At 45.7% G+C, this 101,882-nt stretch overlaps 1 protein-coding gene across 2 annotated transcripts; it reads left to right on the forward strand.

Moving 5' to 3' along the window:
- The first annotated feature begins 25,685 nt into the window (after positions 1-25,685).
- Positions 25,686-99,392, forward strand: CABLES1 (Cdk5 and Abl enzyme substrate 1). Of its 2 annotated transcripts, XM_063326704.1 has the most exons (10): positions 25,686-26,618; positions 62,612-62,683; positions 64,958-65,050; positions 71,931-72,008; positions 82,342-82,441; positions 83,980-84,136; positions 84,931-85,034; positions 95,527-95,633; positions 96,572-96,779; positions 98,376-99,392. In XM_063326704.1, exons 1-10 carry the CDS (start codon positions 26,080-26,082, stop codon positions 98,514-98,516), a joined length of 1,599 nt encoding a protein of 532 aa, XP_063182774.1. In that variant the 5' UTR covers positions 25,686-26,079; the 3' UTR covers positions 98,517-99,392. The 2 variants fall into 2 exon arrangements, with proteins under 2 accessions (XP_063182774.1, XP_063182775.1); XM_063326705.1 differs by lacking the exon at positions 71,931-72,008.
- The last annotated feature ends 2,490 nt before the right edge of the window (positions 99,393-101,882 follow it).

The raw sequence follows: 101,882 nt of genomic DNA on the forward strand, positions 1-101,882 counted from the left end.
CTCCCAGGTGCCTGGGAGTGGGTGCTGCGTCAGGTTCATTGGGAAGAGAGGCGCTGGGAGTCTCCAGTCACGGACAGTGGTGTCTGTCTCCCACACTTGGCAGCGGTGGGAGATAACGCTGCCCAGCAGGAACGTCGCTGGAGAAGGACGTTTGAAGACTGCTTGCCCTTAGGTGGTTTTTGTCTGCATTCCAGCTGCAGCCACAAACAAGGCCAGTCAGCCTCATTCATAGCCAAGGCTCCTTTTTAGCAACTTGTTAGGAAAATTAGTTGGAGCTTAAGGTCACCACGGGAGAAAGGTTTTTCATTACAGGCGGGAAAGCTGATTTAAGCTAAAAGCATGTATTTATTGTGAAGGCATCCTCAAACTAGAATATGTTACTGGATCAGAATACTAACATTTAGTACGTGCTTTCTACACCAGTAAGTGGCTACACTTGGAACTAGCCAATGCACGAGCAAAATTTTAAATACAATGTGGTGACGTGTGAGCTATTCAGACAAGAAAAGTGAGGGAAAATATCCCCAGAAATAATGGTAGGAAGAGTCCCATGTCTACCTCTATTCCATACATTTGTTCTCCAAAGATACCACTTGCGTGTGGTGATGACACATATTAATACATTTCAACTACTGTACCAGATTAAATATAATTTTAATGACCATTTGGAAATACAGAAAATCTCCTTTTTTTTTTTTTTCTTTTTTTATTTCTGATTAGTTTGCATAGAACATCCTTGATGTTCTTACCTAGGACTTTAAACTGCGGAGTAGAGATCAGTTGGGTCTTTGCTGTTTTGAATTAATTCATTTTTACTTACTTAATACCTTACCTGACGGTGTTTCTATTTAGCCAGCAGTTTCACGTGAAGAAGGCTTTAAAACAACCCTGTCGTGGTAGAAAAGACAAGACCTTTATGTGCCCGTACTCCAGAGACAGTAGAACTAGACCGGAGACTGTGCTGTGGATCAGCCACACCTGAAACGAGCGGCAGAGGAGACAAAATTCAGTCATCAGCTCAAATCCATGTGGCGATAAAAGCCACCCAATTCCCTCACAGTCAAAACTGCCAACCAGATGAGTCTTTTTAGAACACTTTTAAATAAAGTGAGAATAAAATAAGGCTAGATAAGAAAGAAACGAGGATTTGGGGGCCTTTGGGCATCTGTTACATGTGCATTACTCGCGCCCTTGGGTAAATCAGTTGTGGGAAAAGATAAAGAGATTAAATACAGTCTTTGAAATGACATTGCTAATGACTCACCATTTCGGAGAGCTTGGGAATTTAAGCTGCAATTGAAAAGAAACATATAATGAAAAAAGAATGCTAACATGATCTTGGATAATGTGTATCAGATAATGAGTTGATATTCTTCTAATGTTGAACAGATGTCCTAGAATTCTGAGGCAATTATTTTAATTCTGATTTTCTTTTACTTAAGCCAGTTTGCAAAAATACAGGTACTCTATCACACAAGCATAAGAATGAATATAATTAGAACCAAGACACTGATACTTGCAAATCAGAAAAGCTGATTTCCTATTTCTACTCCATGGAAACAGTCAGTATCTCAAATCGTAGTAGCATTCCACTTTGGAACAAAAAGCCAACATTTTTGACAAAATTAGATCTAAAAGAATTGGGTTTAGACTTCTTGAAGTATTTCACTCTGTCCTAATGCAATTCAGTTTATATCATTACTGTCAAATTAATAGAAGCAGGCAAGAAACTCAAACTCATCATGACAACCCTCTCTGAAAGCACTGTGCTCTTTTATATGCATTTCTTAAGTGTTTTGCTTGCTGGGTATCAACTGAATACTTTTCAGTTTGCTAGCCTGCCAAATACACTCTACTAATTGCTAATGAATTGTTAAATGCATGGCAAATCATTCAGGCAAACCGATGGGACTTTAGAAGTTTAGTCCTAATAATTTGACACCTAAGCGAGGAAGAAGGGAAATATAAAAAGTTATAAAGAATATGTTTTTAGCCATACTTCCCTCTGCTTCTCTCTTGGTCTATAATAGATAAGCACATCAAATCATTGGAAATATGACTCTGTTCTCTTCTCTTTCGAGTTAAGTGTTCAAGACGGAGAGGGGTGTCAAAAAGCCCTTCTTATTCCTCAGCCTCTGAGTATTGACACAGAGTATTTTCTTAGTGACTCCTGAAAGCTTTTTTGCATTCCTGAGGAAGGAATTGCATATATGTCTCATCTGCTCCATCTTCTACCTTAATTAATGGAGAGCATCGAGCTGAGAGAGAGGGAGAGTCTTGGGTTAGTGGGGCACTTAGTTAAGGCTCTTCTCCAAGCTAAGAACGAGCAAAGGAGGCTTTTGTGAAAATTTTGTCAAGACGTTAGATGGCCAAACAGTTCTAACATAGCATTATGGAAATAAAGACTTTGTAAGTCATTAAATGTGATCAATACTTTTTTGAAAAGACAGGTGTGTGCTGTGGAGACTGGTGGTCTTCAGGCTGTGCCAGCTGTTTAAAGTTACTGCATATATGATTTCCTCACAGAAAGGGGTTCCTTTGTAATGGATCTCGTGGGCTTTCTCAGTAGAAAACTTCTGCACAATCTGTTTATCCTGGGACTGAAATGGGAAGGACATGAGAATATGAACACTAAGACTTAAGGCATTCATTACCAAGAGACTACAAATTATTATTCCAAATGGGTATGTAAACTTGACACGACCTACTCTGGGGACTCTTACCCATGTCCCCATAACCCGTGGTAGCTCTTTTTACACCAGGCAAAGAAACCCCCAAGCTGTGGTAAGCACCGAGTCATTCTCCTAGAGGGAACTGCCTTCAATGTACACTTACAAGACTCACAGGAGTCTCCCAAAAACAAACACTTCTTCTTTCTGCCACTCTGATTTGCCACCTCGAGGTAGCACCCTGCTTTAATCTGCTCAACTCATCCAAGTCCTAGATGTACGTACCTTTTCAGGAGGAAAACTGATGCTTGCCTGTCAAAGGCCATCATCTGCATTCCTTGTGGTAAAATATTTTCCTCAGCAATTTCCTCTCTCTCTCACAATTCTGGATTCAGGCCTTTGGTTCAGGCTAACTTGAAATGTTTTCCAAAGGGGATCTTGTTTCAAAGGGCAAGAGACTCAAGATGCTCTGGAACCCAATGGAGTTCAGCAGTCAGAAAGTGAGGTGCTCTAATTCACATCCCGTTGCAAAGAGCTTGGCTGTAGGTTGGGGCACCGGCAGAGGACAACGCACGTGGAGGGAGTTTTGCGTGAAAATACCCTGTTGCCCCAGGGTTTGAGAAGCATGTTAACATAAAGAGGGCCAAGACCCTTTTCATAAGGATGGCCAAGATCTTGGCCTGTTCTACAGCCACTTAAAAATCACCAGTCTGTATGAACCCCCTACTCTGGTGGCTTTCTGTAAGCCATCATACAATGGCTGTCGAATCAAATATTTAAAATTGATACTTACTGTGTCTTAGTCACCTCTTTTTCTTTATTTTTTTACCACTCAGGCAGAGGGAACTGCATCTTATTATATATGTATTTATGCTATATACTAATCAAGAATAAATCCTGCAAGTGGAAAAATATCGAGAACAGAGCGTAGAAAAATAAAATAATGTGATTATGTCTGTGGTTGCTGTCCCTGCAGACCTCATGGACAATATCTGCTGCTCTGCACATCTCTCATTCTCTCAAAAGGTACAAAAAACCCTACAACGTACAAGACTCGATGTTCCTTGGCCATGGCTCATGCCAAAGGGGAGAATTTTCCAGGGAGGATTTCCGAACTGCCCACTCACTAACGTATTCAATTTTTTAAAGCTTTGGGATAATAGAGACTCATTTATTGCTCACAAGTGGCCTGCATGTAACTTTATATCAAGGAGGTCTGATGAACTTTCAACACATGAAAATCCACAGTTTTCTTGGCCTACTGACAGCGCTTCTGAGATCTTTCTCTTTTTGCTACTTATGTGTGTGCATTTGCGCATTTCGGTTCTGTTTTCAGACCTTTCCACTTTCCCATTTTCACTGCTGCGATGCTTTTTGAGCATCGTGATTTCACAGTTGTTGCATTTCTAAAGCCCCAGCCCTTACAATCAAAGGTTTGTATAAATTTCTGCTTTTATTTAGGCAAAGCTTTCAAAATAACCTGGCAGGCCGTGAAGTTTTCCATACATTTGTGTTGTTATGTGACAAAAGGCTCACACCCCCCACCCCCCGACACACAGAGGAGAGCAGAGGCACAACAGCAGGTGGGAAGACCCCAATAACCTCACTGGGGACACATATCCCTCCCTGTCCCTTGCAGGGCTGTCCCAGGGGAGCCTCAGCCCCACGGGCCGGGGGTGACATCCATCAGGGTGACACAACGGGAGAGGCTCTCCCGCGCACCTCACAAACTGCGGGCGGGAGAGGGAGGCGTATTATGGGACACAGGGGAACAGCATCTTGGGATTGCACAAACTTATAGGATGTTATGGGGAGGAACCAAAAGCAGCAAAAGGGAGGGATCATGGTGGTTTGGGAAATAGCGAATGTGGGAAAATAAGGGGATAAAAGAGGCCAGCGCACACCAACAGCGGCTGGTCAGTACGCTTGTCTGTCCATGCCCTCCATCTCATCGCTGCCATCCATCCTGTCTTCTCATTAAACTCCATTTCTAACTATTTCCCTGGGTAGGGGCGTTCCTGCTCTTGCTGGCAGGCAAGTGGGACAAGTGGCCTGGGAGCCAGTTATCAAAGCGGAGATAAGCCCAGGCCTGCCTGTGAGACCGCTGGAGGAGTTGGCCACTGGCAGGGCCAGGGGTTCCAGCCAATGGTGGGGGACACTGTGGGGTCTGGGGTCCACTCCAAGACCCCTCCGCCAGTTGGGGTGTGTGTCTGTGCAAAGGGAGATGGGAGCATCCAGGGCCAGCCACTGGGTAGGCTGGGTGACCATGACTGGTTACTGGAGGGGTCCACAGTGTGTGTGTGTGTTTTACAAGGGCATGTAGTGACAGGACGAGGGGTAATGGCCTCAAACTGAAAGAGGATTGATTTACATTGGATATCAGGAAGAAATTCTTTACTGTCAGGGTGGTGAGGCACTTGAAGAGGTTGCACAGGGAAGTTATGGATGCCCCATCCCTGGAAGTGCTCAAGGCCAGGCTGGATGGGGCTTTGAGCAGCCTGGTCTAGTGGGAGGTGTCCCTGCACATGGCAGGGGGTTGGAACTAGGTGATCTTTAAGGTCCCTTCCAACCCAAACCATTCTATGATTCTGTGTGTACAGGTTTTGTGTGTGTGCCTGTTGGGAATTTGGGGGCAGACTGGCTACAGGCTATCCTCGCCTGTTGGGCTGCTGGATCCAAGAAATAAAGCTTCATGAACCTCAAAACAGAGTCCCCATGTCCAGGGCTCTGCTCTGCCGAAGGCAGTGGGGATGAGTAAGTGACCTAAAGTCTGATATTAAATGCGTTTTAGACTATCAGGGTTTCTAAATGAAGGATTTCCCTTAAACAGGGAAGGCGTACAGACACACGGGGTCCACCCGGTCTCTGTGGGTGGCTGCTCAGACATCTGTACAGGGGGAAGTTCTGCCTGCTGCGCTGGCACCTCTAACTCAGCCCCTACGCAAAAATACGAGAAAGAACCCACGGAGGGAGAAATTTTGAGCCGCAAGTAGTGCAGAGGCTGCGGCTTCTCCCATCAGATTTCACTAGTGCAGGGCCATGCCTCCAGGGTGCCCGCGCCTGTGGGTTTCGTTCTCTAATGCTGCGAGGGATTACACAGCTTCGAGCACAAGATGATCAGCTACGTGAACTGAGGCTGCAGGTCCCTCCCACTATCCAGTTACTAGGAATTTTCCAGTAAGCGAGACCCCGTAAGGAGGTGTCAGTGATAAAAGCCAACCTAGAGAAGAACCCTCTCAGCGCCAGCGCTGAGCACACTAATAAATCATTTAGCCCAGCGCCTTCTAAATAACAGCCCCAAAGCGGCAATATTTACATAAGTTTCTCCAGCTCGGGCACAGATGGTCTCCTACCGCTTATGCCGCGAGAGCACTCTCAGCGTGAGCAAGAAGTGCCTGGAATGGGGGAACAGCTCAGGTTATTCCCAGGGACAGTTTGCGTGCTTAGCTTGGGGTACCGAACAGCGCAAAATAAAGCAGGGAGTATTTCCTATGAGCCTGGGAATTCTGACTTGTTCCTAAACAAGCATCTTGTTTTCCTCTGAGCATCAAAACCATAAACAAGCACAGGAAAAAACCTTCTTGCCAAAGCAGAGTGACGGAAAGCTTTCGAACCCTTTAAAATTCCCGAGGACCTTTAAAATTCCCTTTAAAATTCCTGAGGCATGGCATCAAGCGGAAACGTCGCCTCAGTGCACGCCAGGATGACTGGCTTGGGTTGGCTGCAACGCTGCTGGGAACAACTGGTCCACTGTCCGACTGAGCAGAGACGGCAAGCTTCACAGGTGATGCCCGTGCCCTCCCGCCAGGAAAACAAAAGCCACAGTGGAAGCAGGTCACCCATATTCACTCGTCTGCCTTTTTGGTCCCAAGTGAGCCGGGTTCACTTTGCAAGCATTGCTAAGTGTGAATAGCTGGTCTACGCTTTCCCTTTCTCCAGTGAAGCAGCATTTTTAAGCACCCTTTTTTAAGCCACGCGTTGGTATGAGGCAGTCCTGTCACACAAGATGCACGCACGCCTGGGGCTCCAGCACAGCCCTCTGCTGAAGGCTTCGGTTGCAGCCCTGGGTTGGAAAAAAGGGCGAGAAAAATAAAAAATCCTTCCTGGTTCCTAATGCAGAGGGCTTCTTTGGAGGCGTCCTTGGGGAAAAGCTTGGGTTTATCTTGGTGGTATTTGCAAGCTGGGCAGGCAACATCATTGAGCCTCCTGTTTTACTCTGTACCATGTTTTCCCACTTGCTTCTGTCCAAGTTGTGCTCCTGCAGGTGCTTAGATATGCAGAAAACTCACTCAGCGTCCTGCCTGAGGGATGGGGACATCCTCATCCGCATCACACCATACATCAGCCACCCACGTGCAGGTGTGACCATTGCTACCGCAAAGCAGGCACATCCTCTGCCTCAGAGAGCTGTACCAGCAGCAGTGTGGAGCACACCTCAACGTGACAGTCCCTCAGCAGGGACCACTTTGCAGAGACCACTTTTCAGCCCCCACTGATATTTTCGGCTCCCAGACGGATGCGAGTTAGGATTTAATTCCACCCAACGGCCTCACGATAGGAAAAAGATTAAATCTTGGAGGAGCATACTAATTTAAAAGTCATAACACAAGGATAATGCACCAGCTCGATGGAGTTCAGTACAGAAACATTCCCAGCCCCAAACGATACTGCCAGGTGCCCATACCACCATGTGACTTTCCTTGCAAGTCTTGTGTCCCATTCTGCAGCATGTCACACAGCTTGGCCTGGTCCCCTCTCCCTGCCTTGTGCCTCTGTCCCCACTCTTCTCTTTAAAGCCAGAGCATTTCTACTTTGCATGGTCTCTCTTCTCTGGGAGTGGGGAAGGCAAAAAGACGCATGGTCCCCCGTCTCTCCCCTTGCTAAGACTTGCAGTTCCCTCTCCTCAGGTAAGTTCCTTGACACAGCAGAGCCACCAGGAACATGGGGCCAGTGAGTCTCAGGAGACAGGGGAGGGCAGGGAGTGCTGTACAGAGGCAGACGGGCACATGTGGCTTCCAGGGAGACCAACGTAGGAGAAAGCACATGAAACCCCTTCTATGCTGCAGCCTCCTCCGTCGGGTAAAGTGCAGTGCCCAGCAGGATTAGATTAGTGGGGAAACTAGCGTTAAGAAAGCAGGCACCCCTGTTGCCTAAGAAGCCTTAAAGAAGAGAGGAGACATGAAGGAGCAGCCATTTTTGGTAGTGGTGCAAAAAAATGTACCACTTTGGTAGCGGTGAGCGGGCTCAGAGGGGCACGTAATAAGGCTGGCTTAACCCTCAGCCTAAAGGAGGCTGAGCTGGGATTTCAAACTCAATGCTCTAGGAGAAGGAAGACTGATCCCACATCTCAACAGTTCCATGCTCTGTAGAAAAGAAACTCCAAAGTAACTGAAACAGATGGGTGAAGGCAGATGTGCATAGCGTCACCATGCTGAGCTGCAAAACTCTCTGACCATGCATGTCTTAAGGAAAAGAGCAAAGATGTCTCCAGCCTCCACCGAATATTCAGTCTGCTCACTCAGCAGTTAGACGTTTCTGGAGCAGGGATTTCCAAAGCATGGACCAGGGAAATGAACACCAAAACACGCTGGTCAAAGTGAGCGGTCAATACAGTGACCCAAATGCAAAATACTCTGGCATGATCTGTTCCACATCAGCGCACCAAGCATTCATGCGTGCTGCATGGACAGTCCTCCTCACTGAGGGCCAGATCCTGATGAAACTCCCCTTTCCCCCATACTGGGATTTTAAAACTGAAAGGAAGCTTCAAGGCTTGGTCCATGTGTCTAAAAGATAGCCATGGGAAGAGCAGCACATCAGCTTGGGGCAGAGGTCCTCTGAACCACAGCTGTGAGTTAAAGAAAGAGTGTAGAAAAAGACATGGGTAAAGTATCGCAAGCTGTCCTTCCCGCGGCACAGCATCCCGGCCTCCAGCAGTTCAGAGATTTCCTGCACCTGAGGTGACATACAGCTTAGTCACACCCTCCATAGAGCAGGGAGGCTTGTTCCCATCCGAAATAAGCAGACATCCCAGTTGAAACAGTAATGAGCAAAACGTCTCTGTGGGAGCGTCCTGCCACACTGCCAAAGTGTCACAGCTCGGAGCCTACTTGCTCATGGCAGGCAAAATCCAGATTTTGGGTGGTATCAAGTCTCTCCTAGGTCTTTAAGTCCTATCTCCCTCACACAGATCAGCGTGCACAGGAACAAGCTGTACGCCCAGCAGCAACTTGAAGCCAAGGAGAAGCAGCAGGCCAGCAGAAGTTGACGGTGTCCATGTTGACTTGTGACCCACCTGGAGGTCCCAGTATGATCTCAGGAGGTGCAATGGGGTCCAGCAATAGAGAAGAGACGTGCTTTCTCCCTGCAAACTACACTGCCAGCGCTACACTTGGGGCACTGCTGCCTTCCGCTGGCCAAGCTAATGTTAAAAGCATAGACTGTCTCCATGAAAAATCCTCACGGAAAGCGATCTTCTGCCATTTGCGGAGGAGGAGGATGCAATTAAGTTACAATTAAGTAATCAAGTTACGTCAGGGGAGGTTTAGATTAGATATTAGGAGACATTTTTTCACTGAAAGGGTTATTAAACATTGGAATAGGCTGCCCAGGGAGGTGGTGGATTCACCATCCCTGGAGGTGTTTAAAAAAAGGGTAGATGGGGCACTTAGGGACATGGTTTAGAAGTGGCTCTTGTCAGGGTAGGCTAAAGGTTGGACTCGATGATCTTAAAGGTCCCTTCCAACCTCAACAATTCTATGATTCTATGATTCTATGAATCCCCAGGGAAGCTCTGCTGGCAGCTGAAGTCTGTGCACCAGCCTTTACTGGCCGGGTTAGGCCAGTCAGGGGAGGAAGAGGGCTTCCTACAGCACTTCATCCCCTCGGTTCAGCGTATGCATGGCTTCAGCACAGCCTTGGATCTGTGAAGAATAAGATTTGGTTTTAATCAGGTCTTTAAAAGAATCTAACAAAAAATGTGAGCATATTGGTTTGAGGTATGAATACCTAATGGAGCAAATACCAACCAAAACTGAAAGCTGCTGTAAGTACCCACCATGTAACAGGTATTTTGATTCATCATCACGGTACTTTTTAAGGCAGGGCACTATCTGCATGTATATCATAAGAATATTTTTTAAAAAGGTATTAATCCTAGAACAACTTGATTTGCTTTAGTAACACATTCTGGAAGTCAACTTTCTATTTATTTATCGACACCCAAAATGAAAATATTATGTCTATTTTCATGTGGCAGGCTTCAAAAACAGAAAGCAGTCACAGGAAAAGCATTTGTGATGGAGAGTTACTGTCTGCTCACTGGGACTGCTCAGGCTGTGAGCAGAGAAAGAAAGGGGAAGGCAGGGCTATATATATTTATTTGTATGTATGTATGTATGCATTGACAGATCGTGTGTATGTGTTTATTTTTTTATATATATATATGTTTATATATAGAAGTAAGAATCGTAATCTCAGCAGAAAACAATATGAATATTTTTACTTAACATGAGAAGAAATACTACTGTTTCTTAGGCTAGAAGGGAACAATGTGTGCTCCACCAATGCACACGTCCTGCTGGGAGCTGGAGACCTGGACCTCCAGTTTTAATGAGGGCATGAGTGAAAGACAAATAAATCCAGGCCCTGGCTCCCACCACCGTAGCTCCTAGCCCACATCCCCAGGATGTGGTGGGTGTCTGGGCATGGAGAGGTGTGCGCAGGGGCCCAGGCGCTCCCCTGGCTTTCCCATGGGAAACCTACTGGGGGGCTATGGGCTCTATAGGAGCCTTATACGCTGTGCTCTGCATCTATGAAAAGCAATTATAAGGTCAATTGTAACACTTCTTCTTGCCCTGTAATAATGAGCATCTGTAAGAGAGAGGGCATCTCATTCAAACTCCTTCACTCTGCTCCTCTTTGCATTTCTCCAGCTTCGGCTGAGCCAGCCCTGGACAAACACAGGTCCTGACCCCCTCCCCTCTCTGTCTGCCCCAGGGTCTCAGCGCCTCTGTAAAAAAAGGTGTCATAGAATCATAGAATGGTTTAGGTTGGAAGGGACCTTTAGATGATCTTTAGATGATCTTTAGATCATCTAGTTCCAAGCCCCCTGCCATGGGCAGGGACACCTCCCACTAGACCAGGCTCTCCAAGCCCCATCCAGCCTGGCCTTGAGCACTTCCAGGGATGGGGCATCCACAACTTCCCTGGGCAACCTGTTCCAGTGTCTCCCCACCCCCACAGTAAAGAATTTCTTCCTAATATCTGATCTAAATCTACGTGCTTCCAGTTTGAAGCCATTACCCCTCATCCTATCGCTACATGCCCTTGTAAAAAGTCCCTGCCCATCTTTCCTGTAGGCCCCCTTCAGGTACTGTAAGGCTGCCCTAAGGTCTCCCCGGAGCCTTCTCTTCTCCAGGCTGAACAATCCCAACTCTCTCAGCCTGTCTCCATAGAAGAGGTGCTCCAGCCCTCTGTTCATCTTTGTGGCCCTCTTCTGGATTCGCCCCAACAGGTCCATGTCCTTCTCGTGCTGAGGACTCCAGAGCTGGACGCAGTACTCCAGATGGGGTCTCACAAGAGCAGAGTAGAGGGGGAGAATCACTTCCCTCAACCTGCTGGACACATTTGTTTTGATGAAGCCCAGGTTATGGTTGGCCTTCTGGGCTGCAAGCACACATTGCTGAATCATGTTGAGCTTCTCATCCACCAACACCCCGTAGCCCTTCTCCTCAGGGCTGCTCTCAACCCACTTTCTGCCCAGCCTGTATTTGTGCTTGGGATTGCCACAACTCAGGTGCAGGACCTTGCATTTGGCCTGGTTGAACTTCATGAGGTTGGCATGGGCCCACTTCTCAAGCCTGTCCAGGTCCCTCTGGATGGCTTCCTTTCTCTCCAGCATGTTGACCATGGCACACAGCTTGGTGTCGTTGTCAAACTTGCTGAGGGTGCACGCAATCCTACGATTGAGTCACCTTGCATAGCAAAAAATCGGCATCTAAAAACATCAGCTGGTGCTTTTATAAATGAAAAGGGAGGTCCATTGGATAAAATCCATTGGAGACCCAGCAGATGCTCAGTGCCTGCGCGTGTGCACGCACACCACGCCGCCCGCCCGGGCGGACGAGCAGCGGGCAGTGAGGCAGACCTCACGTGCAGCGATGCTGGCCGACTTGTGGAGAACAAATCCCTCCACCAACTCTTCCAGAAAAAAAAAAAGCAAAAAAAAAAAAAAAAGCCTTGAACAAACCAGCCCCAGGCCATTTCAGCCAGCGACAAAGCTAACAAGCAAATCAAACAGAGAAATGTCCCAGCAGACCTCAACTGGCTGAACAAACAAACGGAGAAACTCAGGTTCCAAAGAGCAGGGGAGCTGGGTTATGAAACAAGATTTTTGATACAAAAGGAAGCTTATAGCTATCTCTGGTGATTAGACACGGAAGAGAAAGGTCGCTCTGGGTGTCAGACCACACTTCACACACATGGAGGTTATTCAATCAATATTTGTCCTGCAATCACATGCGGCGGAAAAATTTGCAAGAGAATGGTCAGCAGAATTTAATGCTCGTATTCATTCATATTGTGCTCTTGGATGGACATGTGTTTTTAAATCTAGTGCAACCTAAGCTTCAGAATCCAGCAGGTTTTTAACCAAAAATCTTGGAATGAAGCACTATTTGTATACGCCTTTCAATTACATCTTCAGCAGGATGGGGACCCCTCACCTATCATTTTAGAAAGGGATCTGTGGTAGGAGGGAGATTACTTAAAGTTCTGGACTTAATGGGAAAAATAAATTAGTTAAGGCTCCAGGAAGACACCTCTGTCCACAGAAAATCCCCCCCTAAAGCAGAAGGGAGGGATTTATTCCTGCCCTTGCAGTGTTCCCCAGTCACGCCATTGCGCCGGCATTAGAGGTTTTATTTAGGGTCACGGCAGTAACAGCAGGAAGATACAATCTTCTGATCAACACACAGCTGTTACCCCCCGCCTTCGTGAAAATGACGATCTCAGGTTGAGGATATTGTTGCCTTGAATCATCATATTTTTTTAATCTCCCCGTGAGTTCACCACAACAGATTGTTTGCTTATGTTCATAAGGTCGTGACTCAGTTTCCCCCCCCCACTAGCAAGAGTTAAAGGAAATACGACTGTAGGGGCCCTAACCATGGACTTTAGAATTTGGCTGCAAATAATGATGACTAAAACACAAACAAAACAAAATAAAAACAGAGAAACCCCAACCCTCTTGCTTAGTGACTTCATGACAAAATATGCGCAGGGCACAGCACAACAGCCAGTTCACTTCAGGTTGCGATATAGCTGATGGGTGGCATTCAGGTAATCATCATCAGAGGAGTCCTTAAAATAGTTGTTTTTGTGTGACTAAAGTGAGGTATTAGCGCGCTCTCAGATTGCGTAGGGGGTAATTTCAGCTGCACAGGGGAAAGCCTGGGAGAGGAGAGCCCCATTCAACCGCACAGAGATTTACAGAAAGAAGGCATACACAGAGGCAGGGTGGCTGCTTCGAGGCAGAAGCTTGTGGGGGGAAGTTTATTTTAATAGCCTAGCTGGAAATTCACTGGAAAAACAGCTCCATCAGCTCTGGTCATGAAGAGTGAGGCCAGAGATTATGTTCCTCTGGCAGTCTGTCCTGCCGAAGCACCCATGCTCCAGCACAAGACAGAGCATTGCCATGCCCTGCGTCAGATGTGCTTTATTCCTCGTGCGGCTAATGTGAAAGAAAAATGCCTCTGAGTCGGTCACGCTGTGTTAAAGATCGCTTTGATGGACTTCAAACAGCTGGCTGAAGTCTTCCGCCGTGCACACAGGGCGGCCCTGCTTCCCAAGGAGATGCTGCAGGAGGGCAGACGGATGAGCAGGGAGCACCGCCCGGGTCAGGGGCATGTCCACGTCCAAGGGAAAGGCTCTTTGTCCACGTGGCGGGTGGAAAACCAGCAAACCCCACGCCGAGGGGGTTTGGCATGGCGCCATCCTGGCGCATTTACGGGAAAAAAGCAGTCCTGCTTCTCTTGCAAACCATTTCTCTTCAACCTGCAATACCTCCTCCCCTCTAAAACCACCCACCCTCAGGGCAACGCCGACCCACCCCGCTGTTGTTTGGGGGGAAGAAGCTCCCTATTCAAAGCAGGGCACCCTGGCATGAAACAGGGCTTATCTTGCGAAGGATGAAGAACAGGGCTGGCACGTTTCACGTGGGGAGCTGCTCTTTCTAGGTTTCACCCACACAAGGCTATTGCATTCACGTTTCATAACACTTGCAAGGGAATACTCAAAGCGGGGAGAGAAACGAAAGCTCCTCCCTGAACGTGATCTGCCCCTTGCAGAGCTTTGGCCCTGGGTCTGTTTGGCCCCGAGCGCTGCAGCATCCTGCCTCACCGCGCGCTCTCCTCTGGCTCTGAACTGGGGCAAAACTGCGCAGATTCGGGCACAATTAAAATGAGGTTTCATGGGAGTCGCTCTTAATGGTCTGTAATGTATTTCCTTAAATAGCCACATATTTGGCCTAAAATTACTTGGCTTGACACCCTTTAAAAATACCCACTTTGGAAACACTTGCATGCTGAATTTGAGCATTTGAAGTTGTGGGACAAATGACACTATCCACTTTTGTCATCCGCTTACCTTTATGGGCATCGTCCTCCTGCTTCTCTCTGCAGTCCAGGTGTGCTTCGTACAGAGCAATAAAAGCAACATATCCCTCACCTATCTTGTTCTGGTTGGCAAGCAAGTACTAAAGGCTCAAGACCAGCAGATGGCTAATCAAACAAATTCACGTCTTAATCGAGCCTACAAAGGATTAACACACCCATGTTTTCACCGTGTGGTTCTCCTGTGAGCTATAAGGGTTATTCTAAAGGCAGAAACTGCAAACGGTTGTTTCCAAGGGCACAGAAAGCTTCGTGACATGTTATCAGATATTATATTCGGTCCACTGAAATGCTGATTAGGTGTCAGTCAGTTTAAAATTCCTATACCTTCCTAAGAACAAAAACCAGGAGAGATGACAACATGTCATTGCTGTTCAGAGCAGCAGGAAATTTAAACCAGTAAATCTCCTGAGGTAAGAAAGAGGAATTTCAACACTAATTGAAGTTCTGTAATTTTTAAAGCTTTCTCCATAGGCTGTTCCTCTTCACTTCTTTTTCTCACAAACATGCTTTCTACCCCCAAAAATAAACAGGTGAAACTGCACAGGGAGGTGGGACCTTGTGGCCCCTTGTGAGCTGCTAAGGTGGCCCGTAACACCACTACTGCATAAACCAGCACAGGCAGCAGATTTCCAAAATGTGCTTCAAGTTTCTCAACATCAAGTATCAATCCTACCATACCACCATCAAGACCTTTTCTTGGAGGTTTTTACCGGTGCCTTAAATCTAAAGGTGTCTTAGGCGCCTTTAGGATTTCTTCTTAGGGCCATCTCACCGTCATCTGCCCTAAGGATGACAGGGGAAATGGCACACACAGATGGTCCCTGTGCCTTTAGCTTGTGGATGTCTCATCCTGGCCACCCTCTGCACCTCAAGCAAGGTGCAAGGGGAATTGTACTGATGTTAGATCATCAGTAAGGGAAGCCACCAGAGACAAGATATAGATGAACCAGCACTGAGAACAGACCTAGTGAAGACATTTGAGCAGTGGTTACAAGAAGGATAAGACCAGGACTGGAAGATACAACTGACATCCCTGTTTCATTTCTTCCCACTAGAAAACTGGTATTTCTGGACTCATAGCACCGGATGGGGCATGATGGGACCACACTTGCGGTTTTGTCTACATCTGTGCCCTTGATGTACAGCACATTTGACTCCATTTGACTGCGTATTTCCCCCAACTTAGCATCTTACCTTGAAATTCGAGTCCCAGCCTCCCCGTAACTTCCAGTCCGTTCATTCATCAACTGCTGGCAAAGAACTGCAGGTTAAGGTCTGCCTCCTTCATATCACTTACGGGCATAGCGGTTGCTGGCAATTTTAACAGCTTGGAGTTAAAAATAAAGCACAGATTCATTTGATCGGTTCAGGGAATGAACGCTCAGAATATTGATTGAAAGAAGCATTCAGCTAGCTGCAGCAATTGCCCTGGTCCCCAACCGACTGGTCAAATCAACGCTTTTCTTCCCCAGAATCCCTTCTTTTCAAGGCGTATTCGAGAGAGCTTTGAAGTTTCAGGGTTTTCTTCTGTAAGCATTGCTCCTGCTGCAAGTCAGCGTTAAGGCAACATAAAACTCTTACAACATGCAACACGGGATCTTGTTTTTCAGAGGAGATATACATTTGAGGCAAACGTTAATATAAAGCCAGATTTTAATATGCTCCCTTACAAAGAAAAGTGCTTTAATCCAGCAGTGGTCCCATTAAAGTCGGATTACTCCTGTAGTACGGTGCTTTTCAAAAGGGGCATGATTAGGGTGCAGCTCTGGGAAGCAACACCATGGTTGCAAGGAAGGTGCGAACAAGCTTTTACTACTGATCTACTAGTTAGTCCTAATGATGGTTTGAATGTGGCTGATTGCATCTTGCCTCACTGGCAGAGTAGAAAAGAACTCTTCCAATTAGTTTTGAAAATGAGTGAATTTAATCAGACTATTGCCAAATACTTGGTATTTACAGAATATTTAGTTTTGTGCTAAACCCCAAGTTTTTAGCCAGGATTCACCTACTCTCGCTATAGAAGCCTCTGGCTTTGAGGCAGCTTGTTCCCATAGGAACACAGTCACGCTGGCATCATGGAGATGGGTAAAACATTTCCAAAAACAGCCAGCAGAATAATTCTACTGCGTATTTCTTCTACTGCTCTAGTTTGAGCGTAGGTATTATGTCCTATTATATCTAGTTGGAATTACATCCCTGCAGGGCAAAGTGAAATATATACACACACATACATGCACACACACACAGATGTACACACACACACTCAGACAGAGAGAGAGTGCCAAAATCTTGTTAATTCCCTTTGGTGTTTGAACTATTTCCTTTTTTTTTTTTTTTTCCCCGAGGGGCTGGTGTAAAACCCAGCCACCTCCAAAGACATTGCAGTAAATTAGAACTAAACCATTCATTTTTACTTTGGAAGAAGGAATTATCAGTGTGTCAAACTTCCCAACAGAGAGACCTGCAGATGCAGCAAATATGTACCAAATGCCATGCTAGGGGAGCCATAGACTCCTGATACATTGCCATTTCTTTCAGTTTGCTTTCTGGCCCCTAACTAAGTTTTATTTTGTAATAAATTTTAGGATGGATCTGACAGATGCTTTCCAGCTTCTTATTTCTTCATAGCTTAATGGATTTATCTTGTCCTTAGGGGTCAAGGAGACTTGAATTTTAGTCTTTTGATTTGAATGCCATCTCTCTTCCCTTAGTTTCTTCTACACTGGAAGGCTTCCTTTATTTAAACAGCCTCATTGATCTCGACATGAAGATTATTACACCAAGGTGCTATTCAGTTTGAGCAGAGACAGCAGAAGACTTTGGATCTGTCTTTACCAGGGGATGGCCTTTCCATTTATGTCATTTCCATTTGCTGCTTACAAAAATTTCTTCAGAGGAGAAATATATCCTGTTTAGACCAATTTTTAGCAGCTTTAATTTCTATCGGATTACGTGAGACGTGTGTGGCAAGTTATGGTTATTTGGGGTAGGGCTGAGCTGCTGTTTCCCCCCCCAACAATGGCAGAAAGCCATCCATCCATCCATCCATCCATCCATCCATCCATCCATCCCTCCCTCCCTCCCTCCACCCATCCGTCCATCCATCCATCCATCCATCCATCCATCCATCCATCCATCCATCCATCCATCCATCCCCTGCCCTTTAGGCAGCCAGCGCGGAGCTGGGGCACCCCTGGCCATTCCTCTGCCAGTGAATTCACTGTTCCTTGAGCGGGCGGCTGGACTCCCTCCCCTCCCACATGAAGGCAAGCAGGCAGACTTGGGAAGTGCAGGCAGCAGCCCCACCTGAGCACCACAGCGGTGGCCCAGGGCCGCAGTGAAAGACCTTGGGAGGGCTGTAGTGGGAAGCCCATGACCTGACCCAGCCCACGACGAGACCCCCCCCCGCAAGCTGGGCACATGCCAGCATTGGAGGTGTACAGCCTTTGGCAGCTCAGAGGGTTTTGGGGAGAGGAGCTGCCCACCATCCTCCTCCCACACAGCTCGCAGCTGAGGCTGAACCCATATATCCCCCCGCCCCAAGGTCGCCGCCGTTTCTTCTTCCTTCTCAGCAGCTCAGTCACTTGTGCCAGTTTTTCGGGCTGCCCAGGGACAGAGGCAGAGCTGACATGGCTGGCTGTTATTTTGCTGGAAATTTGCCGGTGGCAAATATTTACCCAGGAGTGTTGCTCGGAGGATCCAGGCAGGGCACACGCCCCATCCAGGGAACAAGGAGGAGTGGCTGCAGACCCCCTGGACCCTCGTGCAGGTGTCCCGAGGTGACAGGACACAAGGGTGCAGGCGCAGGTTTTATTTCTTCTCTCTGGCTGCCTGCTTTCCACACTGGCCTGTGGTGAGCACTACCCGCTGAGGATCTCCTGAAGTTCAAAGGGCTCTAAAATCTTCCCTGAAATTTTGGAGTGAACCGAGCACATTGCTCACGGGATATCACATTGCATGCAGACCAAAAAATGCCATTGAGCTGAACACAAAACCCCAGCTCCTGCTGCCAAAAAGTTTTCCGTTTGCCTTCTTCATTCCCCTTGGAGTCACACTCCCTGAATTTAATATTTTCAAGAGGAGGAAAAAAAAAATAAATTCCTTTGAACTTTTTTTTTCTTTTTCTTGGATATTAAACATTTCCAGCCGAGCTGAACTCGTAGGAGCGCCTCTGAAGTGAAACACTCCACCAGCGCGTCCCTTTGGGAACTTCAGATGCTATTTATTTAATATTTTTACTCATTGAAGACTGTGTCTGAGAAGGTGTCAACAGCGTTTTCACTCTCACCCAGCTCCTCGGGTCTGACTGTCCTGTGAACTGGAGTATTTTCCTACCCTAGGCAGCCAGCAAACTGAAGGACTTGCTTGCATGAATGTTTCAGAAACCTGCAGCCTGTTTTAAAATTATCCCGAGGCCATTAAAAATTAACAGACACCATGATGAAGGTGGATGTTCTTCCCGGCTTCCCTCTGAAATCTTAATGTCCAGTGAGTCTGTACTTGATTCCAAATTGTCTCAAAACGGTAAAGAATGGGACAAATCACAGCTGTCACTTAATGAAAACCTTAAAAAAGCTCTTTTTAGCAACCAGTCATTCTGTTCTACTGTAGTGAGAAGTTGCTTTTTATTTACGCTGCTGCTTAAGGAGATTTCCAGGCAGACAGGACATTTGCCCGTTCCTTGTTTCAATAAAGACTACTCCATTTTGATCCTCATGCCTATGTTAACTTATTATGATACTGCAAAAAGAAAATAATTCTGATTTCACAGAAGAAAACATCAGCAAGACAAGGTCAAACACAGACAGGGGTTGTTTTCTGTACAAGTCCCCACAGTTTTTGTTTTTCAAGGGAGGGAGGAGCTTTGTGGCCCTGTTCCCATTTAATCACTCCAGTAGGAGCCAGCAGCGAACGGCCACATTCCAGTTGCAGTTGTGACATGGCCACCTTCCTTGTTTTGTCTAGTTGTCCCGCAAACTCACTGAGGCATGGGAGAGCATTTTAGCAGCACCCAGAAAAACAGAGCTCCCGTTTTAGCGTGGGTCTCTAAGGGATCCAATAGCACAGACAGCGAACAAACGACAACAGCAATAAAAAAAACAACAAAACCAACTCAAAGCCAGCTGAAGTTGAACGAGGAACTTTAAAAATTCAAGCGTGCCAAAAAAAAAAATAGTAAGGAGGAATTCAGGTTGGATGTGCAAGCCCTCAGGCCCCCCCCATCGTGTGTATGTGTTTGCACCAGACAGCTGGGGACTGCATGTGCTCAGCCCGTTCCGCAAACACGTAAGGCTGAGGTTTGCTCCGTGAAGATCTATCCTCCCTGGCAGTTTTAGCTGCTAGGTAGGAATAAGTCCCCAGCTAGCATATGCAAACTATGATTCAAAGGCTTAAAATTGGACAGAGGTGGGTGGATTCTGACAGAAAGGGCACCCCCTCCTCCTTCCCCGGCCCCACCGCGGAGACAGAAGCCCACCTCCTGAATTCTTGTCTCGGTACAGGGATGCCGGGGTATTTCAAAGGGAAGGTCACAAGAATTTCTACTGTGGATGAAGCAATGTGTTTTTCTTGGTCTTGCTCTTAGAGCTGGCATAACCATTTTGACCAAAGTTTTCCAAGAAATGTTTGGCCTGAGTTTGATCTAGCATGGATCTAGCAACGGAAAATGTTAGGTATTCTTAATAAATGGCTGTTGCCACCAGCCCCACCTAAAGGAACTGTAAGTTAGAGTAATGATACCGATTCCAGTTTTGATCACTTAACTGGACTGCCCTAATTTCTCAAAGAGACAAATGACTATCAAAGTGGCCCTACTGCCCACGTGGGCGCTACTAGCCTGCTGAAGAGCCGAGGAACCTTTCAAGGCAAACACAAACACCACGCACGCCGCACCTCTGACATCTAAAATAACTGGCAGGTTGGGTGCCCTGACCACCCACACCTCAGCTGATCCGCAGAGACACCGTTTCACCTTTGCTGAGGGCATCTGCTTCTGCACGTCCTGCCCCGCAGTCACCCACACCGCTCCAGCAACGATGCTCGGCGGTCACAAGTCTCTCTCACTTCCCCACTGCCATATACGAACTTGATTTTACATTAACTGGCTGATGTTGGCACCTACCCTGGAACGATGTAAGCAAACAAAGTTAGGTTCTTCCTGAAGAGGCAAGTGCGGGCTCACGCACATTTAAGGAACGATGCTCTTCGAACAAGGTGACACTCACGTTAGTGTCAAGTTTTTTACGTTTCAATTAGCAAAGGCGGCCCTCAACAAGTAAAACACTCAGGATCCTGAAAAATCACCAACGGGAAGCAGAACTACTTAGCATTTCTGAGAATCAGGCTAAATTTACAACAGACTGAAGGTTAGGGCCTGGCACCAAAACAGGCCTTGCTATCCAGATGCAGTATTAGTCTTTTGTAAAGAATTTGTACTGTCTTTATCCAATTTCCATTCTTAACTATGGCTCTCAGTGAAATGTGCTCAAAATCCCTCTACGTTTTTTTCCTGCCAGACAGTCCTTCTAAGCAGAAGGATTATTAAATTCATATTCCAAGCCTTTCTCCAATGTTACGACTGCTTTCCTCTTTTGAAGTGCAGTTCTCTTCTGAAAAGGGACTCTGGGAATGAAAGAAAAAAAGCATTTATAAAGATTGCACATTTCTTGTTTCTCCAAAGTCTTGCACAGCAAGAGTGCTCGCAAGCTAGGGGGAATCTGCCCGACTGTTGGGATCTGATAGCGATGTCCATGACCACCAGTAATAACGATCTCTGTTCTCAACTACGGGAGCGGAGAAGCTCCAGAGTACATCTTTGCTGAGCTTTGCACGACAGCATCACCTGACTCATCCTGACAGTCAGAAAACAAGCCTGTCAAAATTACAAGAGACAATTGCACTTACTTTTTCTTCCCCTAGCTGCCTCGGTCCTGCAGCTCTAACAAGTATCAGTGGCAACAAGAAACTCGGTTTTGTCACTAAAGCAGACGAACACTGGGCTGAGGCCACTCAAGAACTGGCCTGGTGACTCACACTGGTGACTCAGGACCGGTTACTCCTGCAGTTAACCCTCAGTATAATACAAATCTTGCCTCTAACTCAAATTCCAGGTGGGGAAGATATTTTTAAGCTTGACTTGGCAAGCCGCTCAGGAGCCCAGCTTTTAGCTCTGTGGCCCTTCAGAACAGCTGTTCATGTCCTGCTGTCTGCACACTTGCATTGCAGGAGGACTTCCCTCACACTGGTTAAAGTAAACCCAAGGCAACATGAGGCTTCCACACTTGGATCAACTTTACTCTGAAGGCAGGTATGCGGAGGCACCATTTCTCCAATCTCACTTCTTGATCTGGACAGGCTGGAGAGTTGGGCAGAGAGGAACTTTATGAAATTCAACAAGGGCAAGTGTAGGGTGCTGCACCTGGGGAGGAATAACCCCATGCACCAGTACAGGTTGGGGGCTGACCTGCTGGAGAGCAGCTCAGCTGAAAGAGACCTGGGAGTCCTGGTGGACAACAGGATGACCATGAGCCAGCAATGTGCCCTTGTGGCCAAGAAGACCAATGGCATCCTGGGGTGCATCAAGAAGAGTGTAGCCAGCAGGTCGAGGGAGGTCATCTTCCCCCTCTACTCTGCCTTGGTGAGGCCACACCTGGAGTACTGTGTCCAGTTCTGGGCTCCCCGGTTCAAGAAGGACAGGGAACTGCTGGAGAGGGTGCAGCAAAGGGCTACCAAGATGATTAGGGGACTGGGACACCTCTCTTATGAGGAAAGGCTGAGGGATTTGGGTCTCTTCAGTCTGGAAAAAAGGCGGCTGAGGGGGGATCTTATCAACACTTATAAATACTTAAAGGGTGGGTGTCAGGGGGATGGGGCCAGGCTCTTTTCAGTGGTGCCCAGTGACAGGACGAGGTAGTGGGCACAAACTTGAACATAGGAAGTTCCACCTAAACATGAGGAGGAACTTCTTTACTTGGAGGGTGGCAGAGCACTGGAACAGGCTGCCCAGAGAGGTGGTGGAGTCTCCATCTCTGGAGACATTCAAAACCCACCTGGATGTGTTCCTGTGCAGCCTGCTCTGGGTGACCCTGCTCTGGCAGGGGGGTTGGACTAGATGATCTCCAGAGGTCCCTTCCAACCTCTACCATTCTGTGAGTCTGTGATTCTCAGAGCAGTAAATTGCTGAGCTTGCATTTTTTGTCCAAACTCCCTCCACCTTCTTCAGCCAGCCTCTCCCCTCACCTGTGTTAATGCCCCTCCCCCCCCCCCCCCCCCCCAAATTCTACGTTGTCTCCAAACACCCACAACTGATGAATCTCTCTTCCAGCTCTTGGTGCACTGGGTGAAAAAGCCACCATGCTCTACCACTCCTATTACCACTTGTCATCCAACCGCTTACATAAGGCTGTGACCTCTGAAAGAAAAACATTTGCTTGCACTTGGGTAGAGCTGGTTGGTTGGAAGAGAACTCGGAGAGGGAAATGATTGAAAAAACAGTCACAGAAGCGAGCTTCCAGAATATGTCTTTTTTGGTTTTCCTTTCAACTTTGCTATTTCCTCTAGTCAACCACTGCTTCCCCATCAAAGAAAAAAAAGTTTCAACTGGCAAAGTCAATTTGTTTAACATTTTCACATATCCTCCAGCAGACAGGACTACTATAGCACATGTAATCGTCTATAGTTTTGCTAAGTACAGATCAAAAGGACATAAGTAACTGGAAAAAGCCATTAGGTTGTGCACATTCATTTAAATTTGCTACTAAACGTATAAATAGATCCAGAGAACCTGGTATTTCTAACGTGCCAATTATCTCTGTACTGCGGTACCCCACTCGCTATCAAAAATAGCTTCACTTCAGACTGAAAAAGTCATGCTTTTCTTCTTGTCTGTGGCTTTCTCAAACAGGTTTTTTCTCACGTGCAGTGGAAGGGATGTTTTAACCCACCTTCAACATGAGTTTTGGAAAAGGCAGTCTGTGCACACACAGTAGCCCCAGAGGCGGCTGTGCACAGTAGACCATGGGCATCAGTTTAGGTCCACTGAGGTAGTTCAGATGGTGAGTGCAGGCATGGACTTTGCAAAGGTTGTGCTGGGTGACAAGGTGAGCTCAGCTGAATGAGCCCTGCCAGGAAAGACCCCTTGTTGTGTTTTTTTGATAGAAGGAGGTTCAATAAGCTCAACCATTCGCATGAGCGTTCCCGATCTCAGAGACAGTGTTGTAAAAGTCAGGTGCCAAAATGCATCTGGACACAAGTATGGACAATGGCAGGGGGGAAACACTTTCCTCTGGGACAGCTGTGGAGGAGCTCTAGAGCAGAGGTCATGGCTCCATTAAAAATAATGCTTACCATAGGGAGTGATTTATCACATCACAAGAGTAATTTTGTGAAAGGAATGCACAATTCTGCACTCATAAAAATTGTCCCAGGTTAGACCAACCTCTGGAACCCCACCTGGTGTTTTGGTGGTGGTTCTCTTTCCCAGACCTATCCCTCGTGAGAAGCTGGATTTGGAAAATACGCTCCAGGACTCAGTTGCCATAGCAAGCTTTTGAGCTCCAGAGAAAAATACACGCTGTGGCTGCTTCCCCTCAGAAATGCAAGAGGAAAAAAAATAAAAATCCCAGTGTATATGTTACTCTGCTGTAACGTGGGAGGATGGAGTTTCATGACCTAGCTACCATTTAGTAGTAGTCTGTGGACCAGGGCTCAGCATTCAGGGAACATGGTGACCATCAGGCTACAGAACTGACACTTCCCTGTGGCCCAGGAGCCCTCCTCGAAACAGCCCTGAATTCTTTTAAAAGCTGTACTGTCTCAAAAGGAGCACGGAGTTGCCCATGGGAGCCGAGTGCATCGTTGCCCCAACATCAGACAGCCCGCTGGTTCCCACTGAAGAGACAGAGCTGACGGTCAGAAATGGTCGTTGCCTGCCCCATCAACGGAAGGTGGCAGCCCTGCAATTCCTCAGACCTCCTCCCTGAAACAGAAGTTTGAAGGACACTTTGCAACCACAGGGGTACAGAGCATCCTCCCAGCAGGTGGGAGATGCCAGACGGGCTCGTCTCTGGGGAGGTGAGTCTACCACTTAGGCCGATCCACTTCCCATCCAAATGATCCATCCCGGACGTGACACAGGGACAGAAACAGCAGTGCCCTCTCTTAGGAAAGACAAGCATCAGCTTAAACTTCAAGAGAGCAGTCTGAAATGAGAATGCCCGTCTCAAAATAGCACTCACCTCTCTAAGAAGGTGGGATCTGGGAAATATCCCTTTCATCCATCATTTCCCCTTACCTCGCTCAGCGCTTTCTGCTTAGGATGCATCACTCTTATGGGAGCCCCCCCCAGGGACTTGGCCCCTGAAAGTTCGAGTTTTGTGGCACTCAGTGTCAGTAAAGGCCAAATTTTCAGAAATCAATCCAAGTCACAGAGCTCGATTCTAAAGTCACTGAATGCTCAAAAGGTCAATTTTGAGAGGAACATAAACCTGGGTCCATAGCTTCCTCCAACAATAGAATTAGGCTGCCCCTCTCTGACCCAACAATCTTGGGTTTTTTTATCAGATTAGCAAACTTTTGATAAAATCGTAGGGGGCACTACAATATTTGTTACAGTTTGGCATGACTGTAAATCATCCACCAACTATAACTGGAATATAATACTAGTCATTGTAATGCTTTATGAAGAAGGCGCACGTCGCTATCTCGCAACAACCATATGTTCTGCTGTTTGTATGTATCTGTTATCCAACCCTTACATAAGCTGTTGATGAAATTATCATCGCAGGACAAGAACACTTGTAGCACGGTTGAGTTGATCGAAATAAAGTAATGAAGAAACGAAGGAGCTTTATACTGAGGTGGGACTGGCCGTGGGCCCTCCCCAGCTGCAGCTGCAGGAGGAGGGAGCCTGACTGAGCTGTAGCCAGCTGCACAACAGCCATCCCTTCGGAAAAAAGACAGGGAATGCACAAATTCTGGGGCTTGGGCTACTTACGAGAGGGCAAACTAAATACCTGCACTTTCTCTGGTGCAGGGGAAAGGGGTCGAGGGAAGGGCTGGGGAGGGAGTTGCTTTAGCAGTTCAGGGAACTCGTGAGATGTTAAACACACACACGAAAAGCATCGGGGCAGCCCCCGGGCCGCTCGCCGCGGCGTAGCCCGGTGCGGCTCCAGCAGCCGCGGTGACGGCGTGGGGGGGGCACGGGGACAAGCGGGCAGCCCCAGGAGGGTCCGGTGCTGCCGGTGCCAGGCTCCGAGGGCCATGTGGCGTGTACTACGGGCGCAGACTCCACCTTTCGCCCGCCCCCACGCATCCAGGAAGGGAAAAAGAGGAGGAGGAGGAGGAGGAGGAGGAGGGAAAGGGGTGAAAGGGGAAAAAAAAAAAAAGAGAGAGCGAGAGGTTGAAAGGAGGGAGCTCGCCGAGACCCACCCTTCTCCCTCCTCCTCCTCCTCCTCCTCCGGGCTGCTGGCCGGGCTTTTGTTTTCCTCCAGCTCCCCGTTTCCCACACGTGATTGCCGTGTTATTGCACAGGGCGCTCGGCGGCGCGGCTGCACCTATAAATACGGAGCGGGCGGGCGGCGGGGGCCCGGGGCAGCCGGGCGAAGAGAAGCCCCCCGCCACCCCCATGCACCCCGGTGGACCGACGGCACCCATGCCCCGCCGCCCGCCCGCCTAAGGGGGAGGCAGCCACAGGCAGCGCCCGGCCAGCGGGGAGGGGAGGGGGGAGCCGGCTGACAATGGCGGCGGCCGCCACCGCCGCCAGCCCCGGCAGTCCCGCCGCCGCCGGGCCCCTGCCGCCGCCGGAGCCCTGCCCCAGGAAGGGGCCGCAGTCGCCGCCGCCGGGGCCGCCGCAGCCGCCGCCGGTGCGCAGCGACCCCCGCCGCAGGCAGGCCGCGCTCTCCTTCCTCACCAGCATCTCCCTCGACGGGCGGCCCCCGCCGCCGGGCAACGACGGCCCCGCCGCCAGGCCCCGCCAGGCCCCGCCGCCTCCGCCGCCGCCGCGGCTGGGCAGCCCCCCGGCGGCGCCCGCCGAACCCCCCCGGGCCCCGGAGGAGGAGGAAGAGGAGGAGGAGGAGGACGCCTTCGCCGCGGTGCAGGTGCCGGCCGCCGCCTTCCTGGGCGCCGCGGCGGCGGGCAGCCGCGGCCGCCTCAACTCCTTCACGGCGGGGGTGCTGCCGGCGCCCTTCGGCCGCGCCAGCCCCCAGGGCCCCGCCGGCGGCAGCGGAGAGCTGGGGCAGCCCGGCCCCGCCGCCGCCTTCGAGCTGCAGCGGTCCCGGTAAGCCGCGGCGCGGGGATGATGATGATGATGATGATGATGGATGCGCGGGATGAGGGATGCGCGGGATGGGGCGGGCGGGCGGTGGGCTCGCCCCCCGGCAAGGGCGGGCACGGCAACCGTGGGGAGGCGGGGGGCAGCCGTGGGGAGCCGCGTTAGCCGCCGGGTGGGAGCGCCGGTGGTGCCGAGCCTCCCTCCCTCCCTCCGCGGGGCCGGGGCGGTCGGCGGCCGCCCGACCCAGGGGGAGCAGCGGCACGGCGGGGGTGTGGGATCCGCTCCCATGCCCGTCGTTCTCGCCCCGAGTGGCTGAAAGTTTGGCTCCCTGCTCAGCAGTGCAGGCGTGCGGCTGCTGCGCCCTCACTGCCGCTGTCACCCCCTTTCTCATGGCTGGTGGCCGCTTCAGCCCGCCTTGCTGCCCTTCTTCTAGCCAGCCCTCAGCCAACTGATTCCTCTGGAGCCCACAAAGGGGAAGGAAATCTTTCCATCGATGCCCACGGATTACGGTCTATGCGTATGGTGCAAGCAGCGTCTCGCTACCTCCCTAAATAAGCTCTTTATCTACCAGCACTTCGTGCTCCTCTGGGTTGTTCGTTGCCGCCGGGTACTCTTTTGCCTTTTAACAAGCTCATCTCAAAAGAGTAACCTCACCTGCTTGAAAAGCTGAGACTTTTGGCTAAGAAGGCACAACCATGTAAAAATGTGCAAATGCATGTGGATTAATTGCTCCACGGGTACAAAATTGTATTCCTTCACCTCTTCAACAACATATTCGGCTATCAAAGGCTGGGGGGGGCGGGGGGGAAGAGCCAGGGAAGAAGCCGGAGGAAATGACTGCGCTCCCCGAGCCCACATCAGTCGCCACTCCCACATTCCCCATTTGCCACACTCCCTTCTTGTTTCTCCCTTGGACAAATAGGTAGACTTTGAGTCACATGCTATTGCAAGGGTTTATAAGGGTAATTGAGCATAGATTGCTGTAGAAAAATCCCCTTCAAAACCAACCAGCTTGGAGAAATTGGAGGTATTCCAGGAGAAAGTTGTCTTAGCTGCGTGCCCCGCTGTCGGTTGTTTTCTTTTCTTCCATCTGGATTGTATTGGTGGCTTTTTTTGAGCCCCTTTTCAGGTGCTGTGCTAGGGAGCCCCACCTTCCCAGGTAAAATGCCTGCTGGTGGGTTACCACCCATCTTCTCCCAGTCATGTGTCTCTCAAAACATTTCCTGCAGTGACAGCTCGCTAATTGCGCCATGGATCACTGGCACAGCAACATGACACACACACCCTTGCGCGTTTTCCTCTGTGGCATGGTTCCGCACACTGCTGTCCGTGGCCTTGTGAGTTAGGAGTGACCCACAGACCATGACTTGGGAATTGCTTTTCTACTCTTGAACGTTTTACTCGTTGGTGATAACGCGCTTGGCAGTACCCTCTTAGTGTTCTAGAGACTTGGCTTTCCAGTTACTGAGTTTACTATTCCTGCAGGATTCCTATGTCATCTTTCTGGATTCCCAAGGATCCTTCTTGGTTTTCCTTGCTTGCACGCTTTGATCCTGCTCTCAGTTCTGGGAAGGATGCTCAGATCTCGCCTGTATCATTTCTTCCCTCTGCCCATCATTGTTTCGCCTTGCCCCTGTTTGTCACTCTTACTTTTTCCTTCCACAACTGATTTTTTTTTTTCTTACATGAGAACAGTGTGGAGTTTAAGAGGGAAAGGTAATTACTGTGTTATGTTAAGAACCTAAAAATCCAGCGTTGTGCAAGTTTGGCTGTGCTGCTAGTGTGCAAACGGGCTGAATGGATAGCCCAAGTCCATGGCAAGGGAAATCACCTCAAAAAACCTTCTCTGGGTGCTCCTCCAGTCCTGTAATGGTCCTTCTTTGTGCCGTATGTTTTCTTGTGGTGGAAGATGTAAGGGAAGTGCTGGTCTTCTCATGCTCTTTTGTTTTCTTGAGAGCTAGATTCAGCTGTGGCAGGGACCTAGCATAACTCCAGCGACAAGTGTGCGGCTCTCCATCGAGCACATGCTTATGGCTGGTGCTCGGCTGGTGCTGGTGCAGGAGAGCTCTGGGTTCTGCCCCCGGCTTTGCTGACTGCTGTCACGCTGCACATGTGCAGCCCGGGGCAGAGTTTGGCCTGCCTTCAACAGATTTGTTTCTGTTCTGGAAAAAGCTCTATATTTCTAAACATCTGGAATGGACAGTTGCAGACCACGAAGGTTGTATCGAGGGTTTCCTCCTCCATCTCAATGAAAAGACATGGTAGGGGCTCCGATTGCTGGGTTCGCTCTTCACTAAGAGCAGAAGATAAATTGCAGGTGCGCGCAGGGCTGGCACCAGCCCAGGGACGGAGGGTTGGGGCAGACCTGCTGCTGCTCCCTTCCTCTCGAAGGAGCCAAATGCCCAGCACACGGCCTGCCCTCCTCGGAGCGACGGGGTGGGAGTCGCAGCAACTGCCCAGAGACAGGCATCAGCTCACCTGAAGGAGGATGGGGAGGAGCACAGAGGAAAATCAGAGAGTTGGTAGTGGTTGGTTTGGTTTTTTTTTTGTAGCTCGTGTATGCATGTGCTTTCTCTCGTCCCACCCTTCCGCTCGCCTTGCAGCGGGCTTCAAATTGGGTTTGATGCGCCGTTTGACAGACTAGTCCTCTGTGCTGAGACATGTAAGTTATGTTGTAACGTGAAACCATTTTCTATTACAGTATCAGGCAAGACTGGCTGCCTCGTGTTTTTGTTTTTATTTAGTTTTCAGAAACCATTGTGAACATACAATCAGAGTTTCCTGGCGTTTTTGTTTGTGTTAGCAGTTTGGATAATTGTGTAGTAGTTTATATTTAACAAGGTTATCATTAATGTGGTTTGAGTTTGTGCTCTTTGTGTATTCACGAGAAACAAGCGATATAAAAAAAGAACGTGGAGCTTCTAGCTGTTCAGAGGCTAGTATGTAATTACATGTAAATGGAAAAAACCCGCTTGTCCAGAAGTCGGCTTGTTGATGCCAAAGGCTCCTGTCTAGCGCAGAAGGAGTTTGTTTTAGTTTTGCGGTGAATGGGTGGCTGAGGACATGAGGCTGCTGGAAACTAGGGCCGGGTTCTGCCAGGTTTTCCTTCATGTCGAATTATAATTCATTTTACTAGCTTCATCTTAAATAAGCGAGGAGCTCTGTGGAACAAGATTTCAGCAACACGGCTTTAAAATCATTTCAGGTCCTGTAGATTAGATGATGGTCCCAGGTACTCGGTTTTGTGTATACCTAGAATTCTTGTTCTTGTAGTTTTCTTTGGGAAAAATACTGCTGTTTCCATGTGGGAAGTTTCCTTTTCTACATAAGGCCTTTTCCAGTGGGCCGGGTGGTTAGAAACAAGCGCATTCTTTTTTGTGTTGTTGGTTTTGTGGTGGTTTTTTTTTGCTAAGGAAGCAAATCAGTGATTGGATTTGGAGTTTAAACATCGCTTACAGTTGTATTTGGCTGTGTCAGGCTTGAGGCAGATGGGCAGGAGAATTCCTTCTGGGAGCAGCTGGTGCTGGGAAGGAAGCAGAGAGGAGTATCTGCTGAATAATCGCGGCGGGGGGGGAGGTCCACTGGAAAGGCCATTGAAGTTATTGTGGTCCAAATAGATTTATCTTCAGAATTTATTGACCTACAGAACAAATCTCATTTCCTGAGTAATTCTAAAATTAATTTATGATTAGTAAAGCTTGTGAAGATTCAGTTTGTTTCTCCCCATTAGAAAATACAGAACCATGTATGGCCTCGCTATTCATCATCTGGAGAGATGCAGTGAAGGGGGATGCTGGAATGGTTGACTTGCCTGGCTTTTGTAGGGCTTGCGAAGTGCGATGGGTTGTTAGTACTGGAGGAAGCCTCCAGGATGTTGCTGAGGAGCTGAATCCCACCGTTTAGTTTCATGGTGGAGGGCTGCGAGGTCAGACCCTGGTCCTCCATGGCCTTGGGTGGGCAGGCAGTGCAGGCTCAGCCCACCACAGAAGATGCCTCCAAACACGCTGGAGACAAAAGAAGAGTCTCTCAGAAACAAGTGTTTTACAGGCAGAGTCCTGAAAGAGGTGCAAAACAAAGAGCTGGGGGCACCGTCCACCCTGCAGGGTCATCCCAGCATCAGGAGTGGCCTTGTGAGCCACTGGAAGCACATCAGGCCTTTTGTGTGTGATGGAGCCTTTGCTATTCACTGAACCTAAAGCCTTTCAGGCAGCCGGAGTTTCAGAATGATGTATACAAGAATAGCGTGAAAACACCAATTTAATGGTCTGAGAAGTGAATGGGAAGTACACACGCTGAACTAAGTCTTTTCATAGGTATGTGACCTTGTATACCACTTATGGTTGCTCTCTCTACAGAAGGGGATGCTTATTGACTTCACCTGTCACTTCAGGAGGCTAAAATGGCATTCCTGTGCTCCCCTGAAGAGGTGATGTTCAACAGCAGGGGTAAGACTCAGGTAATAAGGGCAGTTTCACTAATTGCACCAGCGTCCTGCTGCATCTCTTGGGGCAGGTCCTCATGGCCCATCTTCAGTGCTGCAGGCCCTGCCTAAGTCTTTGACACTGGTCCCAAGGGCTGGCCCCCCAAGAAAGGGCCTGAAGTCCCCATGCACACAGCTTTCAGGCTCCTCCAGGAGTCCCGTGAAGGACACTGAGTGTACCCATGGCCTTTAGCATGAGGACACTGAGAGGCTGGGTGCTCACAGTCACTTTGAGCTGTGCAGGAGCAGTCACTGACTGCCAGTAGGCTTTCTCAGCTGTGCGTGGTCCAAGCACGGCCAGCCCCACATCACACTGGCTGTCATCCATCACTGTTGGTCTCTGCCAGCTTTGTTCCTTGTTCAGGGCACAGGCTTGCGCCTCCCTCTGTTGCTTCTGTTGAAACTTGTGGAACTGTGGTCATCTTCGAGATGTTAGTTGAAGTTGAGCGGCGGTTCAGAAGTCACTGCAATACGACGATGCACAGACAGATGGGCAGCATAGATGCATCAGCCTTGTTCCTTTAATACACAAAACTTTTAAGAATAAATCCCACAGAAGTTTGCTCTGCCATATTTTGGGCTCTTACTATACTACTTAGCAAGCATCTCTTGCAGTTATCTGCAAGGTTAATATTCATCAGACAAGGAAAAAAACCCTTTGCTGTCAATTCTGAAGATGAGCTGGGACAGAATGTAGCGTTCATGACTATGAGGGAATTAATGAGACAGCTTCACAGAAGGACAGACGCTGAGAGGGAGCTGCCTCTGCCGAAACCTTGGGACTTGGCAGGTTTCGAAGTGAGACAGCCTTAGAGCCGAACGGGTGAGAGGGCCCTGCCTGGGTGGGTTCTCATTAATGCCTGTGAGAAAACCTGAGCTGGTAACATGTGAGGAGTCATGTTTGTGTTGGCCGCCTTCACTGGCCACCATTCAAAGCTTTGCAGGTCCAGCTCCACCTCGGGAAGTCCCATGGCCACACCGTGCAGGTGCCTAGCCGGTATGCGGTAACCCCTCCTTAGCTGTCAGGAGGTCAGAGGAGCAAGATGTTTCAGCAAGTTTGCTTATGTGGTCAGTGCATTTCTATTACTCGATCTTTCTTTTCACCCTTTTCTTTACCAACAAAGCTCCTGTGCAGGCAGCCAGACTGGCCCTTTTCCTTAGGAGCCTGCTACACAGTACAATACTGCTGCAAGCAGCTTGAAATGATGAAGATCGGTAGCAACCACGTGAGTTACCAGCCCTCCAGACCATCACAAAAACATAGTTTGATGGTAGATAGATAGGATAATGACAGATCATCATTTGATGACAGCTTTTAGATAGGAAATATGCTTTAATGTGTAGTTATTATGACTTTGAGAACTCCGCTGGTGGAGGATATGGCTTAGCTTGGAATAGTTCAAAACAGCTAAAACACAAATATGAGATTCTCAGGTGTGCTCTCTGGAAGGAAAAAACCCAACCCCCTAGTAATTCTGTGGCTCCCTCGTTTCAAAGAAGCGAATACCAGGTGGGTTGTCCAGAGGCTCTGTAAAGTGTCAAGTGTGATTGGAGGTAAAGGCAAGAAGCAGAACCAAATCCCTATTTTTTTTTTTTTTTTTTTTTCAAATTCCACCCCCTCCCCCCCAATTTCAGCTGTTCATAGTCTCTCAGGCAAGATCTCCACTACACAAACATAAAGGCTCATCTTCATAATTTAACCTGAAAATGCTGAAGTTTGGGTTTGTATCTTGGGACCTCTGTACATTAAAATTTCGGTAGACACCAAATTATCCCACAATAAACATGGGAAATCAGATTCTACTTGAGCCAGGCAAATATCCACAAAATTCACCTCTGGATATGCGCTAATACCTCCGAGGATGTAATCAGTCCTTTCTGACAAATACTGTCTTCTACACCCAGAATTGCTATTGATGGCTGTGGGGCTGCCACCAGATACCAGGCTCAGCAATGCGGTGGGTGCAGCGAGGCACAGAGATGGCTCTTTTCGTTACCCAACTGAGAAACCCCTTGCTGCTTTGCTGCAAGAAGTATTATTCCTAGAAAATGGAAATGACATAATTTGGCATATGGAGAGCATCTCTCTGCCGGCCTGCAGTTTGCAAATAACGCACTTGAGAAATTTACGGAATGGTATTTGATTTCATAAGAAGGGCTTAGCACAAGTTTTATTTGCTGCAAGGGTAGGGTAAAGAGCTTGGCAAATCAGTTAGGAGAAGAAATTTCACTGGTGTTTGGAGAAAACCCGATGTGTCAGTGGGAAACTTTTAGGACTCTCAGGGTTTGCTTTTCAGGCTGCAATATGCAGATTTAGAGGAGTACGTATTTAAGGAATTGTGACGTTCCTTTACAAGGGCTACCGTGTTATGTTTGTAGCAACTGCTTTCCTGTCATGAATGCTAAATGTATTTTCTGTTCTTGTGATGTATTTCAAAGTCAACACTGCTCTTAGCAGCTACATTTCAGAGTTTTTGCCTAAGGAAGGTTTTCCATTGTGGAAAATTTAGAAGTGAATGAGAAGTGAAGCAAAGGCTACCTTCATTTCTAGAAGAAGTATTTTCTTTTTAAAAGAGCCTTTCACCCTATATGTGAGTATGAAGGACAAGCACATGTTCTTAGCAAGCAGTTGTTACAGATTAGGCGACTGTGTGAAATTGAAGTTTGGGGAAAAAAAGATTCACTCACCACAGCTGAAATGTGTTTACCCCTGCTTGTCTTGGATGGCAGAGGAAGGTATGTCCTTTCTGACCCAGGATCCTGCAAAGCTTGAACTGTACATTAACAGATGTATAAAATTACTCAGTTAAATCGAGCACCACTGTATAAAGTTATGCTAGTAAGTAAATCTTAGCAGTAGCAGGGATTTTACTATATAGTATTGGTGTGATTAAAAAATAGAAAGCTAGATAACTTATAATAATTTTTCAGACAACAATGAACTGCATTTTGGTGCTTCTACAGATAAGCATATTACAAAGGTAAATATGATTTAAGTTTTCAAATCTACATGCTGTCAAGGCAAATCAGACATAGGCACATCAGTTTATAGGTAAAGGCATTCAAAAGAAGCATAAATTTTCCTGCGAAGAAAAAAAAAATCCCCTGATTTTGTGTAACAGGAAAAATCAGTAAGGTGACTTTATGCTGACTTCTTTCTGCACTGGAGACTGAGCTGCAGCTGGAACTGAGCCGCATGGAACGAACAGGGATGAAGCTCTTCAGCTTGCTCATCCCTTTCTCTGGGCTTCGCATAGGACGTTGAACACCAAGAAATCAGCAGTGCCAGTTGGTTTGCAGACTCCTTGCAGGTCACTGGTTTGGGTTTTTTTTCAGCTATCTGCGTGCCATCTGCTGTGGGTGGCCTCGCCCATGGCCGTACAGGGCATATCTGCACATATTTTTTGTGTAGACACAAGGGACAGAGAAGTAATAGTGGGATGCAGTGGTGGTGCCAGTGCAGCCTCAGCAGGTACCAACCACTAGGCGCTGTTGCTATCCTTGGCGTGGAGCTTGTGCCTTCTGCAGCGTGGGAAGGCTGGTGAGGGGTCTCTCTCTGTCCTCTCCCCTCCGTGGGGCATCGTTTCCTTTCCCATTTCAGGATGGAGAAAGACCCACTGCAGGTACAGGGTCACCAACTCACAGTAAGGAAAGTGGATGGGGAAACGTGTGGCAGGCTCCGGCATTCACAGCATCGTTGTTTCTGGTGGGTCTGCCATGGGGGCAAGTGCTGAGAGAGGTCCCAGCCCTCCAACACAGTGGGATCACACGGAGATTCATATCCCAGAAGGGAAGAGGAAGAGGTGAGACACCCCGAGCTGAGCTGTCTCCCTGTCCAACAGGAGGTGTACGTGCTGGCACAGTGGCATGGATTTTAATTTCATCGCGATGAAAGGATCAGATGCTATTACCATTGGTTTTTACAGAGATAACTCACAGCCCTGGAGCAGCCTGGTCCCCACTGGGGCGGCTAGCAGAGGAGCAGATTATAACCCCATGGTGGTAGTGTGCCCTTTGAAGGGTGCAAGCAGCACGGCTCCACCAGCCTACTTCAGAGGGAGATCTGCTGGATTTTAGTTTCCTGGTGCTGGAGGAGGGGAGAGCAGAGCCTCACTGCTGCAAAGACCTAGGATGCCTTTGTCACTCAGGGAGGACCATTGTGTCAGCTGAAGGGATGTCTGGTTTCATCCAATACCCCCAGCACACGTAGCGATGGAGAAAGGGGAACCAGGAGATGAATGTCACCTAAGGCCCTTTGCCTTCAAGCCTGCTTGGATCACATACATAACATTCGTGTGTACACAAATACGGTCCATACCTACAGTTCGAGAAGCTCTCGTTACTCCTTGTTCACGCTGGCACGGGCTAGGAACCTGCACTCCCCACACTGCTGTACTCAGCCTGTCTGAAGGATGTGACATAAAGCAGAAGCTAGATGTCAGCTATGGTCTGAAATGTGTCTTGAAAACATTTTTGGTTTTTTTAACTCACCAACTTTGTTCCTTGTGTTTTGTCTGTCATACCCCTCTACAAACAAACCCTTTATTTTCCTGTTGCTTCTGCACTTGAATTAGTACCTACAGATCCAGCAGAAAAGGGGATTAATTTCCTCCTCTTTTGGTCGAGGTTGCAATCAGCTACACCCAGGCAAATGTGTGGTGACAGAAGGATTGCCCACGTGTCCGTGGGGTGCGGTGGACTTGCACAGCAGGGACTGAAGTCCTTGTTAGGTGACAGGGAGCTACATGAAAATGAAGACTCCCATTTTGATACCTTGGATGTGGGCAGAGTTGAGCAGGCTTGGTAAGTTAGGAGCAAACTTCGTAGTTCTGCAGATTTACTTAAGTGAATGATATCGTTTCCGACTGTAAAATACGGAGTGTTTTTTGGGTAATAGGAAGAGAGGAAAACCAGCTTTCAGATGCTGTTTCAGATGCAAAGTATGGTTTAATCGGTTGGGTAGGTGAGTCGCACAGGTGCTGCAGAGGGTATGTGAAAAGGCATGGAAAGCTCACTGTCTGCTATTAGTAGTCTTGGAAGCGTGGTCTTTAAATCACAAAGGCGTCATTACGTTTTCTAGCATGGAGTTCACATAACCTCCCGTCTTTAACCCATTGTGTATCTTAGGAACCCTTTTAATTTTATGAGGCTGTTTTCTTTAATTAAAGCAAAACTGTGTTTGATTTTTAATTGGTGGTGTTTACTGTTTCGTAGGATGCCATCTTAGAGCATCCAGAAGAAGTGGCAGCTGAGAGGTGCTTGCTTAAAAAGGCAGAATTATTTACAGCAGAACACAAAGTGCCACTGTCAAGTACCTCCATCATGACCTTTGAGATTTATTTGTAAAATCTGTATTTTTCCCCGTGCATGACTCGCTTCAAGATAAAATGCTTTTCTGTTTTAGAAGCCACTCCAGGTACTGCAGAACTCACGAGCAGCCTCATAGATAGCAAGTGTCTGCACACATTTGTTTTAAGGAACAGACTTTGTTGTCCAAGGTTTTTTGCTTCTGTTTGTTTTAAAGAGATTATTATAAATATTGGTTTCTTGTTTGTCCATTAGTTTCCTTATTGATGTGAGGCTGTTCAAGTCAATGAGAGAGCTAGGGTGTAACAGGGAGCAGAGTTTGAGCAAATGCAAATGGTATGAATTTGCCAGAAACCCTTAAAAAGGCACTTCCCAGACGGTAGTTTCTGTTGCTGTCCTCGTGCAGGTTGAATGGGTGATGTGAACAGAAATGTGTATTTTCTTGCAGTGAGTTTGTGAGCTCGCAAGCTTCCTTCTCCTGGAAGGATGTAACCTTGCAGCAGGAGCGAGGATTTTTTTTTTTTTTTTTTTTTTGTGGTACCGATGCTGTGCTCAGGGCTGTAGAAAATGCCGTTGCTCCTCCATATCCCTTAGGAGCTGAGCCCCAAGCCCACGAGCTGCTCTGTGCAGGAGGGCACCGCACAAGGCTGTGGCTTGTAACTGGGATTCGCTCCCCTGGGGAGGATGGGGTGGGAGCGAAGAGGCTGGAGCCAAAAAGCCCTCCTGAGCCACTCTGTGCTTGCAGAGGTCGAGGCATCCGAAAACGAACGGCCTCTGAATTAATTGCAGGGTTGCTCAGGTACAAATGAGAACAGGATGAGGCCTGTCTTTTCTATTTTAGGCACGGAGGTAATATTTCCAACCTGTCAAGCAATTGCATATCTCGAATATCTTACTGGATGAATGAATGTGATATTGATGGTTTAGTGTGGCACAGTCTTTCGTGTAACTGGCAGTTGTCTTGCAATTGTTGCAGTTCTCACTTTTGTGCGATCTCCAGGAATATTTCAACATGGCTTTGTCTGAGGTTTTTGTGTGTGTGTGCCATTTACGTATGTTAAAGGAAATGCAGCTTTTGAGAGGCTCTTGACCCTCACATCCACTTTCCCAAGATGTGGGGTTCTGGTAATGAAGACTCGACTTCACTTCTCCAGTGTTTGTTATGAATTAGATGTCTGTCTTCTGTTATTCCAGCTAAAGAAAACAGAGCAGTCAAGCAATTCAAGCTGGGTTTTTTGAAGGAGCCTCTGAACCATGAATTTTGAGGAACTCTCTGAGCTCCTTTGAAAATCTCACTTTGAAAAGACAGCGTGTGCTTTTCCTGTGTGTGTTTTCACAAATTTTGCTTACCACACTGTCCAGACATGCTCCCATTTGTATACTTGTCCTCCCTGGCATTTTTGGGGGAGCGGTTGGCGTTGTTGCAGACTGTAGTAGGGGTTCTGCTTTTATTGAAGTCAGCAGCACAACTCTGGTTTAATCAGCGGGTCAGAGAGCTTGCTGTGTGCTGACACATTAATGGAAGTGGACAAAAATTCTCATTATAAAATGTGAAAAGTGGCTTTGGGGGCCACAGCACTACTAATCCTTTGCATCTTAGCCCATGGACGGAAGTGGGCCATAAGAAGCAGAAAATTGAGGTGCAGGTGGTGCTTTTCTAACACAATGTGACTGTAGTTTTCTGATTGCTCTTCAAGCTGTTGTTTCCACAAGCTCCAAACGAGAGCAAAATTGGCATAAAAAGACATCTCAAAGGCTTGGTCAGCTCCTCACGTGATGTGCCTGTGCCATTCTGTGGGGTGACAGTCAGTCCCACCAGGCTGCACTCTTGTTTTGTACAAGCTGTTTAAACATCCAGCGCTCTGAAGCAAAGCGAAACAAGAGCCACTGACACTACAAATCATTTAAACCTGGAGCCTTTGCGAGGGAATTGGGCCTTCTCCATCCAGAAGGGCCATGTCTGTGTCAACAAGCAGCATGGCCAAGCAGGAGCAGGTCAGTAGAGCCAGGAGCTTGGTGCTGAGGACCAGATGTCCACGCTACGGACATACAGACCAGCTCTATCCCAGACCTGTGGACCGGACACCCAGCAGTAGTTGGAGGACAAGTGCTGTGCTCCTGCAGTGTGTCACCTGGCTTCCCACCATCAGAGGGGAAGCCTTCGTGCTCCGGGGCTGCTCCATGCAAAGAAGAGCATGTCATAAGCAGGCATGGTTGGGAGACTCGCATCAGAAGTGTGCTTCTGAGCCAAAGTCAAACAGGGTGGAGGTAGAGATGGAGTCTCAGTTCCCTGTTTGAGGACAAAGGGATTCATATTGAGCTAATTTAAACTTCTCACACCCTTTCTTCGCCTGGGTTAATACACTTTTTGTTTGACCCTGTGAATTCAGATGCTTTTCCCCTGGTCATTTCCATTGGAAATTACTGATTTCCCTCTTTTCACTGGGGGTTTTAAACAGATTTTATAGGGAAAACTTTTTTTTTTTGCTTGTTGAATCAGCGCACTGGGCATCTGTTTTCTTTTTACTGGTCAGTTGTGGTCTTTCTAAATCTTTGTTTTGTAATGTGGTAAATTCTGTGAAAATGCATTTTTTTTTCTTTTTTTTTTATTACGGTTATTCACATTAACAGACATCTTTCCCGTCTGTTTAGTGGAAAAGGTGAAACAGGAAAACCAAAATTTCAAAATTCTGTATCACATGTTGGTGGCAGTTTGTGAGCTTGATTAACAGAGAGGTCTAATGACATACCCAGCACGGTTTTACCCTTGCCCCATGCTGTTTTTAGACACGAACATGCAGCGTCTGAGGAAGTAGTGGTTTCTGTTTGTGAGGTCTGGGGAGGAGGGTTCGGTTGTTTAATTGAAAGAAAGAAAGAAAAAACCCAACACTTCTATACAAAGTTTAGCTAATTTCACTTTTAGTGGAAGCAATAAGGCAAAATTTCGCCTGTGACTTCTATGTAAGTAGCTACCAAAAGAGCCTTTGTGTTGGGTCCCACCCGAGATTTGCAAGGGGGAACCACGCCAGGGTTTTACACAGAGGTGGTGGGTTGAGCTCCTCCTCCGGCCCCACAGCTCCTCACATCCACCTCTGTGCTTCTCCCCTTGCCCAGCCAGCTGCAGGCAGCGTTTGGCAAGTCCATCTATGCACCTATCTGCCCCGACCCATCCAAGCACAAGGCCATTTCCCTCTCCCCTCCGCATTAGACAGACTCATTACTGTTCAAGTCTGAGGAGGCAAAGGATGACAGAAGCAAAACAATGCAGGTTTTGTATAATTTGGCTTTTTTTTGCTGTTGCAGGGGCCATGAGCCTTGTATAGTGGCATTTAATGTCAAACTTTCTCCTCTGCAGAGACCTGCGGGGAGGAGGGAAGATGCTGCGGGTGCTCGGGCGGTCGGAGAGACAGCAGCAGAAGTGTGGTTTTGGGTTTTTTGCTGTATGGATTCTCTGTAAGGTACTACTGCTTCTAGGGGAAAAATAAAGGCATATAAATCTTCCGTTTTCCAAACACCAGTTAGCAGATCCTGCCCGATAGAGGAAATCTTCCCAGTTCTCCTTGTAGCTCTGTCACAGGTAACTGCCTGCCGCTCTGTTAGCGCTTGCATCTCCCATTTGACTTGTCGAACATGTACAGATGGTTTCCCGCTGACGGGATCGAGGATCTGAGCAAGTTTGAGCATCGGCTGCAAAAAACCCTTGGTGCGTTCCCTACCCCATGGCTTCCTTACACATTCTTGCTCCAGAAGGCTTTGCCGGGACACACGAATTCCTTGGCCATCCCTTCTCTTGGTGACACTGTTCTTGCAGCCTGTTGGAGCATGGGGGGTGGCTGGAGCCATCACTGTGAAGGCTTTAGATGTGCTTCACTTCAAACAATAGCTGTATGTCCACATTATATTTGTCTTTATTAGTACAAGCAAGGATGTTTATTCTGTATTAATAGCTGTATTTATTCTTTGTGAGGTGCAGGGATAAGTTTTTCCAGTTGCTAAAACACAGGGTTTTTTCCAGTCTGCAGCGATTCTATTCCCAACTTTGCTTTTCAGTTTTGGGGTTTTTTTTCTTAAAAACCTTCAAAGCATGGTATGCTTGTTGTGGTTAGGTGCAAAATTAGTTCAGATATAAAAAAACCCCAAAAAACAAGGGAAGGAATTGGGAAGGGGAAGTACTCAGTCCTAGGCCCTCTTTCTCTGTACCCCTTCTGGCTAATGTAAATACAGAGACATTTTAATATGCAAGGAAGTTCAAAAGGATGCTAAACGGTTTGTCTTCATGCATTGTAGTATTGTCGTCAGGATACTATTTTCTGGGTATTGTCATTTGGATACTGTTTTCTGTGTACTACGAACATACCCAGATACTACTTTTATATATCATTTAAAATCTTTAAGTTACCAAAAATATGCTACAGAAGTGTATGCTTCCTGAGCTCCTACTTAAAGCCAAAAGAAGGAGATGTGTATTTACAGATAATAAAATGTATTGTTTTGGGGAGGAATATTGTTTCTTTAACTGCCTGTCTGATATCCTCCTTGGAAAATTAAGTGTTTTTAGTAGCAGCTTTGTGGTCTATACCCTGTTTGCTTAATATCTGTCATAAAATGATGTAACTGCTACTGGCACAGGTAAAACTTGAGCTTGCGTTCACCTCCCTGGTAGGGTATTGTAAATGGGAAGCTGTTGTGTATACATAATCCCATTAGGCAATATTGTTGTTCAAAATCCTCTTTTTTTTCTCTTTCCCCTCTCACAACAAAGCTCCTAGGTCTGCGGTGAAGTGTTTTGTGACACATTTTTGAATGGGCCTTTTGCCCTGCTTTCAGTTCTTTAATGCAAGAAGCTTTACCAGGAAACAAGAATCTCTTTCTTCTCTGTCCGTGTTTATTCAGCTTGGGGCTGTGATGCTGAATATGCAGACAGACACACAAGTCAGATGATCTAAGATGTGTGATATATTTATAAGGTTAGACTTCTCACATGAAAATTTAAAATCTGTATCGGAGTTGTTACATCTGCATTTCTTGCCTTCTAAATATGTCTTAATTACTGTTTTAAAACATAGGTTTTTGTGTGTTTTCACACCCCCCAAGGCTGCTCTAAAGTAAATATTCTCTTGCGTTATATTTAATCGCATCTTTTGAGAGAGCCGATTAGTTTGAAACGAGTATTTCTAAATTAGCTTTTGTCATTGGAAAAGGGCTGTATAAAAATAGAGGCTGATCCCGCAAACACTTGGGGACACATTCAGGCTTGCTCTCCCAGGTAACTTGGCCGCCTTCGGCTTGTAAAGTCATTGCCTAACACAGTCAAAATGAGCAGTTTTGTAGTTTCATTTTAGCACGAGCCCCATCATCCGAGGCTTCCGCAGAAGTGCATCATTAGTCATGCAGTTAGTACCTTTGTTTAGAGTATTGACCTGCATGAGGTTTTGCAGGACTGGATCAAATTATCGGTATTAGTGACTTTTTTTCCAGTTATTAGTCTGATATATTTTAAAATCTTGGAGAGAATGAGCTTTCAGTGATCATCTTTGAGATGTTTCTGTAAATTAATGCATGTATTTAGTTCTTGTAATGTTAAAAGCTGAATGTAACTTACAGCAACCTGGGAGAGTACTGGGCACTGAGGCCTTTTTCAAGGCATTTCACACTTTATATTCTCCTTTATATGCTTAGTCTTTAAAGGAGATGTGATGAGCTGCTGTCAGAATTTTTTCCAGCTGGTTTTCTGTTTTTTGTTGTGTATCTGATGTTGCTTATAGAGCAAGGACTTCTTTGGCTGGAGGCACCTTTAGGTGATTTGGGGCAATTACAGGGATTACTGGCCCCAGAGCCGAGGCTGGCCAAAGCAAATGGGCTCACAAGTCCAACATTTTACTCCACAACCCAAAGTATCACCTTAAGCTGAATTAGCTGCTGATTTAAGCTGACACACAGGTCTGGCTCTGCTCTTTTACAACCCCACATTTAGGTTTTTCGGCTTTCAGAAATACATAGCTTTTTAGATTGAATGGAGTGGGAGAGCCAGATCCACTGCATCTGTTTTCAGAGACTCCAATTTCTTTTCTTTTCTTCCTGCATATGCAAGTGCCTTCAGCAGAACTCAGTAATCATGTTTGAAAGGTAGCATATGCATGCACGTCACACTCCTGGCTTGGGGAAACGGAGGAGCAAATAACAGATAGTGAGACACAGCTTAGCGGTTCTTAAGTTTTTTAGTAGCTGTTTTCAAGATTTTTAGCATGTTTTTTTCACGAGGGTTGGAAGCACTAGCAACATTTCTAAATCACATGATCTGATAAAGGATCCCATGTCTCCTCTCCATCTTTGTTGCGGAGGAACTTACTCCAATATCGCCAACTTCAAAGTTTTGCAATGCATGATAGAGACTTTTTAAAGTTCCTGGACTACTGGGATGAGGTGGAGATGCTCAGCCTAATCTCCTTGTATTCTGTCTTTTTGACAAAGTTACTAACTTTCAAGATCAAAAAAAAGCTTTAAAAAAATGCAGCCTTAAAGACTTACATACCAGAAGGCAAAAATAAGACTCTTTAAGGATTCACAGAAATTCATAAATTTTTAATTTGTTTTAGCTTTGTATTTGTTGTTTAAACAGATAATACAGAGTCACAGGTCTCTCGTGCCTTCTGCTTTCGGAGAATCAGTAGTGCATACTGGAGGCACCGTGTGCACATGTGGAGTCCTTGCATATCTTTTTTCAGGGAGATAGGGCTCCCTTAAAAATGCCAAATACCACCATGGAAGCAGTAACAACCGTCCCCATCACGACGTTGCTTTTAGGGTCTGCCTTGGAACTGCAGGTCATGGAAAGATGCAACTTCTGAGGCAGATGTGGGTACAGCGCAGATGGCACCTCGGTACCCAGGTGTCCCCCGGGAGTAGGACCGTCTGGTGAATTTCCTCTGCATTGACATCTCCCATAACAGGAGCCAGGGTAAGGTAGATGTGGAAGTGGAAAACCACCCGAAAGGCCCTGATGACCAGCAATGCGGTTCCTGAGTTTACAGGCGGAGGTGTAGAGAAATTCAAGGGGGAACCATGCATCCTTCTGATGGCTGAAGTTTGTTCTCACATCCTCACCCCTCCAGTGGTATTTGTGGGAAGGGTCCCCTTTGTCCTCTTCTCCCAGAAATTTGTGATACTGAACTCAGTCAGGAGGGATTAAAAACTTTAGGGATTTTATTTTTTTTTATTATTAGGGGTTTTTTTTTCTGCAAGGTGATTGCCTCTAGTTTCGAAAATGCCTTTGGCCTGTGGACGTGACCCGGTGGCACCCTTGCCTGTCTCAACAAAACCGGCTGCTCTGGGGCGTTCCAAATCCTTGGCAGGTTGTTAACCTGTCACGAGACGGGGTGTCATCTCCTGCTGGACTGAGATGTTCAAACCCAGCTCGGAGCTTTTCCAAAATTACCTGTTTTGCACAAATAGGGGTTTCGTAATGATGTTTTATGGTCACACTGAGGGCGGTGCCTGCAAGTAGCTCATCGCCGGCTCTTGCCGAAACTAGTCCCAACAGCAGCCACTCTCTTGGGTTACGCTGGCTGTGGGGCCGGCTGCTGCCCGTAATCCTGTCTTTGGGGTATGAAGCCAGCCGTGAAATGTCTAATTAAAATACCTGGGTCCAGATGACTTAATGATTTTTGACAATAACAGAATTACTGGCAATAATAAAGGTTACTTGAAAAACAAGACGTGGCACTGTGAAATTGTCGCAGCGCATAACGTTGGGATGGGACACAGCTGCCCTTTCTATTTGTGACCCTTATTTTTAAGAATTTCTCTCCAGTTGTTGTAGTCTGTCAATTGAAATAACATCACGTCTCCTTCTGAATATTCATGAAATTGGGCAATGCCACGGCCAGCTCCCCAGTCCCTGTGGAACTGGACGGGTTCAGTGGCTGTAGGAGCTCAGGAGGTTGGTATTACTGAGTTTCCTTTCAGTTTGTCGAGGTGTTTTTTTTTATGTATGTATGGTCTGTCAAATCATTTCCCTTTGCAGTCAGAGGTTAGAATGAGCATCTTCCAGAGATCAAGATAAATATTTTCAAAATGAAAGGCCTGGTTCTGTGAAAAGCTTAGTGGGCATTTAGTTACGCTCCGGTGGATTTCACTGGGCATCAAATGGGAATTAAAAATAAGAAATGCTGGGAGTGAAGGTCATCACTGTGCAGGACTCTGCAGCCCAGGGGAAGCTGCTCCTCCGGTGCTCCAGCTTCCCTGTAAACCTGGCAGGGATGGGGTGGGATATTTGCAAGAGTGAAGGAGGGTAGGGCTTTTTTGTCTTTCCAGGGCAGAGGAAAAGAAAGTATCTCCTGTTTTTACTGTATGTGTAAAGGGGAGAGCAAAGCTTTCAGAGGAAGTGCAAGGTTGGGAAGGGAAAGCAGCCATTGCCTTCTTCCTCCCGCTTTCCTCTTCACTTCCCCGTCCCGCCCCCGTTGCTGGGAGGATCTCCAAAATTCTACGGAGATTTGGGCTCAAGACTTACTTTGTAGTGAGATGCGAATCGGGAGACCGGTTGGACTCCCGATTGGTTAGGACTTCATGTAATTCTTCTGACGTTGGGGTTAATTGCAGAGCTCGAGGCGGCGTTCCCCAGGCCTGCCCTGGCAAGGCAGCCTGTTTGGGGTGTCAGCCTTTGTGTTGCCCCGGGAAACTGCAATTTCGTTGTCGTAAAAAAGCATCTCTTGACTGTTCTCATTTCAGAATAGGACAGATAAGTTGGCGTTCACCATTTCAGAGAGTTGGTGCTCCGAGTTGCTCAGAAAATTGCCATCCTTTAGCATGAAAAGTTGCGGTTTTTGGGGTGTGTGAAGCGATGCGCAGGCTGTCTGCCTGCAAATGAAACCAAGCAGGTTATTCAAATGCCCGTCAGGTTGGTCTCCTCACTCTTTTTTTCTAATGCTTGCGGCAAATAACCAGGAGAACTAAATTCGAAGCGACTCCTCATGAGAGAGGTAGGACAGCTCAGGAAATACGTGGTAATACGGGATGAATATGTTGTTTTAGTGATGCCTTGGTACAGCATCACACTGTGGCCAGAGGGGCAGGAGGAGAGACACCTCACTGCCTCTAAATGTTTGGACCACTTTGAAAAATGCTTCGAAATTCATTTTTTTTTCCCTTTTCTGTCCTCCACTGGCTTTCCTAACAGCAGTGGCAGAATACCTCCTGCTCCTCCTGTGGTTACAGCCTGGAAGTAGCTGCTGAGAGAGCTTCTAGAGAATAAAACTGAGGGGTAACAGGGGACAGAGAACAGCATGACCATGCTTTGTATGTTATCTGTAATGCCTAACACAGCTTCTTTAATAGAAGAGATTTCTTCTGCTCTGTCCTTGTGTTAGTGGGTCACAAGCCTACAAGCAAAAAAAAACGGGGTAAGTGAATATTAATGAAATCTGTCATTAATTATCACCAGAACAGCCTCTGGGAGAATTGGGTTGCATTTTCAGTGGATTTAAATATAACTTTGGTTATGCAATCCTGTTAAACATTGTTGCAGTATCTCACTGAGAGAGTTCATTATATTTGCTATATAAAGATTACGACTTTGGGGAGGGGGGATTAAAGTTTTAGTGGCGGTTGCCGTCTTTCTTGTGGTCACAACAGCGAACTGTTAAATGTGGAGAAGAGGGGGGAAGCTGTGGGTAAGCCAGATTTTCCGTCTGCCTGGAAACACAACCTTTAATACTGTTAAGCCAACCCCGAGGAAACTCTGTGAGCTTTTTTTTTTCGGGAAGCAAAATTCTTCAGAAAGGGGACATGTTCAAACAGTGGGAAACGTTTTTTTCAGAGTGTGAGTCTTTAAAATCATACATAGAGTTTTTTATATATATGTATTATAGAGATTTTTTTATATATATATATGTGTGTGTATATATATAATAAGAAAAAATAATTTCAAGGTGAAGCATTGGCTTCAGGCAAATCAAAATTTTTTGATTTTGCTGAGAATAGTGGCTAAATAGAGAATAGTGGTTTTTTGTAATTGAGTCAAAACCCTGCACCCAATGACTAGCAGTGCCTCTGCCCCCCAGTGTCATAGTCTGTGTAGCTGATTGCTGGAGCTGGTGGGCATTTTCAGCATGAAAATTTTGCCCTTAGAGCCACGTTGTGCATTTGTTTTGCTGCTATGAACCCAAGCATGTCCCTTTGGCCTGCTCGTTTCTGTGAGCAAAAGCCTGAGCTCGATGTAAGGGAAGTCAGGTCTGCCTTTGCTCGCAGCGTTGGTGCACCGGGGTATGGCAAAGGGGGTCGACGTTCAGATGCTGTTCTGCAACGTATTTTATTCACACCAAGCAGTGCCGGCTTCAACAAGTCATTTGCTGACCTCAGTTAAAGCAGTGTCTGCAGACTGATAGCTCTAATTGGGCACAAGGCACCGGGTGTATCTGTGATTAAAAAATAAGAAATGTCATGACTAGTTATTGTACAACTGGCTCGAAACCACTGTATAATGATGGTACATTTGCCATCAGATTAGGTCATGAAGCAGCTTTACTGCAGCTTGGAAAATTAGGATCAAAAATAGTCCTCTGATTAAAACTTGAGCTTTTTGAAAGCTCTTCAGAGAAGAAAGATGTGCAAATGCAGATGTATGGGAGAAATTAAGCATTCTGGATGTGCACCGTTCTTGAATTTAAAGAGAATAATTGACTGAACCACAGTGCTAGCTCATTTCTCACAGCCACCCTGTCTTAATAAAATTAAATGAAACATCAGAATGATCTGGGAATAAGTTGCCTAAAATGCAATCCATAGTGGGTCAATGTATTCACGCAGTGGATATAGTAGTTTCTGTGGATGTGCGGTTGTTCTGCATGTACCAGTGTCAGCCTGCAGTAGCAGTCGTCTCGGGTTAGATTTATGAAGTTTAAAAAAATAATTTCATAGACTTTCATAGACATTTATCAGCAGTAAAATAATTTCTCTTTGAAACAACATTTCCTTTCTGATATCATCGGTAATTGGTCTCCTCCTCCACCGCCCTTTGCTGCAGCAACGTGATTCCATCAACCACGGGGAATCCTATGAGTCCCTTGTGTCCTGCCAGACAGTTCTTTAAACACCAGGAGAAAAAAAAAAGAATGTTGGAACCGATAAAGAAAAATGATTAGGTTCTCATTTTGCTGCCGTTGTATTGCTTTCTTTCCTTTGCATCAAGCAGAAAAGCATCAACTGTGCTGGAGTTGTGCTGTCGGATACCTAACGGCTGAATCTGGTTAGTATTGGTCACAGGGCTATTTGGCCTCTGTATCTGTCAAGATTGAAGGAGTGCAGCCTAAACCTGATCCCTGTGACTGTTTTTGGTGCCCGCTAACTGGCTGAGTTTAAGGTGAGACCTGTAGCTGTGATGGAGAAAGGCTTGGGGGCAGGAGGGAGCTACAGCAGCAGCTGAGAGGGATGCAGGAACAGCAAGTCTGTTGCTGTGCTTTGAGGATTGTTTTGGGCTGATCCTGTTGAGGGCAGCAGGTCTTTTCCTCCCTCACAAAACCCAATAAAAGCTGATCACTAATCGGCCGTTTTTCACTTGTGTGCTTGTTAGCGGGATCGATTCCCGTACTTGGCCAACTGCAGGAGACCTGCTGCTGGCATGATGCAAGAGGCGGGTAGATGGCTGAAGCAACAAGGTGCCTTTTGGTCACAGCATAAACTTATTAGCATAAACGAGGCTGGTTTAAACCAATTATGAAACTGTAGTTTGCAGGAGGTCTACGCGGGGGCTGACCTTTACTTCATTTAATCTTATTTTGGTGTCAGGATGTTCCGTTGGCCTCTGAAGGTTAAGTTGTTCATGACGATGGTTTCTTTGGATATCAAGCCTCCAGCTGTGGGCTTTCTGCGTGTAAGGTGTCAGAGTTTGATAAGTCTTAACAGTGTTAACTTGTTAAAACCTCACACCCATCTTAGGCAGAATTCAGTACAGTGTGGGCTGGCGTCTGTTTAACTGATGTGTGTTTGCACCTGGCCTGAGCCCATTTTTGTATATTAAAAGTGGTGCTATGTTGAAGTAGGCGTTGCCTGTTGTCTGTGACATGGAGGTGATTTATGGTACTGATAAAGGGTCATGATCACGGTGAATCCGGTTGCCGCCTGCTCCCTCTGCAGCAGCTCCATTAGCCTGGACACCTGCAAGGCATTTGCTCTGTCTGGGAGAGGAGTGAGGAGCAGAGGATTACGGGAGAACATAAAATCAACTAAAGAGACAAACAAGCAGTGTCAAATACACTGTACCCCAAGCTCAAATATGACATACCCCAAGCTCAGGGGTGAGCATGAGCCTCCTGCCTGTTCAGAAAATTGCCATGGCCTCGGCTGGAAAGCAACAGAACGCTCCTGGCGATGAACACGGTCCCGGCCAGCCGGGGCAATCACATTCCCTTGCCTGTTTATCCGTGTTCCCAAGCTGAAAGGCTGGTAGGAAGTGCTTCCTGATCAGCATGATAAATGGAATTTTGCATGATAATTATGTTTACAGCAGGACAGATGTACTAATAACACATCCCCTAAAGACTTCAAATGAGCAATAAAAGAACCAAATCTCAGCTGAAAATGCTGGCAGCAGTAGTATTAATTGTGTAGGTTACAGCTGATAATGGTCTTGTTTCATTTGAATGAGGCAGTCAGCTATTAATGGGTTGCGCTCCCTCGTACCGAAACAGCAGACTGCGCAAAATTTGTCAGTCTGGATAATATAGTTACGTATTAGCAATGCATCCTAATGGACGTACTCCAGTGGCTAGGGAAGGGAAGAAGTGTTACAGTTAATTTCTAATGCTGTTTCATCTTTTATATCAAAATACTTGCTTGTGTGCCTTCAGGAAGAGAACTTATTTTTCTTATCTACAAATTGTTTGATGTAAGACAATGCCTGCAGTAAAAAAACAAGCTCTCTTTGTGGTTATTGAGGATTGAAATGGAGAATGACTAATTAGCTGTCTTGTTCCACTTATCTCTTCCACACTAGTGATATGAATGAAAATCTTACCCCTGTTTTTATGTGTATGAAAGATCCCACTGTTCTGCAAATCTGTTACAGAGAATGCATAAGTGTGCAAGTGCATAGAGATATACATATATGTGATATAGACGTGACCTGAAAACCTGTTAGAATAAGCTATTAAGCCTAATTTTTAAAATTTTAATTTTTAAAATAGCAATAAAATGAAATCCAAACCGGTGATCATACTAGGTATCGTGCCGGGTTTACAGTTAAATAAGGATCTTGTAGGTAACTAACCAAATGTAAAACCCTGCTGGTCCAAATTGAATTACTTTTTGTGACATCCTAATTCATTTGCATTCCCAAAGCGTGTCTCGTTTCATCTGCCGTAAGTTGAGCTGCAGATAGTCTCCCAGAGGAGCGCACTTCTACCAGTCCTAACCCACATCCTTGCTCTGGCTGATTAATCTGTAAATCCTTCAAATTTTCTCTCCCGTGCTGTTACATCAAAGCATCCCCGAGTAAAACATGTGAGCAGAATCTGGAAATGCGTTCCCTTAGCATGAGAAGTGTGTTTCATTAGGCAGTACTTTGGGGTGTTTTTATGGGGAAACAAGCAGTTGACTTTCTAAAGAGGGCAAGACATGTTCATCAGTTAGCAAAAGAGAGCTCATGGCCTGGAAAAACTGCCTGGAGATACTCCGTCAAAAATTGTCCTTGGTTCCTTGTAACCTTTCATCAACTTAATTCATTGCTAACGAGCTCCAAGTTCATTGCAATTCATTGCAGAGCTTTAAAATTGCCACGGAGTCAGATGACAAAGTGCCTTGTTTTACGTTATCAAGAAAAATCCCCTCATTGATGGAGGACTAGGCAGTAGTGCAACTCTGAAAAAAGTCTTGGGCCCCTTGTCTCTAAAGGGTGTTGGTGGAAGTGCAGCGATTTTGAGAAGAGGAAGGAAAGGGGAGAGCAGAAAAACAGAAAGTCTTTGTTAGCTTGCATCCGCATAGGTTTTATCCTTATGCCTGCTGCCCCTAGGGAAATGGTAATGTGATTGATTTGTTCCAGGCAGATAGGCAAAGCCTTAAATATCAAATATATCCATTTCTGCTTTGGCTTAGTGGTTTTTTTCTTCCTAAAACTGTCTAAGAAGTGCATGTATGTAAACAAAATGAAACACCAACAAGAAAAACCACCAAATAAATAAGGGTCTCAGCTAAAGAAGAGCTAAATAATTTTTTTTGCATCTATAGTCATGCCATTTGCCATCCAAAGGCCTGTTACTCTGCGTAAGGTTGTAGTTAGCATAGCTGCACTTGTAACCACAACACTACTCCTGACAGACCCTGGAAATCATTCAGACTAGGTCAGGGTACGACACCTCAGCTTTGGGAGGACCGGCCACTGCATCGGCTCAGGTTCCCGTTTTTCAGGTCTGGTGCCATGATTTGCTCCTGTGCTTCCCAAACGTTTGGAGACAGCCACCTTGAGCAGCCAGTTTTGACTGCTGAGAAGATTTGGAAATGTTGAGTGGTGTCTTACACCCTTCTGAATGCTTCGTTAGGAAAGCTTATGGCAATCCCTTTTCACAAGGGAGAGGTCCATCAACAAATGCGGGACTGTGGAAGCCATCCCTGCCTCTGCTGAGCCTTGGAAGCGGAGGAGGGAGATCTGCTAATACAATTCCCCTCATGACAATTTACTGTCATTTTTATACTTTTTGCTTGCACCTCCTATGTGTATAGGCCCCTCATCTGAAGTAATGTACAGGGTATATAAACTCACCACAGGCAGTGATGAGTGGACCACAGTTAACGTTTGTGTTAACAATTTGTTTGTGATGGGAAGAGCTGGGTAACTCAGATCCTCCAGACTTCCCATAAGGTTAGGGCGTGAACCCGTTCTCAGTTAATCATCTCTACCAGAAGATGGGTTGCAACTGTATTATTAACGATTGCTTTATCTATTTGTTTTCTTACACGCACTGTAGATTAGATCGGGTCAAGGGCTCAAGAGACATTTGAAGTGGGTTACTGGGACATTAGGGGTAGGTCAGCCAAACCCTTCCCTTTATTGCATAAAATGAATGCAACACATCTTTTGGGTGTGCTGGGGAGAGACTGAACATCTCGGGAATTACCACTGGAATTACTCGGCACAGCAATCAGTGCGCTTTAAGAGGGCTGCCTGCCCTTGCATCTACCTGAGCTGATGCCTCTGGTTCCTCTGGCACAGCGTGGTTGTACATGGGGAGTGAATACAGCACTGACATGGGTGAACCAAGGCAGGGGAGCTCGCCAAGTACCTAAATGTGAAATCTGGGTCTTGTGCCACCTTCTAATAATCCTGGTCTTAAAGCAGCCCTCTAAAATTGCACTTTGTTGTCCAGATTTGTCACTATGAGATGCTTTTTATTGCTCTGATAATATAAAATATCAGTGGAGCAGAGTGCTCTGGCAGCTTTCCTCACTTTTGGTGTGCTGATGAATCTGCTTTTAGAATAAAATAAAATACTTCCGTTGGAAAGGACCCGCGACAATTATCTAGTCCAACTGCCTGACCACTTCAGGGCTGACCAAAAGTTAGAGCATGTATTAATTTATTGGACTTTTTTTTTTTTTCTCCCCCCAAATTGGTTGAAAACTGATATCTCAGTATTGGGTATTTTCTGGCCAACCAACTAGTTGGGACACATAAAAAATCAGTCCGCTAATAATTAAGTAATTTACTAGGTAGGAGACTGCTCAGATTACCAGAATAAGCGTTATTTCTGTACATCTGATAACACAGCACTTCGACTGTATGTAGGGAATTTAAGAATATAAAAGGCCATAAATTTGGGACCCTGTCAGGTCTTCACATCCAGCTCTTTCTGGGGTGGTAGAGCAGCGCGTGTTCTTGGTGTCATTGGAAGAGGCTGCTTGTGGTAGAGAGTAGGGGGAGATGCTTTCTGAGCCTCCAGCCTCTGCTGATTATGGAGTGTGCTCTCTGGGAAGTATTGATCCTGGGAAAGGCAGTTCCCGTGGATGTAGGCTGCAGTTGCCAAGTCAATGAAAAGTTCATTAGGGTGACAGCGAGGTGCTCCCTGTTGTGAAAACAAGCAGGGAGGCTTCTTGGCAAGCTTCTCTAAATATTGGATGCTACTGTACCACTGTACAGTGGGCAAATGGTACAGCTACACAATCCGCTCTTACCAGTATTATGAGGATCCCCATAATACTTGCTCACTAGGAGTAGGAACAAGTTGAGGGTTCCCCGCAGAGATCCGACCTCTTAAATGTCACCCTCTAAACCATGTATGTATGTGTAAACTTTGTATGCGTACCTGTGGTAAGCTGTTTGGGTCATAGCTGGTCTTTCACTCTGTGGATCATACAAACTAAATGTTCTGAATGGAGTAAACTGGTTTCTGAAAACGTCGATATTTTTAATAGAGATCTGTACCAGGCGAGAGGAATCCCAGGCTGGGAATGTGCCAATTACAGTATGCCATGCTGAGCAAGCGACCTCAACAGGGAGAGAAGGAAATGATCTAATCCTCTGCTACCACCTATCAACCCAGCGCCCGGTCACGCTGGTAGGGATGGAGGGAAAGCGGAGGTAGTTTGCTTTTCCCAGAGCAATTACGCTGGTTGGTTCCAGGATCTATCCCTAGCGAGAACAGCAGGGAAGAACCGAGCTCTCTCTTCCCCAGGCCCAGAAGCTCGCAGGCATGTTGGAGCGGTTCTGCTGGACAGTAAGGATCTTCCTTTACACTAATAATGGATCTCATTGTACTGTTTTTGAAACACGTCTTCATTATTGCAAATACGTTTTTAAGTAAAGCGTAAGCAAATGCAGTATTTCAAGCAAAAATGTCTTTTTGTACTCAAACGTCTTTGGCATTAAAGCTGACTGTGCATGAACTAACAGGTAAGACGCCATTAATCCCTGTAATATTTAAAGTTTTGTAGTAATATTTATAATTATGGTACTGGCTTGTCTTGCGTTATCACAGCTATCACAAATATCCAAGAGTATACACAGTATTGGATATCTAAGCCATCCAATATTTGACTTCTCTGAACAACAGGTATTGGCTTGGGCCTTAGCAATGCATGGCCAGGGAAAGGAGGGCATTGGCTTCTGGGTATGTAATAGGATGGTGGGAAAAGTGCCTGAACCTGAGGGAATTTGTAGTAAATGTGCCCAGAACTAAATCCAAAGTATGCACCAGTAAACACTCTGATTGCCACCACCTGTGCCAGCGTTCTTATCTCATGCATGAAATGCTTCATGCTAGCTTTCACTTGTTTGGTTTGGTCTTTATGTCCCACTGACATAGGTGACTTTCATTTTTCTAGGATGTGTCTAGGATGCATATTTTATTTTCTTTTTAGCAATGAGATTTATTAATGCCTGTTTAGCTCTCCTCTAAGTCTAACATTAAGATGGGGCATTGCAGAATAAGTTTTCCCAGATAGCACGTGTGCATCTGGAGGCAAGACAGGGATATGAGGTAGTGCTGTAGGTAACCTAAGAAATACTGCAAAAGAAATGAAGGAAAACAAACAGGAAAAGGCAGCAGTTTTAATTGCATAGTTATGTATGCAGGCTAGAATTAAAGCCTTTTTTTTTTTCAGATGACTTAGTAGTACATGTATGTTTTTCCATGCGTTATGGTATATACTACATATAGCATTGACTTCCAAATGAGTGTCTTAGTTAATTCCAAAACTTTGGCTGCTCTGAAATACAATATTATGGGATTTGATACTTCAAAAACTGAGTTTGCAGTGTGGCTTACTCAAGTAGTGTGCTCAGTTTAAGTGTTGATTCTTCATTTCTTTTCTTAAGAATAGGTATCCTTAGGACGTAACCTTTAAGGAGCAATGTTGCTTGTGGACAGACCTAAATATTCATTGCTTTACAATGTAGAGTTTGTCAGGCAGAAACAATTGACGAAGAATTGGTTAGACTGATGTTGATCAGACAAAAGCTATTATGGTGTGGGTTTTACTGTAGAAAAAAGACATAGAGAATTTGTATGTTCTTTACAGTGCTATAGTATCTGCTTTGGCAAGCATCCTTGTTTTCATAACGACAGATGATTAATCTTGTTTCCTTCTTTGCTAGTTTTGAGTATCTTTAATTAAGCTGGTGCCCATTGATGTCTTACCATGATAACGTGTGTTAGGTTATGAGGTAATGGCTGTTCTGAAAAAATATAGCTGTGGCAGTGTTCAGACATATTCAAAATAAATCACTGTGCACAAGCCTTCTGAAAGCTATCACGTTGCTGCCGAGTCAGTAAAGTGAAGACAGTGAATCTGTAAATCATTGGTTACAGATAAGAGAGGATGTAGATTTTAGGCGCTTCAGGATCTGCGAGAGCTCTGCTGTCTTTAAATGAGTCTTACTGAATTGCAGCTGTAGCTCCTCATTGCGGCTTGGGTAGAGCCAGCAGTAGGAGGACTGGGTGCAGAGGCAGCTGCCTGCAGAGGGAAGATGGTAGGTTTCAAACAAGATCTGTCTTTGGTGAATTGGGAATCCAGCTGGGGAGGGTGAAAATGAAGGGGCCCCTAGAATCGAGAACACGTGGTGATTGCTCTTCCATTCTCCCTAGACTCAACCTTCTTTTCCTTCACTAGAGATTTCATATCAGTGCCTAGTGATGAATGCATTTCCTCCCAGAATGATGCCTTCTAGCAAGACTAATAATTAATATATCAAGTTGAATTGTGCAAGACGCTAAAAAAAACCCCCAAAACCAGTTCTACCATACCTTCTGTTTTTCTGCACACATGTATATACACATTCACACTATACAAATGCTTTGTCAGTAAACAGCTTGCTTCTCAGCAGTTCTAGCGTAAGTCCCCTGTCTCTTCGCAGTGCTGGTACTCCTGATTTTATATTTGATATAACCAAACCCAGGTGATCCCTCTGGGACATCGGGACAATGCCATGCTAGAATTTTATGGGCCATTTGAAGCAACATGTATGTAAAGCTACATAATAATTTGTGAACAGAACGTTATGTTGCATTGCCGCACCATGAACGGTCAGCAGGATACTTCAGTATTGTCAGGTTGATTTCCTTCATTCTTTCTTTCTTCTTTCTTTTTGTACTCTTTATTTGACATGAGTATGGTTTGCGCACACGCACACACACGCACACACACACAAAATCCTACCTCTGGGATGGTAACGTATTTATTTTTTATGCTGAGATGTTACGTGCAGACAGGTCAGCAGGCAGCAGTTTGAGTGCCGTGTATTTCAGAACTTCTGTCTTGGGTGTATCGTGGGAGGATGAGGCTTGGAGAAGGATTTGGATGGCAATAGGAGATACTCAGTGCAGGGGGACATCTGGTTTGGGAGGAATATGGCATGGAGGCAAGTTCATGTCATAGCTTTCCCCTTTTCCCCTTCTTTTCTGCCCATCTTCCTGCTTAAGCTGAAAAGTTGATGGAGGCCGAGGAGGCATTTGGCATGGCAGCATCCTCCTAATGATCGATAGCCTAAGGTTTGAAGGTCTCTCTCCTTGCAGTACGTATCCCAAGAGGAGCAGGTTGTTGGGGGTCCTGCGAGCTCAGGATTTCTGAGAAGGGAGACTTTCCCCCACAACCCTCTGCAGAAGACTGTGGTCTCGAACCATGTTTGTATCCTGCCTGCGTGTAGGTGACAGCTAAATGGAGGCCTCTTGCTATATTCTGTGTGTGTTTGGGCTGGGCCGCTGAATTAACAAAATAACCCATTTTTAGTCTGCGCCAGATGCTTTTAACTCCCGTTGTGGACAGCCTGGCCAATACACTTAGAAGTCCTAAATGGAGTTTGGTGTTCTTTGCAGACAACGGCTCTGCTGTGTAATTGTGATAGCACACAATTGAATACTGCTTTATATCAATTTGGGTAGCTCCTGGAAACTCTGTTTCCCTTAATAATTTTTAATAGTCTCAGGGTTTGTTTTTCCTGTGTTTTTCTTCCTGTGGTATTGGCAAAAGATAGGAAGAAGATGAGCTGGGACATAGGAATGCCTGTAAAAATTTCAGAGGGGAGGCGAGAGGTGACTCATTAGCAGGTCTTTCATCTGGGTTCATGCTGGGTCATGGCGTCAGGGGTCAGGAAGTGAATGGGAATTCGTACACAGCTGATGTCTTGTATAATATTTCAGTCGACTGTATTAATTGACAGCAGCTTAGCCTGGGAGCTTGGGCAGAGGTATTCAGCAGGCAGGCTGACGGGGAATCAGAGAGAAAATATAAATAGATAATGTATATATTATATATTACAAATATATACATACACACTTATATGTATTTATTTGTAATATATAATATATACATTTACTTTTAATCTTTCTGTTTCCATTCTAGCACTTAGAAGCCTCATCTTAGATCTTGTTGAATACTCTCCTTGTTTCCCTTGTACTGTTCAAGCCATTTTGGTGGTGGAGGGAACAATATGAAGCACAGTGAAGAAACAGCCCTAGGGTTGCTCTTCCCATAGAGGTCGGATCAAGGCGATGCTCTGCCTGGTTTGACTTATGGGAGCTGCTTGTCCGGAGCATGTTTTGGTAACTCCCCAGGGAGTGTTTGCAAAGGACTAGGTTGGCTTTTGGGCAGCAGTAGGTTGGCTTTTGGGCAAGAGCTCCTCTTTGCATCCAGACCTGGCACCTTTCAGAAGGGTGGATGGATGGCAGAGGTAAACACTCCACTTACAGCTCCAGGCAGGCCCTGGGATATCCTTACAGGTATCCCTGTACATTACGCAGGGATCCCTGAATGAGATTTCAGATCTCATTCCCCATTGCTGCAAGTTTTATAATGGCTTTCCTTCCATTCCCCTTGTGTACATGTCTAGGGTAGTCTTACTGCGCATGGGATACATCTTTTGTGAAGAAGGCACAGTGAAAATAAGGAATTCAACATTTTCATAGAATCATATAATGTGTTGGGTTGGAAAGGACCTTTAAAGGTCATCTAGTCCAACCCCCCTGCAGTAAGCACTTTTCCAAGTGCCAGGCAATTTGGTGCTTTTCTGATGCTCCTAAGCCCCACGGTATTAGAAACACGGTTGTGACTGGAAGGTGATAGCCCTGATGTTTCTGCCCCGTGGCTCTTCACAGAATCGTAAGGGTTGGAAGGGACCTTCGGAGATCATCTAGTCCAACCCCCCTGCCAGAGCAGGGTCACCTAGAGCAGATTGGACAGGAATGCAGCCAGGTGGGTTTTGAATATCTCCAGAGAATGATATGTTCTTGTTCATGCACATTCATTTTTCCTGGCCACCTGAAGGGAGAAGGTGACCCAGCGGGCATGCAGACTACCAACAGTCTTTAGCTGCTGAAACGTCTTTGCTCGCCCAAGTTCTCCCATCAGTGTTAATCCAGTCGGCAGATGTTCAGATGGTTAGCACTCGTGAGTCCTATCATCACTGCATCTCTGAAGGGTTTAGTTGTCCCAGGCAATGTGAAGCTTGTCCTGAGGGATGCTTTTCCTTCTGGGAGCCAGCGGCACCTGCGCTACTGGCTTCAGCATTGTAGGTTTGTAATCTTAACAGAAGCAGGGGGGATCTACACCCACAACTTTCACAAAAATTAGGCGTATTAAAAATGCAGCTTTTTCTTCCTGGTTTTGTAGCTGTGCTAGAAAGTAATTACACATGGATTTATTTTTCCTTATCTCTTGGATTATCATCGTCTTCCTTCCTTCCTTCCTGGATGAATTTATCCAGTGTTCTGATTGCAGCTCTGTTTTTTTAATCGCCTCCTGTCTATAGGGCTTAAGATTTTGTATGTTTAACATAATTGAGCTGAGTATCCTGCAGCAATTGACAGTGAAGATAACTTTCCACTGATTGATGGGTTGGTTACAGTGAATCTTTTTGCAGTTGACTTAACTTTGGTTATTTGCTGTTTTGGTTACAGGCTGCTTTATTTTATTTGTCTGCTTGCATCTTATTTCATTTTTGCAGCTGAACCACATATTAATGTGACTTTGGAGAGGAGAAATGGAAACAACATTTTATGTTTTAAGAAACTTCCACAGAGATTCAGACAGCTGGTCAAAGATAAATCCAGAATGCAAACAGGGTCATGAATGTCTTAAAGAATGGCCATTTAAAATACCACAGCATCAAATATCTCTTTAGTCTCTTTCTTTGGACAGGGTTTGGAATTTGATTGTAGGGTGTTGGTTATTTCTGGGCTCATGTAACAATTGCACAGAGAACAGGGAGGAAACAGGAAAAAAGAATTTTAGGTAGGTGTTTAAGGGAAAGTGGTATCTCATGATTTTAAAACAAACAAAAAATCCATAAGTTGCATGAGACTGTGTCCTGCAGGGGCTGATCATTAGAACTAGGAGGTCATCATCTTTCCAGAGCTAAACTGCTTTCTTCTGTGTCCATGGGTGTGTGGGGAGAGAGGGGTGAGTCTGGCATACTTAGGATGTGGTAGTTAAACTAGGAGTAATTCTTTTAAGGCTTTCCGTGAAGTAGGAGAAATTAACATTTTTACTGAAACATCTTTAATTTTGTTATTAAGGGCAATTGTATTTTAGTGTGTGAGCTGGCTGACATTTACTCTGCACAAGTTTTAAAGCATTTTATATTGAAAATGTGTCGGCCTAAAGACTTATCCCAAAGCCTGAATCCTGTATGAGTCAGACAGTGCTATTTTGTTTTAGTCTGAGTATAGGTACTCTTTGTTAACAATAGAAGTATTTTCCCCTAATTATTACTGAAACAGGACATTTTTTAATATGGAATAGGTATCAACACAGCTTTACACCAGAATGATGGTGATGTGTGATATAAACCAGTTTGGGTTATTTCAGTGCAAGTGTCTTCAACCAGCCGCTATAGCACATTAATCAATTTTTGAAAAATAGGCCTTTTAGAAGTTGTATAGACAAGCCCTGACTGCTTGCCTGCAGAAAGAAAGATGATAAATTAGTTTAAATATTAAACACCAGTTGAGGTGATTAATTTTTAATGAAGACAATGAAAAACTGGTTTTGCTTGTATTCCTTGGAACACCCTTTCAAAAGCTTTGCTTTTCCAAAATTGTTTTTTTTCCTATGTGTGTGGCACAGGATGTGACTTGGTTCACAGCGGGTGGGTTCATTAGTTGCCATTTCTGGTATAATATCCAGCTGTGGAAAGCTTATAAATATTGGTATTTAGGTCATCTTAATTAGGCCTCGAAATAAAGATTTAAGATAAAGTGGAATAATTGCACATACTTCATTGCGGCTGAGCTTCTTCAGTGAAGAGAAGGTGCGATTCCCGGGCAGCTTGAACTGATTTCAGCAGAGTTGTTGCAAATCCACCTCACCGGTGCTCCTGTGATTGTGCAGGGAGCTGAACCGGTTAAACCCAATGATTTTGGGGAGAGGTGAAAGATGTGGCAGTTCGCAGCGGGGTCGGGTGCTGGAGTCTGGGTGTCCTCGCTCTCACTGCTGCTGATGCCAGCACAGAGGGAGGGATTGGGCTGGGCAGCCCCCATTTATATCACTGGAGGCTTCTGAGTGACCCGTGCTTCTTCATTGCTGGTGATTTAGGGGAGGGGTTTCGTCTGCTTGCTTCCTTCCTTGATGAATTTATCCAGAGTCACGCTTATATTCGCACCAGTTGAGAGGGAGCTCAGGTATCAGTGCTCCTCTCCCAAGCTTGGGTGAGCAAAGAGCTTCCCCCCCTGCTTCTTTGTGAAGACTCACTTGCTGTGTTAGGTTCCCAAAACAGTGCAAAATCACTGCCAGCGAAAATCAGTGTGAAGTCTTTTGTGCCAAGAGGGGTGGCAGCGATTCCCATCCAGCCTGCGTTGCATTCAAGGTTAGCAAGAAAAAACCAGGAGGCAGCATCCCTGGCGCTGGGTTTAAGAAGCTGCGACCAGCAAGGGGATGCCAGAGGAATTTGAACAGTCTGCTGGCAACTGGATGGCCGGTGTTTAAAGCTGCCCTGGAGCTGATGAAGTGTACATGCGTGTAGTTCTGCCAGCCAATGCATCTGCCTTAATAACAGATGGAAACGTAGGACGTGCAATCTTCAGACCCATCTCTGCCAAGCCATTAGCAATGAGGTGTAGGGTGGTGGGTAACTTCGGCCAAGGAGAGGCTTGGGGGAGGTTGCGGTGGTGGCTCAAATGTGCATTGAGTGTTGTACAAGCACCTTACGGCATCTAACAGGCATCTAGGGGAAATCCTGTGTTACTAGTTTGATAAATTTAATACGAAGAAGGTGTCACGGTTGTACTGTTGTTTTGCTCTCTTGGACTAACAACACGCGAAATATGCTTTTGGTGTTGTAACACCACAAGATGGGAGGGTACCGTCATTTAAGTGTGTTATTAAGCTAATGACACATAAAGAGGTATTAAAAAGCAGCAGCTGTCATCTGCTATATCGGTGGTGCTGGTAGTTGAAACTTCCGACTTTTGCTTATGGACCAACGTAACTCAAAATGGAGGGGGAGCTCCTCCTGATCTGGATTTCTCCCTCTGAGAACATCTCTGTGTCCTCTGACTGTGGATGGAGCTGAGGGAGCGCCCATGGGCGCAGAAGGCAGATATTTGGTCTCTTCTTCCTTGGCCGCGCCAGCAAGTTCAGCACACCCTAAAACGCAGGCTTCTTTATTTTTTCTTAGCATTTTGAAGGTGTATCCTATCTCGTACCAGATCTTCTTAAATTCTAGTTTAGACAAAGCCTGAGGGGATTTAGGTTTACATATTTTCCTAAGAGGATTACGCTTCTCACTTAGTTGCTCTATAAATTGTTTGAGGTTTTTTTTATGATTTTCTAACTACACGAAAAGCCGCGTATGTATTCAAACTGTCCTGAAATGTGTTGTCTGGGGGTTAGCGATAGAAATCTGGTGTTTGGACTAGTGGTGAACTGAATCACTGAACCTCAGGGTTGTTTTGAACTGAAAAACATTTTGGTAATCAGATTTGCAGCGCGGCTGCAGGAACAGTTGTAGCAGCACAACTGGAGGGGCTAGCAAATTGCAAGAAGGATTAGAAACTGCTTACGCTGGCATCAGAGGAAACAATTTATTGTGAAAATACAGCCCAGGAATAAATTAATGAGCACCCTTCCAAGCGCGGGGGGGTGCTCATAACATACCGAGATTCTGTAAACTCTTTACTTGCAGATCAAGGGGGTAAGGCGGCTCAGTGGGAAGGATATTAAGGTAATTGGGGAAAAAATAGTGGTAGTCTGTGAGGACTTCTATCATTTAAGTTCAGACCATAGACCTCAGCAACAGCCCCAAGGAGCAATGGGTGCTGACATTCCCCGGGCTAGCCGCGTGCTGTGGCACAGCACCTTCGCTCAACTGGCTGTCGCAGCTGCTAAACACCCACCGACGGGGTCGTTCTGATGATTGCCAGCTTAGTTTTTCATTATGTGCCTGTGGGTGGGCTGTATCTTTCTTATATACTTATTTTTTGTATTTACAGTGCTTTTTGGAGGGCTGGGTGCAGCTCCTGGTTTTGTGCTGCCATTGGGGTGTTTGGAGGTTGTGCAGCAGCAGCTGCTGCGAAAACCAAGCCTGTGCTGGGGGTTCTTCCCTGCTCACTAGGACAATCAGAAAACTTGAAATGCTAAAGTTTCCTTACTTTATTTCACTGAAGGTGGAGGAGGGATCCGACTCAACCGTAGAAAACAGGTTTAAAACAGGAGTAAACTCATCTGGGCTGAGCTCCCTTTTAAACTGCTGGTTTGTACCCGGGGCTGCTGGCTCCGTCATCCTTCATCTCTCTTCAGTCACTCCTCAGAGGATTGATGAGATGGACATCACTGAGAAACGAGTGGCATTTATTTGATGAAAAGGGCAAGGGGCAGAGAGAAGTGTCCCCTGCAGCAGTGTGAAAGACGGGCAGTCTCTGTAGATCTACGTCTGCATTATTTTAGCAAAGAACTCTACTTGGAGCATCGCAAGCGCCACCACAGCAGATGTGGGGCTGGTGTTAGGTGAGTGTTAAACCCTTGAAGGAAGGAAAACCTGAAAGCACAAACCAAGGAGGAGCTGTTGGGAAGTTTCAGCTTGTGCTTTGCTATAGAAGCTTGTACCGAGTATGCTTTGCTTCTGGTTGGGATCAAATTGACTTAGTAAAATAAGCAGAACAGGACAAAATGGAGTAGTATCCAAAGTTACAGCTCAGTTAGTGAAAGGCACTTCGTGAGCTTTACTAAATAACATCTCTGAGGACTTTCTTGTGCCTTCTAACCCCCGGTGATCTTTTGTGTTCTGTTTTCTCTGCAGACGTCGTCTGATCTCTCAGCGATCTTCTCTGGAGACTCTGGAGGACATCGAGGAAAATGCCCCACTGCGGAGGTCATTTTATTTACTCTCTCTCTGGTTACTTGTCTGTACGGCATGTGCACGGACAGACTTGCTGTCCCTGCGCCTGTTGGAAAGTAGCTGGGTGTTCACCTTAAGATGTTCTTCACAGTGGGTAGAGTGAAACCTCACGCACCACTGCAAGGTGGTAGGTGACATGAACTACACGTTCCCTGGCTTTAGGTTCTTAAATAAAAAAGTCAGTATTTAAATAAAATCTCAGGAAATAAAAAGTCAGATTTGATTAATAGAGCAGTTTAGTTGTCACTAACAGGAATGACTAGCCTCTGACGTAGTACCTTTATAAAGTAAGTACATCTGGCTTAAAGAAGTAAGCGTTTGAAGGCTAGTATTTGTAGTATTCTCATTTTTTATGGATTTTCATAATTTATTCTCTCAGCACAAGCAGTCTTATTTTGGTAACCAGTGTTACTGTCTTTCTGCGTTGGCTGGTGGGTTTGTGACTGCTACCTCACTAATAAATCTGCCCCCATCCTTTTTATATTGTCAGCTTCAGTGTGGTTTTATTTCTGCGTCCAGGAGACCACAGCTTCTCTGGGGACCGCGGTAATTAGTCACTAGGCAATCCTCTGGGGTGATGGAAAACGGAGCAACTGCTTAACAGTTCAGAAAGGAGTTTCTCAGTAATCTGACCGGTGTGCGGTATGCTTCCAGGTCAGCTGTTCAGCAAGGCAGCAGCTTAATTTTGGGCGTCTCTTTATCTTGGGACCTATAATTCAGCTGGTTTATATTGATACTTAGCCTATAGCCTTGTTTATTCACGTGCAGATCGGCTGTCTCTCCCCAGCTCGAAGCAAAGACTTAATAGCAGAGGCTGTACCAACTGGCCTATTACCAAGGCTTGATTATTTTTACCAAGCTTATTCTTGAACGCTTACTGGCAGGTTATGAGGCGTTCTTATAAATGATTCAAACGTATAATTGGCAAAAGATATAAACAAAGTATAGTTTGCGAGGCAGTATTTTTACTTGCTGATTTGCACAGTTATTGGTAGAACCTCTCTCTTGGTGGTATTTTCCCGTGAAGAAGCTAACAAGGCTAATTGCAACCACGGGGTGAGAGAATCTCGAGGATTTTACAAACAGGAGTAGGCAGAAATGGCAAAGTGATGGGGTTCCCCCCTGCTCCGCGGTGTGCCCCTGCAGGGTGGTGGCATTTGGGTACAGGCAGTCTCTGGTGGCTTGGGACCAGTGGTCCGTGGTTTCAGTCCAAAAAGAAGGACCTCTCGGGTTTGGGAAGCTGCTGAACTCTGCCTATGGATAAGAAAGGATGGGGAAAATAAGTTATGGAGGCTCAGCACAGAGGGACTGTGCTGATCCTGTGTGTGCCGGCAGAGGATGCTTATCCCTTAGAGCTCCCACAGAGGATGCAGCATCTGTGGTCCAGCAGCCCTGGCCACGCAGCGAGCGCAGGGGTTCTCTGCGGTGCCTGCGCGCCGTGCCTTGCAGGAGAACAGCACTGAGATGAAACAGAGAAAGCTTTCACATGGGTTGTGGTTTCAGCTGATTAAAAAGAGCAAGGCTGGAAGGGCGGGGATGTTGCTGTTTGTCTCATCTCTCCTCCCTCTGGCAATTTCTTTCTCTAACCGCAATTTAAAAAGTGCGTTCAGATATAAAATAGATTTAAGAATTAATGTTTTGAAGAATGATTTAATTTTTTTTTTCCTGAGGTAATTTATTTTATTTTCGGTTGTTTTGTATGCTGTCGGGAACATGAAAAGTAATATTTAGAGTTGAAAGCAAGTAGGAATTATCCTTGCAAATGAGAGATTTTAAATCTTTCTAAAATTAAAACAAAAAAGAACTTTCCCCAATAGCTCCTCTTCAATAGCTGAGGAGGATATAAAAGTGTGGGTGTTGGTGTGAGGGGGGAAATCACATATTTACCAGGTTTTGTTTTAGTTTAATGTTTTTTTTTTTCCTCTGAAAGCTTGGGCTAAGCTGTCACGGTAGATTACAGGAAGTTTTATTTTGCTGAGATTTTTTTATGATGTGTTTTTTTGCATGAAGGGAGGGGTGGTGGTGCCTTTTCTTCTTATTATTTTAAATATTTTTTTTTTATTTGAGCTGTCGCATTTCCAGACTTATTGTCTTTATTGTTCTTGCTGATTCCTAACACAGGGTGACTTGAATCATTTGTCTTGTCTTTCCTTCCTGCCTTTGTGTAGACTTCTTGGCCATACAGCAGGGAACTGAGTACTTTTTTTTTTTTTTCTCCCCCCACCCCGCAACTGATTTATTTTTCAGATGTCGGACACTCTCAGGATCACCCAGACCAAAGAACTTTAAGAAGGTTCATTTTATCAAGAACATGCGGCAACACGATACCAGAAACGGCAGGTACTGTGCATCCAAAGGCTGCTTCTGCAAAGGCAATCCGTGGGGCGTGAGGGAAAGGGCAGGGTCAGCATCACCATGCAAGAACACAGTGTGCCATTGCCACTTACCACATACATAGTCATGGCCTTTAAAATAGTCTGTGAAGGTGCCGGCTGCACTGCACGCTCCTTCCTCGAGTGAAGTACGAGTCAATGGAAGTGCTAGCCCGTAGATTTTTAAGACCTGAGTCTGAGTCTCCTTAATACAAATAACCTGCGTAAAAGGGAAATCCGTGGTGCTGTCGGAGTAAACTAGGCATAATCGGGTTGCGTTTTCGTCGAGGGTAGTGCCAGGCGCTAAGTGTGAGAGGGGCAGATGGCAGAACCTGCCTGGAAACAAGTTTAGCAACGTCTGAATGCGATTTCAACGTCTGTTAGTGGGCACAAAGTGCTGGTTGGTAAAGGCGCAGCTGGGGGTGGCTGTGGCAAGGTGAGGAGTGGGATGCTTGTTTTCAGGGCAGAGGCAGGCAGAGGGGCTCTCGGCGGTGTGTGAGGGGCGCACACCCCGAGCTGGGATGCACACTGCCCAGAGGGCAGCCACAGGCACCGATGGCACCTGTACAGCAGAGGTCGGATGGGCCTTCCCTTACTGCAAAGGCACGGTGCTGTCGTCGTGTTCCCATCAGCAGAATAGGTTCTTCATTGCAGTATCATCCAGCTCAGAAGTGAAACTAGCTCCTGCCTGCTTATGAAAAAGACACCTGCCCTCTCTGGGTTTTTTTCCCAAGACAATTTCCCCATGATGTTATTTCCAAACCTGAATAGGTTTGAAATAGGGCTACCTGAGCAGGTTGCATATAGACTAAACCGTCCCACTGAGAGTTGACCCTTGCCCATGCCTGTTCTCATACAACTGCCGTGGGTGAGAACCATGTGTGTCCCTGTGGACCGATTTGTGCACGTATCCTGTGGTTTCCATCAAACGTGGGACCAGATCAATAGAATTTCTGACATTGCATTGAACCACAGGTTTTATGAATTGAATTCTGGTAGGTGTTACTTGGCTCAAGCAAAATTTTCCTGGCATTAATCTCACACGTACAATTAAATGCAGTGAAAGGTAGTAATCAACATAAATATTGCAGAAGGTGGCTCTGAGAGACAACGGCTTTTTAGAAACAGCTTTTGTAGCAAACAGCCGCATGCAGAACTGTTGACTTGCCTATTGTCTGACTAGCAGCTGATTATTGTCTTTACAACAAATACATGTGGAATCAAGCGCTGAAAAGCAGCCCTCTAATTTTAGTCTGTTTTGTGCATAAATAGATGTATGCTCTGGGAATTTCTTACAGCAAAAAATACTTATTCATAAGGTATTATGCAAATTCCACAGAGTAATTTCTGAGATCTGTGCATAAAATACATGCATAAACTTGATAGTAACATTACCTGTGAAAAAGGAAATAAATATTTGATTTGTAAACTCTTTTATTCTTCAAAGAAGTATTTGTAGGATATATGCAGCATTTTATCTTAATTCATAGATCAGTCATTACATCTGATAATATAACTGAATATTTTTCTCGCTAAGAAAACAGTGAGTAAGCTTCTGCTGTTCAACTGGCTTCTTATCTTTATCAGCAGACATGGTTTTCCAGAATATTTCCATTATCATAATAGAGATCTCTTTATCTAGAATACAGAGACAATAAGAATAAGATACAGAGTTTTGGAAATGCTTTTCATCCTATGGACAAAGAGCCACAGCGATATTGGCTAAAAATAAAATGCAAAGTCAACAGTTCGTGTCACCCCTAAGGCCGGCTAAGTCTAGCAGTAAGTAATCTGAGCACATACCCTGGTTTTCCGAGGGGTCTGGATGTTTTTGCAGTCACAGAAGTGAATAGGCATTCTGGATTAAAAGGACCTCGGGAAAGTCAGGTGGATCTGCTTTATGTGCTCATCCTAAAATAATAGTGTTTCTGAGTACCTTAAGACCTTTAAAGCAGGTGTCCTCCCTGGTTCCCTGTGACATGGAGGAGCACGGGTATTGCAATGCATAGAAAACCTTCCTGGGGCTCCTTTCTGTGCCCAGGACCTCATCCCATGTGGCTCATGCCGGGTTGTGCAGGACACAGGCACTGAGCCAGGCTGGAGTCGGGCTCCCTGAGCTCTCTCCGAAACCCCTGACCCTTCTGTCACAGAACGTCAGCCTTCCGCTTAACTTGAGGAACCCATCTTTGAAAACATCTACAGAGAATGTGTTTTTGAGTGGTGAATTAGTAGCTGGGCTTTAAATAGGTAATTTCAGCTTTCGGTAATTGTTTCAGTGGCGTGTGACTGTGAGCGTCACAGCAAAGAAAACTGCGGTGTGGATGATAGCTCGGGGCTCCTTTCTCTGGTACCCGCCTTTATTTGTGGCTCTCAACTTGTGAAGTGAGGTGTCCTTGTCCTGCGGCACTGCGAGCCCTTCCCCTCTCAGCCCCGGGGGTGGCACACGCTGAGCAGCGATGCTCTGAGTCCAGCCTTTGGCCATCCAGTGGCAAGGCAGGACCGGCTGTGGTTAAAGTAAGAGTTCAGCTATCTCAGCACAGAGAAAAAACAGACCGCAGCTTATCAGCCAGTCCTTGTAAAGCTTCCTGTCGATGGTTCTGTGCACTGGTTAAACCGGTTTCTTTGGATTTGTAGGACGTGGCTTATTAAGGGAGCTGGAAAATTAAGTTTCCTAGGCTTTATTATCCAAGCAGGCTTGTAAAACAGCACAAAACAAATTTTCCCGTTAAAAGACAAAGACAAGTCAACCCTAACATAAAATTAGCACAGGGTGCCACCAGCATGTGGTTTCACCCACTTTATTCAGCAGGTTTATTGGTTCCATAAACCGTGAAGCATAAGATTTCCTATCTGGCAGAAACAGGCCGCCAAAACAGCAACCTGAGCCAGCTGAACAAACAATTCGTGGTGAGAATGGGACAGGAACGTTTCTAGAGTCAACCTATATAGCAGATAGAAAAGCAGTGAAACAATGCTTCTCTGCTACCCCCATGCCATTGCTTTCTCAATTTTTTTAGCAGTATACAGATCTAAGGCAAGGCCAAACACCACCCATGGGCTGTGAAAGGTCTCTTTTGCTGCCCTTTTAATTGTGGAAACGCACACACGTGCACTCCAAGAGGCTGACTATTCGCAGCGTCCTCCCAGTTCATAATTACCCTCGACCACCTTCCAATAGCCTCAGCTTGAACCTGGGAGACTCCAGAATGATGGGTGCTACCCAGACAGCATCCGTGGTTTTGTCTGTTCTCCTTTGCGTGCAGGACAGCACAGCCCTGGTAGTCAAACATCACCAGTCAGGTAGGAGAAAAGAGGCTACAGTATTCCGCGTGTATATGGGACATGTGATGTATATCATATTCCCTGACCGCAGCCTTTTTTGGTGCAACACAATCAAACCTAGACAGACACTAAAGAAAACAAACATTCTTCTTCTTCAAGTCAAGCGAATTACTGATTCTGTTGAGAGCCGCGTGCTCAGTAAGTTTTTGTAGTTTCATAGCATACACCTCGTTAAAGAAATTGGAAGATTAGCTTTTACAGTCTCAGACAGTTGCGCATTGTCAGAGCTCTCTTGCCAAATAATGGTTGCTCTGAACCATAGTAATTAGTACAACTTCTTGGTGAAATGTGAGAATTAGAGAGTGAAAACCTTTTCATGAAGTAATTTTAAACATGTCTAGGTGGCACAATGGCAATCAGGGCACGTAAACCCACTCTGACTCAAGCTGCTTCTGATGTTGGAAATAGCTCATTCAGAGCTGCGCAGGATCATAGACACCCTTTGTTGAAGAGTTGAAATCCAGGGAAATCCTTTTCTCCCATAAACAGCAATTCAATTTTCTTGAAGAGCAATGGGCTTCCACCACACCTTCTTCTCCAAAGCATACTTTGTGAGAGGTATCTGGACTTTCTGCTCCAGCAAACCATTGCAGGCCCTCAGAATTTTTTTGTTTTCCATGCATATCGTCAGACCTCTAAAATAAATGACATTTTATCCCTCCGTGATGACCTTCTGACCGCTGCCCTCCCTGCTTCTCTTTCATTCCTAAGCTCCTAAGGCTGTTTTGCACCAGCCCCCTCCAGCAGCTCTGCAGATGAGGTTTTGTGGCATCCTGGCAGTGGAGGCCGTGGCTCCTGTCCTGCTCTGCGTGGGAGATCTTTATGTAAAGAGGGTCCCCTGGTTTATGGAAGGAGAGGCAATACTTGGGTCCCAAGGGAAAGAAATCTGAAAAAAAACCCTAGAGACTGGGCTGGTGCTTTTTATTTCCGTTCTGGTCTGATTTTCTTCTGATACACACAGCAAGATTTCTGTGGTAACTTCCCACTGTTGTCTTGGCTTGTGAACATGGAAGCACCAGTTTGTTTTTCTTTCAATATTAAGAATTGGGGTGGTTTTTTAGGGAGGTGTAGGGCGTTGGTAAAAGAGCTGTGTTTCCAGAAGCAACCAGAGGGAGTCGGGGGCATGTGCTTAGTGGGTACCGTGGTTCTCCGAATTCAAAGATGCTTTCTGATGTCAGCCTCGAAATCTGTGCCAAGTTTCATACATCAGCAAACAAGGCTTCCAGTGAACAAGCAAGCTGTTGTGAGTAGCAACCATTCAGCAATAAGCAGTGGCAAGCACAAAATTAATCATATGCCAGTTTTTTTTGCTTGCGGATTGCCTTTCTCACATGTGAAAAATGATTCCCCCGTGCTCCGTAACTTACTGCTGCACTATGAGACCATCTTATAGGATCTGAGATACTTACCATAGGCAAAGGGTGCTATAGCATTCAGACAAACAATGAGATCATACTTTATCTGCTGCAGGAGAACTTCCTAATGCTGTGTGCATGTTTATTATTAGAAGCCCTCCTTTATTAAAGGTTAAATGCTACTTTGCTTTTAAATATGCTTTTAAGGAAGAAAAAAAGGATTGCTGTAACAGAATGATCCAGGAGAAGGAAAATTGATCATTCTGCATTTTTCCAAGCATTGCATGCAGGAGCTCTCTTGGGGATCTAAACCTTTTCCAAGAATGATGACTAAGCTTCAGTCCCTTAAGGAAATAGTGTTTTAAAAACAGTGTAACTGGTACGAGATTTATAGGTGCATATGGTGGTTTTTTGGACAGTAAAGAGCAAAACAGCTTGCTAGGGTTTGTTGTCCAACTTTGACCAGCGTAGGACAAAAGATGAGAAATTCAGGTGGATCTGTGGCACGCAATGTCAGAAAAATCAATGTTGGAGAGCACACCAAGGAAGTACAATAGCCCTGAGAACCAACCTAGCAGTAGGTCCTAGCATTTGGACCACAGCTGGAGATTTTTAAAAAGGTAAAAGATCAGTAAATTCCAACACTAATCAGATTAGAAGATGGCACAAATTGCCATCACCACGTCTTAGAGGAATTTGAAGGGATGCAGCCTGTTGGCCAACTTTAGAGGGAAGAAGGGTTTTCGTAGTGTACATTGTACATTTGTACAATTGTCGGTGTCCTGAAGGTAATAAGGAAAGAGGGTATATTTATAAACAGTTATTTATTGGTATTTGATCTTGATCAAGCTTCTTTTGGCTTCTTGCCAATCTGCATCTCCCAAAACTATAATAACGTAGGTGTTGGCAGTCCACGCAGTTTTATGGAAAGTGGGTCTTGACCTCAAGGTGGTTTTGATGTTGCTTAATGCTATGTCAGAGCTTGATGGCTAAAGGTAATAGTGCGGCTGTAAAACAGATGGGTTGCTCTAAAGTATTTGGTTTAATGCCACACAGTGACTTTGCAGATGATGCAGAGATTTGGAGACTGGTTAAAAATAAAAGGCTCTTGCTGTAAGAGTGGCCTGGATTCTGAGATAAGCTCTGTGCAGGCAGATAATGTGTGCTTTCATGTAGCCAAATTTTGAGCTTCCTGCCTGTAAGGAATGAAGGCAAGCCATGCTTACAGGAGGGATTCATCCGCGACAATTAGTGACTGAGATAGACATGTCACTGGAGGAGAAGGACTGAGGAGCTGTGGGGTCAGTCACACCAGAGCGTCAACGCAACATCATAACCAAGAGGGCTGATGTGATTTCTGAGCACAGAGGATGGCGGGTCATCAGGGCTAGACACTGATCTTAAAGGTAAAACTTAAAGATGTGACGTGTGTATCTGCCACCTGTGCAAGTCCCGAGGACAGTGATTCTGCCCAGAGACCAAGAAGGGTGATGGGGAAAAACTGGAGAAGACTCAAGGAGAAACCTGGAAAGCAGTGAAAGGACCTGAAAGCTTATGATAATAGCAAACTTTGACTTCATCCATGAATCAGGCTATTTCAGGAACAGGAAGCTGAAAATGAAAGGAGTCCTTTGGTTTAGCAGAGAAAGGTCACGCTGGAAATTCTTGTCCGATAAATGCAGACTCCAGGTCAGCCACAGAGTTGTGGTGTGCTTCACAGGTGGTTGCTGGTGTCTGTCACCTGGTTTGCTGCTGGATTTGTCTGTTTAGTTTCAGCCATAGTGGTGAGTTGCCAGGGCAGCTCCTTCCCTCTCTGGGTGGACTCCTTTCACTAGGACTCCTTTCTCTAGAAAAACATCTATCCTGGATTCCAAGTAACGTATTCAAGATAGTCTTCCTAGAAAGTCTGTAGAGGGGATGGGACTGCACTACTCATTTGCTGTGTAATGTATGGCACAGGCTTCAGCACTTCTGTAAAGACTCACTAGCGCGATACCCTACCTGTGAGATAAAAAAGAGGAGGGAAAAATCATCCGTGATGGAAGTTTTATGATTACGAATTCCTCAACGGTAACATCTCTTGCTTTGCTTATTGTGGTGGGATTTTTAAATTTTAGTCTTTGATTTCTTTTATTTTCTTTTATATTTTAGAATAGTGCTTATCAGCAGCAGAAGATCCTTCTGTAGCATATTTTCAGTGCTGCCATATCGAGACTGTACCCAAGTCGGGTATGTATATTTATACATGTACTACATAGTCTTTCTGGACCTGCATGTAGACCTGATAACGCACAACAGCATGATGGAGGCTAATGCTTTTACATATCTGCTCTGAGAAGAGATAAATGCACTTAGATATATTTGCCTTGTGGAACATTACCAGGTTAAAACTACAGCTCTCAGTCCCCAGCTTATTTATATGTGTTGTGGTATCTTTGATTATTAAACTGGAGAAGACTACTCCCCTGAAATCAATGTTCTTGAAAAATGCTCTGTTTTTATTGTTTCTTCTGACTTCACTCATCTTTGACAAAACAAGTACTTTAGACAGGACAACTTTTATTTCATAAGCAGTGTTAGCTTTCTCATTCTCCCACGCGAACACGGTGCTACTGTATCTAGATTTCCAGAACTATAGAGAAATATTTGGATTTAAACATAATACCTTTTCATTGTATGTTTATCCATTAGTCAGATCATTCAGTCAGTGAAAACAGATTATTTTGGCCATAATACCATACAGGTTCTTAGCTGATGTAAGCAATGTCCGTGGAGCTGCCTTGCGTCTCGTGACATGCTGAGACACTAGAGCCCTGATAGAAAAGTTTATTCAGATTGAAGCAGTTTGCCAAAGACTGAGAACGCTTCTTGCTCTTCCACCAAAACTGCAGAAGTGGAAGAAACTGGATTTGGCTAGGAGACGTTGGCTGGTGGGCTCTGGGCACAGCTTGCTGGGTGCCTTCAGAGGTGCAGTGCAAGGGTGGGAAGGGCAGGGCTGATCAGCAGAAGGAGCAAAGGGTGGCCACTGTGGCCACTCACTAGAGAGCTGAGAGTTGCCTGTAGTTGGGGTCAGCTCAGCACCTGCAGGGCACAAAATCTGTGGGAAATATTCAGCTGATACACTGAGGTGGGTTTGAAAGACCCAGAAATCGTCCAGAGTCAACTTTATCCAGTGCATAAAGGATGAATTTGGCTCCTGTTTTTCAGCCATCTCTTTAATTCTGGAGAATGATTTGCCACAAACCGCTTGTGCATCAGGAATTCAAAACAAAAGGAGATTATTTTTAATGCACAAAGGAAAGGAGGCACCTTTGTAGGAGAGCTGACTTGCTCTCCTGTCTCTTACAGTAATTTTTTTCCCTTAATTAAACTGGGATGACACATCAGGCAAATTCTTGACAGACTGGCAGCTTTGTTCGTTCTTCTTGGGTACACTGTCATTCATTCATGGTCATTCGCTGTGGAAATTGCCTCTTTATTGAAAATTGAATGTATTTTGAAATAGTGATGACTGGTTATACCTTCTAAATTACAGCAGTAATGAGCCCAGCTGCAAACCTAAATATTATTTCAGCATGTAATGTCTTGTACCATGCTTGCGCAGCAAGAAGAGCATGGGATGAGAAGGTAGCAAGTGCCAGTACAAAACAATCCAGCCCTGTTCCTTCCGCTAAAGAGCTGAGATTTTAAAAAAATGCCCTCTGTCTTTCTTCCAGAGCATCAGAGGAAGAGACAAACAATTCAGTGGCACCTCCTTCCAGGAACAGCTGGTGCAAAGAACAGATGAGGCAGTATAGCATAAACTGTAGGCACTCTGTTCAGGCTGCACAGTGCTTGCTTACTTCGTTGCACATTTTGGATGTGTGGTGGGAGCGGGGAGAGACACTGGTGCTCTCTTGAAGTACTGTAGTGACAGCATCCTTTAGCTTTGCTATCTCTGAATCTCTGGATTGCTGATGTTTGTCCCTGGGCAAGATGTCCTACCTGATTTATGTTCTGCAAACATTGCTTGAATAGCTTAGGAAAAGAAAGGAATCATTGCAGGGAACCTTGGGTGCATCTGCCATGAGACTGGAGTAAACCCTGGCAGGAGTGGGGTGAACATGGATGCAGGGGGGACTGTTCCATGTGAGAGGAGCACGTGGTGGAGCTGCTGCTGCTTCTCCACCTCTGCTCCGGCTCGCGGGCACTGTGGCCAGTGAGGACACAGCTGTGTTTTGGGGAGGCTGCCAGGCCTCAGTATGTTGTGGGCAGCACAGAAGAGCTCTACTGTATCGATGCTGGCAGCTAAACTGTGCTAACGGAGCCACTTAAAAAAAAATCTGAAAGGCAGTTCCTGCAGACGCAGCTAGGTTCTGCATACCTGGTCAGGGTGGATGGGGCAGCATCGCCCCTTACCAATGGCGTGCAAGCAGTGTACTCTAGGCTGTGGCCCTTGGTTGCCCACCTTCCATACCGAGGTCAGCTACAACAGCAAGAACCCTCCTCAAGCCCCCAAACTGTGTTTTCAAGTGGTTGTACAAATGGAAACGGAGGTGTAGGGGGTGTGGGGAGGAGTGCCATGGAAGTACATGAGAGGGTGAAGTTTGAGCTGTCCCCTGGAATATGTTTCCCAAATCCCCCGTTCCCAGCAGCTGCCAGCTCACCAGAGTGCAGCTGGCAGCAGGCTTTTGGAGGGAAGGGTACTCCAGAGCGGTGCAGAGGCTGCTGGGGATGATGGTAGGTTTTGCTTCCTGCAGTTTCAGAAGGCCGATCTGGTGGTACTTGCTAGGGCTGAGAAGGAAGGACACCATGTGCTGGGAAGATTACTTTCTCTAGTTTTCTCTATTACACTGAAGAGAAGCAAAAACTACAAAGCAGAGTGTGACATGATGGGGAGAAAAAAGTCGTGAAAAGAAGTAATCACTAGAATTTCCTGTCCTCAAAATTTTGTCCATTCCTTGTATTTGATGGAAACCTGGAAACCTAATGCTTTAGCTTATAGTGCTTTTGTGCAAGGGAAGAGGGGAGAATTAAAACTAAATTGACAAAGGTTTTGACGTGTGTTTTCTCCTCTTGGAGTCACTCAGAGGCAGGTACTTTTGTGGGTCTGGACCATAAATTCTCTTCTCTGGGTCTGGCTACATTAAGGTTGCCGGCATCTTTGCTGGTGGCGTGAAGATAGGCACGGCTTCACCTGTTTCCATGGCCAAGAGTAGGGTAATGGGCAGGACTGGAGCTTGCTTTTCTTCCCCCATCTAGACCAGCGGAGCATCTGTGAGAGCAGACATAGCCAGGTGAAAGCCATGTAAGGATGGCTATACCGCAAGTCAGGAGCTGAAAGGCACGCTGAGCACCTCTCCTGCTGGCTTCCCTTGGCCCTCAGCATCCTACGATGCCACAGCCCAAAGTCATCAGACCCCATTCAGGGTTTAGTGGTGGCCAAGGGCAGTGATGAGAGGGTTGCCCTGTCCTGAGAGCACTGTAACAGTGTTATTGCCTCTGTTATTAAATTAACAGACACACACGCAAACTCTCGTCATCATTGCAGGCTGATCTGCAGATCTGCAGCACCAACATCATCCAGCAACACTGATAATGTTGTGAAGTACAAAGTCATTGGGTGATACCAAGGTTAGAGGTGAGACAATTCAAGTGCTAGTGCTGGTACTAGAGGATCGGTTGTGCGGTTGTTACTCCTTTTTTCAATGTATTGGAAATCTTCATGGCTAAAGGGTATTCATGGTCTGAATTTTTCTGCTGAACAAAATCTTGCCCACCTGTGAAACATGCATGCTGTTACCACATAGAGATTTTGCAGTAAGGTTTACAAACAAAACACATACATGAGGAGATGCAGCAGTGACTACTGAACCTTTTTTACCGTTGTGGAGAGATACCCGTGCTTTATAAAAATTGTTTCTCTCTCCTTTCTCACCACTCACTGATGTTATACTATGGATCACATTGACACCCCGGTATTCTTCAATAATACCTACAAATTTGAAGCATCATACATAATGTTATGCTAATACTATTCTTCAAGTTCCTGTTCCTCTTTCTTATTTAAATATAATACTCCAAGAGATGGAAGAGCTACTTTGTGAAGGATATCGAGACTGGATTTCTGGCTCAGCATCCACTCTGTATCTTTCTTGCAGGAGATGAGAATCAATCCCCATCTATCTCTGCAGATGGGCAGAAAACGGGAGGTAGTGACGGTGGTGAGAGGTGTGCCTGGTGCAGCCCCTGAGCTGCTGTGGCGCACACCTCCTTTGTCAAAGGTTGTCACAGTGGAAGCTCGCAGCAAGTGGAGTTGGGCCTTGGTGCCGTTCCTCTTCCAGGACAGGAGATGCCTCGAATCACTAGCAAATAGCTGCCCCATCACACACACTCAGCACGTGCAGGTACACATGCACGCTGCGCTGCTCAGAGGGCCTCAGAGGGGATTCGTGTCATGGCAGACCGAAGAGTGGAGGAGACGTTTGCAGATGGATTAGACAAGACTTGAAGGAATTAACTCCATTTGGAGGTGGGCTCCAGACGGTTTGAGATGGATTGGATTTCAGCCCTTTGAGACAGGAGCTGGGGATCAGACACAGCAGATTTAGCCATTAGGCAGGTCATGCTCCGGGTGCTAGGGTCACTGCGCATGTCCCCAGAGAGGAACTGTTATGGCCAGGCTCTCCCTTGCAGTCAGCAGAGGGAACGTGCCGGCAGGTTTCTCCCACCCAACTCCCCAGCACGGTCAGTGCAAGGACGCTCTGTGTGACCCCACCTGGGATAGAGAAGGACCAGGTTCAGCTCTGCCTCCAGGTACCTACCCTGGAAAAGGCAGATTTCCTGGGCAGGGGAAGAAGAGAACCCATTCTGCATTGCTGACCTGCTCTTGGAGCTTCCCTGCGCACCACTTCTTCTTCAACTTCCAAGGGGACAGTGCAACACTGACAATACTCATGGATGTTGTCGGAGTCACTCCATGTGGTTTGCAGGACATGGTGGCCTGCAGAAAGGCTCTAAGTATGCTTGCAGCCATCTGAGAGCAATCCAGTTCTCGTTGGTATTTTAAGGTGCCAAAGCATTTTCAAAATAGGCGATGGCAATGTATGTATGCCTGTCACTGTTAGAGGTGTCACAAAGGAGGAGGAGGAGGAAGAGGAAGGTACCATATTGTCTTTCCCTCCAGCAAAGTGCAGTCAGCTGGGTTTATAGTTGTGTTGTGTTTTGTTTTTTTTTACTTCAGCATGCATCATTATGATTCATAATTTAAAAACATGTTTTTGAAAAGGGACTTTTTAGGCTTGTTTTTGTTAATGGCAAAAACACTCACAGATTGAAGTCATACCTGTTCTGATGATACTTTATTTTGTGATGTTGTAAGAACCTTTTAAGAGCTCCCAAGTTCCTGCAAAGTCCTGCCCAGAAGATGAATCTAGAGGACACGGGTGAGGAGGAGAGCTGGCGGTGTCGCGTGGATGTGGCACTGCAACACAGCTGGTCTTAATTCGACTCTCAGCCGCTGGGCTGGCAGTGACCGACTGCCACTGGGGCTGGAGGTGATCAGCTACAGGACAGGAAACCCAGAGCATCAGATAGTGCATGGCCTTATAAAACCGGCCGATTCACCTCGTCTTTTATTCTTCATGGCATTGAATTCATTAAGTGCTTAGAAACTTACCTGCAGCAGGCAGGGCTGCTGCATATTGCTGTCTTGACAAGAATATAGGTATTCATCTGACTAAACTTGCCTCCAGTTAAGGGAAATAATGCAATATGGATAATCAAATGGATTGAAGCCCAGGAAACGGACCGTTCTTCTGAAATAAAGCAGGAAGTCGTTAGATAAAATGAATTTGCGTCCTTCTCAGAAAAGCTACAAACCAGCTTCATCCAGTTTCTAAAGATAAATCACTGCTGAATTTAACTTCGAATTTAACTAAATGCTCAATGTTCAGTGATGCTGAGAGCAAGAGGTTTCCAATACAATACCATCACCCCAAATAATATGTAGCCACAACGATCGATGAGTCCATAGGGCAGGCGTTACGAAGGGCCTTCGTTACCGAAACTCTGAAATCTTTGTTCGTCTTCGGTGTTTAAACTGGGTAAGAAAGTCGTTTGCAAAATGAGGCAAAAAGAAGCATTTAGGTGAGGTTGTCTTGCACACGGCACCCCCGCTGTCAGTTATTTGGCAGGTCGAGTAACGAGCATTGCAGTGAGAGTGGAAAACGGGAATATTTGCAGAAATGAGAGCATCTAAATTGCCATAAGGATAGTAGCAGTAAGCACGCAGCAAAGCAGGGTACTCTGTTACATCCCTCGGGTTTGTCACCAGCTTCCTCACTATTCTTTCCCAACAGATTTTTGTGCACAAGGCAGTTTTGATTAAGTCATCAATCTCGAGTGCTTTTCCTGAGCACTTATCATTCTGTAGGCCTGGGGAATAATAACTATCTGGTTTTAGTCGATAATAGGGAAACTGAAGTATTCCTGCTTTTCTTTACCATTGCCCATTTTCCCTGCTTCTCTCAAATTGAACAGAAAACCAAAAGCAAGTGCGTATTAGCTTTACAGAAAGACACATAAATCTGGGGGCTTTTTTTCCCCACAACAGGACGTTTCAAAACTAAGCATCTCATGTGTGAAATTTCTAGAGCCACCGTTGCTCATTTTTGTGAGTTGCCCTGTTCCCTTACATTGAAATTAAGTAATGAATCTCCAAAAGCTAATAGGTTTAAATTTTGAACGTTTATTTGGTGTTGGGCAAAACATCAGGACAAGAGCTGACATGCTCACACCTAAATATGTTTGGAGAGAAAAAAAGGATACTGGCCCATTAGAGCCATCTTTCCAGGAGTTTTTCCACCTTCTCTCCCTGCAAATTGCCTCTGGAGTTGTTGTTCTAGCAACACTAATGGCAATTAGGATCTGAAAGCTCACAATCAATTAAAGCAAGCAGTCTCAGGCAGCGGGAGATCTGCTGGTGGGCTGGCTGGCAGCACGTCTTTTCCAAAGTTGTCATTGTTCTTGTCCCTATAAACAGAGACGATGAGTAGAAATTATTTACAGTGATGGATAAGAACAGTATCTTTTCTTGATGCCTCATGAGCCGCCTTTGCTTTTAGAATAAATTTTAACAGTCAGGAATCGCTAAGCGTAAAACATAGACACAAAAGGCTTACATCTCTAAATAACAATTATCAGATTCCTTTTTGCAATAAGCAGAAGGCTTTTTCATGTATCTAGAAATCTATTTAATATTTAATGGACTCCTAAATTATTCACAGGTTAAAGTGTTCAACTGTTGCTGTCATTTAAAGAGCAAGTGCCCAGCAGGAGTCTTGCATGGGGCTTTGTAGATCACGTCAAAGCGTAACATTTGATTCATTAAAGAAATGTTACATCTTCCAGAGGTAATAACATCCAATTTATATTCTGTTAATCCTGGCCTGACTAATAAAAGATAGGGTGAGATTTCCTGTTTTGATTCTTATCTACCTGCTCAGCAAAACTTTTCGCTGTCCCACAACAAATTTAGGATCCCAAGTCACCTGGTACTGTTCCAAGAAAATCTGTCAACTCTTTTTAAGTGGAAAAACTGTCGATTTTTTTTTTTTCTGCAGTGTTGGATGACTAAAACAATATGCTTAGTTTTGTGTGTAGTTTGTAACACTGCTCAGCTTTCTGGAAATGGCATGCACAAATAGAATATCTAGAGCTTGACGTTAGTGTAAATCAGGGTAACTTACCAAACTTCGTCAAAAACTGGGATCTGGTTTTTTGTCTCCTAAAGAAATATTGTCCCTGATCTTCACATTTCCTCAAGCTTTCCCTGCTCAAATAAAGTAAAGGTAGTAAGATTAAGTTCACGTGATTTATTTTTGCTTTTCGCTGTCTGCTCAAATCCCTTGAAAACTTTTTGAAAAAGCACTTTTGGAAAATAAAACGGGAAAATCAAAAATGAGGAAGAGGAGGAAGGAAGTTTTCTTCACTTAAAAGCCTCTTTGGCAAGGACCATGTTTCCTCCTCTGCATTTTGTAAGTACCTTTACTATGGGACGTTGGTTTGTGCAGTTCCTCGGTCCCATTGGTAATCTAAATAACTTAAACACAGCGAAGGCTTGATTTATTTCTTTTTATATAAAGTGCCTGTCCTCCATATGCTTCTGCCTGGTGTAGCCCATTGACTGTCGTGCCACATGAGGGCGTGTGTCCTGAAGAACTCGGTGGCAGTGGTTGGTAGCACTGGTGTGGTGGCTGTACCCAGACAACCATCCTGACTGTTCCCCAGGCATGATTTGTTTGCGGAGGGCAAAGCGCAGGCATCCCCCAGGTCTTTCCTAATTGCACTTGGGATTTTAGGGGTGTGGGGAGGAAGCAGCTGTGCTGGGGCTCTCCCAGCAGCAAGGTGGCAGCCCTTGGGCTTGCTGGGGCATTTGTGAACTTATTTGTCTGTAATAGGAGGGAGGGAGGGAAAAATGAAGGATTGTCCTACAAAGACATGACTAGCTTGATGTTGGTTTTAGTAAGAAGAAACTCAAGAAGGATAAGGTAGAGTCACTTAGGGGCTCTAATTTCCTATTAAGTGTTCACTGAGATCTTTTACCAGCGAGAGGAGGATGTGCGTAAGCTAGGATGAGCCTTTCCATTTATACATTAATAAGAAACTGCATGTTGTTTAGTTCAGATTATTTTCCTCTAGAGAGGAAGTTTAGTTCTCTGTTTTGTGAACACATTTCTCTCCAAACAGTAATATTTTATTACTCTCTTTTACAACACAAGCAATCGTGTACTACCTAGAAACACAGAGCATATGTAGAGGAGCAGGAGACCCTAAGTAACCCTTGCTACTCAGGATGAGGGGTAGTAACTGCGGTGTTTTTCACAGGGTCCTGACAGTAGAGCAGTCTTTAGAAAGATCAGGAAGATGGGGAAAATGGAGACATCAGTGCCCATCGATCTTCAGCTCATGTCCAGGGATCATTCCTGTGTGTGCTCACGCTTGCCAGCTGACTCCGATCCCTGCATCCAGAGCACTGATTTCTTCTCAGTCCCCAGAGCTGCTCTTGTTTTTAAAAGCTGGTGTGCTGACTGTTCAAAGAGTGCCAGATTTTCATTTTATGAATTACAGAGTTGTCTATCCTTGTCTGTTAATTGCATGGAGAAATTTCTCCATGGCTTGTTTTCAAAGCCATCATGGCATTATTCCTTCCTCTGTGTCTGCAAGGTTTTGAGTGGAAGGGAACTAAACTGCTCTTATATTATTTCAGGTAATTCAGATTTTTGTTCTCATTTTTGGGGTTGGGGGCTTCCTGAAATTGTTTGCTTGTTTCTTAGATAAGACCTGCTGAAATGGTTACTATTTGGCATTTATCTCTATGAGAAATAGTTCCTTTAAGCACGTTGTGCACAAGAGCAGAGAGGCTAATCCCATGCTTCTGACAGAGGGTTATTTTTACATAATTATTTGTCCAGCCCCTCAGTAACACGATATCAGGAAACAAGAATAACGATGTGACACCGTGCTAAATGAACCCCAGTCAAGAAACTAAGAGGGCTTTGTTGGGATTAGAAACTTGATACAGTCTTTTCCTTTGTCACAGAAGTATGTTTTCCAGCAGATAGACGTGTTGGATTTTTCCAGCAGTAGGGCACATGATTTATTGGGGACTTGCTGATTGCCATGTTGCAGAGAAGTAACATGAGTGACAGGTTGGAAAGGGAAGACGAGGAAACAGGGTGTGCAGAGACAAAGTCCAGCCCTGCAGTCGGGTGAAGAGCCTGCAGGGCTTCCCCCTGCCTCAGTGTCAGTGTCTCTCCCACACAGATTTTTAAGAACGTACTTGGACCTCAGTGGAAATAATTTTCAACTAGGAAAATATTGTGAGATAAGTGCTCCGGAGTTGTATACAGCTGTTATTTGCGGCGCATAAATTTGCCCTTTTTTTTCTTTTATTTTCACTCATATTTTGATTGTGAGGCTAAAGCATGGGATACAGCCTGCTTCTGTCGGGCATCTCATTTCCCTCCAAGTGTAAGATGGCAAACAGGTCAGTCCTCCTAAAGTAGATCCCCGAATTTCCATCCCAAGGCAATGGACAGCTGGGTTTCTCCTGCTCACGTCCAGCAGGAGGGTCGCTGGGCTTTGGACACTCTCCTGCACTTGGAGGAGCAGGAATCCCTCCTGAATTCAGCAGTTTCTGTCCGACGGCGTAGGGGGACGTGCGTATGTTCTGTAGGAGCATTCGTCTGCTGGATACATGGCACTTAAGTGCTCAAGCTACATTGTTGGATCTCACCTGAAGTGTATATGACTTCCAGTTCCTTCCCACTGCCAGGTTCTGTCAGAGGCACCCCATGACGGGGAACCTTGCTCTACACCATAGGTGGGGTATGAGGTGCAACCTGCATTTTAATGTATTTTAGACAACACAAGTGCTGCCCGTAGAAGAAGTTCTCTGATCTGTGCTGTGCATTGGCATGTTTGGATTAATGCTGCTATACCTTATTTCAGCATTGGGTGGTGGAAGGTAAACCAGGTATGTATATTAAGAGCTGTTTCTGCTCTGGTTTCTGTTCCCCAGGGATATGAAGCTGGAAGGTGGACGCCAGTGCCATTCTACCGGAGTGTGTCTCAAAGAGATAATTGGTCTTGAAGGTGTGGAGCTCGGAGCGGATGGGAAGGTGGGGATTCAGTTACTACTTCAGTTACTACTTCTACTACTACTTCAGTTACTACTACGTTAGATTTTTGTAATAAGGGGAAAAAAATGTGTAACTAATAACAAGCACAGATAGAAAAATAAATTAAAACGTGCACTGTAACACTATAGTTAAAGCACAGTATGTGCAAACTGGAATTCAGACCAAGCTGTCAATGCAAACAACTCTGTTTCCTTGAAGAAATTTGCCTGCGGCAACATCTGAGTCTGTAAAGAATTGCTGAATCGCGCAGCCTTCCCCTGGCTCTAACAGGAGGTATCACCGCAGAGTATATTGTCAGAGGCCTGAAAATAATTTCTGTTGAGAGTTGTAAGCTGTAATTCTGCTTGCTCTCAATTTTATTTAATAAAATATTTTTTTCTTAATGGTATATTTTCCAAAGAGCAGGAAGACAGAAGTACAAATCTGATGAGTATTTCAAAATCCAGGAGTGTATTCACTTGAATAGAATAAGCAATTACGAATCTGTAGGGAAAGTGATCCGTTTTAAACAAGTATATAGAGGAGAGACAATTTTAATCATAAACTAAAACATTTTTTTCTGAAAGCTTGATTTACTTTTTACAGTTCAGTTTACCCAGTCTGCTGCCATTTATGGATTGAAAGGCGTTAGGTCAATGCTGCTACACATGGTGCGCTCACCTAACCAGGTGTCAGGCCAGACCACAGGCTGTAAATTCCTGAAGACAATCTGTCTGCTTATAAATAAATGAAAGCTCACATGATTTATTTGATACCTGTTCTGACCTCCTCCTAGTAAACCAGTCTGGAGTCTGAGACTCTTTAGACTCTTTTTTTTTTTTCTTCAATATAATGTTATTTTTGGAAAATAAACCTGTGAGAAGCAAGGCCAAGGATGAAACTGGAGAATTGGTACGCTCTAAAAATAATTTTGTCACAAGTTGTTCATTCACACTCAGTCCGTGTTAGGAGGTAGTAAATGATCTCCCACAACCATTGCTGTAAACTGGTAGCTCACTTACAACACCAGTAAGACTCTGCCAGACAAAATCCTAAAGGACAAAAATACCGGAGAAAGTGCTCAAGTTTAGCAACGTTCAAGTGATTTGCCTCTGGCTGCTCTGTGCTGAGGGACCCGTAGGGATGATGCTGTTTCAGTAAAGAAGCACCTGAAACCTGCTACAGAGAAGGCCCACTGAAAAAAAAAAAAAAACCCAACCCGACCAAATTGACATATTTTTAAATCTGACCCTTGAGTAGGATTTTGTAAATCCAGCATATTAGAGCTTGCGTTTGTGGGTTTGTTTTGTTGAAGAATTAATGCCTTTGCAGAAGTTTTTTTTTTCGCATGGATAAAGTGACTGCAGTGAAGCAAATGTGGGTGACTGGTGTTTATTCATCTGTGCCTAACTATTAAATCCAGAAAATCCTCCGCTAATTTGGCTTCTCTTGCTTACAATCAGGATGCGCCAAAGGCATCCCGCTGCGGCTGAGCTGGGCTGATAGTAACTGTCTGTCCGTTCTGACTTTCTTTTTAGACGGTTTCTTATACACAGTTCCTATTTCCCACCAACGCTCTGGGAACTCGGAGGAACACAATAGACTCCACCTCATCCTTCTCCCAATTTCGCAATGCAAGCCATCGTAGCCTTTCTTTGGCAAGAGCTAACAGCACCCAGGGGAGCATTGATGCAGGTAACTTCTCAAGAAGCTTGTTCTAATATCCTTGGGTACCCTGGCGATAGGTAGTTATTGTGAAGGATGGACGGATGTCATGTTTTAGTCCCCCTTTTTGCTTAAATTAAGCAAAATACAGTCTCATGTCATGGGTGAAACAGCTCATTCCATGTTTATTTAGCATAGCTGGCTTGCGGATGATGGGAAGTTAAGTAAACAGGGCTGCTGGTCCTCTCCCCTGCCCCTGATGGCACTCGGCGTGCCTCCTCCTGTCACCAGCATTGTCTGTTCCTCCTGCATCAGGCTCATCGTTACCTTCCTTTGCTATGGAAAATTTACAGTGGCAACACAGTAGTCATACGCTGAAGGTGTAAATCGTCCTCGTGACCTTTATTCAGCTGGAAAGGGCTGTGTTTACAAAACCAGGCACAAAACATAAGCCAAAGCACTATATGCTTAAGATAGTTTGGCATGTTTAATGAAACAAATCAAAACATCCACATAAACAGATGAAAACTTGTTGCCGGGAATAAAAGGCATTGTGGCGCTTCATATAATTTTACAGTTCTGTAAGCCCTATATTCCCATTTACCAGGTAATTCATAAGCTGTAGGTCCTCTGTGTCTTTGCAAATTTTATTAGTATTGAAATACTTAGAGTTTTCAAGATTTAGAAAAATCTTTCGACTCTTTCAAAAACCTTGCATGAATATTGTTTTGTGCGTTGTCTGTGAACTCATTTGCCACTTCTGTTAAGTCCAGAGATTTCTTGATGTAATGAATTCTTTTCTTAAATTTACCATTGTTTTGTAGGTAGTGACCTTGGAGACTTTGTTGAATACGACCCAAATCTTTTAGATGATCCCCAATGGCCGTGTGGAAAACATAAGCGGGTTTTAATATTTCCTTCATATATGGTAAGTGATACGCAAAATTAGGTGTAGCACAGATAAGTTTCGGTAACAGTATTTTGAAGGTTGAGGTTACATTTGGCCATATTTTAGAAAGATTATTTTTTTTTTAAATCTACTAATAACAGCTGTTTGGAATGCTTTGTTCTACGTGACAGTTACTTACTGGGACCTGTAAAAACAAACTCGTGGAGGTATTAAAAAAGTAAACGCGTTTATTACCGCTGTATTTCATAAACGCTTTAGATGAAAGGCTTGTTGGAACAATGCACTTATTCTCTCGCATTCAGAGGAAAATTTATACTTCCTCTAATTGGCATGTATTACAAAATAGGAGGATGCCCATTAGGGTTTTTCCGAAGTCATGAAGCTGCATTGTGTTTTGATGCTTATCATTCACTCCTTAGAACAGCGCTTCGGTGTCTAGTAGAGCCTTTGTTTCCCAGGTATTTATTTCACCATGGGATAGTCCTTCCTTTAATTGCAGCAATTATGAGGAGAGCCAGTGTATTTTTCACTATATCCAAGCCCGTAACAATCCAGACGCATAACTCTTCCTTGATCTGTGCTCTAACTCCGTGTTTTCTCTGCTGAGAGACTCCTGTAGCCTTTTCTCAGTTGCACCAAGTCTGTAGCCTGGTGTGCTATTTTGGCAGGACTCCTGCAAGATGCAGTGCTGTCGTATGTGTGTGAGCACCTATCTGTCTGAATTACACATCCAAAGTAGTAGTAGGCAGCAGGAAAAAGCTGCTTTTTTTTTTTTTTTTTTTTAAAATGGTGTCCTAGTACTCTTACCTATATAGAAATAGGATAGGATAAACTATGAACGTGTGTAAATACACCGTCTTTGTAGGTTCTTTTCTGCCCCTTACGCTGGTCTTTATTTCATAACAGGGCTCTTGGGTGCTCCTTTCTTCAAAAGAAATGGATTTTACATGTTCCATGTAGACTGAAGCTTAACTCCTTGCTGGCAAGAGTGTTCTGCCTGTTGCACAGAAAGGCTTAATCGAGCTCTGCGTTTGTGCTAAATTTTCAAGTGGGAAGTCCAGTATGTCCTCTGCTTACTTTCAGCCAGTTTTACTTTTAGGGTTGGCAAGTTATTTTTTGGCTGCCAACCCACAAAGTGTCAACCCCTCACGGCAGCTACAACTGGGTGGGAAAAATATTCGTTAGGTTTTGATACGGTTACTGTCACGGACGGGGAACTGTCATCCCTCAAACGTAAAGACGTTGTTAACTGGCGTCCAAAGTGAACATAGCTTTCGCAGCTGCCAATGTGCGCCAGGCCATCTGAGTCCTCTGGGATCACCTGAGGTCTTTGATCCCTTTTCAACTTGGTGTTGAGATGGATGTGGTCAGAAGAGCCAAACTAGGTCAGGGGAGATCTCCACCCACAGGGACCGGGTGTTCGATGCCCTTCTTTTCCACATGCTGGTTAACCACAGCATTTTGGGGTGCTTTTATTGCAGTAAGGAGCTGGCTGGGGATTTCCACTGTCGCAGAGGTATGATTAGATGCTTTAAAAGTGAAAAATGGACTTCAAGGGCAATTGTTAAAATCAATGTCATTATTTGTCTAGAATATATCTGCGCTGGCTGGGGTCTTCCTGCTTTTTCGTTTTCTCTAGGAGTTAATTACTGTTGTGTCTGGAAAAATGCCTTATTTCACATTTTGGGGGTTATTTTTTGCCTGAATTTGCCTTCCAGCCATCACTTCTTCAGCACTGCCCAAGGGTCTGCAGCACTTGCGTCTCCCGCTGTGAAGGCAGCACTAACCTAAGAAAAGGCTGAAGGACATTAAGTGCCGTGTTTCTTTTCTTGGTGGGAATAACCGGCACGTGCCAAGAGCTCTCTTGTCCGAGGTCCAAGGGTTTTGCCTGCCCCCGGTCGAGGCAGCATAGCTGTGATGCCACGCGGGAGCTGCACAGCTTTGCAAGAAACCCAAGAGAGTGGGTGGCTGTTCTTCAGGGCTCGGCCGAGAGATTTCACAAGGGGCTGGTGTTTCCTTCAGGGAGGAAAGATAGTGTCAGAGTGTCCCGGGAACTTGCAGGTTAAATAGGATTTTGCAACACGGGCTGCGGGTAGGGAGGGCTTGTGTGTCGAGCTGGTGAAAATAGGGCCATATTGTCTCCATAGGAGACTTTACTCGCATCCATATTAGACTTTCCAGACTCAGCTGGCGTTCCCCCTCCCTGCAGTTCGCATCAGCGTGAACAGGAGCATAATAGGCTGTAATTTCGAGTCATTTTCTTCCCCAAATATAAAAAAATCAGCGTATGCTGCAATTAAAGCAAATTGCAGTCTGAGGCCAGCGAGAAACCTGCGTTGGTTTTTTTTTTTCCTGACCGTGCACAGCCATCGCGGTATCGACAGACCTCCGCCAAGTGACCGCGGAGCTGTAGAGCTGCTGCACGCAGATTGAAACCAGTCTCTGGTCCTGAGCGGAATATAGCAGTAATTAACTGCCTCTCGCAAGTGCCGGAGCAGCTGAGAGCAGCTCCGATGTCAGCGCCCAACATTTAGCTGTGTGCGGAGCGCTGCAGCTTGTAATTAAAGTTTTGTTACTTGGCCAGCATTTAGCATTAATGCTTGGCAGCTGCGAGCTTGTAGATATTTCCCCCCACCTCCCCTCATCCCCCCCAGCCCCTTACGGATGTCAGAGCAATTAATGTGGGGAAGGTGTGCGGGAGGAAGGGGAACACATGGCGGTGCGGATGAGCGAGGCTGAGGGCTGGGCTGCGGCGCTGGCTGCGGAACAGGGCTACACGCGCCCGTATTACTCCTGGGAGCCCAGCTCGTGCTTCGCAGGCCAGGATTTCTCCGATGGTGAAACTCCGTCTGTGTGAGTGCTGCATCAGTAAACACTGCAGGCTTTATCCTGAGGCATGAGGCAGGAAAAACGTGTGGTCCTGCTCGGATTTTCCTCTGAAATACGTGCAGTCAGCACTCCAGCCTACGCGACGTGTCGTTCCCTCTGTTTTTGCGGAGCCTGAGTTTATCATCACTGACATCGATTTTAACAGTCTTGTAACTTTACCGGGCTGAATTAGTCCTGACCTGCAGAGGATTTTTAGCTGCAAGTCCTCAGCTGTTTTCAAGGAGTAGCTGAGCTTCCTCCTCGAAGATAGCTGTGGGGAAGAAGTGCTTTCGGTTTGGTCTTTCTTTACGTCCACGTTCCTAGCTTGAAAGGGTATGCACGTCCCTGTCACATTTCTAAAAGTAATACCCACAAACAGCCTGTCAGGGGGTGATTCTGAAAAAGCAGCTTCAATACTTTCCCAACACAAACTCTACAGCTTCTCTTAATTGTGTTAGTCGTATTTAAATTCTGGTCTACCCTGGAGAAATTATTTTTGTTTTATGTTGGCTTCGTAGGAGAGTCTACAATCTCTACCGCAATATAAACAGTAAGAGGTAGAAGAATTTTGTGCTTGGGGGTGGGGGGGAGGAGGGAAACATCATGTCACGGTTAACAGATGTCTTCCTGGCTGATACCGCTAAACCAGGAATTCTTGCAGATTCTTAAATCTCTCTAGAATGGGAACTTTTATCTACCAGACAGAGCAGTAATTTCTGTGGTGACCAGGGTACATCCAAACTCGTCGGTGCCTCCCTGGCCTCCCTGCGTTCTTGCCACAGCAGAAACAAACTCCTTCCCTGCAGAAGGAGAAAACTCACCCCACACCGGGCACGCAGCTGGCCCCCGCTGTCCTGCTTTTGTTGGTAACACACAAACACAGGAGCATCTTCAGCGCACTGCCAGCACGTGCAGCAAAAGAAGAAAAGCCCATATCGGCAGCGTCTTGACTTTGAGTGACCCTTCTGTAACAACATCCCTGCCATACCCCATCTATCCGCGCCCAAGGGATGCGCTTGGCAATTGGTTTGGGTACTTAACGACGATTTCAGGGTATTGGTTTAATTATGTCCAAATAAATCGGCATCTCCGCGCCGCTCATAAAAAAAGCGCGTCGCAAAAGCCCGCAGTGCTCTTACAGCGGGGCTGGCCGTCAGCCCGCGTTTGCCAGGTACTGCTGCACTGGTGTCGAGCGCTGCCAGGCTGCGTTATTAAATATTAGTCCGCCGATGGGATTTTAAAATTAGAACTGCTTGCTGCCCTGGCCGTTCAGTCTAACAAAAAGCCCTGCAGGATGATGTAGCGCCTTCGGTCTCTCGCTCCCTGGTTCTGTCTTTCACAAGGAGCGTCAAGGTCAGGAGTACTCCCCTGCAGCCAGCGTCCTTCGGTGCCGTCACCCTCTGCTTCGAGGCGCTTCCGTAGCTGTAAATTAAGCATCTCCAGACTGTTTTTTAATCAGCTTCTGACCTTGTTCCCAAAAGTCTCAGGGAGGAGAGGATCACAGGGGTGGTATATATATTCCTATTTAAGCCCTGTGCTCTATGCATTCGATGCTGTATTTGGCTGAGACTCCAATAAACAACTGTTTTGTAACAATGACACGCTGCATTAATTGAGAATGATTCCAGTGTGTTAACCGTATAAAATAAACTGGCGTCCTTCCATGTACTTCAATTCCAAGAGGCAGTTTTGAGATTATTTGCTTTGTGAAATTTGAAATCTTTCAGCTTAAGACCCTTGAACGTTAGTAACTTTCTAACAACAGAAACATCTTCTTTTAGTCTTCCTTTTCCTTTTTTGTTGTTGTTTGGGTTATTTTCCTTATTTAATTATAGATAAGGAATCACTCCCATTTTCCATCATCAGTTTAAGCCTCTGCTCTATCAGGATTTCCCATATGCATCTTCAGCCGTAAGTATATGAATTGGGTTACTGACAGTTCATAGCTACATAGCTGGTGACCTACGGTATGCGTTAAGGTAGCCAAGCAGTGCAGAGTCATTGACTTCTTTTCAGTTCTTATGCGGTTCAGAACTTACCATCAGCCTGCCAAAATTCTGTTAAAGGTATCAGTCTTCTCTCTGCTGTCTGTGAAGTAGATTTATCAGGGGTACACAGTAGTGACAGATGAAGAGAGCCTATATATATATCTTTCATGTTATTCACCTATTTTATTCTGATTTTATCCTTCTTAAGCGGGAGATAGAGGCATCCAAGCCTAGATCATCTTTTATTGGTAGCGTGCCAAAGTAGGATTTATTTTCAACAATATTTCATCTTGCCAGTCTTTCCAGCCATTTCAGGCATCCTCCCTCCTCCCATATTTGTGAAACTATATATACAGCTTTCCTATCAGAAAGCAGCTGCTTGAAAACGCGTGTGAATAACACACAAGGCAACCTCCAAGTTCAAAACTGCCAGCCATGCAAAAAGTGTGCAGAGTACAGATTTCGGCCAAAGCATTTATCCTGTTGTCCAGGCATGTGTCAGCGACCATATATCAAGGCTTTCATTCGTCTTGCGCAACTTCCATCGCCAAACTAAAATATACATACACAGCTTTGTATACAGAGAACGTGAACAGGGCTCACGAAGGAGCATTGCTGAAGGCTGAAGTGAAACGTGTTTTGTGCAAATAAGCTGTGAGAAACAAGACAGACGTTTCTGGATGACAGAAGTTACAAACATTCGCGATTAGAGTATGAGAGAGACAGTTTGGTAGTTCCCAGTGCCCTGCTCGTGTGTCTGACAGCTCTGGGAGTGCAGAGAGCCTGCCTGCTAGGGAATGGCATTATGTATGAGAAAGCAGGTTTGGAAAGAAAAACGCTGTGCTCCTTTTAGCGAAATATTTGCAAACCCTTCATAAAATTTGGGGCATCGGTATTGAACGGTGCGCCTACATGGGCAATACCAGAGTTGTTCCAGACAGACAAAAATCCACACTGTTTACAGATAGCCGGCTGAATATGAGCCAGCAGTGTGCCCAGGTGGCCAAGAAGGCCAATAGCATCCTGGCTTGTATCAGGAATAGTGTGGACAGCAGGAGTAGGGAAGTGATCGTCCCCCTGTACTGGGCACTGGTGAGGCTGCACCTTGAGTATTGTGTTCAGTTTTGGGCCCCTCACTACAAAAAAGACATTGAGATTCTGGAGTGTGTCCAGAGAAGGGCAACGAAGCTGGTGAGGGGTCTGGAGCGCAGGTCTTACGAGGAGCGGCTGAGGGAGCTGGGGTTGTTTAGCCTGGAGAAAAGGAGGCTGAGGGGAGACCTTATCGCTCTCTACAACTACCTGAAAGGAGGCTGTAGAGAGGTGGGGGTCGGTCTCTTCTCACAAGTAAGAGGGGATAGGACAAGAGGAAACGGCCTCAAGTCGCGCCAGCGGAGGTTTAGATTGGACGTCAGGAAAAATTTCTTCATTGAAAGGGTTGTGAAGCATTGGAACAGGCTGCCCAGGGAAGTGTTTGAGTCACCATCCCTGGAGATGATGTGTAGATGCATGGGACCATGCACAGGACATGTTTTAGTGGTGGACTTGGCAATGTTAGGTTGATGGTTGGACTTGATGATCTTAAAGGTCTTTTCCAGGAAAAACAATTCTATGATTCTATGTCTTCTCCTCAATGTGGCAGCTTTGTTTGGGACTTGCAGACAGCTCAAGCGCAATGAAATGGCCTAAAACAGAGAAGAGAAGCGTACACGCTGAGCAGAGAGCAGGCAGCGAAAGATGACATTAGGTCTGGGCCCTCATGCATCAGATCCCAGCTGGTCCGTGGGGGTCACTGGGCCACCCCAGAGGTTTCCTCCACTCTATCCCTCGTGGGCAGGAGCAGCAGCAGGGGATGTCTGCTCAGTGCCAAGCCGTTCGTGGGGTACAGGAGGTACCCCAGGCAGGACTGGGATTTCTCTGTAGCTTTGTGGGTGCTGCGCCCCAGCCACAGGGTGAGAGCAAGAGGGGATCCTGGTCAGAAACAGTTAGAAGGGGGTAACTGATCTGATCGCTCAACAGACACTAATTTAGCATTGCTTTTAAATTACCTATCAACGGATGTTCCCTTTCTTTTTTTTTTTTGCTGCCTCTGTGGTGGGCAGGGTCCCACATGGACACATTTCTGTAGGCACCAACTGGGCAAACAGCATCCCACTGCTCACACAAAGTTGGGCTTCTGCAGCAGCGACAAAAAAAAAAAAAAAAAAAAGAGAAGGGGAAAAAAATAAAGTTGCCCAGTTCCTTCCTTTCTTTGAGAATAAGGGCAGTTAGCTGAGCTCTCCGGCGTGGCACTGACAAGATGAGACAGCTGCCTTAGAGCCAGTGTGTTCAAACATGCTGCCGTTATCCTGTTACATGAATCAAAACCAGCACACACCAGCTTTCATCTGGATTTCATTATTGTGATTTATATCATAGAGACTGTTGTCTTGCAGGAAGCAGCAGTATACGGAGTTGGGGGTGGGGGTGGGGGGGAGATTCTTATCATCAGGACAAAATTGACAAATCTCTCTGTTTAAAAATAGCCGTACCTCCTTACCATTTTCAGTTTTAAGCAGCCTGCTTATTCTCAAGCCTTTTGAGTGCTTTGCTTTAAATAATTTTTTATTTTTTTTTAAAAAGAGCTTTTCTCCTTCTAAAGAGAATTTAGCTGAATTCTGGCAAGTCTCCCGCGGGCTGGAGGAGTCCCAGGTAAAACAGAGGGTGCCTGTGGAGCAGCCGTGGGGAAAGGTGCACCCCAGGAGGGGGCTGCTGCTGCGTGGCAGAGCCTGGGGCTCGCTCCCCCTCTGCACAGTCGCCCCCCGAGCTGGGGTCACGCCAGCACCTACTTGTTAGAGATGAAAGCAACTGGAACTTGCTGTCCAGCATAATTCCTGGGGAGCTGAGGCCGGAGGATGGCCGGGCCCTCCCGCCGCTGCCGTGTGCCCTTTCTGCTGATGAGTGGTCTCTGTCGGGTGGGAGACGTTCGTGCGTGATTGCATCCTCCGCTGGGCGAGTGAAGACGATTACCTGGAGAGAGTCAAATGGCAGGCCTGCCGCAAAAAAAACGTGATCACTTTGAGGGAGATAATTAAGATAAAACTAAGCAGCTCCGTGGTGATGGAGAGCAAACAACAGGCAGTTAGGTTCGCAGCGAAGCATGAAATAAGGTGTCGTGTAGGTTCACACAGTAGAACTGAGCTCACTCTTTCTAGGATTGCCTAAGACAACCAAAAAAATGCTGTTAGTGACTAAAATAATCTTTGGATTTAATAGCGGGTAACCTTTATGTGCTCAGTGTCTCTTGACTCTGTAAGTAAGAGCAGCATGGACTGGTGCTTCTGTACTTTGAGTAGCAGATGGCGCTGGTCTGAATTATGTCATGTGGCTCGTTTCAATAGTCTCTTATAACAGTAATAAGAGGAACCCTCTTAATTACACATAGAACTCCCAGTGTATCTGTATGTTAGAAGCACCCAGCTTGCTGATAATCCTCTGGCAAAAAAACCAAGGAGCAGGCAGGCAGCGACATCCCAGGGAAAGAAAGGAGAGGAGTAATTGGTAAGATCTTCATTCCTCTGCTTCGGAGGGCTGAGCCCTGCCAGGTGAGAAGCAGCACAGGAGAAGCTGTCGGTGGTGAAGAGCCACGGCCGCAGGGGTGCGTGCGTACATCCTTCCAACCTCAGCACGATTAAAACCAGGCAGACCCACACATTCAGTTGAAGCCTTTTCCCTCCAAGAAACCTTCCCAAGGTTTCTTCTCCCTGTCTTTTCCTCTCTTCCTTTTATTCAGGGGTGATAGTGCATTGCCTGCTTCAGTGTCAAGACAGAGTATGAATTTTTAACCTTGATGGCAGTGCAGTGTCTCGAGCTCATCCATACGCATGCAGGGCAGCAGGGGTGGCTGAAGAGGGCTGATGTGGCTTTCTATGCTAGGACTGAGTTTCCTTAATAAATTATCCCCTTTACTGAGTAAAGTTTGGACTGGTGCCTAACACGTAACTGTGTTGGAGGGGGCTCACAAGCATTTAGGAAAATGGGCAGGCAGCTGTTCTGCATGATGTTCCCAGCAGAGTTACCTGCCAGGACATAGAGGGGAACAGTTTATCGGGACAGATAAAGCTTCTCACACTGCGAATCAGATAGCAGAATGGCCCACATTTTAAAATGAGTGTATGACTGTAACAACACCCTGTGGCAAGTTGTTGTTATATTCCTATTACAGTAGTTTACCTCAAATACTGCTGTGTGCTATTCAGGGAAACATATGCTCTGTTTTCTTTTAAATTCCTATAATTATCCATTATTTCAGTACCATATCTCCTAAATAAAGTGCAGGAAAAGTTAGGTGTGCGTTACTTCCCTTCATGCTCATTTTGGCTCCAGACTAGAACATGATCGGGTAACAAGAGTTGTCCGATTGCTCTCTAGAGCCATTACACTCTCTCCTCCCCAAGCCCTTCCATATACTGTTTTAATTATTGAAAAAAAATTGCAAGCATATGCAGTCGGTCTTTTTGGGCTGATTTGCATTCCCCTGAGGATATAATACAGCCAGGCTCCATTTTCCATAAAGGCATAACATGCGGCAGATGTTTTGCCTGTCTCTTTCAACATCTTGTTGTTTAGCGTTAACAGCCCTTTGCCATAGCATAGGTTAATCAGAAACAGAAATTAGGAGGGAAAAATGCTTTTGCTGGAAGGAGAATGCACTGCGCTGCAGACTGCTGCTCTCCCACCGCCCGTGCTTGAAGCTGGCCGGGAGCTGCTTGCCTGGGGACCAGGTTGTCCCTTGGCTTGCCCAGGCTGGGGCTCTTTTCTGCTTCTGCCCGAGAGGCCGAACAGCCAAAGTCAGGAAAGGAATTGGCGCATCCCCAAAATGAAGGTTGGTTTGTTGTTCTGCTGATAGATTTTTGGCCAGGTGAGTGGTGACAAAGGATTTGGGTAACTGAAGGAACCAGAGAAGTGCTGCATGCCCCTCGGTGCGAGCGCTGGCATTGCAGGAGTGGCCGGGAGGACCCTCTGCTACTTGAGGAAATCCTTTAGGTTGTGGCAAAAGGGAATAGCAAGCTCAGTGTAAAGGAGGTAGACTGTACACTTTGAACGTTGTCCTAACTCAATATTTTTGTCCACTTACTGCCTAACTTCTGACAGCATTACTATCTTGCACTCTACTGAATGACCAGCCATGCAGGTTAATTACCTGTATTTTCAGAAACATATGCTATGGCAGTCAAGAATTTGTACCAGCAGTTCCTTTGAGGAATCGGTTTGAGAGAAACTCACAATGTGTCTCAGAACCGCATGGAGATACGCACACGAAATCTGGGCATCAAATCAGTTCCTGTGATGATTCTTTTTTTTTGTTTAACAAGATTTCTCAGCTAGGTTTTATCCGCCCACATTTAGCTTAAACTTACTTTTAGCGATACTTGGAGGATCCTAATAAGGTCTGTGTTGTTCAGGGCATGTGCTGAACAGTCGTCTCGGATTTCAGGTGACTTGCTCTGACAGAGCAGTCACAGACAAATTGTTGCCTTAATTCAGACTGAATTTTCCCCTCTCCTGAAAGCGTTGGGATTGACTGGCATTTGTTTGGTATTCCTTGCTTCTGGAAATTGAGCGATCTTGTTTGTTACAAACTAAAAGAGCAATTCTCGCTTGACCGTGTGTTACAGACCACAGTCATAGACTACGTGAAGCCATCAGATCTCAAGAAGGACATGAACGAGACCTTTAAGGAGAAGTTCCCTCACATCAAGTTAACGCTCAGTAAAATAAGAAGGTACGTTGCGAAGTGTGGTAAGGCTGCAACGTGATGCAGCTGTCTCCTGTGTCAGCACAACTGCTGCTGCACGCGAGGGGAAGGACAGCACTGATTGATCTTCCAGGAGCAGTGACCGGCAGAGGTGCAGAATAAGTCAGACCATTGCTTTGATTAGTGGGCTGAGTAAACAAGACAGGGGAATGTACAAACACACACCGCTCAGGTGTCAAATGTGGCATCTAACGGGATGAGGATGCAAGCTGGGCATGCGCTATGCGAAAATAGCCAGAAAAATAACACAACAGAGTCTCTAAGCTCATGGCACTTAGCTTAAAAAGAGACTGAGAAAAGAAAAACGCTGACTTCTGTGCCTTGTCCAGAGAGAGTGGCCAGAAGGGAAACAAGTGGGCAGCTTCACAGCAAAGTTGTAGTATTTCACCACTCCTTAGAGTGTGGCAGGCTAGACATATTGCTTCACTGAAGTACTGATCATTTCATTTGACTGAACTGGCTGGAAGGATACCGAGTCGCGTTGCTCCGTAACCAGACAGTACTGCAGTACGTGGAAAGACTGTCGGTTTGGATTTGGCCAACCGTAACCGGCAGCAGAGCTGCACGTAGAGCACAAGCAATCAAGCTGGTGTTACTAAATAAAGTGTATGCACCTTAAGACCTCTGATGAAATATTGTTACTAAAAATGTCAATGCTTTTCAGTTGCTTTTATAGTTTGACGCAACTATCTGTTGGGGGCAGTGAGGGGGAAGGGTGAGGTCAAAATGTGCCATGAAATGTCCCCAAAACAGTGCAATTAACATAATGTAATTAACGTAAATTACATTTTCTTTTTGCCCTCCCTTTGACTAAGCGGGAATCTCTGAAAGGATGGCTCTTAGGGTGAAATGAGAAATGCTTGAAAACGCAGTTCACAGCATACTTGTCTGGTCTCTTTACTCAGCTTGAAGAGAGAAATGCGCAAGCTTGCTCAAGAAGAATGTGGTTTTGAAGAGCCTACAGTGGCCATGGCCTTTGTCTACTTTGAGAAGCTCGCTCTCAAGGGGAAGCTGAACAAGCAGAATAGAAAGCTTTGTGCTGGAGCCTGTGTTCTTTTAGCAGCCAAAATTGGCAGTGACCTCAGAAAACATGAAGTCAAGCATCTTATAGATGTACGTATCCATAGGTTTCCAGTGTTCCTTCTACATGAAGTGCCAGCACGTGGTCTATGCAAGCCTGCTTGTCAGTAGTCACCGTCTGTACAGCCAGCTAAATGCTTTTTTTTTTTTGTTATACATTTATGTGGAAGTAGTAGTACTCAATGTCAAGCTCGCTTGATGTGATTGAAGACCCTGGTGTCAGATACTGTGAGGTTTGAGAGGTATCTGACCACCATTCTCTCAATACAAGTCAAAAATTAAACCTCAGGAAATTCATTTTGCTTTTAATTATGTTTTCAAGAGTCACTAAAGACTCTCCTTTGAGAGCTAATTGCAGATACTAATTTCAGAGGGAGTCTAGTAGACTACAGAGTTTGTACTTCTTTCATCAAGTTCAGCTTTTGGTCAAGAAAACCTAAAGAAGTGTTCCCATTAGAACACCTCAGCCCAGCTGTTTTGGTTTTTTTTTTGTAGAGTAGAGTGTTTGGGTTTCCACCTACTCCTTATGAAAGAGTTAACAGAAAGGAGTGTTATTCCGTAGTCCATTTGCAAGCACCAAGATACCAATCTGGTTTAACAGCTGCAGAAAGTTAGGGCAGGTAACTGGGTACTTTGGCTACAACCAGCTCATTTAGTTCAAGAGACATGGACATTTGGTTGGGGGGCAGAACTGTGGAATCATGCCCCTCTGCCACAGCCACAGAGCTGGGTGGACAGTCAGTTTGTTAGAAGGCCCTCCAAATAACCAGGAAAAAAATCAGCCTGGTGGGAGTTGGAAAATCTGGCCTCCCATGCTATTCTGAAACATCGGTCCATCCTTAAGACCTACTGAATTTTTTAGTAGACCCAGTTAGCGGAGGAGTGGACGGGGAGATCATAAGAGGATGGGGGGAGAATATCCCTGAACAGCTGGTTGCCTACTTGTAGCGTCCAAATCCAGTGACAACAGCAGAGCAGATGGGAGGGTTAGTACATTACAGCAGAAAGCAAACTATGAAACCCATCTCATCCCCCTTGAGGATAGGAGTTTCTATTACTCACTATTCTTATGGTTGTTGGAGATTACACCTTCTGCCTCTGAGGTATTAAGATCAAACGTATCTAATTGTAGCAGAAATAATTTCCCCAATAGGGTGTTGTAACACAGTCTAATGCTGAGAGGAAAATTAGCGATTTCAAGCAGCGCAGGAAGTTTGTGGGGAGTTACGAGCCGCATGTCTCCCATTACACCAGCGATTTTGGTGTTTGCTTGAAGCCAGGATTTTCCTCTTCCTGCAGTGGTAATCTCTGTGATCGTTAGAAGATGTATCTGCTGGAGCTGGAATGAGCGACATGACAAACATGTCAGAAATAGCCTGGCTGGCTGAGCTGGCTGAGTTCACCTTCACAGCAAGGAATGGGTACATCCAGTTCACGCTGCTCTCCTTCTCTAAACCTAGAGAGACCCGTGCCAGTCCAGCAGGGCAGAGGTTTAAGGACAGCAGCACGCATGTTTTGAATAATGTCATCTGTAAGAAAGCACTGGAAAATCAAACCCTCATTCACAAAGACTTTATTTATTTATTTATGTGTTTATTTACTTATTTACCGCCTCGGCTGTCGTTGCAGAAACTGGAAGAGAAGTTCCGGCTGAACAGGCGTGAGCTGATCGCCTTCGAGTTCCCGGTGCTGGTGGCCTTGGAGTTTGCTCTCCACCTTCCCGAGCACGAAGTGATGCCGCACTACAGACGCTTGGTGCAGAACTCCTAGCACTGGCTGCCCTGCGGGGAAGGGGCTCCCGACTGTTCCCACTTGGCTCTCCTGAGCCGCAGTTACTACTGGAAATGCAAAATCAGACTCCTAACACTTCACTCTCTCTCTCTCTCCCCAAAACAGTTTTTCCGGCAACGTATAGGAAACACCGCATCGACGTAAAGACTCTCAGCTTTGACAAATTTACCTGTCGTTACTTTCTGAAAGCAGGTGAGGACCGAGCTGTTGGTAAATGGTTAACGTGCTGAAACTGGGTGGCGACTGACCCTACCTGTGGGGACTACAGCTATAAAAGTAGGCAAAAATTTGAAGGGCAGCCTCCGTGACCACCCCTCCCTCCATCACACAAACCCTGGAAGCCCACGCGAGTGCATTCTCATAGCGCTTTTTCTACAGACCTGCTGCAACTTCCGAGAGGACTTCTTACCGTGAAAAAGCTTTTAAAGAGGATATCTTCACTGTGTCAAAAACAAAACAAAAAAAAAGAATGTGCCAATCTATTTTTGTATCAGCAATTGAAAGTGCACTTTTTTCCTGTGGGGTGTTTGTGTGTGTAGCCGTGTGCGTGTGCGTGTGCGACACCGAACTGATCTCAGTGCGGGTGGTTGGCTTAGCTGTTTCCGAGCGTATCAGTTACCGATGGCGAAGATCAAGGTGACCTTACGTGTTTACTTCTTGACAAACATAACTACTGGAAAAGTGGTAAACGGGATCATTTTTGGACACTTGGTTTGTTTTTTTTTTTATTCTCTGATCTTTCCAACATTGTACTTTTGAAAGGATTACACTACTACTACTACTACTACGAGAGAAGGATCAGCAACTGACCTTGAGTTTTCAGTCATGTTTGTGATAAAGATGAAAGCATTCGTATGAGATTTCCATGTCATGTTTTTTAAAAATATCTTGTGTTAAGCCACATGCATATTTTTAACCTTCGCACTTTTCCCACTGTGGAGATGGTTAGACTTGCACTCTGTAGTGTTGTATTTCTGTGCTCTATGTTAGAGTGCGTAATAAGCACATTGATTGTGCTGTATCTTAAAACAGTGTTTTATTAAAAAAAAAAAAAAACAAAAACAAAAAAAGAGTAGGGCTCAGCAGTGTAACAGGTGTCTTAAGGCTCCGACGGCAGGGGCATCAGCTATCGTTAAAGTTTTTTGGTCTTCAACTAGAATTGACTGTGCAAAACCTAAAATCAGTGCCCACTGAAGTTAAAGGTCCAGTTCCTTCAGACATTTCAGTACTGGAGTTTTACAGTAAAACTTCTCGCAGCTTCCCTGGTTCTGACTGGACACCCAGAAAGCCAGAGGGTTTCGACCCAAGCTCCCTGATGCTCCGTGCACACTAAGCTAGCGCCATGCTTACGGACGTCGTCCAGTTGTTGAGATTACACCCCTGTCCAATCTTCTCCTGTGCTGGCTCACTTAACAAGCCTTGCCCTCGACAGGCCCCACACGGATCCGGCAAACTCAAATACTCACAGTTACGGTATTTACTTAAAAAAAAAAATAATTAAAATCTCAAGCATGAGATTTTAGCTGAAGCCTTACCTTTCTTAAGTTTGGGAGTGCTTGCTCAGAGCATGGAAAGGGCTTGCGAGCAGAACGTAGAGAAGTGGGACATACCAGAGGATGTAAACACACTAACGCTTATTTTCTTTCGCTCTTATTTTGATCAGTTGTATTATTTCCTTCAGTTAGGCCAGGAAACATCCAGTTTCTTTACCAGCTTCGACTCCTTTAAATTCTAGCATGAAAAACGCCTGCGTATGATTGCTCTGTAGGATCTGGAAAGGTTACACGTGTCAGGACAAAGGGGAACTTGTTTGATGCTGTTGCGCTCCCTCCATTTTAAGAGGGAGGGCGACTGTGCTAGCTTACAGTTGTTATTATTAATACTTATCTAATTACTGATTAGATACATTCCAACGGGATTGGGGAGGAGGGGGTAAAGAGAAAAGCGTGCACTTACCTCCCCGGTGCAACACTCCGTGTCTCTGCAACCCACATGTCACCCGTCCGGCTGCGGGGCGAGGGGAGGGGGGGCCCTCGCCGGCGCTTCTGCTCCCTCCTCCTCCTCCTCCTCCTCCTCCCAGCCCCCACGAAGCCAAGGAACAGAGGAGCCAAGAGCCTGGAGCGCACCTAAGCCTAAGGCTGCCCTCCCGGTTTATTTAACCCCAGACGGCAGTGTGGTGTTGACCTACAAGCCAAAACGGTCTGCAGGTCTGCCAGGTGGGCTTCCATCCTCGGCTGCATCCCTTCCCACCGAAATCTTGTATATACGTTCAAGATTTGCTTCTGATTGCAGAGATCTGTTTCTAATAGCGACCACTCAAGGCTAAGCAGAAGCTTTACCTTTCCGTAAAGGCTTCTACCTTTTGCTTTCGAGTCTGATTTTTTTGGGGTTTTTTTTTTAGTTTTTTTTAAAGTTGCTTTATAGTATTGCAGGGAAAAAGCAAATTGTGATTGCAAGATGCAGACTAAAGAATGACAGTCTTACAGTAGTCTTTACAGACGCTATTGAATCACGCTGTCACATCTTTTGTCTTCTGTGCTGCTACCCAACCCTGATCTACAGTTTACACAGATTTCTGGGATGAAATCTGATCGCTGGAGACTTTCTGCTTTTCGTTGTTGTTCTCGTCGTTGTTTTGGGGGCGGGAAAGGGTTCCGGGCTGATGTTCAGTTACAGTTTGAATGTGGAATAAACACTTAAGATGGTGATGATGTTGCACTGTTCACTTAGGAACGTATATAAAGCCATATGATGCTAGATCTCAGAGCACAAAGCTTGGTCAGTACAATTATGGTTAGGACAACGGGCAGGATTTGCCCCCCTTTTTCTCCCCAACCCTGGGAAAATTCAGGCTGAAGTGGTAGAGGAAAATCTGTACCAAACAAAAAAACCATGTTGATTGTTTGCCTTTGTCTTACATGGTAATGAGTGTTGATTTACAAATGATTTTAGGTTCAACTTTGAATAGTTTGGGAAAATAATCCATTCCATATCACTTGTTCTGTTTTGAAATGATATACCGTACACTCTACCATGCAGAGTTTATTCCTTTTCTAAAAAAATAAATAAAAGTTAAAAAAAATTTTGAAAAACCCAGACTCTTTTCCACCAGTGACGGTATGTAAAAATATTCCGTTCTCTCATCTGTTTGTGTCAAATGGTTTTGGTTTTGTCGTCCTCTGGGACATAAAGCTGCTTATTAAGAAGCCAGTGGTGGGATTGCCCGAGAGCCCTCACCATCTCCTGGCATTCATCTCCTTGCAGAGCCCTTGCTTCCAGGATCTTTCCTCCAGCCCAGATCTTTATCTTCTTTTTCCCAGACCATTATTTTGTGTTTGTTTGGTG

Source organism: Chroicocephalus ridibundus, chromosome 2 (assembly GCF_963924245.1).
Source record: "Chroicocephalus ridibundus chromosome 2, bChrRid1.1, whole genome shotgun sequence".
Classification (NCBI taxonomy): domain Eukaryota; kingdom Metazoa; phylum Chordata; class Aves; order Charadriiformes; family Laridae; genus Chroicocephalus; species Chroicocephalus ridibundus.

Excerpts from the sequence above, each read along its gene's own strand:
- CABLES1 (XM_063326704.1), top strand. The coding sequence starts at position 26,080 with ATGGCGGCGGCCGCCACCGCCGCCAGCCCCGGCAGTCCCGCCGCCGCC. Across the intron at positions 62,684-64,957 it reads GAAAATGCCCCACTGCGGAG|ATGTCGGACACTCTCAGGAT; the intron begins GTCATTTTATTT and ends TTTATTTTTCAG. Across the intron at positions 95,634-96,571 it reads ACGCTCAGTAAAATAAGAAG|CTTGAAGAGAGAAATGCGCA; the intron begins GTACGTTGCGAA and ends CTCTTTACTCAG.